At 39.0% G+C, this 144179-nt stretch overlaps 2 protein-coding genes across 3 annotated transcripts; both read right to left on the bottom strand.

The window, feature by feature from the left end:
* Positions 1–1271: 1271 nt before the first annotated feature.
* LOC111889721 (uncharacterized) lies at positions 1272–2900 on the bottom strand. Its single transcript, XM_052767298.1, has 2 exons — positions 2409–2900; positions 1272–2334 (listed from the first exon to the last, which is right to left on the bottom strand). Exons 1-2 carry the CDS (start codon positions 2633–2635, stop codon positions 2184–2186), a joined length of 378 nt encoding a protein of 125 aa, XP_052623258.1. The 5' UTR covers positions 2636–2900; the 3' UTR covers positions 1272–2183.
* Positions 2900–5036, bottom strand: LOC111889720 (uncharacterized). Of its 2 annotated transcripts, none has more exons than XM_042898088.2 (3): positions 4750–5036; positions 3739–4106; positions 2900–3659 (listed from the first exon to the last, which is right to left on the bottom strand). In XM_042898088.2, exons 2-3 carry the CDS (start codon positions 4104–4106, stop codon positions 3197–3199), a joined length of 831 nt encoding a protein of 276 aa, XP_042754022.1. In that variant the 5' UTR covers positions 4750–5036; the 3' UTR covers positions 2900–3196. The 2 variants fall into 2 exon arrangements, with proteins under 2 accessions (XP_042754022.1, XP_023741643.1); XM_023885875.3 differs by having other exon boundaries at positions 2900–3656; positions 4750–5034.
* Positions 5037–144179: the final 139143 nt, after the last annotated feature.

The raw sequence follows: 144179 nt of genomic DNA, 5'->3' as shown, positions 1-144179 counted from the left end.
TTATGATTCCATTCCAGTCAAAATTACTACTTTGTGATTCCATTCCAGTCAAAATTACTTCATTCCATTCCAATAAGAAGTTAAGATAATACATTCATTCCATTCAAACAACATCTTTCAATACATCATTCACATCATTTCATCATATACACGATGATCAAAAAAAGAAATCCTATGGTAAACTTATATATTTTTTCCTTCATTGGAATGGCATCAGAGTACTTTTCCTTCTTCATTTGTTCCATGTCTTCCTTCACCTTCTCTACTTCGGTCTTTAATGCTACTAGTTCAACTTTCATTCCCTTCACCACTTCCATTAGAGGCATTTCTACAGGTTCTACATCCAACCATTTCCAATATTTGCATTTACCCTTCAACACAAATAACTCATAATGAGATTTCAAATTAGGAAAAAAGAATCAGAAAAGGGAGAAGATTCAAGTGAAATAGTTTACCTCATTGCACACCATGAAATGCCTCCTTGGATTCTTTGGTGTTTTTGATGTTAGAATACGTGCAGGGAACCCATAATCACAAGTTTTTGTATCGTGCGCAGTTGATTTCTTGCTTGATCGATTGAGGGATGATGAGAAGCTGTAGGAGGAAGCAATCGGGGGTATTAGGGCACAATCAAGGAACCGCATACACCCCTCTTTTAATAACATTAGCCTACATGCCACGTAGGATCATACTAACACGTAGGATCGACCAGTCCATTAAAACCGACTATAATCAGTCGTAGGGGTGAAATTTACACGAATGAACAAGTTAAATGGCTATTAGAGCACGAAAAAAAGTTTAGTGACCAAATGTGACAAAATGGAATAGTATGTTACCCTCTCAAGTCATTATCCCTAATAAAAATATTTTTCATAATTAAATTGTCTTATATGTGCCCTTAGGCACATATTAAAAAAGGAAGTGATTCCTACGTAACAATTTTTTTTCATTCACAACAATTTATGTTTTATGGACTTGTCCAATACAATATTTTAATGAGTTTTTTACCAAATGGGTGTGTTTGAAAAAAATATTTACCAAATAGGTGTAGTTTCAAATATATTTACCAAAACAGTATAGTAGTTAAAATATTTACCAAAACAGTTTTTTTTTAACCTTTTTAATATTTCAGCTATTTTTTTTTTAATTTTTAATGTTTTTAATATAACTTTTGACATTTTTTAACCATTTGCTATTAACTTACATAAAAAAATTACAAATGTATTATATCTCATTTAAGCATCATAACAAATTAATGAAATCTCAAAAAATGTCCTTAATTGTAAATAAGATTAATTGATAAAAACAATAATGTTAGACATCGTAGATTAAAGTCAACATCAAACGCACAATATATTTTTTGGGTACAAATCCAATAACGACTTCTTACAAAAACGGAATGAAAAAATAAATATGTCTATTGATTGAACCAATTAGCTTTAATGTCTCTGCATTCACCTTGGTTTAGAGGGACATTTTTTCCGATTATGACCACTTTGTCTACAAATCCCACAAAGGTATCCATTTTTTCCTTCTTTGATGTCCATTCCATTTCGTAGTCTTGTTGAGCGATGACGACCTTTTTTATTCCGTAAAAGCTCTAAATTTGGAAGCAATTGTCTAGATTGAGATTGTGGCCAATACGCTTCATGAGGAAGTGGGGAAAACTTGGATGCCTAAGTAGAACAATACTCTGCAATGGAGTAACATTTATGAACATATTGCCAACTATTCAAGGATAGTTTGGCACATACACTAAAAACATGAGAACATGGATATTTAAATATTTCCCACTTACCACATGTACAAGTTTTTTTGTCCAAATTAACTACTTGCACATTTTTTCCTCTTTGAGTTATCAACTTAAATATACCTTTCTCTCGATTAAAAGATCTCAATGAGTGTGCACTTGCTTTTGACATCAAAGCAACTTGTTTTACAATAACTTGAGGAGTATATGCATCTCCATTAGCTTGGGCACTAGATCCTAAAGGACGCCTCACTTCAAAATAATGTATCAATCTATAGAAAGTAAGTTGGACACAAGCTGTGATTGGTAAAAAACGAGCACCTTTAAGTACACTGTTAAAAATCTCTGACAAATTTGTTGTAAGAAGCCCATATCTCCTCCCATCATCATGTGCAAGTGTCCATCTATCAAGTGGATGTCTCTCTAGCCACTATCAAGCTTGTGGATTTAGCTTCCCAATTTCTTCCATGATGGAGTTGAATTTTCGAACTTGATTCTGACTCCCGGCACGATAAGCTAAAGCTTTCAATTCTGAATTGCGAAACTTGTCATTAAAGTTGTTGATAAAATGTCGTAAACAATACCTATAAAGTAAAAAAATTAATGTTACTTATAAATAATAACTATGAAAAAAGTTATACAAAAATAGTAATAATACCTATGAAAACCACGTGGCTCTAACCATGGAGATCCATGCTCATTGACTACCTTTAGGATTCCCAAATGACGATCAAATATTAAACAAATGCCTTCACGCTCTTTCACCACATGACTCTTGATATAAGAAAGAAACCAATTCCAACTATCATATGATTCATTTTCTACAATAACAAATGCAAGTGGCAAAATCTGATTATTACCATCAACTCCCATTGCAATCAACATCTTTCCCGTGTACTTACCATACAAGTGTGTGCCATCAATACTAATCACAGGTCGACAATGTGCAAACCCCTTAATAGAAGGAACAAAAGCCCAGAAAACACGTCTAAACTCCACATGTTCTGTATCGGTTGATCTTGAAACACACCACTCGACTATAGTCCTGGATTGAACTTCTGAAGTGCACCCAAAAATTTTGGTAAAGCAGCATAAGACTCTTCCCAATTGCCAAACACTTGTTCGATTGCCTTCTGCTTTCCAGCCCAAAGCTTTTTATATGGAGTATAGCCTAGTTTATCAACTATTTCGGCTCTCAAAGCAGGAACACCAATAGAAGGTTGCTCTTTTATAAGGTGTTTGGTTTCCTGAGCAATCAAGTTTGCATCTAGGTTCGTATGGTCTAAAGAAATATTGTTGTTTAAACAAGTATGTGGACCAATGTACTTTGTAATTTCAAAATTTCCACTCCGTTTTCATTTACTTGCACGAAGTTGCTATTTACAACCAGAATGTAAATGAAACTTGCATCTTATGCTCCATAGAGTTGGGCGTGTCTCAATGACCTCAAATTGTCTGTGTCTTAATGCATTGGAGCTTGATAGCTCTCATAAGTTCTTCTTTATCCTTGAAAGAATCTTTTTCCAGCTCCCATGTAAAATCATTCTTGCTTATTGATTGTGACACAGTCCAATTACCATCACTAATCACATTTGTTTCATCTATATTGGTAAAAGTTGATGGTACTTGATGGTTATTGTCAAAAGATGTTTCACCCCGATCTACATGTGGTGGTTCATGTTCTTGAGTGATGTCAACTCCATCATCTTCATCATATTCTTCTCTTATGTCATCTTCTTCATCAATTTCATTATCACTAATTATTCCATTACTCACAACAACAGCTTGAGAAATTGTGTAGAAATCTTCATTATGAATCATATCTGATATGGCATTAACATGGTTTGTATTAGGTAATAGTAACTCATTGTTCCTTTGCTCTTCTAGCACAACCGGTTCATGATTTCTGCTACAAATATTACAAAATAAGTTATCACATTCAAAATAAGTTGAAACTTGTAAATCATGTAAACCACAAATGATTATACCTAGATTCCATCTCTACGTGTCGAATTTGATCAATGTCTTCAACCTCTAAATAGAGATCAATGTTACTTACTTCTTGATGGAAACGAAGCACATCAAACATGATGCCAACATCATCATTATCTTTGATAGGAAGAGGAATGTATTTTACAACATTTTCAATACCAACCGATGGATATCTATAAATTAAGTTGATGCGGTGGTGTTGTTTATCAAAAGATGTAGCAAGATATATACGGTCGACCAGTTCATCAAATTGTATTCTACAGTTAACATTGATTGCTTTTTTTGGAGCTTTGCTATAATTTATACCATCTGGTCCATCACAGGTTGTCCCACCCCAATAACAAAGCATTGTAACAACCTCCATCTAGAACAAAACATAAATTCAATCATAAAATTGCTCCAAAATATGAATGTTGAAGCAAACAAAAAAAAAGCAAATGTGGAATAACAATTGCAAATAAGCAAACGAAAAAAACAATAACCAAAATGAATCACAAAAAAAAAAAGAAGCAGTAGCCACAATATCAGTCACGATGAAGTAATGACCATAAAAAATCACAGAAAAGTTGTTTATCATTTATAATAAAGTAAGAGCCACAATTCGCAACACCAAGTATGAACTAAAAACCATGTATTATTGTTGGAACAATAGACATATTCGGCATTGATATAAAAAAATCAGAATTGTGTCGAAGAGATATTGGCATATTGCTATTAATTTGATTGTGTTTTGATTCCAAGCAAACGTATAAGTTGGAAATAGGATACAAGGGTAAATTTGTCAACAGTGTAATTGATAAGGAATTGAATCAAAATTCATACAGTTTACCTAAAAAATTGAAAATCTTTTACTTGTAGATTTTAATATACATCTTGGAAATTAGTTTCATGTAATCTAAGAGTTTGCAAATAAGCAAATAACAGTGGAATGGAATAGCAAATAGTAGTTGGAATCAATCCAAAACTAACAAGCTGAAATCAAATTTCAATAGAGGATTCAGACTTACAAGGAAATCAAGCTACAACCGAGTTTGTTGTGGCTGGAATCGAATTCACCAACGTCGACTATGGCCAAAATCGAAGAAGAATCAGGTCCACGTCGTCTTCTGCAGTGGAGTACTCACCGGAATCAAGTCGCCGGCGTCCGTTTGTGTCCGGAATCGGAGCCGTCGGCGTCGGCTATGGCCGAAATCGAATGACGATACAAGCGATCGATTGAAGACGGACTTTGGGGTATCAGAACGTCGACTGTCGACTGGTCTCTGTGTTTGAGTCTTACGTTTTTTTTTTTCTGTTTTTCTTTGTTATTTATTTATTTTTACTTGGTATAACCCTAAATGGTAAATATGTTTAAAACTACACTTGTTTGGTAAATAAGTTTTTATAAAACACCCATTTGGTAAAAAAAAAACTCTATTTTAATGCATAAATTGTTATGTATGAATCAGTTCCGATTAGAAAAACCCATAAAAAGTATATATTTGGATTTCTCTTATTAATCCTAACTTTTTTTTATTTTTCTGCACAAAACACATGTACTCTTCTGATTTTATATTAACTGTGGCCCCAAATTAAAAGAAAATTGAATCACTAAAACAGTATAAATGAAAAACTAACATATTTATAATTTTGGATAAACCACAAACACGATCTAGCCTAAAATTGATGAATGGTATTGCTGTAAGCCTGTAAGTAAAAGGGAAATATTCAAATCTCTAAAGTTTTCTTTATATTTAAAAAAAATGATTAAGACCATTTAAGTGCTCCGAACTTTAAATACCATGTTTTAGAGAAAAAGAAAAAAATGCTAATAGAAAATACAAAAGCAAATCATAACTATGGTCTGGTGGTGGGTTCGACCGTCCCGTTCTCGAGTTCAACTTAACGAGAGAAAATAAAGAAAATTATTGGAAATGAGAAGAAAATAAAAGAAATTGTTGTTCGTAAGTTTCATTAAAGGAAAGAAGTGAAGAAAAATAGAATGATCATTTTCCTTCCTAACTTTCCTTATAATTTAAAAGATTTGAAAAGAAAAAACAAAATGATTAATTTTCTTTCTATTTCTTTCCAACTCGGAAACACAAAATAATTTTTTTTTCTTTTCTCCTCTGATTTTCTTATATTTTCTTTTGTTAGACTCAGAACATAAAGCTTCGTCCATAGATGTATTTCAATTGGTGGTTATAAATTTAGCTTCCTATTAAAATATTCGGAATTAATCATTGTAATTATCAATCAGTATCCATTATTTAAATCTCTAAATTTTATATTTAAAAAGAAAAAATGATTAAGATCATTTAAGTGCTACGAACTTTAAATACGATGTTTTGGAGAAAAAGAAAAAAATGCTAATAGAAAAAACAGAAGCAAATCATAACTAAGGTTTGGTGGTGGGTTCGACTTCTAGAGCTTCAAGGATAGATGTATTTCAATTAGTGGTTCTAAATTTAGCTTCCTATTAAAATATTCGGAATTAATCATTGTAATTATCGATCAGTATCCATTTGCTTGATTCTCTATATATCAGCAAGTAGTGTATACATAACTTTCAAATAATAATAAGTTCCAAGTTTAGATTAAAAAAATGAAGTACATATATATAATTACCTAATTAACATATTGATTTCAGACAAAAGAAAATTAATGTCAATAAGAAACCTGCAAATAAGATATGAGATGGACTAAAGGGTTGTTGGTTCAGAATTATTGGAACCGAACAAAATTATGGAGCTAGACAAAATGATTTGAATACAACAAGCAACTATAAAAAATTGAAATAAAGCAATCACAAAAGTTTGTGTTTTGACATCAAAGTTAAAGTATGAGCATATCATCGTTACTTTGCTTTCGATATATATATATATATATATATATATATATATATATATATATATATATATATATATATATATATATATATATATATATATATATATATATATATATATATATATATATATGTATGTGTGTGTGTGTGTGATATCTTAATTTGTGTAGAACATTATTATATATACTAATTGCAAACTCAAAATGATCACTAACTTTCATGTATTTCAAAGTTTTGCTACCAATGTTTTAATTATTGGCAAATTTGTCCTTATATTTCTTGCATTTCAAAGTTTTGCCACCAGGGTTTTTATTACTGGCATATTTCGTCCTTATAGTTTTGTAATTTACAAAAAGGGTCCTTATGAGTCTTTTTTTTTAAAACACTATCTATATGTTTAAGATTTTCGTATGTTAGCAGGTTTGATCACTATATAAAAAATAAATTACATAAATTGTTCTCGCATTTACAAAAAAAGTATTTTGTAGTTTTTTTTACAAAAATGGTCAATGTGCTTAAAAAAATTACAAAAACAGTCCTTACCTAAAAGAAAATTTGCATATTACGCACCCCACGCTTCCATAATATATTGTCTTGTTTCGTCCATACATATTTTTGGTTTCACAATCTAGGCACAAGAGTTTTGTATATTTGCAAGTTTGCTCGCTACATTTTCGTATTTACGCAAGTTTAGTGCTCCACAAAACCGGGGTAGAAACTTACTAGTTAAATCTTATTTGAGTTTGATGTTATAGATGTTTTTAAGTAGAAAAATTAAATATTCTTCTACTTTTTCTTTCTACTCATCCTCCTATATTTTTTAGATGATGATAAGTATAATAAAAGTTTATTAATTTTATTAAATATGATAAGTGTTAAAATCTTAAATGTGTAAGAAGATTATAGGAAGAAAAAAATAAAAGGATATTTGATTTCTTTTTCAAGTAATGTGATAAAAAAATGATCATAATTTTCTAAGAAGAGGCATTAAATAGATATCAACCCCTTATAACTAGGTATGCAAAATCGGACAATCGTGTCGTGTTTGTGTCTAACACGACACACAATGACAAAGTTTTATATAACACAAACATTACATGACACGATATCGTGTTTTTTAACTATACGAAAACAAACCAATTAAAAAAGCAACAAACACAACACGACATGACATGACAAAGATAACATAAATGAACAATTAGTTAATTCAATTAATACATAACAATACATAACAATACATAACACGAAAAACACGACAAACAAATGTTAAATCGTATCAATTTTGTGTTGAATATTGAACACGAACACGCCACGTCACAACAATTTGTATTTTACACTTGACATGAACACGACATGAGCACGAATTCAAATTTCAATTTTGTGCCAATTTCGTTTCATATTGTGTATTTTTCTCCGATCATGTCATCCGTTGTCACCCCTACTCACAACAATATTTTCTTTAGAAAAGAATTTCTACTAAGAGTGCTATGGGTAATATATTAATATTAGACATTTTCTATAATAAACAACCTTTTTATATTTAGATAACTTTATCGTTATTCTTTTTATTCCATCTTACAATAGGATTCAAAATTTAAATATTTGGATAAATTACACATTACCTTTACGTGTTAGGGAAGGGATGATAATAATGTTTATGAAATCAATATGAATCCTGATATGCTTGAAGGATAATGTGATCGTTTTTCGATTATTTATCTTTATAAATCATATAAAGGATGTCATTCAATTTAAATATGGTTAAAGATAAGCCTCATTCTTGCATAATACTCATTTGAAACCCTCACCCTCTCAACTTACTATATTTAACTCACAAATCAATTGAAATATTTAATCTATATAAAAATATTATTTCACATGCTTGGTTACTCATACTTGTTTTTCTTCTCTTTCTAATTACTTTATATGAAATACATATAAATGGAGAAGAAGGTTGTAGTTGTCATATAAAATTGTTATGTGGTGAAATATGTCATGGGTTATACGATCTTCTTTGGATTTAAAATAGAATGTCTTTATATAACAACTCATAGTCTTATGTAATATATTTTATATAAATAGTATACAAAAAATATTATATGTTTATAATTATGTTTTTAAAAGTGGGTTGAAGGTTTTTATATAAATTTTTATCTGGACATTAGATAATCATATTATTTATTTAATTGACTAAACACAATTTAATTATGAGTTATTATCACTATAGTCCAACCAGCTTATCGTTTTTGTTTTAAAAAGTCCCTCATATTTTTTTTTTGTAGTCTAGGGGAATAAACTTTATACTTACCTTCTAAAAAAGGACAATTTATAATATCCGGTTTCCTTGACAACGTGGAAATTATGTAAAAAGAAAAAAGAAAGAATAATTAAAGATGTGGCTTTTTTTTGTAAAAAAAGAAAAAGAAACTTAAGTATACATATTGAGATTCTACTGGAGATGAGTATTGGTTATTCCTAATTCCAAAACCTAAGTCACCAAACTCTCTTCATCCTCAACCATCATCTACTCGATTCACTTCTATTTCATCACAATAAAGAAATCATCGTGATGGAGCAACATAGAAAGACCATCGATTCAAGATGTAAGGAAAATAAAAATTAAATTGGGTAAAAGAAACAACATTAGTGTCGGCGGTGGTGTTCCGATGAATTATAGTGATTGTTTGAAATTATTCATCTTCTTCATCTTCAAGGTATGTCCATCTTATGGGTTTGGGTCTTTTTTCATCTTCAATATATGTTCATCTTCTTTGTCTAATGGGTTTGTTTATCCAAAGATTACCGACTATATCTTTGAATATGTCACCTTAAAGAGATGTAACTTCTTTTCAGATATGATTTCATGGGTTCTATTGATGTATCATTTTGGATATATAACCTAAATTTCATGTTTTCTAGTTTTGATTTGTCACTTTCACGATTTGTTACTTTCAAGAAATGTAAATGTTCCAACTTTGATATTATAGGGGCATTTCTAGATTTTTGAATTCATTTTTTTTTGTTTTGTTGTTCTTGAAATCATATGTTTTGATGGTAATGGTTTGAAATTGTATGGTTTAATGGAGTTCTTGAATTATCATAATTTCCATTTTGTACTTGAAATCATGTAACATCCGGATCATCCATGTACACAAATCTAAGTAAAATATGGATTTGAAGGTGGTCACGATGTTAGGGAAGCACCATTACGTCGTGCACATTATGAGGGAAAGGCCATTTAAGTGTCATAACGTGAGACTAAAAGGGTCACAACGTGACACCTGATCAAATGTAAAACCCTAATTTCGGACTTGGAAACTATTTAAAGAATGTGATAGGCTAGAGTTTCCTTCACCCACAGCCTCCATCACCTCCAAAAATGTAAAAGAAAACCCTAATCCCTCTCCTCTATTTTAGGCTCATTTTAATGCTTGTGTTTTCTTTTGAAGGAACGAGTCCTTAGAAGTGTTGTGAGCGTCTTGGCTAGCTTGGGGCTCCATTTTGAGTAAGTTTGGACTTTTATAAGTGTCCAAGATCTAAACTTTCTTATGCTAGGTTTCTAGATCTAAGGTTTTATCCCATTTTCTTCATATATGAGTAAGTTAGAATGGTAGGATTCCATAAAGTTAGCAACTTTATGGATCCTTGAGGTCCTTTATATATCATATGGTTCAAATCTAGAAATTGAATGTGTATTGGACCCATGCATGTGAGCTTTGGTGTTTTTTCTTCATTTTTGACCTAATATGAGATCTAGACATGTATTGGACATGCATATCCTAAAAGCATCGATTTCTAGGAAGATTTTAGAGTTATAAGGCCATTTGGAAAGTTGGAATGCATGGCTTTAAAGTTTAGGGCCAAATGCATTAAGTTCACGACGTGACCATTTGGTGGTCAGGACGTGACAATGAGAATTTCCTCGATTTTTTAGATTGACTCTATCACAACGTGAGGGCATGGAAATCATGATGTGATGGTGGCTTGGATCGAAAATGAGTTGAGTTGAATCATGACTGAGTTGGGACCAGGTTGAATCCATTTTCCATGACATGACCATGAGCTGGTTATGAAGTGAGGGTCCGCTAATGGAAGTATTGACCGTTGACTTTGATCTTGAATGTTGAGTTGTTAAACTGGTTTGAATTTGAGTCAAAATGGCTAGTTTTTGATGTTAGACTAAGGTAGGACCTTATTTGATTCAATAGGTGTATTTTAGTGCCGTTCACATGACAGTAAGCTTTGTTTTAACCGATCTCGTGAGACAGGTGAGTCTTCTCACTATACTGTGTAGGATGCTAGTTGTCTTTATGACTCTTGCATATATATGTTGGACTAGGCCCATCCTGTATGTTGGGATGGGCCCATTTATATATATGTTGGGATGGTCCCATTTATATGTATGTTAGGTTGAGAACTTACTAAGCTTTGTGCTTACGGTTTGTGGTTTAAACATTTTTCAAGTACTTCCAGTCCAAAAGGGAAGGGCCCAACATGCACAACATCCCCTTATTATTTTCCTCACCAAAGATTGTTATCTCACTCTAATGATTTTGATACATTTGTACTAATATTGATTTTGTAACACATTATGTATGGATTTGATGATTGTAAAAATGAAAAAGTTTTATCAGTATTTTTGGGATGTTACAAGTTGGTATCAGATCTTTGGTTCGAGGGATTCGGGCACACTCTCGGGTTTGTATGAACTTAAAAGGAATTGGTAATCTTTTTGAAAAGGAAAATAAGTTTTCTAAGAAGATTTTTACAAAGAAAGGGATGTGATGCGTGCAATCAGGCGAACTCAAGTAAGTGATTACCTAAATACCCATGCTTAAGTATTATGATTAGTATGTTGTTATGTGAATTGCATGCTAGAGAAGGGCTAAGGACACCTTCATGAATTGCATGATAGCATTGTTTGATTTGTGTGATGTCTTGTAGCCTAAGAGGAATTGGATGTTATGTATTACTTAGAATCTATATTGGCAGAGTTAATTTCTAAGTGTATGTTTAAAAATTGTATACGTTTAGCATTATATAGCCTTAGAATGATTGATTTATCCTTATTTCATATTCTTTGTTTGGTTGTGGGCTTAGGGTAGAATCATTATTCGACCGTCTATATGATCCTGTATTGTGTATAATTTTCATGCATAGGGCAACTGACGGTTTTGGTAGAAGTTCTTAGTATTGCAGAGGCCAATGAGGTGAGGATTCCTAGGAGAGCCTATGGAGTGCTACAGTGGGGATATGTACGTTGTTTAACATAGGGATTATGTGATTTTCTTTACTGGAGTGACTTAAAGGATTCAAGATGGTTCTTGAGGAAAATATAGATAGGTGTGTAAGGTAGTATTGGGCTAGAACTGTTGGATTAGGTGTTTAAGTCCATAACTATAATTGGTATGTAATTGACTTGATAGTAGCATGGTCCTTTTGGGTTGCCTTAACCAGAGCAATTTGATAGGATGGATATTTGAGAAAGAGATTATTTGTGATTTATTAATATATTATAAGAATAATATATTAATTTTGAAATCATATTATTTAATTGGAATTGATCAGGTTTTAACTTGGTGATCAAAAGAGACTGATTAAATTAACGGAGATCGATTAAGTAAATCAATGATACATATAGTTTAGGGTAATGATCCATGTTGATTAGGGATGGATTAAATCTATGTGAGAGTCCATGAAAAGTTAGTCGAAAACGCTATCAAATGAGTTATTGGATTAAAGGCCTAAATGAATGAAGTAGGGTTTACAAGTTGAAACCCTAGGAATTCCACACTATAAATGTAACCCCAACACTCCTAAAATCGGCCAAGACATCCAACAAGAAACCCTAGCCGATTTTTGGTGCCTCCTAGCTTCTCTCTTATAATCCTCCATTGTTCTTGGTGTTTGTGACTTATTTGAGGTATTACATTTGAGGTACTAAGCTCTCGAAAGGCCAAGTTCTACAAGCTACAATAAAGAGGTATTCATCTAACTTGTTTTATGTTATAAATCTCAAAATTGTATGCTAGTAAGGGTTCATGCTTTGGATAATATGAAATTGCATGTATAACTTGAGAAAACTTAGATCCAAAGCATTAGGGGTGTATGTGCACCATAGAATTGTTATAGTGCTCAAAACCCATCAGTGGTATCAGAGACTAGGTTGTTTTTTGTTATATTGATGCATTGATTAATTGTTCAAAGTTGAAGGAAATTGAAATCTGCTCTCTGACAGGTGGACTCAACGAGTCCTATAAAGGAACTCGACGAGTTGAGCCAACTCGACGAGTCCATTGCCTGACTCGACGAGTTGGATCGTATGTTTGCAAATTTTCGGGTTTTTTGCCAGAATTCGATTAGGATCATTATCAGAAACTGTTTTGACCGATAAAGTTCGTTTTTATAAGGTAATGACTATCCTCATCCAATTGAAGGATAATTGTCAAATTTTGAGATAATTACTTGTTTTTGTGATAAATTAATTATTTGTAGAATTTGATTTAAATTATCTTTCTATATGAAATTATATTATGTCAAATTTTGTGATATAGATAAATTATATGATTAATTTAATTGTTTTCAAATTTGATCAAAGAGGTTTTGAAAAGTTTCAAAACTTGCCCTCAAGATTTGGAATTTAAAATTTGATTAAAAAGTTTTGATTTTGCAATATTTAAATTTTAAACCCCAGAGTTTTAAAAGTTTAAAATTCAACCCATATACTATTATAATATTAATAACTTAATACTTATATATATATATATATATATATATATATATATAATACAACCAGTCTTACCATTAGTAGACCTCATTCATGAAGCTGGTCTATAAGGGGGTATAAGGAAATTGCCTATAAAATGACAATTGAATGAGTGTCCACTCTAACCCCCCACTTCCTTGACTAGTGGAGGGTCGTTAGTCGAACGGGTAGGATATGATATTAATTATCATTAAAAAGTATAATGATAATTATAAAAAGTTACTAAGTGTTTTTCTAAATTCCTAATCTTAGTTACTTTAGAAAAATGTGAATTTGATGCTAACCCATGAAATTGCATATTGCACCTTATTGGTCGTTAGTGGAGCGTGTGCGGTTAACCGGCACACTAATATGAGACTAATGAAGGATAGCAATGGGTAGCTCGTAGGTTATCATAGATTAATGGAGCGTGTGTGGTTAACCGACACATTGATTAGGTGATAGATGACTTCGAGAGTACCAAGCTAATTTGCATGGTTATTTACACCTTGTTTGTGATCCTCGGTATCCCTGTCACAAACTTGAAGGGAATAATCGAGGTTAAACATGCCATTGAAAAGTTCAATGAATCTCAAACAATCTAGGAGTTTCATTTAAAACCTAATTCGTTTAAAATTTCGTTTTCGTGGTGGAATTGGTAAATCATAAATTTACCTATCGACAAATAACTTACAATTGGTTACAACATCCCTCTTTCGAATTGTGAATTATTGTGTTGGGTCCTAGCCTTAATGTTTCATTTGGGTGTTATATTAAGGACTAAATCAACTAACTTGAATTTTTCCTTGTAGATGTCTAGTTTTGACAACTATGGTCTTCCTTATGCTTTTGGAAAAAGCTTTCCTCATGAAGAAGATATTCCACATGACATCCGAGGTGAAAGATCAATCCCTTTTTCGTGCTTTGGTGGAACTTATTTTCCTCCAACCCCTCCAATAATTCCTTGACCCACGTGTTTGTCAACTTGAAAACTTCAAGGTCACTAAAGCCCTATTGGCAAGCAAACACGAAGATGGAACGTTTGTATGTGCTTACGTCATGGAGATGAAGTTGCATATTAATAGGTTGGGAACGTTGGGTGTCGTTTTTCCGAGGAAGTTGGCTGTTGACTTGGTTCTTCAATCACTTACCGAGTCGTATGGTCAGTTTGTTAAAGACTACTATATGACAGATCAAGACGTGACCCTTATTGATCTTACATATTTGCTAATTGTTGTTGAATCAACAATGATTTGGTGCACATGTCAAGCAAATTTGATTAGAAGATTTGCATCCCAAATTTCCATGGACCCTAACAATGACAAAGTTGATAGTCCATAAATGGTTTCTTCTCCTAAGGGAGAGAAATCGGTCATGATCGAAAAGTTTGATCTTAAGAGAAAGGCCGAGTCTGAGATAATCCCATGCGCCATTCCGAAAGAGTCTGTTCGTTTCTATTGCCAAGAGAAGGGCTATTGGATGTGAAGCTGCCGTAAATACCTGAAGGATCACAAGGATGGTAAAGTCAAAATGTGTGACTCTACTTCAAGTAAATCCACTATCTAACTCTATTAAGTTCCTATTTATATATCCTTTTACAGGATGTGATTAGATTGCATTTTGATGTTTTGTAGGATCAAACAAAACAAAGGAAGCTTAAAGGAAGGGTGAGCTGAGTCTTGTCGCGAAGATCTGGATTTCGATCGCATGGTTCGATGATCGGATTTTTGAGCTGCTGCTTAGGAGTTATGATAGATTACTTAGGAATATTTAGTAACATAGTTTTCATTTGTACTTGCATTGTAACAACAAGTCTTCCGCATTTTTATAAATAAAGAAATTTTTTTGATTCTGTCTTATTTTATATTTCCTTGCAATTGGTGTTTATATATTATTAAGAAATATTGGAAATGGATTTGATTCTTAGTTATATCATTTGTGGTAAGTGTCATAGTTTACCGAACAAGGAAGGATTTTATCACGCAAGTTTTAATTGAACAAAGACTTGGTATCATGCGACTTGTATTGTGTGATGAACGAGAATTTTCATCTTTGGGAAATTAAGACTAATTCCTTGTTCACATATGAATATAAGTCAAGTGAAAGAATTAAGGATCAAGTGCACATTGATGTGTACTGGTCAAATCCACCACAAGAGTGATAAAGACTATTCGTCATGATTTAATAATGGTTTAGTAAATATGGATATGCTTACAAGTTTAATTATTATTCTAATACCTTGAAAAGTTTCAAAGTATAAGCAGAACGAATAAGAGGAATCAATTATGAAGAAAGATGAAAGTATCTCCAATCTGATAGGAAAGGAGATTACTTTAGTATAGTGTTTTATGATCATCCTTATGATTATGGAACCATGTCAGAATTGATCCTCTAAGGACACCTTAGTGTGTTTATTTAACTAAGGAGCGGAATCAGGAATTGTTAAAATGGTTAAAATCAAAAGAATGAGTCATACTTTGTTCCAAAATCAGTTCTTAGAGTTATACTCTAGTTACTCCAAGTTATACCTTGAGTAATATGTTCTAAGTAGGTTAATAACACCTCATGAAATGTGGAGTAGAAATGTTTCTTACTTTTGCACATTTGGAATTGGTAGTTGTGATGTTTTGGCTAAAACAAAGACCAACTAAGACCAATTAAATGAAGTGTTTTTCTTAATAAGAACCCAAACTAACTCTTGAATATTTGTTTGTCAAGGAATGTTTCTTGAAAAGAGAATCTTATATGTCAAGAGGTCAATGGGAGTCTTAATAATATTGAATAGTTTCAAGAACTAATCAAGAATAAACCTATTGTTTATCAGTAGCACACGACTTGAGGTTCGTAACCTATCGTGTTGACACATTCTTGTTTCTGTGCCATTCCATTTATGTTGAATATGCATGTGAGTTCTATGAGTCCTCAGTTGATCGCATAAGGCAAAACACCTCGATCAGTGAAATTACATTGATATGTGTGGGTGAGCTGCTCAATGACTTGTAAGAAATGGTAGGCCCTTGTGCTACCAAATGGCAAGAAATTAAGATTGAACAAGTTCAGTCCATATGAGTTCAGATTTGTCACAAACCTTGTCTTGTGATTATGGTTATGAAAAATTGACATGGATAGGAGAACATACACCATAAAATCTAAGTATGAGGAGGTATCTCTCTACTTCATGAAAAAGACGGTGAGGAAAAGCTTTCAGTAAGTAGATTTTGAGGAGATACCGGTTGTGTTAATTGCGTTCTCAGATTTGAATATGATTACGACATCCCTCTTCATAGTTCGAATTGCAAGAAATGGCAAATAGTTTGAACATTCAGAATTTATTGTTCTAAGTTTTGAAATAGTTTAGAAACACATATGAGCTTTCTAATAAAAGGTGTATGAGCTTAGATAAGGACTTATCGAAGCATCTCGTATCAAAAATTTAAACTTTGGCAAGAAAGTCAATAAGTATTGATTTGTAGAAGTCCAGTTGTTTTTTGGGTGCATGTCAAAGCTACTGGGAGCATAAGTGTTATGCTGGAAAGAATATAATTATTATGCTAGTGGGAGAAGAATTATTACGTTAAGTGTTCCGATTTAGCAATACTAATTATAGGAAACAAAGTTTTAATTTGCAAAGTTGCAGAGTTAGAAAAGTTGTTTCGCTATAGTAAAATTTAAGGGAGAGGATACTTATACTTTATTTAGAATATAAAAGTTTAGATTGAAGTATTAATCAGACTTAGTCATGAGCATATATGAATAACAGGTTGAAATGTTTCAACATTGGAAATTTTATGTATGGAAATATTATAGCGAGAGACTGGTAAAGTTGATGGGTTTTAGTATACTACAACATCCTGTGGTGCACATACAAACCTAAATGCTTTGGATCTATGTTTTCTCTATTTATACATTCAATATTGTTTCTAAAGTATTAATCCTACAACTAGCATACAAAATGATATAAACAACATAGAATTGAGTTGTAGAGTTACCTCTTGGTTGTAGCTTGTGGAACTTCTTGAGTTTGGCCTTTAAGAACTTAGTGTCCCAAGTTTTGCATCTCAAATGGAATCACAACACACCTAGAACAAAGGATATTTTTGAGGGAGTATTTCTTGCACCAAAATCGGCTCATGGAACTCCAAGGATCACTAGTGTGTCTACTCCCAATTTTGGATACTACGGGACTTCATATATAGTGTGGCAAGATTAGGGTTACACGATGTAAACCCTAATGTCCATGACCTTCCATATTCCTTAGGATCCATGGGTTTAAACCTCCATGGATCATCCATGGGTTGTCACATGGGTTTAGCCCAACCTAAGGAATCATGGATCATTGGCTCACACTATAAGAATGAATGATTTACCAAATCAATCCCCATATATTTAATTAGTTTCTTTTGATCACAAAATTAATTCCAAAATAATTCTTGATCAATACTAATTAAATAATATGATTTCATATTAATATATTAGAACTTATAATATATTAATAAATCATAAATAACCTCTTCTCAAAAGTCCATCCTATCAAATTGTCCTGGTGATATGCAACCCAAATAGACCATGCTACTCTCGGGTCAAGTACATACCAATTATAGTTATGGGCTTAGACACCTAATCCAACAGTCTCCCACTTGGATAAGTCTAATAACTATTATTGCAAGTATGACTCCACAACCCGACTAGCAATCGTAGCTCTTAAAATCCGCTGTCGAACTCTGACCTAGTCAATGACACGTCCATTAGATAAGGGATCATATATTCCTCCATTTTAGATATCATATGGACATGATACATGGATTATGATCATTCTCTCTGTTCATCTATTGTTTCTCGAATTCCGATTTATAACGACCGACTAATTGAAAAAATCAAATCAGTCCAGGCTTGGCCAATCACTTAGGGGTGTCGTCACTAAATCGTTGAGGGGCCTACATATATCGCTTTTATCCACATGTGGTAAAAGGAATGGATAAACTTCGACCCAAATGCTCGCTTGTACTTACTCATCAAATCACAAAAAACAATATGTTTTATAACACCAAGTTACTGGTGCGTTTACATATGTCAATGTGCAACCGACTTCCAACTACAACTCACACGTCTTGGTTTAAAGAATATCAGATATTATCGTCTGACAATCACTCATGATAAAATCCATGAAGTGATTCAGATGAGCGTGGGTTGAATCCAATACTCAAATCTTATTCCAAGATTACTCATGAAAATTGTAGCAAACTTGTGCTATGACTAAAACACCTCTACATACCCATTCATGACAATATTGCCTCAATACCTACTTCGAAAGTATGATCAACTGTGGATGGTTTGAATAACCCAATTATTCGGAAGTCAAAACATGAAAAGTGAAACACAAGAATAATACTAATCCTATATGGCCCTAAAACGTTTGAGTCCCATATTGATTACTCATTATTCATTGTATAATGTCTCGAATAATCAACTTAATACTTGAATTAAAACAATAGTTGTCCCATGCTCCAAGCATGCACATTATGTTTGTCTATGGTCCTGAATTTGTGAAATAGATCAATTAAAAAACATTTCAATGATGCTCATTTCACAATTCCAAATCTTTATTGCAAGTGTAAGAATTCCAAATTCCTGTCACTACTAAACTATCATGCAATGCAGCCTTTGTAATGTCATGGTACCAAAAGTCACAGAGACTTGACCAATGATATTACAAAATATTCCTTTGGTGATTGTTACAAGACAATTCCATGGAAATGAAGTCTCAAATTCAAAGTACATTCCTTTGAACATCCTTCTTGCATAAAAGTTTCTAACTTTCTAATGTATTCTTCAACCCCCAATATGGAAACATTCCATATTTGCCATACGACAACTCATTATTAATAGACTCATGTCTGTTCATAATAATGTCAATATGGTCCATCCATTACTATACTTCCCACTGTCCTTAAGCGACCAATCCTTGGCGAACCTTAGATTGTCCTTAACAGTTGTTTAACCACTTTAGTCATACCTTTTCTATTCCTTTTCCCTCTTAATGCCCTATCCATTTGGAAAATTTAGAACACGCGAATATTATATCATATTCAATCGATCCTATACCCGAAGCACATGGGATGCGATTCAAAATGTCTAACATAAAGACACGATACTTGATCAGTCTTTTGCTATAATATTTCCATTTGCCATGTTCTCACAATTCGAATTATGAAGAGGGATGCCGTAATCATAATCAAATTTTGAGAACGCAATTAACATTTCCATATATAGAATTTCCTTATGTTGAACCATTCCAACGTAACATTCATATATATATATATATATATATATATATATATATATATATATATATATATATATATATATATATATATATATATATATATATGACTAAATTGATTAAAAACTCAATCTAAGCTTCTAGATTTGAAATGAAGTATGAATTCCTCTCCCTTAATGATAGCAAAACAACTTTTCAAACCCACAAATTTACGAATTGAAACTTTTGTTTTCTATAATTAACATTGCTAACTTGCAACACTTACCATAATAATTATGCTCCCACTAGCATAATAATTATTATCTTACTAGCACAACACTTATGCTCCCACTAGCTTTGACATGTACCCATAAACCAGCTGGACTTCTAGAAATCAATACTTATTGACTTTCATTACCAAAGTTCAGATTTCTGATATGAGATGATTCGATAAGACTTTATCTAGGCTTGTCAAACTCATACACCTTTCCATAGATAGCTCACATGTGTGTCTAAACAATTTTAGAACTTACAACAATAGGTCTCAAATGTTTAGACCTTTGTCATTTCTCGCAATTTGAACTACGAAGAGGGATGCCGTAATCATAATTGAATTTGAGAATGCAAATATCACAATTGCTAACTATTTAAAATCTACTTAGTGAAAGCGTTTCCTCACAATCATTTTCATGAATTGGAGAGAAACCTTATGACACTTAGATTTTATGGTGTATGTGTTCCTATCCATGTGAATTTGTCAAACCATAATCACAAGACAAGGTTAGTAACAAATCCAAACTCATATGGACTGAACTTGTTCAATCTTAATTTCTTGCCACATGGTAGCACAATGGCCTACAATTGCTTCCAAGTTGGTATTCAAAAAATTGAGAACTCATAGAACTCACATGCATAGTCAACTCAACTGGAATGGGCACATAAACATGTATATCTCAACACGATAGGTTACAAACCTCAAGTCGTGTGCTAGTGTTTAATAATAGGTTTACTCTTGATTATTTCTTGAAACTTTCAAGATCTTTAAGACTCCCACTTACCTCTTGACATATAAGATTCACTTTGTCATGGAACATTACTTGACAAACAAATATTCAAGAGTTAGTGTGGTTTCTTATCAAGATAAACACTTCACATAATTGGTCTTAATTGGTCTTTGTTTTATCCAAAACATCAAAACTTACCAATTTCAAATGTACAAGAGTAGAAAACATTTTACTCTACATTTGATAAGTGTTATAAACCTTCTTAATTTAGTGTCACTCAAGGCACAAGCTTGGAGTATGACTCTAAGACTCGATTAGGAACGAAGTATGATTCACCTTTTTGATTTAACCATTCCAACAATTCACGATTCCTCTTCTTAGCCATAGAAATGCACTAAGATGACCTTAGAGGATCAATTGTGATATGATTTTCATAATCATTAAGATGATCATAAAACACGATACTAAAGTACTCTCCCATCTTTTCAGATTGGAGAAACTTTTATCTTTCTACTTAATTTGATTTTTCTCATTCGTTCTGCCATACAATGAAACTTTTCCAATATTCAGAATTATACTTAAACTTGTAAGCATAACCATATTTACTAAACTTTAGTAAATCATGACGAATTGTCTTATCGTTCTTTGTGGTGGACCTAACCAGCGTACACCTAGTGTACCCGATCCCCTAGTCCTTCATGACTCACATATTTATGTGAACAAGGAATTAGTCTTAATTTCCAAAAGATAAAGGTTCTCATTCATCACACAATACAAGTTGCATGCATGATTCCAAGTTTCTATCCAACTGAAACTTGGGTGATGAGAATCTTTCCTTATCTGGTAAATTATGACACTACCACAAATGAAAGAATCAAATTCATATGGAACATTGCTAGAATATACATAAACATCAATTTTCACAAAAGCCATTGTAAGGAGATATAAAATAAAACAAAAACAAAATTTTATTTATTTATAAAACATGGAAAACTTTTCCTTACATTGCAGTTACAAATGAAAACTATGCTTCTAAATATTTGTAAGAAATCTATCATAACTCTTAAGCAGCAACTCAAAAATCTGATCATCGAACCATGCGATCGAAATCCATTTCTTCGCGATTAGACTCAACTTACTCTTCTTTTAAGCTTCCTTTGATTCTATAAAACATCAAAATGTAATTGCATTACATCATGTATTAAGAATCTCCAAATAGGAACTTAATAGAGTTAGAGAGTGGATTTTACCTGAAGTAGAGTCAAATTTTTTTGACTTTACCATCTTTGCAATCTTTCAGGTAAATATGGCAGCTTCGGAACCAATGCTCCTTCTCTTGGCAATAGAAACATATGGACTCTTTGGGAATGATACATTGGACTATCTCAGACTTAGCCTTTCTCTTTACCATTTAGTCAAATGACTTGATTATGGTTGATCCCTTTCCATTGGGAAGAGAAATCATTTCTGGACTTCTAATGTTACCATTGTCAATGCCCATGGAAGTTTGATAAATAGATCTTCCAATCAAATTTGCTTTTCCAGTGTGCTAAATCATTGCTGATTCAGCAACAACACGCAAATAAGTAAGATCATTAAGGGTCATGTCGTGGTCTGTCACATAGTAGTCCTTAATGAACTCACTATATGACTCACAAAGTGATTGAAGAACCTAGTCAACATCCAACTTCCTCGAGACTTCGGCATCCAACTCTCATCCTGTCAATATGCAATTTCATCTCCAAGACATGAGTACACACATGTCTTCCATCTTGATGTTTCATTACAAGTATGGCTTTAGTGACCTTGAACTTTTCAAGTCTTTGAACTTGTGGGTTATGGAGAATAATTGGAGGAGGTGGAGGAAGTGAAGTGTGATTTCCGTTTCCACTAATGCACAACAAAGGGATTAATCTTTCACCTTGATCGCTGTGTGGGATATAATCTTCGAGAGGAAAGCTTGTTCCAAAAGATTTGGGAAGACCATAGTTGTCTGAACTAGACATATACAATGGGAGAAATTCAAGTTAGTTTATTTAAGTCCTTAATATAACACCCAAATGAAATATTAAGACTAGGACCCAACACAATATTTTTTAATTCGGAAGAGGGATGTCGTAATCCTATTGGAAAATATTTGAAGGTAGGTAAATGACGATTAACCAATTTCTACCATGAAAAAACAAAATTGATAATTAAGTTTTAAATGGATCGAAATTCATAGATCCTTTGAGATTCATTGAACTTTTCAATACATGTTTAAATCTTCATTGTGCCCATCAAGTTTGTGACTAGGATGCCGAGGATCACAAACAAGGTATGAATAACCATGCAAATTAGCTTGGTACACCCAATGTTACAACCACCTAATCAATGTGCCGGTTAACCATGATGGGTTTTAGCCATATGAACATTCCTCTGTGCACATGCAACCCTAATGCTTGGATCTAGGTTTCTCTAATTAAACATACATTGAATCCAAGACTTCTAATGGCTAATAGAGTATAATAACAATATGAAATCAGAGATTAGAAGTTTACCTTGAATCACTTGCTTGATCTTCTTGTTCTTGGAGATTTAGAGTCACAATTGTCACTCCTGTAATGGCTTACAAACACCAACTAGCAAGAGGATGATTTGAGAGAGAGGAGAGGGAATCAAATCGTCCAGGGTTTCTTCTCTAAGCACAAGTGCTGATTTCCCTTGACCCTTGGGGTCTATTTATACTTGTAAGGCTCCTAGGGTTTCACCCTTAAACCCTAATTGGATAACTTAGGCCCTAAGCAATCCAATACCCTAATAGATAACCCCTTGGACGAATTCTAAGCTTATCCTAAGCCCTAGAAATCGTCCACTATTATCCTTAAGGGATTTATAGCCCAAAGTCTAACTATCATACAATTGACAGTTTATACCCCTTTATTTAATTATTCTCTTTAAGTCACCAAATTAATTCCTAATTAATTTATGACTTATATTAATCAAATAACAATATTATTATTCCTTATATTATTCTCATAATATATTAATAATATTTTTCTCTCATAATAAATCATCCTGTCAAGTTGCTATGGTGAAGGCAACCCAAAAGGACCATGCACAACCGGGTCAAATACTTGCCTAATATAGTTGCAGCCTTAGACACTATTCCAACAGTCTCCCACTTGGATAAGTCTAGTAACTATATACAAGTATATTCCGATTAGCAATCGTAGCTCTCAAAGACGCTGTCAAACTCTGATCTAATCAATCTTGTCCTTCAGATAAGGGATCTTACAGTCCTCTGTTTAGATATCATGCTGACAATTCTATGGAATAATTTGTCTAGCATTTGGTTTCTTGATCTCCGATTTATTTGACATAGAACTTAATCGAACACATCAATTCAGTTCTGACCGGGCCCGACACATAAGTCAAATCAAATCATCGAGCGGCCGAGATATCGCTTTTACCCTCTTAGGATAAAAGTAACAGATAAACTTCGACTTATATGCATTTACTTATTCATTAATCAACTATACACAACAATGTGTTTTATAACATCAAGTTACTGATGCGGTTTCGCATTATCAATGTACAACCAATTAACAAATAACAAACCATATATCTTGGTTTTAAGACCATATGATATTATCGTCTTGCGATCACCCTTTTATCACATTCCATAAGGTGATTCCAGCAAGCGCGGGTTTGTTCCAATGCTCAAAACTATTTCATAAGCACTCATGAACGTTGCAGCAAACTTTTGCTATGTCTAATACCGTTTAGACAATCTACACACCAATTCATTACGATGTTCATTCATACCTACTTCAAACATATGAACGATTGTGGACAATTTGAATAATTCGATTATTCTTAATAAACTCAATTATTCTGGAAGTCAAAACATGCAAAGTGAAACAATAGTTAAACAATTAACATAAGACAGTAACATTACTCATAAATAATACTCCTTTATTTAATCATCAAATGTTAATTACATTTATCTATTACACGTTTCTAATACTATCTAATCTATACTAATATCATCCTTCAGCCCAATACTCCTAGCATGCTGCAAGTGCTTAACCCTACTTAGTCCCTTCGTAAGCGGATCTGCTGGGTTATCTTTTGATGATATCCTGTTTACCACGAGTTGTCCTTCTTCTACATGATGTCTAATAAAGTGATATTTTCTGTCGATATGTCGAGATCTACCATGATCCCTAGGTTCCTTGGTCAAGGCAACCGCTCCTTCATTATCACAGAAAATCTCCATGGGCTCCTTTATGGCAGGTACAACTCCAAGATCACCGATGAAGTTCTTCAACCATATTGCCTCCTTCGACGCTTCTCTCGCTGCAATGTACTCTGATTCGCACGTTGAATCAGCTACGGTTTCCTACTTGGAAGTTTTCCAAGTTACTGCTCCTCCATTCAGGGTAAAGACCGATCCCGACTGCGAACGGTAGTTGTCCCTGTCGGTCTGAAAGCTGGCGTCACTATACCCTCGCACCTTCAAGTCATCACTCCCTTCGAGGACTAAGAACCATTCCTTCATCCTCCGAAGGTACTTAAGGATATTCTTAACCGCAATCCAATGGGCTCTGCCAGGGTTCCCTTGATATCTATTAACCATGCTCAAAGCAAAGGCTACATCAGGGCGAGTACAAGTCATAGCATACATGATTGAGCCAACTGCGGAAGCGTATGGTACTCGGCTCATTTCTGCTATTTCAGCTTCGGTACTCGGACTTTGAGTCTTACTCAATCTGACATTACTTTGTATTGGTAATTCTCCCTTCTTTGAGTTTTCCATACTAAAACGTTTTAGTACCTTGTCTAAGTAAGTGTTCTGACTAAGTCCTATTAGTCTCTTACTTTGTTCTCTCACTATCCTTATTCCCAAAATATAGGAAGCCTCTCTGAGGTCCTTCATAGCGAAGCACTTCCCGAGCCAGGACTTAACTTCCTATAGAGTCGGGACGTCGTTTCCTATGAGTAGTATGTCATCGACATACACAACGAGGAAGCTTACTATACTCCCACTGGATTTGACATATACACAAGATTCATCTTCGCTTCGTACAAATCCAAACTCTTTGACTTTCTCATCGAAGCAAAGATTCCATCTGTGAGACGCTTGCTTAAGTCCATAAATGGACTTCTCAAGCTTACACACTCTATTTGGATGCTTCGGATCGACAAAACCCTCTGGCTGAGCCATGTAAACATCCTCATCCAACTTCCCATTAAGGAAAGCGGTTTCGACATCCATTTGCCAAATCTCATAATCATGAAATGCGGCAATGGCTAGGATCACTCTAATAGACTTTATCTTCGCAACTGGTGAGAAGGTCTCATCATAGTCAACTCCGGGAGTTTGAGTAAAGCCCTTTGCAACCAATCGCCGTTTATATGTGTGTACGTTTCCATCTACGTCGGTCTTCTTCTTGAAGATCCATTTGCACCCAACGGTCTTACGTCCGGGCACATTATCAACCAAATTCCAAACTTGGTTGTCATACATGGACTGGATCTCATTGTCCATTGCCTCTTTCCATTTCGCAGACTCCGGGCCTGCCATGGCTTCCTTATATCTATCAGGTTCATCAAGGTTTATTAGTGTACCATCACTAATATATGTATCCCCTTCTGTAGTAATATGAAAACCATAAAACTAGGGTTGAACTCTAACTCTTTCGGAACGTCTAAGAGGTAAGGACTCGTCAATCGGTTCAATCGGAGTTTCCTCCGCGGGTTGAGTGCCAGCGGTAGAGGTTCCTTCATCTATCGATTCTTGAATCTCTTCAAGCTCGATTTGCCTCCCACTGTCTCCTTGGCTTATGAGTTCTCGCTCTTGGAAAACTCCTTTCCTCGCAACGAAGACGACATTGTCCTTCAGTCTATAGAAGAGATATCCAAAGGATTTCTGCGGGTAGCCGATAAAAATACATCGCTCACTACGAGGTTCGAGCTTGTCGTGAGTATCTCGTCTTACGAAAGCCTCGCAACCCCAAACCTTGATATGTGCTAACGAGGGAGCTTTCCCTGTCCACATCTCATGAGGTGTTTTGGCAACCTTCTTAGTAGGGACTCGGTTAAGGATATGGGCGACAGTCTCTAAGGCATACCCCCAAAAAGAGATAGGTAGTGAAGCACGACTCATCATAGAGTGAACCATGTCCAACAAGGTTCGATTACGCCTTTCTGCCACACCATTCAACTGCGGTGTCCTAGGTGGTGTCAATTGTGAAACTATTCCACACTCCTTGAGATAGTCGTGGAATTCAAGACTTAGGTACTCTCCTCCTCGATCGGATCGAAGCATCTTGATTTTCCTGCCCAATTGATTCTCCACTTGATATTTGAACTCTTTGAACTTTTCAAACGTTTCTGACTTTTGCTTGATTAAGTAGATATACCCATATCTACTATAGTCATCGGTAAAAGTCACATAGAAGCGGTTCCCATCCTTCGTGGTTGATCTAAACGGTCCACATACATCGGTATGTATTAGGTCCAATAGACCCTCACCCCTTTCACATGTACTAGTGAAGGGTGACTTAGTCATCTTTCCAAGCAAACAAGATTCGCATGTGTCATCTTCCCTAAGGTCGAATGACTCCAACACTCCATCCTTTTGGAGTTGGGCTATGCGCTTCTTGTTGACATGTCCAAGACGACAATGCCACAAGGATGCTCTATCCATACCATTGGAAGAATCCATGCATAAAACATCATTTCCTAAGTTATCTACAATCACAACAGTTTCATAAATTCCATTACATGGTATTGCTTCAAAATATAAGACACCATTTAGATAAGCAAGAATAGAACCATTCTCTTTATTAAAAGAAAATCTAAAACCTTGTCTAAACAAACCATGAAATGAAATGATGTTTCTTGCCATTTCTGGCGAATAGCAAAAATTGTTCAAATCTAAACATAAAACATTCCTAAGCACTAAAGAATACACTCCAACCTTGGTCACAGGCGACGATCTTCTGTTCCACATGATTAGATTTATTCTTCCATGCTCTACATCCCTATTTCTTCTTAGTCCCTGCAATTCAGAACAAATGTGGTAACCACAACCGGTTTCAAGGACCCAAGAAATAGCATGAGATGAATCATTAAATTTAATTGTATATATACTTGCGAAAGACGGCTTGATCTTTCCTTCCCTTATGGATTGCAGGTAGTCTGGGCAGCTTCTCTTCCAATGCCCTATTTTATGGAAATGATGGCACTCTGACTCCTTAGGGTTTGGGTAGGGTTTAGCAGGATCAACATTGATCCCACTAGAAGAGGAACCATCTCGGGACTTTCCCTTGCGGTGGCTCTTAGACAGAGCCTTCCTCTTCTTGCCTCTTCCTTGCCCTATGGCCAAAACAGGAGCAACGGGTGGATTGGGAGTGGGTGCAACAGACTTGTCCTTGAGGTTGCTTTCAGCAACCCTAAGGAGACCTTGGAACTTACTTAGGGTGACCTCTTCTTTTTTCATGTGGTAGGTCATCCTAAATTGATTGTAACACAGAGGCAAAGAGTGAAGCACCATGTCGATCGCCAAGTCTTCCCCAAAGTCAACATTCAACTTGCGAAGACGGTCGACATACCTTTACATCTTTTGAAGGTGCACGGTAACAGATTCTCCATGACCCATTTTGGCGGAAATCATGTTAGTGAAAATCTCATAACGCTCTTGCCTTGCATTTTGGTGGTATCTCTCCAACAAGTCTTGGTGCATTTTGTACAGATACATGTCCTCATAGGACTTTTGGAATTCAGCATTCATGGTGGCTATCATGATGCAATGTACCTTCGTTGCATCACGTTCATGAGTTTCAAAAACAGTCATTTCAGCCGGAGTAGCGATTTCTGGGTTGATTTTCTCGAGCTTCTCATCTAGGACATACTCCTTGTCCTCATAGGGAGCAATTGTGAGAATGTATCTTATCCATTCGCTAAATTTCGTCCTATCGAAAGTGACCTTTTGGCAAAGGCTCATCAATGTGAATGAACTAGCAGCAGCGTTGTTTGCGTTCGACATCTACAAATAGAAAGGACAAAGATAGATTAGAATATGAATCCCTAATTATCACCCAATAAGAAAAATTAGGGCTAGGATCCAACAACAATATTTACATATTAGAAAAGGGATGCCGTAATCCAACATGCAAATAATATGAAGGTAAGTGAATGACGATTCACTAATTCTCCACCATGAAAACATAACTTTAAGTTCTAAATGTATTGAGAATTCCTAGGTTTGGATGAGATCCATTGAAGCTTTTCAATGGCATGTTTAAATCTCGATATGCCCCTCTCGTTTGTGACTGGGATACCGAGGATCACAAAGTGGGTGTGAATTACCATGCAAATTCACATGGTGCCTTCATTGTAACGATCACCTATTCGATGTGCCGGTAAACCACACACGCTCCATCGAGCTATGATAAACAATGAATCACCCTTTGCCACCTTTTCTTAGAACCAATTAGTGTGCAGGTAAACCACACACGCTCCACTAACTTCTCAGCAAGGGTGCAAAGTGAAATTTCATGGGATTGCATCAATTCACTTTTCCTAAAGTAACTAAGATTGGGAATTTTTTTTTTGAAAAACATGTAGTTACTTTGTATTTCATATTATACTTTTAATGAAGAGATGAGGTTGCCCTATCCTACCCGTTCAGCTAACGACCCTCCACCGATCAAGCAAGCGGTGAGTGTGAGTGTACACCCATTAAGCGTCATTTTATAGGCAGCAACCTTATACCCACCTTATAGACCAACTTCGTGAATGAGGCCTACTAACGGTAAGACTAGCATTTTAATCATACATATATATATATATATATATATATATATATATATATATATATATATATATATATATATTAATCTTCTAATATTATATTAGTATAGGGTTGAATTTTAAACTTGTAAAATTCTAGGGTTTGAAATTTAAATTGTCTAAATTAAAACTTTTAATCACAAAACATAAATTTCAAAACTTGAGGGCAAGTTTTAAATCTTTTCAAAACATAGAGGATCAAATAACAAATAATCTAAATTAACAATTAATCACATAATTATCCATATTTGATTTATTTAATGATTTCTTGCAAAACAATTTACCAATTTAATTAAAATAATTAATCAATTATCACATAAGGACATAAATATTTTATTAATTGATAAATATCTTCAATTATGTCAAGAATATATTCATATATATCATAAAATCGGATTTATATTGATCTAATATGATTAAGGCAAGTATCTCAAAGATAAACAACAAGAAATCCTAAAGTTTCCTTTTTCTGACGCTCGAACTCGCCGAGTACCCAGATGGACTCGCCGAGTTGAGCCTACTCGCCTAGTACCACCATGGGACTCGCCGAGTTAATCAGACAGAAACATAAAATTCGAATTTAACAAGCATCAAACAAGCAAACAATGCATCAATTCAATAGAAACCAATCTAGGCTCTGATACCACTGATGAGTTTTAGCCATATGAACATTCCTATGTGCACATGCAACCCTAATGCTTGGATCTAGGTTTCTCTAATTGAACATACATTGAATCCAAGACTTCTAATGGCTAATAGAGTATAATAACAATATGAAATCAAAGATTAGAAGTTTACCTTGAATCACTTGCTTGATCTTCTTGTTCTTGGAGCTTTAGAGTGATAATTGTCACTCCTCTAATGGCTTACAAACACCAACTAGCAAGAGGATGATTTGAGAGAGAGGAGAGGGAATCAAATCGTCCAGGGTTTCTTCTCTAAGCACAAGTGCCGATTTCCCTTGACCCTTGGGGTCTATTTATACTTGTAAGGCTCCTTGGGTTTCACCCTTAAACCCTAATTGGATAACTTAGGCCCTAAGCAATCCAATACCCTAATAGATAACCCCTTGGACGAATTCTAAGCTTATCCTAAGCCCTAGAAATCGTCCACTATTATCCTTAAGGGATTTATAGCCCAAAGTCTAACTATCATACAATTGACAGTTTATACCCCTTTATTTAATTATTCTCTTTAAGTCACCAAATTAATTCCTAATTAATTTATGACTTATATTAATCAAATAACAATATTATTATTCCTTATATTATTCTCATAATATATTAATAATATTTCTTCTCTTATAATAAATCATCCTGTCAAGTTGCTATGGTGAAGGCAACCCAAAAGGACCATGCACAATCGGGTCAAATACTTGCCTAATATTGTTGCAGCCTTAGACACTATTCCAACAAACCACACACACTCCATTGATCTATGATTAACATAAAGCTACCCTTTGCCATGCATTTTCAGTCCCGAATTAGTGTGTCGGTTAACCACACACGTTCCACTAACGACTAAACAATGTGCAAAGTGCAATTTCACGGGTTAGCACCAAATTCACATTTTTCCTAAAGTAACTGAGATTGAGAATTTAATAAAAGTTTAGTTACTTTATAGTTATCATTATACTTTTAATGAAAATTAATGTCCTGTCAAACCCGTTCGGCTAACGACCATCCACTAGTCAGGGAAGCGGTGGGTTAGAGTGGACACCCATTAAACTGCCATTTTATAGGCAGGAACCTTATACCCCCCCTTATAAACCGACTACGTGAATGTAGCCTAATAGCGGTAAGACGGACTTTACTCTCTTACATATATATAAATATTAAACCTATAATATTATAATAAACTATAAGGGTTGAATTTAAAACTTTTAAAACTCTAGGGTTTGGAACTAAAGTATTCAAAAGTGAAACTTTACAAATTCCAAAACTTGAGGGAAAGTTTTAAAACTTGTCAAAATTTTCAAATCCATAACTTATGAGTTTAATATAGGTTTTATGAAAAGACTCTTGACATCCCATAACTTGAGGACAAGTTATGGAGTTCACAAAAAATATTTATGTAAAAGATTCTTCAAGTTCCATAACTTGAGGACAAATTATGGAAGACATAAAACCATTTTATGATGACATTTTAAATGAGACTTTTCACTTTCCATAACTTGAGGACAAGTTATGGATTTCTTCAAAAATATTTAGATAAAAAATTGCACCTAACAAAACCACACAATATGTCTATGTAAGTCCCTAATCTGCTTGTGTATCAATCAGATCCATTTGATGGTGCGAAATCCCAATCAAACGGATGATGTTAGATCAAATAGAAGAGAAGGAGAAGAAGAAGAAGAATCTATGATGTATTTAGTGAAATGATTGAAGCTCCATACACATAGTTCACACACACTCTTCTCTCTAGTTTCTCTCACACCTTAGAATGCACACACTTAAGCTCCTTGGTTCTTACCCTCACATGCACTCCTCACCCTATATATATATATATATATATATATATATATATATATATATATATATATATATATATATGGACCTAAGGCCAAGCCGAAAATACAAATAATCCAATGCTCGGTCCAAACTACAATTAATCCTATACTATTTTTGGCCCAAATAATAAAAACAATAAATGTTTAGAAAAGCAAAGTATAAACCATATTTTTGACCCAAAAATCTCCCCCTTGGTTTATAGCTTTCTTTTCTTTTCTTAAATGACCCAACAAGCTCCCTCTAAAAAGTAGCTGGCTTGTCTTGTTAATCTTCATTGGGAACTTGGCTTCAGCATTAATCTTCAAATTCTTCACAGCTTTAAGATGAACTTGATGAATCTTCAATGAATGAATTCATATTGAGCGGTTGGGCTTTTCTTCTGAATTTGGCTTTGAATGCACATCGGGTGAGGAGGCTTAATGTACTGATTCTTGAAAGATAGCACTTTCAGCTTGAGAATCTTCAGAGAGAACATCAGAGAGAACAAATCTTCTGGATCACTTCAGTAGGTTCAAGATAGCAGCAGATTGATTGAGGAGGCTTCAATGGAATCTGTCACATAATCTTCATGTCAGCTTGACCTTTCTTATGGGGTTAAGGATTGAATATCGAAAGAATAATCTTCATTTCTTGCTCCTTCGAATGTGAATTCTTCGATGCTCACGGATGAAGCCTTGGCTCAGAAATCTTCCAAAACAAACTCCATGAGTCTTATCTATACCTGAAATCACTTTTGAAGACAAAACAAAACTAAAAGAAAACTTAGCACAGAAACAAAAATGTTTTTGAATTTTTTTTTTATTTTCTTGAACAAGAAATAAAACATAAATAACACTATTTTTGGATTTTTTTAATTTTCTGATTTTTGTTTGGTTTTTAAAAATTTTAATTCTCCCCTAATATTTAAATTAGAAGAAACTATGAACAAATTTAACAAAAATAAAATGATATCTAACTTTAAGAATGATTTGGGATCAAAGTTTTTTTAGACAGCCTTTATCCGCTTGTCGGTACCTTCTATCTTCACGTCTTTGTCTGGTCGATCGCCGGTATTGTTGTCTACTTAAATACGAAAAATTTTGACAAAATTAGGACATACTATTAGTTATAAGACAAATTGATCCTAAGTTCCTAGAAACTATTCTTAAGGAGCATTCAGCTGACAACGACCAGGGATATTGTGGTCCACCTAAATTGAGCAGCGAGATCTATAGACAATCTGTATATGTTCAATTTTAATTATACTAGAACGTGTTTCCCGCTTCCTGAAATGCCCCAACAATCAAAGACTTCCAGAATACTCCTTACATCGGGTGAGCAGACAATTATAAAGAAAGAAGATAGATTTAGAATGCGTATGCTATACACCCAGGTCGGATCTCTTCCAATCACGCAGAGGGTGAAACATATGACTAACTGAAGTTTTAGAGGGATTGAGAAGTAGAATGGTGCATATACCGTGTACCAGGTCGGATTGTGAGTCACGCAAAGGAGACAGTATATGGCTAACAGATAGAAAGAATTGCATATATAGAAGATGCAGAGAAATAGAGTTGCATATGTTACAGTCCATGTCAGATTTTGAGTCACGCAGAGAACGTAACATATGACTAACAGATAGAAAGAAATAATATAACCTTCTACAGACCTAATTTATCGGAATTCACCAGTCGCCCCATCAATACCGGAATTAAGGACAAAATCCGCACATCGAGGAAAAGTTAAGCCACGGTTCCAAGTACATGTTCTTTAATGTGACCAGTAGATTCCCATATATATCTACCAGCTCAACTGTAACGCCTGTGTTTCCGGGCTTGCCATTTGTAGCAATGTAATAGTCTAGGTTAACCTTTGTAACCCGTTTTGAAATAATAAGAATGTATTATTTGAGTATTATGTGTTTTGTGCTTAATTGCTTAATTATGTGGTCTGATTAATTAAGAATAAAAATAAGCGTCAAAATTTAAGTGTAAAATAAACTTAATATCTTTGGTTAATGTTGTAGTAGTCAAAACGAGGTTTCCGAATATATATAGAACGCCCAAATCTGACTTCGTATGAGGAAGTTATGATTTATCGAAGTTCCGGCTTAGCGGTGTGCAGCCCGAAATACTCGATTTGAGATCGAGCGGTTTTTAGCCGAAGCAATCTAAATGAGAATCGAAGATCTCATTGTTGGTATCGAAGCGATAAAAAGTTAGGCGAGAACGGACATCAAACGAAGAAGTTATGAATTTATAACGAAAGTTTCTGTCGCGGCCTATTAAAAATAATTAATAAAAATAAAGTCAAAATTAGCCGACGGAGTCTAAACGAAAGTCGTAGAGCATGGTCTCACCTTTCCGTGGATATAAAGAACGTCGAAAACGGAGTTCGTATGAAGAAGTTATGAATTTCCGAAGTTTATTAATCATTTTGTATTTATTTTTAAATCAAAATCGGAGGCATTATCCGAAGCCGAGTCACCCGTCTGATCCAAGGTACGCCCCGCGTACGTGAGTACGCTATCGCGTACTCCGCATAGTGTCGACACTTCGGATGACGCATGCAGTGACGATTTCGGACGCGTACGCGCTGCGTACGCCTGTACGCCCCGCGTACTCCGAGGCTCCAGCCTCTATATAAAGGATCCGAAGGCAGCCGGCTATCTTGTTCAATTTCTTCTCTTCTCTCTAGTCTTTTGCATCGTTTTTCGTGCCGAAGCTACCCCGAAGCCCCGGTATCATACTCTAGCCCCGAGGCAAGTCCCGAGACCCCGAAGATCCCGAGAAGCGCGGTTCCCGAGTCGAAGCTCTGCCCGCGAGAAGTTCGATTTTCGAGGAGATCTTCCAGATCTGCCGAGGAATACTACTTCTATAAGCCGTAGTGCTGTCGGATCGTCTTCTGATCAAGTGAGTGTGTAGTTATTTCTTCTAATACAATAATACGAAGTATTTTTATATAAAAATATGTGCTATGTGTATATATTTGGTTGTGTTATGTGTGAATGAGTATTCATTCTCTTCTATCTTACATATCTGCTTATTTCTTTATGAGATATGTGTTATGTGTGTGTGTGCCTCATCTGTTATGTGATATATGTGTTGATTCAAGCATGCTATACAGGTTTTCTTTAAACTATGTATACAAATGTATATTTTTATCTACTAATATGTTGGGTAGAACATGGGTAGATAGTTGGTGTGTAATAAACAGATGAGAGGCCTCGTTGTTGTTGTTGTTGTTGATCTAGTTATTCAGCGGAGTATGGATAACGACCACAGACTCTTTCTAGACAGTCCAGTGGAACGCTAGCAGGTTCATAACCTGTAGGTGTTGTGAACGATGTGTTCACCGGTGTACTCTATCCCCCTCATGGTTGCCTTTAGGATATCTATTGTTGAGGAAACCCCTTCGCAGTGATGTCCGTCCCGATGAAAATCCTAGATTAGGTCCCTTGAGATAGTTGTTTTAGGGACGTAAAGTGAGGATAACGGGAACGGGTAATCGGGATAGTGTTTGGTTGGTGAAATTAAATATAACTTATTTATTGTGGGTTGAAAAACCCTATATGCTCACCAGGCTCCCAAGCCTGACCCACTCAGTTTTATTTGTATTACAGGAAGTGGCACAAGGGCGTAAGATGGATGGATCATCTTGTTGTTTTGTTTACAAGTCTGTATATGTATATATTTGTTGAATGACTTGTAATGTTTATCGTTTATGCTTTATGGTCTGTATCGGAACATGACATCCCGAGTTTTGATTATATAATGAAATGCATCTCTTGATGAAATGCTTTGATAAATATTATTTTATCATGTTTTGTTTTGGGAACAAATTCCGCAACTCTTTCAAATCAAAAGGATTTACTCTGAAAATATTTAAAAGCATAAATGAAAATCGGTCTTTTCTGGCCGAGATTTTGGGGATGTCACAGTTGGTATCAGAGCATTAGTTTAAGCGAACTAGGAATTTGTAGGATTTCTAGATTTAAACTTAGAGTGCTAAATGGAATGATGAGATGTGTGTCTGTTGGATTTTAGACACGAGCACTAGTTTATTTTAGGAAAGTTGCCTAAAAAGCTTTATGTGCTAAATGTTATATGTTGCCATATATGATATTATTTGTTCGGATCTACGGTTTGTTGCCAACCGGATCTGAAGGTTTATGTGTTTAGGATTCTAAGCGTATGTATACGATATTAGAACTAGCATGTAATCGTTTGGAGTAATAAGGTGAAATAATTCGGTGTGTAGATCAAAATGGTGAGAACAAGGAGTGGCGTTGGAAACGCTGATGAAAACAGGAATCAACCACCTGTAATTCAACAAGTACCTGTCGTAGCTGATGCACCTGAGCCGATAACAATGGCTGGTGTACAAATGATGATTCAAATGATGTTGGATCGTCAGATGGAAGAAACAAGACGCCTGCTTAGGCAGAATCGTGAAGAACCGTCAATTCAAGCGGAAGAGCCCGAGGAGAATGGAGGGCAGTCTGAAGGAGAAAACTTTAGTGGGATCATTGGTCAAGACGAACAACCAGTGGTTAGACGCAATAACCAGTATGGAGGAAATGATGGTCGTGGGTGCAAGTATAAGGATTTCATGGCATCCAAACCACCATGTCTATCCGGAAGCCCGACGCCGGTGCAAGTTATGGATTGGGTCTCCGAAATGGAGACTATGTTTGAAAGTTGCGAATGCAGCAACAGGCAGAAGACCGCTCTTGCGATCCCTCTGCTAAAATCTGGCGTGTTGAGTTGGTGGAAGCTGTTAGCTGACTCTATGCCCAAGGGAGAAGCAAGCAAAATGTCTTGGGAAGACTTTGTGGAACAACTAAAAATGCAATACTGCTCCGAGCAGGACCTTCTGGAAATCAGTAATGAGTTTCAGAATTTGAAGAAAGGGAAATTGAGCGTTACTGAATACGCTGCAAGTTTCACAGAAAAGATGAAGTTTATCCCATATTTGGTGCCTACAGAACTCTCTAAGGTCAACAAGTTTGCCCTTGGACTACCAGCGGACTATGGTCCAATGGTTAAGCAAGCAACCACATTGAAAGCCGCCATCTGGGCTGCTAGAAATGTTGAGACCCAGATCAGGGAAAAAGGTCTGGAAAGGTCAGAGGTTGGCGAGAAAAGGAAAATCGATGGATTTTCAGGGTCCAGCAAGAAAAGTAAATTCTCGAAGTCTAGTTCGAGAGGAAGTGGAGGAAAGGTAGAGGCGAAATGGTGCGACAAGTGCAAGAAGAAGCATCATGGGAAGTGTGGCGGGGAAACCACATGCTTCAAATGTGGAAAGCCAGGGCATTATGCCAACGACTGCACCTTCACCAAGAATGTTTGTTATGGTTGTGGTGAGGAGGGGCACATCTCAAGGGATTGTCCGAAAAAGAAGGAAGCAGCAAGACCCAACATTCCGCCAAAGCCAAAGGCGAGAGCATTCCAGATGACACTGGAAGCTGCTAAAGATGAAGCTGATGTCGCTTCAGGTACCTTTCTCGTTAACGAATTGCCTGCCCAAATTTTATTTGATTCTGGAGCCAACTACTCCTTTATATCGCATGAATTTGGTAGAAAACTAGCTTTACCTGTTGATAGACTAGGTAATGCTTTATTAGTCGAAGTTGCTAGTGGCAAGTTTGTACCTGTTAGCTATCGCATGAAAAACATCTTAATTGATCTAAATGGGAATAAGTTCCACGAGGAATTATTGCCTATCGAACTTAATGGTTTCGACATCGTATTGGGAATGGATTGGCTTAGCGCCAACGACGCAGAAATTCTATGCAAGAAGAAAATAGTCAAAGTAAACCCGCCTGGGAAAGATTCGTTTATGGTGTATGGAGATAAACGCAGAGTGAATTCTAGAATCATTTCATTGATGAAAGCCAGAAAATGTTTGACCAAGGGGTGTACATCGTTTTTAGCATTCGTGATTGATGCTAAGAAGGAAAAGAAGGTGATGCAGAATATTCCAGTTGTGTGTGATTATCCGGAAGTATTTCCCGAAGATCTTCCTGGATTACCGCCTGATAGACAAGTGGAATTCCGTATTGACTTGTTGCCAGGAACAACGCCAATTGCAAAAGCACCTTATCGATTAGCACCAACGGAGATGAAGGAGCTAATGATGCAACTTCAGGAGTTATTGGACAACGGTTTCATTAGACCTAGTTCATCGCCCTGGGGAGCTCCGGTGTTATTTGTAAAGAAGAAAGATGGAAGTATGAGAATGTGCATCGATTACAGAGAGCTGAACAAGGCAACAATAAAGAATAGATATCCGTTGCCGAGGATTGATGACCTGTTTGATCAATTGCAAGGTTCGAGTTATTTCTCGAAGATCGATCTTAGGTCAGGATATCATCAGCTAAAAGTAAGAGAGCAAGATATCGAGAAGACTGCATTCAGAACTAGATATGGACACTACGAGTTCTTGGTTATGTCGTTTGGACGAACCAATGCTCCAGCAGCGTTCATGGATTTGATGAATAGGGTTTGTAACCCGTTCCTTGATAAATCCGTGATAGTGTTCATAGACGACATTCTGATTTACTCGAAAAGCCAGGAGGAGCATGGCAGACACTTGCGAGAAGTGTTAGAAGTCTTGAAGAAGGAGAAGCTGTATGCTAAGTTCTCCAAATGTGATTTTTGGATTCGTGAAGTCCAATTCTTGGGTCACGTGGTCAACCAAGAAGGGATAATGGTTGATCCAGCAAAGATCGAAGCTGTGACGAAGTGGGAACAACCGAAAAGTCCCACGGAGATTCGAAGCTTTTTAGGATTAGCCGGATATTACCGAAGGTTTATCCAAGGCTTTTCTTCGATCGCTAGTCCATTGTCAGCTTTGACCCACAAAGGAGCTACTTATGCTTGGGGTGAGAAGCATAAGGAAGCATTTGAGAAGCTAAAGGAGAAGCTATGCGAGGCACCGATACTTTCTCTACCCGATGGAGTTGAAGACTTCGCTGTCTATAGCGATGCGTCTGGTGTTGGTTTGGGTTGTGTTTTGACCCAAAGAGAAAAGGTGATAGCATATGCGTCTCGACAGCTGAAAGAGCATGAAAAGAACTACCCGACTCATGATTTAGAGTTGGCAGCGGTAGTTTTCGCTCTGAAAATATGGAGGCATTACCTCTATGGCACGAAGTGCAAACTTTTCACTGATCATAAGAGTCTCCAATACCTCTTTAATCAGAAAGAATTGAATATGAGGCAACGACGCTGGCTAGAATTACTTAAAGACTATGACTGCGAGATACTTTACCACCCTGGTAAAGCTAATGTTGTTGCTGATGCTCTCAGTCGGAAAGTCAATCCTGAAAGGAAAAGGCCAAGAGCGTTGAGAATTGAAGTTGTCTCAACTATTTTGGAAAGTATAAAGAAAGCTCAGAGCGAAGCTTCTGAGAAGAATGACAGAAAGGAGGAACGTTTGGGCAAAACGTTGGTGTTCGGTGTAAACAGTCATGGACTGAAGGTGTTCCAAGATCGGATTTGGATACCTAAGACAGGAGGAGTCAGAGATCTTCTGATGGAAGAAGCTCACAAGACCATGTACTCGATTCATCCGGGTAGCACTAAAATGTATAGGGACCTGAAACCCTACTACTGGTGGCCGACGATGAAGCTTGATGTTGCAAAGTATGTGGCCGAGTGTGTGACTTGTGCGAGAGTCAAGACACAACATCAGAAACCGTACGGGAGTTTAGAACCTTTGCCTGTGCCTATGGGTAAGTGGGAAGACATTGCTATGGATTTTGTCACTAAACTACCCAGAACAAAGAATGGTCACGACATGATTTGGGTGGTCGTTGATCGATTCACTAAGAGTGCGCATTTCATAGCGGCCAGGGAGAAATGGTCTATGGAGAAGCTTGCGAATTCTTACGTGAAGGAAATTGTGAGGCTTCACGGTGTTCCGTTAACGATTGTGTCGGATCGTGATAGCCGTTTCACATCGAGGTTTTGGAAAAGTCTACAAGAGGAATTGGGTACCAAGTTGTGTTTAAGTACAGCTTACCATCCGCAGACTGATGGTCAGAGCGAACGAACGATACAAACACTTGAAGATATGCTGAGAGCGTGTACCTTGGAATTCCTAGGTAATTGGGATGAACATTTACCGTTGGTAGAATTTTCCTATAATAATAGTTTCCACTCGAGCATTAAGATGGCACCTTACCAAGCTTTGTATGGACAGAAGTGTCGTACGCCGTCTTGTTGGCTTGAGGCTGGGGAAAAGCAGTTTATGGGACCGGAGTTGGTTCATCAAACTGCTGAAAAGTTGAAAATAATTAGGGAAAGAATGTTAGCGGCTCAGGATCGTCAAAAGAGCTATGCTGACAAAAAGCGAAGACCGATGACTTTTGAAGTTGGAGATTTGGTTTTGCTTAAAGTCTCGCCGTGGAAGGGACTTATAAGATTTGGTAAAAGGGGAAAGTTGAGTCCAAGGTTTATTGGACCGTTTAAAGTTCTTCAGAGGATTGGGAACCAAGCTTACAAGCTCGAACTACCAGAAGAACTGAATGGAATTCATAACACTTTTCATGTGTGTTATTTGAGGAAGTTCACGGGAGAAGTTCCCGACATAATTCCAATTTCTGAATTGAGAATTGATGAGAACAAAAGGTTGATTGAAGAACCAGAGGCAATTGTTGACCGAAAGACTAAGAAATTGCGACGCAAGATGGTTGGGTTAGTGCTTGTCCGATGGAAACACACGAATGGGCCGAATCTCACCTGGGAGACGGAGAGTGACATGATGGGTCGCTATCCGCATTTGTTTGTTGATGTGTGATTCCGGGGACGGAATCATTCTAAGGTGGAGAGAATTGTAACGCCTGTGTTTCCCGGCTTGCCATTTGTAGCAATGTAATAGTCTAGGTTAACCTTTGTAACCCGTTTTGAAATAATAAGAATGTATTATTTGAGTATTATGTGTTTTGTGCTTAATTGCTTAATTATGTGGTCTGATTAATTAAGAATAAAAATAAGCGTCAAAATTTAAGTGTAAAATAAACTTAATATCTTTGGTTAATGTTGTAGTAGTCGAAACGAGGTTTCCGAATATATATAGAACGCCCAAATCTGACTTCGTATGAGGAAGTTATGATTTATCGAAGTTCCGGCTTAGCGGTGTGCAGCCCGAAATACTCGATTTGAGATCGAGCGGTTTTTAGCCGAAGCAATCTAAATGAGAATCGAAGATCTCATTGTTGGTATCGAAGCGATAAAAAGTTAGGCGAGAACGGACATCAAACGAAGAAGTTATGAATTTATAACGAAAGTTTCTGTCGCGGCCTATTAAAAATAATTAATAAAAATAAAGTCAAAATTAGCCGACAGAGTCTAAACGAAAGTCGTAGAGCATGGTCTCACCTTTTCGTGGATATAAAGAACGTCGAAAACGGAGTTCGTATGAAGAAGTTATGAATTTCCGAAGTTTATTAATCATTTTGTATTTATTTTTAAATCAAAATCGGAGGCATTATCCGAAGCCGAGTCACCCGTCTGATCCAAGGTACGCCCCGCGTACGTGAGTACGCTATCGCGTACTCCGCATAGTGTCGACACTTCGGATGACGCATGCAGTGACGATTTCGGACGCGTACGCGCTGCGTACGCCTGTACGCCCCGCGTACTCCGAGGCTCCAGCCTCTATATAAAGGATCCGAAGGCAGCCGGCTATCTTGTTCAATTTCTTCTCTTCTCTCTAGTCTTTTGCATCGTTTTTCGTGCCGAAGCTACCCCGAAGCCCCGGTATCATACTCTAGCCCCGAGGCAAGTCCCGAGACCCCGAAGATCCCGAGAAGCGCGGTTCCCGAGTCGAAGCTCTGCCCGCGAGAAGTTCGATTTTCGAGGAGATCTTCCAGATCTGCTGAGGAATACTACTTCTATAAGCCGTAGTGCTGTCGGATCGTCTTCTGATCAAGTGAGTGTGTAGTTATTTCTTCTAATACAATAATACGAAGTATTTTTATATAAAAATATGTGCTATGTGTATATATTTGGTTGTGTTATGTGTGAATGAGTATTCATTCTCTTCTATCTTACAGATCTGCTTATTTCTTTATGAGATATGTGTTATGTGTGTGTGTGCCTCATCTGTTATGTGATATATGTGTTGATTCAAGCATGCTATACAGGTTTTCTTTAAACTATGTATACAAATGTATATTTTTATCTACTAATATGTTGGGTAGAACATGGGTAGATAGTTGGTGTGTAATAAACAGATGAGAGGCCTCGTTGTTGTTGTTGTTGTTGATCTAGTTATTCAGCGGAGTATGGATAACGACCACGGACTCTTTCTAGACAGTCCAGTGGAACGCTAGCAGGTTCATAACCTGTAGGTGTTGTGAACGATGTGTTCACCGGTGTACTCTATCCCCCTCATGGTTGCCTTTAGGATATCTATTGTTGAGGAAACCCCTTCGCAGTGATGTCTGTCCTGATGAAAATCCTAGATTAGGTCCCTTGAGATAGTTGTTTTAGGGACGTAAAGTGAGGATAACGGGAATGGGTAATCGGGATAGTGTTTGGTTGGTGAAATTAAATATAACTTATTTATTGTGGGTTGAAAAACCCTATATGCTCACCAGGCTCCCAAGCCTGACCCACTCAGTTTTATTTGTATTACAGGAAGTGGCACAAGGGCGTAAGATGGATGGATCATCTTGTTGTTTTGTTTACAAGTCTGTATATGTATATATTTGTTGAATGACTTGTAATGTTTATCGTTTATGCTTTATGGTCTGTATCGGAACATGACATCCCGAGTTTTGATTATATAATGAAATGCATCTCTTGATGAAATGCTTTGATAAATATTATTTTATCATGTTTTGTTTTGGGAACAAATTCCGCAACTCTTTCAAATCAAAAGGATTTACTCTGAAAATATTTAAAAGCATAAATGAAAATCGGTCTTTTCTGGCCGAGATTTTGGGGATGTCACATCAACCTATCCAAGCGTCGTATTGTCAGGCTAAACGGATCTAACTAGGTCAAGATTTGTCAAGTCTATAGATTTCCTAAGTTCAGCTTTGCCTAGTCATGTCCATCTAGAATGTTTCGTGCCTACCGACGCTTCAAACCAGAGCATAGACCCTTCAACTTTGGATACATTATGCAAACTTAGATTGCCTGTTATCACTTGATAATATCACTTCCCAAAACATCTCCCTTAAGCACATTTCATAGCCAACATATTTTTTTTTGATTTTTTGATTTTCTAATGTTTTTGGATTTTTTTTGAAACTTTTCTAATTTTTGTTTTGTTTTTATTTCTCCCCCTAAATTTGTGCATAGGAGAGAAACGAAAGTAAATGCGCAAATTTAAACTATCTTAAAACAAAATTTGTCTTTAAAGCGAATCAGCTTAAGAAAAACTCAGAAGTATAGAGAAGAAAATTCAAACCGTAAGTCACCGATTGAATTTGCATCGAGAAGGTCTGAGAACAGGACGTATAATCTCAGAACATATCCGAAAATTCTTCATGTCATTAAGCACTAACCCCATCATGAGTGATCTCTTCCTTTCTTCCTTTCCCGCAAAAGGACACATACTCTCAAACAAAGGTCTGAATGTTGTACAGTTGAGAGATGCCTCCTATCATGTGCCTGGAACAGCCACTACCAACAAACCGAAGTCTGATGATATGCCTCCATAGCTGCTCTGACACAGAGCGAGATTAGTTGGTCTTTGGAACCCAGTCCATTTTGAAACTGGGATGACCTTTTTCATCCTTGCACGATACTCTCTCCCATGACATATCCTGTTTATCACAAACAAAAGATGAAGAAATATTAGAGTCATTAGTTGATTTGGGAGAGTGAGCCTTTGGAACCCATTTATAGTTGGGTTTAACCCATTTCTTTTCGATTTGATGGGTGGCTCAGTACTTGCTTTTGATTTTGATGTCGGCCGTTGAGATGACTTTGACCTAACTGGTCTTCGTTTCAGTGGAGCATCTTTTGGATTGGGCTTCTTGGCCAGCATTCCCTTCTTGACTTTGGGATTTTGATTCTTGTCCTTTGGAGTTTGATTCATGGCCTTCTACGCGTTCCAGTCATCATGGTCTGAACGTGACCTTGAGGGGTTTCTTTTGGAGTATCTCCCTCTTGGCGTGTTTTGCCAGCCTTGTGCATAGTAAGGGACGTATGCGCGATTTGGACAGTTTCTGGCAATGTGTCCAGGTGTTCCACAGTGAAAACAAGTCCTTTTCTTCACTTGGAAATTGCGTCTTCCTGCCCCTGGTGGTGTGTCCTTGCCTTGTCTCTGATTTTTCCCACATGCACAATTGCAGGAGGCACTCTGTTTTGTTGGAATTGGTGGCCTGTATTTCTCAATAGCAGGTTGATCAGAAACAGCTGAGTTCGAAGCAACAGATTCAGAGTTCAAGGAGATGTTGGTTTGTTCAATGGTTTTCTCCTTGTTCTCATCTTCTGCTACTTTACCTGCACATGAAGCAGAAACATTAGTATTTTCAACCTGAATACCTCTTGACACAAATCCAGTTGGTTTGCCATATTGAAGATGTACCTCCCTGTCAATTTCTTCCTGTGTCGTAGGGATGGATGTGTAGTTATGATTGAAAGGTGGAGGAACACTATCATACCCTAGACACTTGTTTTGATTATCTTTGAATTTTAATTGGGTTTCAAATAAGGACTCGACTGTCTTACTTGACGCAGTATAATTTTTGAAACTAACATCTGTTTTTCCACACTTAATTTTCAAAGCGTCAAGTTCTCTCTTAATATAGTCATAAAGTTCACATTTTTCACTGTATTCTGTCTGAATTCTCTTAAAATCCTTTATTTTTATTTCTAACTGGGCCTTCAGGGGTTTCTGTCCTTTCCTGAGTTGATATCCTTCATATCTTAGGTCCTCAACTTCTCTTTTTAATAAATCATTATGTTCACGAAGAAGTTTAATCGTAGCTTCATGATGTGCATGAAAGTACCCACTAATTTTAATATTTATAACCTAACAAACTTAAACTAACTATGCACTTATAGGCAGTGTACCTAGTCAGATTACAATATAGCTTGGGTAAGTCGGGTGTCGATCATAGGGAACGGTGTTACTAATTAATTTACTTGCTATCAAATTAACCTAATTATTAACAAGTTTAGAAAGGGTTTTATCTGATTTTACAAGATCAGACGAACTTAATTCAAATTCAATCAATAAGTAAAAACTATGTATGGTCACACACAATTAAACACATAACCAATTATGAATATGAATATGCTATGTAAGATTTATTATGTAAACTCAATGATAGTCACAGTCCACGTTCTCTAGCACAGCTAAGTTTATTTTTCTAATTACTAACTAAGATTGGTCAATCCTAGCTCTAACAATTTAATGTTCACTAAATCATTAGGTAAACAAGTTCATACAGTTAATGGTCACTAAGCAACACAGAACATGACATTAAGCAACTGGAGAAACAAACACAAGCATGCTAGGTAACTAAAAATCAAACACAAGCATTTTACCAACTAAATAAATCCATAAAAATTAAGCTATTCATAAGTTGGAAGCTTCATCTAGATAAACAAGAGTAGCTAGATTCAGCTGCTCATAATGGCAACTAACACACTAACACAAATCAAAGTATAATGAAACATGTTCCTAGATAACAAATAAGTAAACTAAATTATGGACCTTCACTCTTTTGGTGTTGAAAGCTTCTTTTTAGGACTTTTCTTCTGCTCAAAATCGCCTTCTGGAACCCCTTTCTCTAGCCAAAAGTCTCCCCTATTCGTAATGGTCAAGGGTTTATATAGTTGCTGATTTTTATAAATTTACGTCGTGAATAATAAGATATTCACGTCGTGAGTTCCAGATAACCGTGCCCGTCAAGGATTCCTTCACCCGCGTACATATCTTCTAGAACTAACTCTCACGTCGTGAATCTTCCAGTTCTGACGACGTGAGAACACTTTTTCCATATTTTCTTTTCCTTTAATCTTTTAACTCCCAAAGTTTCTTCCTTTAACGCTTTTAGTCCCTTTTCTTCAAAATGTCATCTTTTTGGCTGTAAATAACATTTAAACTCATAAGTACCATTATTCTAAACAAGTTACCAACTTATATATAAAAATGCACTTAAATATTGCCTAAAAATAGATATAAATATGGCAATATCACTTCACATGATTGAGAATATGAAACTTCACATGATTGAGAACATGAAACTTCATTGACCGGAATGTTTGTGGAACTCATTGTTTTTCGACAATTCAAAGCGTCAAGTTCTTCAATTGTATCAGCAAGACTAAGACGATTGAGATCTTTTGTCTACTTGATGTCAGCCACTTCCATATCCCACGATTTCGGAAATGCATTCAACAACTTTTTGTTTATCTCAGATTTGGTCAAGAAGATCCCGGCTATGTTCATCTCAATAGTGATTGTGGTAAATCATTGCAACTGAGCTTCCAGGGTTTCTCCAGGGATATAATCGAACATGTTGAAGTTTTGTCTTAACATCTCTTGACGACTCTCTTTCATGCCTTTAATTCCCTCGTAAACTTCAAAAACTATTAAAAGCACAACTATAACTTAAAAGTCAAACTTAAATTTAAAATTGCCCTTTGACTATAAACCTCAAAAGTCAACCTTAAAAGTCAAATTTAAAAAGTCAAACTCAAAAGTCAAACTTGAAAAGTCAAACTTAAAAGTCAAACGGTAAAGCTAAATTTGAAAATTTAAAAGTTAAATGAGGAAGTCAAAGCTTAAAGTCAAAGGTCAAATTTTTAAAAGTCAAAGTCAAAATTTTAAGAAAAAAAATCAAAAAAAAAAAATTCAAAATTTAAAAACTAAAATTTTTGGTTGAAAAAGGAATGTAATATTAAAAGAAAATCAATTTTGGGCTAAAAGTGTGAAATTTGCGAAACTTGGAAGCAACGTGGAGAGGTTAAATTTAAAAATTCGAAGTTAAGTCACAAAAGATTGGTTGGTCGAGTTGGCAAGGCTCGCTGACTGGGAACTAGAGCTCCCGGGTTCGATCCCCAGCAACCCCCAAATCCGCCTCCTTATTTTTTAGTGTATGCGAGGCGAAGATGCTGCTGCGTGGACGAGGCCGATGACGCAATGCGAGGACGTGCGAGGTTGCTGAACGAGAAGGCGTGCGAAGCTGCTTATGCGAGGTTGCTGCTGCTGAGAAGTGTATAAAGTTTAAACGATCAAACTGTTTAACAAGTTCCCTTGTAGCTCAACTGGTTAAGGCGTGTGGTTTGAAGTCTTGGAGGTCCCGAGTTCGAACCTCGGCATCTCTAAATCCCCTTTCTTTTTATAATAAAGAATTGTTGATGCGAGGACGAGATGGCGAGCTTCTGAGTCGGCTACCCTAGCCGTTCACCGAGCCGAATTCCGAGCCGAGGCCGCAAACTCTGGCGACCGCAAACACGTTTACGGCCGTAAACTCCGGACCGTAAACCCTTCAAAGACCATAAACTTTTCAAGGACCGTAAACATAGTTTCAGATCGCGAAAAAAACGACGTTTTTCACCATTTTTGCTCCAAAACTCGATCAAAAACTCGTTTTTTACGAAAAACCCGATGAACAAACCCCCCTAATTTTCCGAAATCTATCCAAAAACGCAAGAATCTTTCCAAAATAAGATCAAATCGGCTCCAGATCTGACAAAGATGAGTGATACAAACCAAACTCTGATACCAATTGTAAGTCCCTAATCTGCTTGTGTATCAATCAGATCCGTTTGATGGTGTGGAATCCCAATCAAACGGATGATGTCAGATCAAATAGAAGAGAAGGAGAAGAAGAAGAAGATGAATCTATGATGTATTAAATGAAATGATTGAAGCTCCATACACATAGTTCAGACACACTCTTCTCTCTAGTTTCTCTCACACCTTAGAATGCACGCACTTAAGCTCCTTGGTTCTTACCCTCACATACACTCCTCACCCTATATATATATATATATATATATATATATATATATATATATATATATATATATATATATATATATATATATATATATATATATATATATATATATATATATATATATATATATATATGGACCTAAGGCCAAGCCCAAAATACAAATAATCCAATGCTCGGTCCAAACTACAATTAATCCTATACTATTTTTGGCCCAAATAATAAAAACAATAAATGCTTAGAAAAGCAAAGTATAAACCATATTTTTGACCCAATAGTCTATGATCTAATTAAACTCATAAGTTAAGATAATTTACATCAAACAAGTTTCAAGAAATTAGCCTAATCATAAACTAATACAAATCATGAAATTTTAACAATTATCTTTTAATTGGATGAGAATAATCATTACATATCAACAAAATCAGATTTTATGAACTAAAACATTTTGTGGTAATGATTCTAATCCAAAATAGGCCAAAAAGGTTAAAAATCTGCCCACTGGAGCACCAAATCGGCTAGTACATGAATTGGACTCGTCGAGTTGGACTTTTTCTAAGTGGATTTAGCGGGTCCCCCAGTGGACTCGGCGAGTTCACTGTCCAGAATGCAGAAAATTTGATTTTTTTTTCTTTGAAAACCAATAAAACATCAAGTATAGTGGAAAACAATCTTAGGATCTGATACCACTAATGGGTTTTAGTATACTACAACATCCTATGGTGCACATACAACCCTAAATGCTTTGGATCTATGTTTTCTCTAATTATACATGCAATATTGTTTCTAAAGCATTAAGCCTACAATTAGCATAAAAAATGGTTTAAACAACATAGAATTAAGTTGTAGAGTTACCTCTTGGTTGTAGCTTGTGGAACTTCTTGAGTTTGGCCTTTAAGAACTTAGTTCCCCAAGTGTTGCACCTCAAATGGAATCACAACACACCTAGAACAAAGGAGAATTTTGAGAGAGTATTTCTTGCACCAAAATCAGATCATGGAACTCCAAGGATCACTAGTGTGTCTGGTCCTAATTTTGGATGCTAAGGGACTTCTTATATAGTGTGGCAAGATTAGGGTTACAGCATGTAAACCCTAATGTGCATGACCTTCCATATTCCTTAGGCTCCATGGGTTTAAACCTCCATGTGTAACACCCTGATTCCCAGGTATATTAATTATTCCTTTATTTTTGGACGTTGGGAGGGGACTCAGTGAGTGGGTGTTCAGACTCGCCGAGTATGGTCGCGGATTCGTATCCGGGTTCACAAATGGACTCGATGAGTTCATGAGTGGACTCGGCGAGTCCATGCTGTTTAATGAAACCCTAATTTCCTGGGTTTGGGACCTATTTAAACGCCCTTAGGGCCGTTATTTGCGGCTACCAAACCCCAGAGAGAAACCCTAAGAGATCTAGAGCGTTTGTGAGGAAGGAGAGGCCATTCTTGATCATTTTCCTGGTGTAATAGCAAGAAGGAGGTGACCAAGGCAAGAGGAGGCTGAAGGAGGTGCGATTCTGGTGATTTCAGAGTTCAGAGACTTCATCTTGAGGTATTTAGTCGGACCTTCTTCAGATTTGGTGTTGATTCTTAGAGTTAGGGTTTTCTAACCCCTTTAGAGAATGGATATGTGGAGCAATTGGTACCTTCTCGACTTTATGCTTTGGATCTGGACTCAAAGAGGTTCAGAGACCTTAACCCTTGGAGCTTTATGAGTTACTGTGGGAGCCATGAACTTAGGATGTTATTTTTGGTGCTAAATCACCAAGTGAGACCATCTAGATGTTATATGAGTGTCAAGGTCTGAACTTTACGTGATTATCATGCTTGGGAAGGTCAGATCTATGGATTAAAGGAACAGATATGACCTCAGGAGGTCTATGGAGTTTGTGCATGGCATGAACTCGCCGAGTCCAAAGATTAGACTCGGCGAGTAGGGTTAGGGTTTCCCGTAAATCACTCAGTGAGTAGACTTGCCGAGTTGGGGAAATAACTCAGTGAGTCAGAGGGGGATTAGGGGACTGGAGCTCAAGGCGGAACTCGCCGAGTTGTTCTTGAGACTCGGCGAGTTGAGTCAGGGTGGCCCTGCGATTCATGCCAGGTGTGACTCGTCGAGCAAGGGGAGGAACTCGACGTGCCAAGCGAGACTAAAGAGTTAGTGGACACGTGTAGACTCGCCAAGTCGCCCAAATGCACTCGACGAGTCGGGTCAAAGTTTGACCATTGACTTTTGTTGACTTTTAGGGTTTGGTTAACAATGTGGCCTTTGAGCTAAAAGAAGGGTAAAATGGTCTTTTGCCTGCTGAGGGTGCCTATAGAGGGTTGAGTCTAGTCTCGAGAGTTATATTTATGAGAATATGTACTTTATGTGATTAGGCGGAGGCTAGATCATATTTCTACCGATGCAGAGATTTACTGAGACATCTGAGGTGAGTCTTCTCACTATACTTTACCTAGTGTGGTAACAGAGTTATGTGACAGAGTATTTTAGAGTTATATGCCAGTGTATGCATGTTATTATGTGTTGTGATTTATTATGATATGAGATATGCATGATTAAGAGTTTATAGAGTTAGGACCAGTGGGTCCACCGAGTTATGGTACCTAGAGGGTCCCACAGAGGTATTCGACCAGAGGGTCAATAGAGTTACAACCTTGAGTGGCTGATATGTGTTTACGCAGTATTTTGGGGAACTCACTAAGCAATTATGCTTACAGTGTTATGTGTGGTGTTTTAGGTACCAGCGATGATCGCGGGAAGGCGCCGACATGACTCGTACACACGCATACTGGAGTTCATATGTTTTGATCTTGGGGTTTTGTATTAAGACAATGATGATATAATGTTTTAAAATGTGGATGTGAAAGAAATTATATGGTTTTTAAAATGCGAAAAATTGTTTAAATTTTTACGGTGTTACACCATGGATCATCTATTGGTTGTCACATGGGTTTAGCCCAACCTAAGGAATCATGGATCATTGGCCCACACCATAAGAATGAATGATTTACGAAATCAATCCCCATATATTTAATTAGTCTCTTTTGATCACAAAATTAATTCCAAATTAGTTCTTGATCAATACTAATTAAATAATACGATTTCATATTAATATATTAGAACTTATAATATATTAATAAATCATAAATAACCTCTTCTCAAAAGTCCATCCTATCAAATTGTCCTAGTGATATGCAACCCAAATGGACCATGCTACTCTCGGGTTAAGTACATACCAATTATAGTTATGGGCTAAGACACCTAATCCAACAAAAGTATCATGTTTTTATGAATCGTGTCCCATAGGCTTTGTGTATAGGATCGATTGCATATACTATAATGTTCACGTGTTCTGATTTTCCAAATGCCTAGGGCCTTAAGAGGAAAAAAAAGAACCAAAACCGAATATGACTAAAGTTATTAAATAATTGTCAAAGACGATCTGAGGTTCGCTAAGGATGGGTCGCTTGTAGGCAGTTGGAAGTATAGTAATGAATGGAGCATATTGAAATTATTATGAATAGATAGGATTCTATTAAGAATGATTTTTCATATGGGAAATATGAAAAGGTTTCCATATTGGGATTTGGATATTAAGTATCTATGTGTAGGTTAGAAACTTTTATGCAAGAAGGATGTTCAAAGGAACGTATTTTGAATTTGAGACTTTGCATCCATGGAACTGTTTAGCTATCAAATATGGGATAAAAGCGATATCCGTGGCCCCTCGATGATTTAGTGATGACAGCCTAAGCGCTTGGCCAAGCCTGGACTAAGTTGATGTGTTTAATTGTAGTCTGATTGTCAGTCATCATAAGTCGGAATTCGGGAAACAACACATGGACAGAGAGAATAATTGTAATCCATGTACCAGTCCATACGATATCTTGTAGAATAGAGGAATATATGATCCCTTATCTAAAGGGCGCATTATTGTCTAGGTTAGATTTCGACAGCGGCTTTCGAGAGCTACGATTGCTAATCGGATTTTGAAGTTACATTGGCAATTATAGTTATTAGACTTATCCAAGTGGAAGACTGTTGGATTAGGTGTCTAAGCCCATAACTGTAATTGGTATATACTTGACCTGATAGTAGCATGGTCCTTTTGGGTTGCCTTTACCGGAGCAATTTGATAGGATGGATATTTGAGAAAGAGGTTATTTGTGTTTTAGTAATATATTATAAGAATAATATATTAATTATGAAATCATATTATTTAATTAGTATTGATCAGGAATTAATTTAGTGATCAAAAGAGATTGATTAAATTAACAGGGACTGATTAAGTAAATCAGTGATACATATAGTTTGGGCTAATGATCCATATTGCTTAGAGATGGACTAAATCTATGTGAGAGTCAATGAAGAGTTAGTCCAAAAGGCTATCATATGAATTATTGGATTAAAGGCATAAATGAATGAATTAGGGTTTACAAGTTGAAACCCGAGCAATTCCACACTATAAATGTAACCCCAACACTCATAATATCGGCCAAGACTTCCAGGAAGAAACCCTTGCTGATTTTTGGTGCCTGCTAGCCTCTCTTTCATAATCCTCCATTGTTCTTAGTGTTTGTAACCTATTTGAGGTATCACATTTGAGGTACTAAGCTCTTGAAAGGCCAAGTTCTACAAGCTACAACAAAGGGGTATTCATCTAACTTGTTTTATGTTGTAAATCTCAAAATTGTATGATAGTTAGGGTTTGTGCTTTGGATAATATGAAAATTGCATCGATAACTTGAGAAAAGTTAGATCCAAAGCATTAGGTTTGTATGTGCACCATATAATTGTTATAGTGCTCAAAACGCATCAGTGGTATCAGAGACTGGGTTGTTTTCTGTTATATTGATGCATTGGTTAATTGTTCAAAGTTGAAGAAAAATGAAATATGCTCTCTCACGAGTGGACTCGATGAGTGCTATGAAGGAACTCGACGAGTTGAGCCAACTCAACAAGTCCTATGCCTGACTTGACGAGTTGGATCATCTGTTTGCAGATTTTCGAGATTTTTTTGGCCAAAATTGGATTATGATTATTACCACAGACTGTTTTGACCGATACAATTCGTTTTTTTATGATAAGGTAATGAATATCCTCATCCAATTGAAGGATAATTTTCAAATTTTGAGATAATTACTTGTTTATGTGATAAATTAATTATTTGTAGAATGTGATTTAAATTATCTTTCTATATGAAATTAGATTAGGTTAACTTTTGTGATATAGATAAATTATATGATTAATTTATATGTTTTCAAATGTGATCAAATAGGTTTTGAAAAGTTTCAAAACTTTCCCTCATGTTTTGGAATTTAAAATTTGATTAAAAAGTTTTCGTTTTAAAATATTTAAATCCTAAACCCCAGAGTTTTAAAAGTTTAAAATTCAACCCTTATACTATTATAATATTAATTAATTAATACTTATATATATATATATAAGTATTAATTTATTAATATTATAATAGTATAAGGGTTGAATTTTAAACTTTTAAAACTCTGGGGTTTAAGGAAACTGCCTATAAAATGGCGATTGAATGGGTGTCCACTCTCACCCACCGCTTCCTTGACTTGTGGAGGGTCGTTAGCCGAACGGGTAGGATAGGACATTAATTCTCATTTAAAAGTATAATGATAATTATAAAAAGTTACTAAGTGTTTTTCTAAATTCCCAATCTTAGTTACTTTAGAAAAACATGAATTTGATGTTAACCCATGAAATTGTAAATTGCACGTTATTGGTCGTTAGTGAAGCGTGTATGTTTAATTGGCACACTAATATGGGACTAATGTAGGATTACAATGTGTATCTCGTAGGTTATCATAGATCAATGGAGCGTGTGTGGTTAACCGCCACATTGATTAGGTGATAAATGAGTTTGAGACTACCAAGCTAATTTGCATGGTTATTCACACCTTGTTTGTGATCCTCGATATCCCAGTCACAAAATTTAAGGGAATAATCGAGGTTAAACATCCCATTGCAAAGCTTAATGAATCTCAAAAGATCAAGGAGTTTCTCTTAAAACCTAATTCCTTTAAAATTTCATTTTCGTGGTGGAATTGGTAAATCATAAATTTACCTATCGACAAATAAATTATAATTGAATTACGACATCCCTCTTCCAAATTGTGAGTTATTGTGTTGGCTCCTAGCCTTAATATTTCATTTGGGTGTTATATTAAGGACGTAATCTGCTAACTTGAATTTTTCCCTTGTAGATGTCTAGTTTTGACAGCTATGGTATTCCTTATCCTTTTGGAAAAAGCTTTCCTCATGAAGAAGATATTCCGCATGACAACCGAGGTGAAAGATCAATCCTTTTTTCGTGCTTTGGTGGAACTTGTCTTCCTCCACCCCCTCCAATTATTCTCCCTAACCCACGTGTTTGTTGACTTGAAAAGTTCAAGGTCACTCAAGCCCTATTGGCAATCAAACACGAAGATGAAAAGTCTGTATGTGCTCACGTCTTGGAGATGAAGTTGCATATTTACATGCTGGGAATGTTGGGTGTCATTTTCCCGATGAAGTTAGCTGTTGACTTGGTTCTTCAATCACTTCCCGAGTCGTATGGTCAGCTTGTTAAAGACTACTATATGACAGATCACGACGTGACCCTTATTGATCTTACATGTTTGCTAATTACTGTTGAATCAACAATGATTTGGTGCACTGGTTAAGCAAATTTGATTGGAACATCTGCATCCCAAATTTCCATGGACCTTAAGAATTGCAAAGGTGATAGTCCAGAAATGGTTTCTTCTCCTAAGGGAGATAAATCGGCCATGATCGAAAAGTTTGATCATAAGAGAAATGCCGAGTATGAGATAATCCCATGCACCATTCTGAAAGGGTCTGTTCGTTCCTATTGCCAAGAGAAGGGGCATTGGATGCGAAGCTGCCGTATCTACCTGAAGGATCACAAGGATGGTAAAGTCAAAATGTATGACTCTACTTCAGGTAAATCCACTATATAACTCTATCAAGTTCCTATTTATAGATCCTTAATACATGATGTGATAAGATTACATTTTGATGTTTTGTAGTGATATGTGCATAATTAGTTAATTATTTAGCATACATTTTTATTCATTTTTAACTAATTATGTGTATAATGTGGACAAAAGGTACTTAATAATATTTAAATTTTGTTTTCAGTCCAAAAGACATGCTTGGGAGTAAAAGGGAACAAGGGGAAGCAATTAGAGACCAAAGAATGAAGAATGGGGGTCAAAAGCTTTCTTACTCGGCGAGTTCTCGAGCCTACTCGGCGAGTACACTTGAATATTCCAGAAGATAAGTCAAGACTCCCGATTTGAGACGGATAACTAGCACTTACTCGGCGAGTTGGGTCTGCTACTCGCCGAGTACACCCTGTTTTGTGATAATTATAAATACCAAACTATTATCCGATTGGAAGGGACTTTTGACGTTTTTGGAGCTTCATCTGCGATTGAAGAACCCTTGGAGGAGCTAAGGAACCCTAATCTTCAATCCTTGGAAGAATCAATGCAACTAGGTTAATCATTCCACTTAGCTTTAGGAATTAAGTATGTTTAGCTTAGTTAAATCTGCTTTTGAGTTTGTTTTTATCATGACTATGAACTAAATTCGTTTTGTTTATGTTGGGGAAGACTAATTTGCTCCTATGGTTTAGAATATACTTTTTGATTGATTGTTATTTGGTGATTTTATTAAATTAAGTTTGTTAAAGAACCTTATGCATTAATGACAACTATTTTCTGTTAATTGGAAGGTAATTAAGCTGCATGAACATCTCTTAATTATTAACCTCATATGTTATGTGAACACTTGATCATATGCTTAAGAGTAATGAATATGAAATTAAGATTAATTAGAGAATGGGTAAATTAATGTGTGAGCTTGTTTGAGAAACCAACAAACAAGAGGTTAATTGAAACACCAACTTGATTAACCAATTACAAATCTTATTTAATCCAAATAATTAAACTAGGGAATTAATTAGTTTAAACAATTGGCCACTGCTTGAATTGGTTAATTGTCTAAGGGTTAGGAGTAATGAACATGAACCTAACCACTATAGTTGGTAACCAATAATAATTAATTTACCATTTAAATAACCATAGGAGTGAACTAGTTGAACCTATACAGAAACCCTTTAATAAATTTGGTGAATTTGTCATTTGCTTTAATTGCTTAGTTAGTTAATTATTTTAAGTGCTAAGTTTAAGTTTCTAGTCTTGTAAAACTAGAGAAAAAACCCTTTACTTTTATTACTTGTTAGATAAAATTAGTTATTAGATTAATTTCCGTTCCCTAAGTTTGACACCCTACTTATCCAACTATACCACTAAAAGACAGGTTCACTGCCTTTGTGTGCTCAATTTATTAACTAAAAGTAGGATTAAAACTAGTTCCTTTCACACACATCAGTAGGATCGAAGAAAAGAAAGGAATCTTATAGGAAGGGTGAGCTGAGTCTGGTCGCGTAGAGACGGATTTAGATCGCATGGATCGATGATCGGATGTTTGAGCTGCTACTTAGGAGTTATGATAGATTGCTTAGGAATATTTAGTAACGTAGTTTTCATTTGTACTTGCGTTGTAAGGACACGTTTTCCGCATTTTTATAAATAAATAATTTTTTTGATTTTGTCTTATTTTATATTTCCTTGCAATGGAATTTGTGAAAGTTGCTGTTTGTATATTATTAAGCATATTGGAAATTGATTTGATTCTTAGTTATATCATTTGTGGTAAGTGTCATAGTTTACCGAACAAGGAAGGATTTTATCACACAACTTTTAATTGAACAAAGACTTGGTATCATGCAACTTGTATTGTGTGATGAATGAGAATTTTCATCTTTGGGAAATTAAAACTAATTTCGTGTTCACATATGTATGTGAGTCAAGTGAAAGATTTAAGGATCAAGTGCACATTGATGTGTACTAGTCAAATCCACCACAAGAGTGATAAAGACTATTCATCAAGATTTACTAATGGTTTAGTAAGTATAGTTATGCATACAAGTTTAAGTATAATTCTCATACCTTGAAAAGTTTCAAAGTTTCTCCAATCTGAAAGGAAAGAAGAGTACTTTAGTATCGTGTTTTATGATCATCCTTATGATTATGGAACCACGTCACAATTGATCCTCTAAGGATACTTTACTGCATTTATGTGGCTCAGAAGAGGAATCAGGAATTGTTGAAATGGTTAAAATCAAAAGGATGAGTCATACTTTGTTCCAAAATTGGTTCTCTGAGTTATACGCTAGCTACTATAAGTTATACCTTGAGTAACATGTTCTAAGTAGGTTTATAACACCTCTAGAAATGTGGAGTAGAAATGTGTCTTACTCTTGCACATTTAGAATTAGTAGTTGTGATGTTTTGGCTAAAATAAAGACCAACTAAGACCAATTAAATGAAGTGTTTTTCTTGATAAGAACCCGCACTAACTGCGAATATTTGTTTTTCAAGGAATGTTTCTTGACATAAGAATCTTATATGTCAAGAAGTCAGTGGGAGTCTTAATAATCTTGAATAGTTTCAAGAACTAATCAAGAATAAACCTATTGTTTATCAGTAGCAAGAAGAAACCCTAGCCGATTTTTGGTGCATCGTAGCCTCTCTCTCTCTCTCTCTCTCATAATCCTCCATTTTTCTTGGTGTTTGTGACTTATTTGACGTATCACATTTGAGGTACAAAGATCTTAAAAGGCCAAGTTCTACAAGCTACAACAAAGAGGTATTCATCTAACTTGTTTTATGTTGTAAATCTCAAAATTGTATGCTAGTTAGGGTTCACGCTTTCGATAATATGAAAATTGCATGTATAAATTGAGAAAACTTATATCCAAAGCATTAGGGTTGCATGTGCACCATAGAATTGTTATAATGCTCAAAACCCATCATGAACTACTGAAAGCATAGGATCTATACTTGAGTCAAGGATGGTATCGGAGATCTAAGGAGATTTTGGTGTGAGAGTCCCCTCGAATATATTATAATCATTTGTATGTTTGTATTTAAGTATGGTGAGCACTAGAGGAGGAAGTTCTGGATCTAGATGGGGTTCTGGTTTTGTCTCTGGTGCTGAACCGATTGATGAGAGGATTCACGAGTCCATCACGTTTGAGATCACCTGTGGTATCTTGGATGTTATTCCTCTGATGTTTGATACCATCAAGGAGGGGATTATGGAGCTTCAATATGAGCGTATGGGGGCCTTTCGGGTTGTGAATGAAGTGAGATAGTTGGGGGCACAGACTCTCTCATTTTGGGAGTTCAAGGCTTGTGGAGCACCAGAGTTCATCGGGCAGAAGGAACCTATTGCTAGATTTCTATGGATCACTGAAATGGAGAATGCTCAACGAATGAGCTTCTGACCCAAGGGGTCGAAGGTGGGGTTCGCATTTATCCTTCAGAGGGACCAAGCTCATGACTGGTGTGAGGAGAATACATTGGGATTTGAGGCCATGGTGTCCATGAATTGGGGGGATTGTGTGACGAGTTTTTGAGCTGAGTTCACACCAACTATCGAGGCGAGGCAGTTGGAGAGGGAGTTCCAGGACCTTCGCCAGACTAAAAAGACTATAGAGGAGATCACTACCAAGTTTCGGGAGAATCATTTACTGGTCCCGCATTATACTACGGATGAGGAGATTAAGAAGATGAGGTTGTTGGAATAGTGTCTAAGGCTACAACTATATTAGGTAAGTATTTGACCCGGTTGAGCATGGTCCTTTTGGGTTGCCTTCACCATAGCAACTTGACAGGATGATTTATAATGAGAGAAGGAATATTATTAATATATTATTAAGAATAATATAAGGAATAATAATATTATTATTTGATTAACGTAAGTCATAAATTAATTAGGAATTAATTTGGTGACTTAAAGAGATTAATTAAATAAAGGGGTATAAACTGTCAATTGTTTGATAGTTGCACTTTAGGTTATATATCCTTTATGGATAAGGGGTGGAAGATTTCTAGGGCTAAGGATAGCCATAAAATCGTCCAAGGCTTATCATGGAAAGGATTTGGATTGCTTAGGGCTTAAGTTATCCAATTAGGGTTTAAGGGTGAAACCCTAGGAGCCTTACAAGTATAAATAGACCCCTAGGGCTAAGGGAATTCGTGACTTATGCTTTGAGTAGAAACCCTGGCCGATTTGTTCCCTCTCCTCTCTCTCAAATCATCCTCCTTGCTAGTTGGTGTTTGTAAGCCATTAGAGGAGTGACAATTGTGACTCTAAAGCCTCAAGGACAAGAAGATCAAGCAAGTGATTCAAGGTAAAATTCTAATATCTGATTTCATATTGTTATTATACTCTATTAGCCATTAGAAGTCTTGGATTCAATGTATGTTCAATTAGAGAAACCTAGATCCAAGCATTAGGGTTGCATGTGCACATAGGAATGTTCATATGGCTAAAACCCATAAGTGGTATCAGAGCCTAGATGGGTTTCTATTGAATTCATACTTTGATTGCTTGTTTGTTGCTGAAAAAAAAAATTGTTTTTTGTCCTCTGGCTGATGAACTCGGCAAATCCCATGGTGGTACTCAGCGAGTAGGCTCAACTCGGCGAGTCCATCTAGGTACACAGCGAGTTCGAGTGTCAGAAAGAGGAAACTTCGGGATTTCTTGCTGTTTTTCTTTGAGATACTTGCCTTAATCATATTAGATCAATATAAATCCGATTTTATGATATATATATGAGTATATTCTTGACCTAATTGAAGATATTTATCAATTAATAAAATATTGTTTCCTTATGTGATAATTGATTAATTATTTTAATTTAATTGGTAAATTGTTTTGCAAGAAATCATTAAATAAATCAAATATGGATAATTATAGAATTAATTGTTAATTTAGATTATTTGTTATTTGATCCTCTATGTTTTAAAAGTTTAAAACTTGCCCTCAAGTTTTGAAATTTATGTTTTGTGATTAAAAGTTTTAATTTAGACAATTTAAATTTTGAAACCCTAGAATTTTACAAGTTTAAAATCCAACCCTATACTAATATAATATTACAAGATTAGTATATATATGTATAATTAAAATGCTAGTCTTACCGTTAGTAGGCCTCATTCACGAAGCCGGTCTATAAGGTGGGTATAAGGTTGCTGCCTATAAAATGGCGCTTAATGGGTGTACACTCACACCCACCGCTTGCTTGATCGGTGGAGGGTCGTTAGCCGAACGGGTAGGATAGGGCAACCTCATCTCTTCATTAAAAGTATAATATGAAATACAAAGTAACTACATGTTTTTCAAAAATTTCCCAATCTTAGTTACTTCAGGAAAAGTGAATTGATGCAATCCCATGAAATTACACTTTGCACCCTTGCTAAGAAGTTAGTGGTGCATGTGTGGTTTACCGGCACACAAATTAGTTATAAGCAAAGGTGGCAAAGGGTGATTCATTGTTTATCATAGTTCGATGGAGCGTGTGTGGTTTACCAGCACATCGAATAGGTGATCGTTACAATGAAGGCACCATGTAAATTTGCATGGTAATTCACACCCACTTTGTGATCCTCGGTATCCCAGTCACAAACGAGAGGGGCATATCGAGATTTAAACATACCATTGAAAAGTTTCAATGAATCTCATCTAAACCTAGGAATTCTCAATACATTTAGAACTTAAAATTATGTTTTCATGGTGGAGAATTAGTGAATCGTCATTCACTTACCTTCAAATTGTTTGCATGTTAGATTACGACATCCCTTTTCTAATATGTAAATATTGTTGTTGGGTCCTAGCCCTAATTTTCTTATTGGGTGATAATTAGGGATTCATATTCTAATCTATCTTTGTCCTTTCTATTTGTAGATGTCGAACGCAAACAACGCTGCTGCTAGTTCATTCACATTGATGAGCCTTTGTCAAAAGGTCACTTTCGATGGGACGAACTTTAGTGAATGGATAAGATACATTCGCACAATTGCTCGCTATGAGGACAAGGAGTATGTTCTCGATGAGAAGCTCGAGAAAATCAACCCTGAAATCGCTACTCCGGCTGAAATGACCGCTTTTGAAACTCACGAGCATGATGCAACGAAGGTACATTGCATCATGATAGCCACCATGAATGCCGAATTCCAAAAGTCCTATGACGACATGTATCCGTATGAAATGAACCAAGACTTGTTGGAGAGATACCACCAGAACGCGAGGCAAGAGCATTACGAGATCTTCACTAACACGATTCATCTCATGCTATTTCTTGGGTCCTTGATACGTCTAGACTTGCCGAGTTGCCCTTGTGCACTCGCCGAGTCCGGTCAAGTTGACCGTTGACCGTTGACCAGAGTTGACCTATGTTTGACTTCTTAGGGATAGTCAAACTTAGAAGATTAAAGTGTTAATAAGAGATGTATGATGTTATAGGGAGATTGTAGCTCGGCGGATCGAGCACGAGTGACTTTGGGATTTGCTAGCTTTCAATATTTACGAGGTGAGTCTCCTCACTATACTATACCCGGAAGGGTTTGACTGTGTGACCGGAAGGTCGGATATGATATGTGATATATATGTGCTATATGTGATAAGTTAACTGTTATACGTGCTATGTATGTTATGTGGGCCGAAAGGCATTATGTTATGGGCCGGAAGGCATTATGTTAAGGGTCGGAAGGCGATTATGTTATGGGCCGGAAGGCGTTGTGATGTGGACCGTAAGGTCGGCGTGGGTAGGACCGGAAGGTTTACCCAGTAGGGACGAAAGTCCCCTGAGACACATGGACCGGAAGGTCAGGGCCTGGAAAGGCGTATGTGCGTAAGTTGTATTTTGGGGAACTCACTAAGCAATTATGCTTACAGTTGTTGTGTATGTGTTTCAGGTACTAGCGAGGACCGTGGGAAGGCGCCGGCATGATCCGTACACACTGATAGATGTTTCGGGATCTTGGGATTCATATGATTTGTATTCTGTTATGACACATGGAATGTTTATGCGTTGTTTTGAATGAAAATACTTTATTTTGAAATGAAAAAAAAATTGTCTGAAAAATTACGTTGTTACAAATTGGTATCAGAGCCTTGGTTTGAGGGATTCGGGTGCACCTTCGGGCGTAACTGAACTCAAACCGAGGATTTGAGGAAAACTTTTAAAATAAAGGCATAAACTTTTATAAATAATTTTGTGGTAAACAAGAAAGAAGCAGTGTGTACGATCAGTCAGCGCCCAAACGGTAAAGATCCCCAAAATACCTTACAATGTTATGTTAAAAGATAAGATATGATATGAATGGTTATGCATGCTAGAAGACTAGGTATTCATGATAGGACTAGAGTGGCCTGATTTGTGATGCCTTAGTCTAGGGAGGTTTGCCGATATGAGATGCTTTGATAGCGTGCGGGTAGATAGTGCATAACAAAAGTAGAGTACTCACTATCCGGGGTTTGGGGAGGAAGACTTGGGATGAATGCTGATGCGGTGTGGTCGGTAGTATTGGGCCCGTACTACCGAAGACACCGGGTCAGGGGGAAACCCAAGAAAGAATCCCTAGATATCGGAGACTGAGTAGGGTTGCGTTATCGAGTGCGATTATACTTGATGGAGTCTCTGATAGTTTTATGTTGTATTTCAGAGACATCATGGTTGGACCACGCCACAGACCGAGTACGAGCGGTGTGAGTGACGAGGAGATTCGTCAGATGATTCATGAGGAGGTGGCTGCAGCGATCCGGGATGAGATTCCGGAGATGTTTGGGTCTATTAAGACCACCTTGATGGAGACTTTTGATGAGCGGTACGCCGCATTGACTGAGGCTGCAGCCGCTGCAGCTACCGCAGCTGTGGCCGCTGCCAGGCCACAGGGGGGTGACTCGTTGCTGTTTCGGGAGTTCAGCAACACGAAGCCACCCGAGTTTGATGGGACACAGGATCCGATTGCTGCGATGAGGTGGATCGCTGATATTGAGGGGTGCTTCTATACTTGTTCATGTCCGGAGCAATTGAGGGTACGGGTCGCTTTGAACCAGCTCCGTCTGGGAGCGAAGGATTGGTGGAAGTTCGTGACGGTGAACTTCACTTTGGCAGAGATTTCAGCAGTGTCATGGGAGAGGTTTACCTCTATATTCAGAGACGAGTACGTTCCCCCGGTGGAGAGGGAACGATTGGTTCAGGAGTTCTTGACCCTCAAGCAGGGTACTGATTCGGTTACGGTGATCACGCGGAAGTTTCATGAGAGGGCGATGTTCTGCCCCGAGCTGGTGTCCACAGAGCAGGCTCGGATGAGCCAGTACTTGGGTGTTTTGAGGAGGGATATTCGGGAGTTTGTGTCAAACTCCTCCTATCATACCTTTGCTGAGCTTCAGGCGAATGCCAGGAAGCGTGAGATCGAGTTGGAGACCCAGGCCAGGGAGGAGGCCGAGTCTCAGCGGGTGGACCGGCGGCCGGCTCAGTCTCAGCCGGCAGCCAAGCGGACTAAGTCCGCCGATTCGAGGACGGGAGGTCCGAAGGGTCGCACTTGCGGAAAGTGCGGCAAGAGTCACGAGGGGACATGTCAATCTGGTGCTTGCTACAAGTGTGGCAAGGAGGGGCACATCGCTAGGGATTGCCCCAAGGGGTTTACGGTTTGCTTTCATTGCAACCAGACCGGCCATCGGAAGGCCGAGTGTCCTCAGTTTCTTCAGGGATCTGCACTTACTGCCAGGACTACTGAGACTCGACCGGTGAAGGCCGAGGTCCCGAGGGCTCGTGGAAGAGCCTTTCAGCTGACTACGGAGGAGGTCCGCGCTGCGCCCGATGTTGTGGCAGGTATGCTTTATTTCATGTATTTATTTCGATGATATGCGTAGGTACTTTTCTTGTGAACTCTGTGCCTGCTCTAGTGTTATTTGACTCGGGTGCGAGTCGGTCTTTTGTATCTTTGGCCTTTAGTCAGCATATCAGCGTTGGTCGTGAGCCGTTGAGTCGGCCTCTGAGAGTTTCTATAGCTGACGAGAGGGTGATTTGTGCCACGGAGGTTCTCCGGGGATGTGTGTTAGAGATTTTCGGGGTCGAGTTTCCGATTGATCTGGTTCCTATTGCGATGGGTGATGTCTGTGTCATTGTGGGCATGGACTGGTTGAGCCGATTCGGCGCTGTCATCGACTGTGAGTGTCAGCTGGTGACTATACGAGACCCTAGTGGGGGAGTTCTTTCGGTGTACAACGAGGGTACCCGTTCAGGATCAGCTTTTTGTTCGGCCGCTAGGGCGAGGCAGTGTTTACAGCAGGGCTGTAAGGGTTTTGTGGCGTATGTGATGGATACGCGGGAGGCTTCCGAGAGACCGAGATCAGTTGAGGAGGTTCCAGTGGTGCGTGAGTTTCCAGATGTTTTTCCCGAGGAGCTGCCGGGAGTACCTCCTGTGAGGCAAGTGGAGTTTGGTATTGATCTGGTTCCGGGGGCCGCGCCTATCGCTAAGGTGCCTTATCGTCTTGCACCTCCAGAGACGCAAGAGTTGTCCTCGCAGCTTCAAGAGTTGCTGGGAAAGGGATTCATTCGGCCGAGCAGCTCGCCGTGGGGAGCACCCATTCTGTTCGTCAAAAAGAAGGATGGTTCACACAAGATGTGCATTGATTACCGGGAGTTGAACAAATTGACGGTGAAGAACCGTTACCCGTTACCGAGGATTGACGATTTATTCGATCAGTTGCAGGGAGCATCTTGGTTTTCCAAGATCGATCTGAGGTCGGGGTATCGTCAGGTGAGGGTACGGGATGAGGACGTTCAGAAGACAACGTTTAGGACGCGATATGGGCATTACGAGTTTGTGGTGATGCCTTTTGGGCTCACCAATGCCCCGGCTGTGTTCATGGATCTCATGAATAGGGTATGCAGGCCGATGATGGATCGGTCGGTGATTGTATTCATTGATGATATTCTGGTGTATTCGAGATCTAGAGAGCAGCATGAGGAGCATTTGAGGGAGGTCCTTGGGGTGTTGAGATCGGAGAAGCTTTATGCAAAGTTCTCCAAGTGTGATTTCTGGTTGCGGGAGGTCCAGTTCCTAGGACACCTCGTTAACCAGGAAGGGATTCTGGTCGATCCGGCGAAGGTTGAGGCGGTGATGAGTTGGGAAGTGCCGAAGTCACCATCTGAGATCAGGAGTTTCCTCGGGTTGGCTGGGTATTATCGGAGATTTATCAAGGATATCTCCAAGATCGCAGTGCCGCTCACCAGATTGACCCGGAAGGGTGTTGCATTCTCATGGGGTCCCGAGCAGCAGACCTCCTTTGAGACACTTCGCCAAAGGTTGTGCGAAGCCCCGTTATTAGCTCTTCCAGAAGGGATGGAGGATTTTGTAGTATATTGTGATGCATCGATTTTGGGGCTGGGTGCAGTGTTGATGCAGAGGGGTCATGTGATAGCTTATGCGTCGAGGCAGCTGAAGCCTCATGAGATGAGATATCCCACGCATGATTTAGAGTTGGGGGCAGTAGTGTTCGCTCTCAAGATTTGGTGTCACTACTTGTATGGGGTTCGATGTACGATATACACGGACCATAAGAGCTTGAAGTATTTGATGGATCAGCCCAACCTAAATATGCGTCAGAGGAGGTGGTTGGATGTGGTCAAAGATTATGATTGTGAGATCCTATATCACCCAGGCAAGGCTAATGTGGTAGCCGATGCGTTGAGCCGCAGGGCGGAGAGCACTCCACTGCGAGATGTATGTTTGAGATTGACCGTGATAGCTCCAGTATTGGATGCTATTCGTGGGGCACAGGCCGAGGCTGTGCGACCGGAGATGCAGAAGAGAGAGCGGGTCGTTGGTTTGGTTTCAGAGTTCGTTACGGATGGACGAGGGCTTATGACGTTTCAGGGTCGGATTTGGGTACCGTTTGTGGGTGGTACGCGTATTACTTTGATGGAAGAGGCTCATCGGTCGAAATTTTCGATCCATCCGGGGGCTACGAAGATGTATTTGGATTTGAGGAAAGAGTATTGGTGGCCCTGTATGAAGAGGGACGTCGCATGGTTCGTTGAGAGGTGCTTGACCTGCCGCAGGGTTAAGGCCGAGCACTAGAGACCGCATGGCAAGTTGCAGCCATTGGAGGTTCCCGAATGGAAGTGGGAACAGATCACTATGGATTTCATCACCAAATTGCCGAGGACTGCCAGAGGAGTTGATGCAATTTGGGTGATTGTGGATAGGTTGACGAAGAGCGCTCACTTCCTTGCCATCAGTGAGAGTTCTTCAGCGGAGAAGTTGGCGGAGTTATATGTGAGAGAAGTGGTATCTCGGCATGGGGTGTCGATCTCGATTGTTTCAGACCGTGATGTGCGCTTCACTTCCAGATTCTGGAAGAAATTTCATGAGGAGCTGGGTACTAAACTGCATTTTAGTACCGCATATCATCCCCAGACAGACAGCCAGAACGAGCGGATGATTCAGACGCTGGAAGACATGCTTCGAGCGTGCGTGTTAGATTTCGGGGGTAGCTGGGATGCGTATTTACCCTTGGCAGAGTTTTCCTACAACAACGGCCATCATTCGAGCATTGGTATGCCACCCTTTGAGCTGTTGTATGGTAGGAGGTGTCGGACCCCCATTTGCTGGGGAGAGGTTGGGCAGAGAGTGATGGGCAGCACAAAGATCGTGCTTCAGACGACCGAGCAGATTCAGCAGGTCAGACAGAGGTTATTGACCGCCCAGAGTCGACAAAAGAGTTATGCAGACAGACGCCGGTCCGAGCTTGAGTTTCAGGTCGGCGACTTCGTTCTCCTGAAAGTTTCTCCTTGGAAAGGAGTGATTCGATTCAGGAAGAGGGGCAAGTTGGGGCCCCGGTATATTGGGCCATTTCATGTGATTGCAAGGGTAGGTTGGGTAGCCTATCGTTTGGAGTTGCCAGCCGAGTTGGGGCAGATCCACGACACTTTTCACGTGTCGCAGTTGAGGAAGTGTATAGCCGATGAGTCGGCAGTGGTCCCATTAGAGGATATTCATGTGGATGCGAGTCTGAATTATGCTGAGAGGCCTGTGGCCATCAGGGATCGGAAGATCAAGGTTCTGAGGAACAAGGAGGTACCTCTAGTGTTGGTTCAGTGGCAACACCGGAAGGGATCGGAGATGACCTGGGAGCCGGAGCGCGAGATGCGGGAGCAGCATCCGGAGCTATTTTCAGAGCGAGACTTCGAGGGCGAAGTCTAGTTCTAGTGGGGGAGAATTGTAACAGCCCGGAATTTCAGGTATCTTTATTGATTTGATTATTTTGTGTTTTGAGAGGGGACTCGGCGAGTTGGAACTCAGACTCGCCGAGTAGGGTCGCGATTCTGGACGCGGGATTCGTCTGGACTCGGCGAGTCCAGGATATGGACTCGGCGAGTCTGCGCTGTTTAATGAAACCCTAATTTCCCGGTCCTAAGCCCTATTTAAAGGACCTTATGGCCTTCATTTGCGGCCACCTTGAACCCTAAGAGCCCCCATTCGACTGTGAGCCCTTGTGAGTGTATTTGGAGGCCATTTGTTCACCGTTTTGTGTGATATTGCAAGAAAGGAGGGAGAGGATCAAACTTGAGGAGTTGGGGAGCTTGGATCTGTTGCTAATTCATCAAGGGAGTCTTCTTGAGGTAACTTTCAGAGCCAAACTTCGTGTTTTGTGTTGATGTGTCAAATCTAGGGTTTCTTCTTGCATTTCTTGGCTTAAATTGGAAGTATGAAAGGTTCCATGGAGATATGGAACCTAGATCTGGGCCTTAGCAGGTCCAGGAGACCCCATATGACTAGCTTTATGTCCACCCTTTTGAGTTAGAAGCTAAGGTGGTCATATTAGAGGTTGTTTCCCCAAAATAAGCCTTGTACGCATTGCATGGCAACCAAGACTGATACTTTACATGACAAATAAGCTTGGGAAGGCCAGATCTATGAATGGATGGAACGGATCTGACCGCAAAAGCCAGTTTTAGCTGGTGCATGGCTTGGACTCGCCGAGTCTGATGAACAGACTCGACGAGTCGCTTGAAGGTTGTCCTTGAGGACACCCAATGTGTAGTCCTGACCGAGTTATGGTTGACTCAGTGAGTCAGGACGAGTTAGAGAGGGTCGACAGGTGGACTGAGTCGAGTTGGGACTCGCCGAGTTATTCTTGAGACTCGGTGAGTTGAGTCGGGGTGGCCCCGCGACTCTCCCAGGTGGAACTCGTCGAGTCAGGGGAAGTACTCGACGAGTAAGAAAGGAATCCTATGGAGTTGGCGGATACGTCTAGACTCGCCGAGTTGCCCTTGTGCACTCGCCGAGTCCAGTCAAGTTGACCGTTGACCGTTGACCAGAGTTGACCTATGTTTGACTTCTTAGGGATAGTCAAACTTAGAAGATTAAAGTGTTAATAAGAGATGTATGATGTTATAGGGATATTGTAGCTCGACGAATCGAGCACGAGTGACTTCGGGATTTGCCAGCTTTCGATATTTACGAGGTGAGTCTCCTCACTATACTGTACCCAGAAGGGTTTGACTGTGTGATCGGAAGGTCGGATATGATATGTGATATATATGTGCTATATGTGATAAGTTAACTGTTATACGTGCTATGTATGTTATGTGGGCCGGAAGGCATTATGTTATGGGCCGGAAGGCATTATGTTAAGGGCCGGAAGGCGATTATGTTATGGGCCGGAAGGCGTTGTGATGTGGACCGTAAGGTCGGCGTGGGTAGGACCGGAAGGTTTACCCAGCAGGGACGAAAGTCCCCTGAGACACATGGACCGGAAGGTCAGGGCCTGGAAAGGCGTATGTGCGTAAGTTGTATTTTGGGGAACTCACTAAGCAATTATGCTTACAGTTGTTGTGTATGTGTTTCAGGTACTAGCGAGGACCGTGGGAAGGCGCCGACGTGATCCGTACACACTGATAGATGTTTCGGGATCTTGGGATTCATATGATTTGTATTCTGTTATGACACATGGAATGTTTATGCCTTGTTTTGAATGAAAATACTTTATTTTGAAATGAAAAAAAAATTGTCTGAAAAATTACGTTGTTACAAATTGGTATCAGAGCCTTGGTTTGAGGGATTCGGGTGCACCTTCGGGCGTAACTGAACTCAAACCGAGGATTTGAGGAAAACTTTTAAAATAAAGGCATAAACTTTTATAAATAATTTTGTGGTAAACAAGAAAGAAGCAGTGTGTACGATCAGTCAGCGCCCGAACGGTAAAGATCCCCAAAATACCTTACAATGTTATGTTAAAAGATAAGATATGATATGAATGGTTATGCATGCTAGAAGACTAGGTATTCATGATAGGACTAGAGTGGCCTGATTTGTGATGCCTTAGTCTAGGGAGGTTTGCCGATATGAGATGCTTTGATAGCGTGCGGGTAGATAGTGCATAACAAAAGTAGAGTACTCAATATCCGGGGTTTGGGGAGGAAGACTTGGGATGAATGCTGATGCGGTGTGGTCGGTAGTATTGGGCCCGTACTACCGAAGACACCGGGTCAGGGGGAAACCCAAGAAAGAATCCCTAGATATCGGAGACTGAGTAGGGTTGCGTTATCGAGTGCGATTATACTTGATGGAGTCTCTGATAGTTTTATGTTGTATTTCAGAGACATCATGGTTGGACCACGCCACAGACCGAGTACGAGCGGTGTGAGTGACGAGGAGATTCGTCAGATGATTCATGAGGAGGTGGCTGCAGCGATCCGGGATGAGATTCCGGAGATGTTTGGGTCTATTAAGACCACCTTGATGGAGACTTTTGATGAGCGGTACGCCGCATTGACTGAGGCTGCAGCCGCTGCAGCTACCGCAGCTGTGGCCGCTGCCAGGCCACAGGGGGGTGACTCGTTGCTGTTTCGGGAGTTCAGCAACACGAAGCCACCCGAGTTTGATGGGACACAGGATCCGATTGCTGTGATGAGGTGGATCGCTGATATTGAGGGGTGCTTCTATACTTGTTCATGTCCGGAGCAATTGAGGGTACGGTTCGCTTTGAACCAGCTCCGTCTGGGAGCGAAGGATTGGTGGAAGTTCGTGACGGCGAACTTCACTTTGGCAGAGATTTCAGCAGTGTCATGGGAGAGGTTTACCTCTATGTTCAGAGACGAGTACGTTCCCCCGGTGGAGAGGGAACGATTGGTTCAGGAGTTCTTGACCCTCAAGCAGGGTACTGATTCGGTTACGGTGATCACGCGGAAGTTTCATGAGAGGGCGATGTTCTGCCCCGAGCTGGTGTCCACAGAGCAGACTCGGATGAGCCAGTACTTGGGTGTTTTGAGGAGGGATATTCGGGAGTTTGTGTCAAACTCCTCCTATCATACCTTTGCTGAGCTTCAGGCGAATGCCAGGAAGCGCGAGATCGAGTTGGAGACCCAGGCCAGGGAGGAGGCCGAGTCTCAGCGGGTGGACCGGCGGCCGGCTCAGTCTCAGCCGGCAGCCAAGCGGACTAAGTCCGCCGATTCGAGGACGGGAGGTCCGAAGGGCCGCACTTGCGGAAAGTGCGGCAAGAGTCACGAGGGGACATGTCAATCTGGTGCTTGCTACAAGTGTGGCAAGGAAGGGCACATCGCTAGGGATTGCCCCAAGGGGTTTACGGTTTGCTTTCATTGCAACTAGACCGGCCATCGGAAGGCCGAGTGTCCTCAGTTTCTTAAGGGATCTGCACCTGCTGCCAGGACTACTGAGACTCGACCGGTGAAGGCCGAGGCCCCGAGGGCTCGTGGAAGAGCCTTTCAGCTGACTACGGAGGAGGTCCGCGCTGCGCCCGATGTTGTGGTAGGTATGCTTTATTTCATGTATTTATTTCGATGATATGCGTAGGTACTTTTCTTGTGAACTCTGTGCCTGCTCTAGTGTTATTTGACTCGGGTGCGAGTCGGTCTTTTGTATCTTTGGCCTTTAGTCAGCATATCAGCGTTGGTCGTGAGCCGTTGAGTCGGCCTCTGAGAGTTTCTATAGCTGACGAGAGGGTGATTTATGCCACGGAGGTTCTCCGGGGATGTGTGTTAGAGATTTTCGGGGTCGAGTTTCCGATTGATCTGGTTCCTATTGCGATGGGTGATGTCTGTGTCATTGTGGGCATGGACTGGTTGAGCCGATTCGGCGCTGTCATCGACTGTGAGTGTCAGCTGGTGACTATACGAGACCCTAGTGGGGGAGTTCTTTCGGTGTACAGCGAGGGTACCCGTTCAGGATCAGCTTTTTGTTCGGCCGCTAGGGCAAGGCAGTGTTTACAGCAGGGCTGTAAGGGTTTTGTGGCGTATGTGATGGATACGCGGGAGGCTTCCGAGAGACCGAGATCAGTTGAGGAGGTTCCAGTGGTGCGTGAGTTTCCAGATGGTTTTCCCGAGGAGCTGCCGGGAGTACCTCCTGTGAGGCAAGTGGAGTTTGGTATTGATCTGGTTCCGGGGGCCGCACCTATCGCTAAGGTGCCTTATCGTCTTGCACCTCCAGAGATGCAAGAGTTGTCCTCGCAGCTTCAAGAGTTGCTGGGAAAGGGATTCATTCGGCCGAGCAGCTCGCCGTGGTGAGCACCTATTCTGTTCGTCAAAAAGAAGGATGGTTCACACCGGATGTGCATTGATTACCAGGAGTTGAACAAATTGACGGTCAAGAACCGTTACCCGTTACCGAGGATCGACGATTTATTCGATCAGTTGCAGGGAGCATCTTGGTTTTCCAAGATCGATCTGAGGTCGGGGTATCATCAGGTGAGGGTACGAGATGAGGACGTTCAGAAGACAGCGTTTAGGACGCGAAATGGGCATTACGAGTTTGTGGTGATGCCTTTTGGGCTCACCAATGCCCCGACTGTGTTCATGGATCTCATGAACAGGGTATGCAGGCCGATGATGGATCGGTCGGTGATTGTATTCATCGATGATATTCTGGTGTATTCGAGATCTAGAGAGCAGCATGAGGAGCATTTGAGGGAGGTCCTTGGGGTGTTGAGATCGGAGAAGCTTTATGCAAAGTTCTCCAAGTGTGATTTCTGGTTGCAGGAGGTCCAGTTCCTAGGACACCTCGTTAACCAGGAAGGGATTCTGGTCGATCCGGCGAAGGTTGAGGCGGTGATGAGTTGGGAAGTGCCGAAGTCACCATCTGAGATCAGGAGTTTCCTCGGGTTGGCAGGGTATTATCGGAGATTTATCAAGGATTTCTCCAAGATCGCAGTGCCGCTCACCAGATTGACCCGGAAGGGTGTTGCATTCTCATGGGGTCCCGAGCAGCAGACCTCCTTTGAGACACTTCGCCAAAGGTTGTGCGAAGCCCCGGTATTAGCTCTTCCAGAAGGGATGGAGGATTTTGTAGTATATTGCGATGCATCGATTTTGGGGCTGGGTGCAGTGTTGATGCAGAGGGGTCATGTGATAGCTTATGCGTCGAGGCAGCTGAAGCCTCATGAGATGAGATATCCCACGCATGATTTAGAGTTGGGGGCAGTAGTGTTCGCTCTCAAGATTTGGCGTCACTACTTGTATGGGGTTCGATGTATGATATACACAGACCATAAGAGCTTGAAGTATTTGATGGATCAGCCCAACCTAAATATGCGTCAGAGGAGGTGGTTGGATGTGGTCAAAGATTATGATTGTGAGATCCTGTATCACCCAGGCAAGGCTAATGTGGTAGCCGATGCGTTGAGCCGCAGGGCGGAGAGCACTCCACTGCGAGATGTATGTTTGAGATTGACCGTGATAGCTCCAGTATTGGATGCTATTCGTGGGGCACAGGCCGAGGCTGTACGACCGGAGACGCAGAAGAGAGAGCGGGTCGTTGGTTTGGTTTCAGAGTTCGTTACGGATGGACGAGGGTTTATGACGTTTCAGGGTCGGATTTGGGTACCGTTTGTGGGTGGTACGCGTATTACTTTGATGGAAGAGGCTCATCGGTCGAAATTTTCGATCCATCCGGGGGCTACGAAGATGTATTTGGATTTGAGGAAAGAGTATTGGTGGCCCTGTATGAAGAGGGACGTCGCATGGTTCGTTGAGAGGTGCTTGACCTACCGCAGGGTTAAGGCTGAGCACCAGAGACCGCATGGCAAGTTGCAGCCATTGGAGGTTCCCGAATGGAAGTGGGAACAGATCACCATGGATTTCATCACCAAATTGTCGAGGACTGCCAGAGGGTTTTGTCGATCCGAAGCATCCGAATAGAGTGTGTAAGCTTGAGAAGTCCATTTATGGACTTAAGCAAGCGCCTCGCAGATGGAATCTTTGCTTCGATGAGAAAGTCAACGAGTTTGGATTTGTACGAAGCGAAGATGAATCGTGTGTATATGTCAAAGCCAATGGGAGTACAGTAAGCTTCCTCGTTCTGTATGTCGATGACATACTACTCATAGGAAACGACGTCTCGACTCTGCTGGAAGTTAAGTCCTGGCTTGGGAAGTGCTTCACTATGAAGGACCTCAGAGAGGCTTCCTATATTTTGGAAATAAGGATAGTGAGAGAGAGAGAGAGAGAGAGAAGTAAGAGACTAATAGGACTTAGTCACAACACTTACTTAGATAAGGTACTAAAGCGTTTTAGTATGGAAAACTCGAAGAAGGGAGAATTATCGATACAAAGTAATGCCAAGTTGAGTAAGACTTAAAGCCCGAGTACCGAAGCTGAAATAGTAGAAATGAGCCGAGTACCATACGCTTCCGCAGTTGGCTTAATCATGTATGCTATGACTTGTACTCGCCCTGATGTAGCCTTTGCTTTGAGCATGGTTAGCAGATATCAAGGGAACCCTGGCAAAGCCCATTGGATTGCGGTCAAGAATATCCTTAAGTACCTTCAGAGGACGAAGGAATGGTTCTTAGTCCTCGGAGGGAGTGATGACTTGAAGGTGCGAGGGTATAGTGACGCCAACTTTCAGACCGACAGGGACAACTACCGTTTGCAGTCAGGCTGGGTCTTTACCCTGAATGGAGGAGCAGTGACTTGGAAAAGTTCCAAGCAGGAAACCGTAGCTGATTCAACGTGCGAATCAGAGTACATTGCAGCGAGCGAAGCGTCGAAGGAGGCAATATGGTTAAAGAACTTCATCGGTGATCTTGGAGTTGTACCCGCCATAAAGGAGCCCATGGAGATTTTCTGTGATAATGAAGGAGCGGTTGCCTTGACCAAGGAACCGAGGGATCATGGTAGATCTAGACATATCGACAGAAAATATCACTTTATTAGACATTGTGTAGAAGAACGACAACTCGTAGTGAAGAGTATATCATCAGAAGATAACCCAGCAGATCCGCTTACGAAGGGACTGAGTAGGGTTAAGCACTTGCAGCATGCTATGAGTATTGGGCTGAAGGATGATATTAGTATTGTGATGTGCACAAAAGTACCCACTAATTTTAATATTTATAACCTAACAAACTTAACTATCTATGCACTTATAGGCAGTGTACCTAGTCGGATTACAGTATAGCTTGGGTAAGTCGGGTGTTGATCACAAGGAACGGTGTTACTAATTAATTTACTTGCTTTTAAATTAACCTAATTTATTAACAAATTTAATAAAGGGTTTTATCTGATTTTACAAGATCAGATGAACTTAAATCAAATTCAATAAATAAAAACACACTCTTGTTTAGTTTGAATCCACTTCTCCCTTATGGCTAGCTAACGATTACGGATTATTAAGTTGGTTTTTAGTTATATTAGTAATTTAGTTCTATCTTACCAATACTTAACTAATTCATGTCAAACCATGTATGTTCACACATAATTAAACACAGAACTAATTATAGATGTAAATATGCTATGTAAGATTTGTTGTGTAAACGCAATTATGATCACAATTCACGTTCTCTAGCACAACTAAACTTTATTTATTCTAATTACTAACTAAGATTGGTCAATCCTAGCTCTAACGATTCAATGTTCACTAATTTATTAGGTAAACAAGTTCATGCAGTTTAATGGTCACTAAGCTACACAGAACATGCAATTAAGCAATTAGATAACAAATTTTAACATGCTAGGTTATACAAATCAAACACAAGCAAATTTTTACCAACTAAACTCAATCCATAATCATATAACTATTCATAAGTTTAAAGCTTCATCTAGCTAAACAAGAGTAGCTAGATTCAGCTGCTCATTATAGTAGTTAAACTAACACAGCTAAAACTAATAAAAGACATGTTCTAAAAATAAACCTTTACTTCTTTTGGTGTTGAAAACCCTCTTCTAGAACCTTTCTTTTGCTCTGAAACGTCTTCTGGAAATCCCTCTTTCTGCCCCAAAAGTGTCTCTATTCATAAAGGTCAAGGATTTATATAGTTGCTGATATCCATAAATTCACGTCGTGAATAATCATAAATTCATGTCGTGAGTCTTAAATAACCGTGCCCTTCAAGGATTCCTTCACCCGCGTACATATCTTCTAGAACCAACGATTCACGTCGTGAATCCTTTAGGTCTCACGTCGTGAATAACCTTTTTCCAGATTTACTTCACTTTTACTCTTTTGATTCCCAAAGTTTCTTTCTTTAACACTTTCAGTCCCCTTTTCTTCAAAATGTCTTCTTTTTGGCTGTAAACAACATTTAAGCTCATAAGTACCATTATTCTAAACAAATTACCGACTTTTTAATAAAAATGTACTTAAATATTGCCTAAAAATAAGTATAAATATGGCAATATCATATAGATTAGATAATAGTAGAAACGTGTAATAGATAAATGTAATTAACATTTGATGATTAAATAAAAGAGTATTATTTATGAGTAATGTTACTGTCTTATGTTAATTGTTTAACTATTGTTTCATTTTGCATGTTTTGACTTCCATAATAATTGAGTTTATTAATAATAATCGAATTGTTCAAATTGTCCACAATCGTTCATATGTTGGAAGTAGATATGAATGAAGATTGTCATGAATTGGTGTGCAGATTGTCTAAATGGTATTAGACATATCAAAAGGTTGCTGCAACGTTCATGAGTGCTTATGAGCTGGTTTTGAGCATTGGAACAAACCTGCGCTTGCTGGAATGACCTTATGGAGTGTGATAAAAGGGGAGATCGCGAGACGATAATATCATATAGTCTTAAAACCAAGATATATGGTTTGTTATTTGTTGATTGGTTGTACATTGATAATGCGAAACCGCATCAGTAACTTGATGTTATAAAACGCATTGTTGTGTATGGTTGATTAATGTATAAGTAAATGCATATAAGTCGAAGTTTATCTGTTACTTTTATCCCAAGAGGGTAAAAGCGATATCTCGGCCGCTCGATGATTTGATTTGACTTATGTGCCGGGCCCGTTGAGAACTGAATTGATGTGTTCGATTAAGTTCTATGTCAAATGAATTGGAGATCGAGAAACCAAATGCTAGACAAATTGTTCCATAGAATTGTCACGATGATATCTAAACAGAGGACTGTACGATCCCTTATCTAAAGGACAAGATTGATTAGATCAGAGTTTGACAGCGTCTTTGAGAGCTACGATTGCTAATCGGAATATACTTGTATATATAGTTACTAGACTTATCCAAGTGGGAGACTGTTGGAATAGTGTCTAAGGCTACAACTATATTAGGCGAGTATTTGACCCGGTTGAGCATGGTCCTTTTGGGTTGCCTTCACCATAGCAACTTGACAGGATGATTTATAATGAGAGAAGGAATATTATTAATATATTATTAAGAATAATATAAGGAATTAATAATATTATTATTTGATTAATGTAAGTCATAAATTAATTAAGAATTAATTTGGTGACTGAAAGAGATTAATTAAATAAAGGGGTATAAACTGTCAATTGTTTGATAGTTGCACTTTGGGTTATATATCCTTTATGGATAAGGGGTGGAGGATTTCTAGGGCTAAGGATAGCCATAAAATCGTCCAAGGATTATCATGGAAAGGATTTGGATTGCTAAGGGCTTAAGTTATCCAATTAGTGTTTAAGGGTGAAACCCGAGGAGCCTTACAAGTATAAATAGACCCCTAGGGATAAGGGAATTTGTGATTTATGCTTTAAGTAGAAACCTTGGCCGATTTGTTCCCTCTCCTCTCTCTCAAATCATCCTCCTTGCTAGTTGGTGTTTGTAAGCCATTAGAGGAGTGATAATTGTGACTCTAAAGCCTCAAGGACAAGAAGATCAAGCAAGTGATTCAAGGTCAACTTCTAATCTCTGATTTCATATTGTTATTATACTCTATTAGCCATTAGAAGTCTTGGATTCAATGTATGCTCAATTAGAGAAACGTAGATCCAAGCATTAGGGTTGCATGTGCACATAGGAATGTTCATATGGCTAAAACCCATCAGAGGTACCATGATATGTTGTGGGATAATATTAGGGAGTTTTTGAGCTTGTAGGTTGCAAGACCATGGAGGATATGATTGCTCGAGCCTGGGAGCGAGATACTGATTTGGAGCTTTTAGGGAAGTGGAGACCAGTGTAGGCATAGAAATCGGAGGGCTAGACAAAGATGCCTAAGATTGTTGATTCGAAATTGAGAGACCATTAGGGTCGGGGCTGTTATGTCAAGTGTAGGAAGTATCATGATGGAGGCTGTCAAGAGAAAGGAGGGTGTTGTTTTAGATGCAACCTGACGGGCCATTTCAGTAGGGATTGCACTCATGGAGCATTGATATAATTCCACTACAATCATACGGTCCATAAGAAGTCGAATTGACCGATATTGATAAGAGAAGAACTGATGAGACCTGTAACGTCCACTTTGAGGATTATCGATGGCCGCCAGGGCAAGGCGGAGGCTCCTGTGGTGAAGAGTAGGGCATTCTAGTTGACTGCTGAGGAGGAGCGAGTAGCTCCTGATGTGGTTACCGGTATGTATCTTTTCCATATCTTTTACTTCTTTCTTTGGTTATGCTTATGTTTTACCTGATCATGTATAGGGCCATTCTTAGTCAATGGTATGAATGCTCATGTTCTGTTCAATCCGGGTGTTACCCGATCTTTTGTATCTCTTAATCTTAGAAGTTTAATGATGCTACAAAGACTTTGGATTACCCTTTGGAGGTGGAGATTGCCGACGATCATCAGTTAGAGCTTCGAGGGTTCATCGGGGATGTTTTCTAAACATGTTCTGCGAGAGGTATTCGATCAATTTTGCTCTGATTCCTCTACGAGGGTCGAAGGTTATTGTAGGCTTGTACTGGTTGGGCCCCAATGGGGCCATGATTGATTACGAGCACCAGTTGGTGAGAGTTCGCACCCCAAGTGGGGGAGAACTGGTTATTCGTGATGAGGGTGTTCAGTGTGGACCGACGGTTTGTTTAGCTGCGGGAGCTAGGAGGTATCTTCACCAGGGTTGCTCTGGATTTTTAACTTATGTGGTGGATACACGAGTATGGGATAAGAGGACTATGGATGACGTACCCATTGTTCAGGAGTTCCCCGATGTATTTATTAGGAGTGCTGTAAGAACAAGATTCAATGTGCGGACAAGGTTTGAAAACTCAAGCCTTAAATTAACCTTTAAGATCAATGTCTGCTTCTAATAAGTTGGTCCAGTCAAGTTTGGTAAACCAGTCAAGATTTTAAGATAATATTCAACAAAGTATTCAAGTAAAAATGAAGTAAGATCGAGTATGATCAAAGTAAAGATGATTTCAAAACAAGTAGAATGTAAGTGAAAGAAATTTAACTTGCAAGAGAGTATGAAATTTAACGTCTGGTTTCTGTAGTAGACCTAAAGTTCACGGAAGCATGCGTTAAGCGCATCAAGACGAGAATACAGCTAGAGAAGATTCTAGATGTGTAATACTCCTTATTACTCCAAAAAGTTACATGCTAGTTCTAATACCATAATTAAATGTTTAGAAATCCGAACACATAAAATTTCTGGATCCGGTCGGCAACAGACCATAGATCCAATCACATAATGCATATCACAAACCATTTAACACATAAATGCATGTTAGGCATTTTCCTAAATAAGCTAGTGCTCGTGTCTACATAGGTGTATTACCTAAATTCATTTGACACACTCCTCACAATCATTGCTTAGCATTCTAAGTTTAAGTCTATAAATCCTACAAATTCCTAGTTTGCTTAAACTAATGCTCTGATACCAACTGTGACATCCCCAATTTCACGGCCGAAAAAGACTGATTTGTTTATGCTTTGTTTTAAAATCAGAGTAATCCTTTTTAAAGAAAACAGTTGCATAATTTGTCCCAAAAAACAAAATATGATAACCATTTATCAAAACATTTCTCAAAGAGAATGTATTTTCATTAAATAAAACCTCGAGATGTCATCTTCCGATACAGACCAAAAGCATAAACAGTACAATTCGACCTTACAACAATTATTTACAACTACTGGTCTATTATCTAAAATCTCTCGTGAAGTCCACCAACTTATACTATTGTGCCATTACCTGTAACGCAAAGAAAACTGAGTGGATCAGGATGGGGAGCCCGATGAGCATATAGGGTTTTCAACCCACAATAATATAATCATTATATTTAATCATCAAACAATCAACCCAATTACCCATCCCCATTATCTCCTTTCATTTCTTAAAGCTTTACCCTAAGAATCAATTATCCTTCATTCATTTATTCCTAAGAATTGACCTAAGGAATTGACATAAAGTCCCTTGTTGCCCGAGGTCCATACATCTGGTGAATACGTAATTCAAACATCCGATGAACACCTAGTTCTAAAATATCTAGTGAACACACTCAGTTCGACAACACCAAGTGAACACATCTAGTTCAAAAATACATAACGAACACACTGAGTTCTAAATTACTTAATGAACGCATATAGTTCAAAATACCTAATGAACGCATTGAGTTCAAGGACACCAAGTGAACACATATAGTTTAAAATACCTAATGAACACATTGAGTTCAAAACACCTAGTGAACACATAGAGTTCAAAAATACCTGATGAACACATTGAGTTCAAAACACCTTGTGAACACATAGAGTTCAAAAATACCTAATGAACATATTGATTTAAAAACACCTACAGGTTACAAACCTGTTAACTTTTCATTGGATTGTCTAGAACAGTCTGTGGTCACCATCTCTATTCCACTATTTGACTAGAACATCAATATCACCCAAACTTCTTATCATTTCATTTTATATCAACTATTTCATCTACCCAGGTTCTACCCAACATATTTGTAGATATAAATTACATATACAGTTTAAATCATTTAAAAACTTGTATGAAACATTCATTCAGCATCCGTCTCAAGTAAACAAACAATATATAAACACATAGCACGTATTTTTTAGCAAATACTTCATATCTATGTGTAAGGTGAAAGTAACTACATGCTCAGTTGATTAGACGATGTTCGGACAACTCTATGGCTCTAAGAGTAGTATTCTTCGATGAAACTAGAATATCTTCGAACACCAGGCTTCTTGCGGGCAGAACTTCGACTCAGAAACTCTTTTTCTTCTCGGGATATTCAGGCTTCGGGACTCGCTTCGGGTCTCGGGATGATATCGGGCCTTCGTGGGCACTTATTTGCACGTAAATCGAGGTAATATGGGTGAGAGAAGGGTGAATTAGTGTAACAACCCGAAATTTCATGTCAATTCTTGTACCACAACTTGTAATTCGATCCGATCAACCAAATGTCATTTTCAATTTCGTTTCCAATATTCGCCATTTTATTAAGTCATTAATTTATATTGATTTAAAATGACTTAATGGGTGTCTTAATACATTTAGAAATCATTTTAACACCCAACTTTAGTGATCGGAATATTTCTAGAAATTAACATATCGGGTTACGATAACTCAATCGGGTACGACCAAAAACCTCATTTAACGTCGGTATCGGGTAGAATTCTATCGTGTCAAATTCCCGAACACTATATAAACATGATTTAGACTCCATTTGAAGCCTTTGGCCAAATTCATACTGAACTCTTACAACCTCTCTCCTCCAAGCTAGAATTAAGGTCCAAATCACAAGTTTAAGGCTTCAAATCTTTAAGGTAACCTCTCTAGCATGTTATTCATCATCTTTAGCCTTCAAATTGATAAATAAATTGAGTTTTGGGGTCAAGAACATGAGTTTACGGCCAAGGAGCAAGCTTGGGCCGTAAACTCCATTTTATGGGGTTTTAAGCTCTTAAACTCCTTCCAAAACTCAATTGGACTTTAGATATGGCTAAGGGACTTCAAGTTATGGACTTAGAACATGTAAATCTTTGATTTTGAAGACTTTGAAGGAGTTTACGGCCAAGGCATAATCTTAGGCCGTAAACTCATGTTAATGGGGTTTTTCATGCCCTTAAACCCTTCCAAATCACCTCTATGGCTTAGATATGAATTATAGGACCTTGGTATTAGCATTTGGACACTTGAAACATGATTTTTGGGGGACTTAGATGAGTTTACGGCCAAGGATAGTGCTTGGGCCGTAAACTCCCCAAAACTTGACATAAAACCAATTCTAAGGTGTTAGAAAGCCATCCAACACCACCAAAAGCTTTGGAATAAATCAAGGGACCAACCAAAAATACTTTAAAGGCCTTAAACACATCTTTTATGGGGTTTTTAAGAGTTTACGGCCAAGACATGTTCTTGGGCCGTAAACTCCAAAATCTTTGGTGTTAGAATGCAAACTAAACACCCCTACAGCCTTTAGATGAATTTTAGAAGCCATTCTATGCTAGTTTCAGGCCTTGAAACACTTTGTAGCTTGTTATATTAGAGTTTACGGCCATGAAGGGGGTTTCATGGGCCGTAAACTCCATAAATCCCTTATATGTCACTTGCAAACTCATTTCTAGGCTTATGGGAATTTTTAGAATCACATGTGATTTGTTTTAACAACATTTAACATCATTTTCATAAGGATTAAGGAGTTTACGGCCAGGAGCCTATGCTAGGACGTAAACTCCCATAAAATTTATCATTTTAGTGATTTCAATCCATTCCATGCATTTAGAACAAAGCCTAGAATCATTTCCCATGTCCATGTAAGCCATTTAAGCCATTTAATCACCCAAAACCACACCCACATGAGTTTACGGCCATAAACTCATGTATGTGTGTGTTTTGTGGTTGTAAACTCATTTAAATGTTTACTTATGGAGAGTAAACTCAAGTCCCAAGTCCCTAGTGCCTTTACAAGTCCTTAAACGCCACCCGGGTCACTCCAAACGCTCATTTTAAGGTGTTTGACCTCGTTGGAGTGTAATGTTCCATATGATTAGTGAATATATCCCTAATTGTATATATATGGACCTTATTTCATTTTACATAGGGTCATCGCGAGTAATCAAACCCCGAACCAACGTCTAGCATTCGAAACCGATACGTTTCCGAGTCCGGTGAGTTCATACCCCTACCCTTTTTCACTGTTTTCACTGTTTTTAGGGGGGGAACACAAGCAAAGTACAAGGAAATTCTTGTACTCAAAACATGTTTTCAGATGTGTGTTTATTAATTCATATGCTTTTGTTACTGATTACCACAACTGATAACCATTTGAACATGCATATCACGTAACATATATTTGTGAATTAGGTCTTTAAATTGTTATGTTTTACATATATTTCACAAATGATTTTCCACAATTTATCAGTTAAAAGCATTACATAAGACATTTGAATATAATACCTGTACACTGTTTTGTCCTCGGTAACACTCCACACATATACGCGAGTGGAGGACTATCATATTATTACTAGTAAATTTGTTAATCCTGTATAATTGGAGACACGTCCTTGGAGAACACTCCACCAGGGTACGCGAGTGGAGGACTACACCCATAACCAGAATCTCTGGTATTTAGAGAGCGTGACTTGAGTGTATAGATCTATACGGGGCTGACTACCCCACACCTGGCTGCTAGCTACAGCCGAACCGAAATGGTTCAAGGGTGACGAAAGTCATAAGTATGTGGACGACTTATTGCCACATGTGGACTACTTATTGCCACAGATTTTAGTCTATTGTATGGTTATGGAACTCGCAATTAGGATAACAGAGATTTACATATAGTAATAATGAATCACTTTATACATCTTTTACATCCTTCACATCTTTCGTAACACTGTAACTAACATTCAGGAAAGTACGGGACTTTCCTGGGGAAAACATGGAAACCAATCACAATTGCATCTTTTACATCTTTACATCGTTTACATTTGAAACCAACATGCAGGAAAGCATGGGGCTTTTCTGGGTAACACTTACCTAACTAGAAAGAATAACGAACTGGATAACATTACATCTTTTACAATTTGTAATACACAATAAGGAAAGTATGGGACTTTCCTGGTAACACATGATAAGCAAACAGATCAGTTTAATCAGTCATATAACCAACTATACATTTTTACATGAATAAACATATTTTCAAAGTATAAACTTATCATACCTTTCATTTGTGAATCAATAACTAATTATTAAGAAAATATGGGATTTTCTTGGTACATTCGATATTACAGAAACAGAAAGGAAACTCGAATCATATTCACAAACAAAACCGCTTATGAACTCACCAGCTTTATGCTGATTTTCAAACCGCTTGTGTTCTCAGGTCAGCGTTAGAACAGGTACCCAAAGATTTCTTTTGATCAGAAGATGGAGTACATGGAGACCCGTTTCATTTTGTCTATATAATATGTATTACAACTATACAAGCTTTACTTTTGAAACAACTGTAAAAACTTTATTATGTAATGTAATGGTTGTTTTACTTTACTTACTATGTACATTGGATTTGATACTCAACGTGGAGTCAACCCCGGAAATGTTTCCGCCTTCGGTTTTCGGGGTGTGACAATTAGCAACCTTGGGCGGCTGCCCCTTCAAATCTATTTATAGGGCGGATTTCTCCATTTTCATGTTGTGAACAATATTTTCACATCGTGAACACTGATTTCACGTCGTGGTCTCTCATAGTTTTGGGGTTTCGCACCCCGAACTTCAGAAACTCACAACTTTCACATACGAACTCCGTTTTCGATGTGCTTTATATCGACACGAAGGTCAGATTATGCTCTACAACTCTTGTTTAGACTTCGTCGGCTAATTTTGAATATATTTTAACTATATTTTTATTATATTATTTTTAGTAGGTCGGGACAGGAAAACTCCATTAGAAAATCATAACTCCTTCGTCTAACGTCTGTTTTCGTCTTTCTTTTTACTGTTGGACTACTATCGATGAGATCTTCAATTCTCGTTTAGATCGTTTCGGCTAGAAATCACCTGATCTCATATTCGAACTTTTGGCTGCATACTGCTAAGCTGAAACTTAGAAAAATCATAACTTCCTCATACGAAGTCAGATTTGGGCATTCTTTTCATGCACACTCTCGGTTTAACGTATTCTACGAATTTCGTTTAGATCACTAAGGCCAAATATCGCTCTAACATAAATTCACTATCTACGTTGCGCTGTGTCGTGGCAGTTCTGTCGCGAAACTTCGACATATCATAACTTCTTCGTTATAACTCGGATTTCGGAATTCTTTATATATCCGGAATCCTTTTCACGACCACTAGAACTTAGTTAAGATTATTTATTCTAAATAATCTTTTATTAAAAAGTCATTTTTGATGCTTATCGTCATTAAATTGACTAGCCCTGATCTATGTGCGTTACAATTATCTCCTCCTTAGGATGATTATGTCCCAGAATCATCAACGAAATAGGGTTCATATAATGATTCCATACATTATCTTTCCATCCTAAGTAATAACCGTGATGCTCAATCTTGCATCCGCTCTTCGTACTATGTTGGACTTTCAATCGTAACCTTCGAGTTACCAAATAAATCGTTATTGAGGACTCCTTCTTTTTCTTAGGATACATAATTTCCTTTATCTATTGTAATAGACTGATGGGTCATGTTCTAATGACCTCTCATCGTATGATGCAACGCTTAGGCTCAGGTCCTTAAGAGTCAAATTCCAGAATGGAATATACCTTCCTTCATATGCTAATGTGAGATAATCACATTTTAGCACGTAACATCTCTAGTTAGAAACTTCTCTAACAATGAGCACGATGCTATTGGTCGCATTGATTTCAATCTTCTAACTTAAGTTAGATGCTACATCAAACTCGGTTCTCAGAACCATGTAAAAAACTCATCGTAATCGGACTCAGTTTGATATGACCACTTGGGTCAGAATAACATTCATGTGCTTAGTCATTACCGAAACAATGGTAATGACATACCTGATCAAAATAAAATCAATTACTAGCTTCTTGGTAACCTTGCGACTTTTCCTGATCCAAGTGTGAGTCCAATTGCTCCCAGTAGTATAGATCTCTACTACTATTCACACTTACTCATACTCGTCCCAAGTATTGTCTCGTAGTCCCCAAGTCCTAAAATCACCAAACAATTTAACACATACGAATGTGCCCAATTAATCACAAATTTTTCCTAGACTCTACTAGGACTTATTCCATGCGTATCTTTAATCATCAATTCTACTTTAACTTGGTTGGTGTGTAACGCCCCGAGATTCAGGTACATTTCTTTCATCCTTGTTCTTTGTTGATTGGGCATGTTTAGTCCTTGAGTGGTGGGAGTGTAGCAAGTGAGTATGTTGGGCGTACCATAGGGGTACGCTGCGCGTACTCATGCACTTAATTTGGACGCGGAGTCGCCAAGGTACGCTGGGCGTACCTAGAGTTATGCCGGGCGTACCCGGCTCAGGTGCAAAAACCCTAATCCACCTTGTGCAATATTTAAAGGGTGTTATGGCTCATTTCTTAGCCTCCATATCAGTGAGTGAAACCCTAAAAGAGAGCCCCATCGTCCTTAGTGTGTGAGAGTGTTGATTTGAGCTTCTTGGTGCTTTAGTGCCTTGGTGAAGAAGAAGGAAGGGAGTTCTTGGAGGCTAAAGCTTGAGGTGCCATTTTGGATCTGAGATCTACAGAGGAAAGGGCTACACTTGGAGGTATAAAGTTCAAAACTTTTCTCTTCTTTTGGTTGTTGTTGTATGTGCCCTTTTTAGGGCCAAAAACCCCAAAGGTGGAGACTTTATGAGTGTAAAGTGCTCCATGGTCCGAGATCTGTGCCCTTTCAGTGTTATTGGTGATTTAGAGCCATAAAGGTTCCATCTTGGATGTTAGTTTGAAGTTATGCATGTGTATTTTGTAACGCCTGTGTTTCCGGGCTTACCATTTTTAGCAATGTAATGGTCTAGGTTAACCTTTGTAACCCGTTTTGATATAATAAGGTTGTATTATTTGAGTATTATGTGTTTTGTGCTTAATTGCTTAATTATGTGGTTTGATTAATTAAGAATAAAAATAAGCGTCAAAATTTAAGTGTAAAATAAACTTAATATCTTTGGTTAATGTTGTAGTAATTGAAACGAGGTTTCCGAATATATATAGAACGCCCAAATCTGACTTCGTATGAGGAAGTTATGATTTATCGAAGTTCCGGCGTAGCGGTATGCAGCCTGAAATACTCGATTTGAGATCGAGCGGTTTTTAGCCAAAGCAATCTAAATGAGAATCGAAGATCTCATTGTTGGTATCGAAGCGATAAAAAGTTAGGCGAGAACGGACGTCAAACGAAGAAGTTATTAATTTATAACGAAAGTTTCTGTCGCGGCCTATTAAAAATAATTAATAAAAATAAATTCAAAATTAGCCGACGGAGTCTAAACGAAAGTCGTAGAGCGTGGTCTCACCTTTCCGTGGATATAAAGAACGTCGAAAACGGAGTTCGTATGAAGAAGTTATGAATTTCCGAAGTTTATTAATCATTTTGTATTTAAATTTAATTATAAAATCGGAAGCCTTATCCGAAGACGAGTCACCGGTGTGATCCGGAGTACGCCCTGCGTACGAGGGTACGCTACCGCGTACTCAGCATAGTGTCGACACTTCGGATGACGCATGCAGTGACGATTTCGGAAGCAGTACGTGCTGCGTACTGCAGTACGCCCCGCGTACTCCGAGGCTCCAGCCTCTATAAAAGGGATCCGAAGGCAGCCGAGAGTTTTGTTCATTTCTTCTCTTCTCTCTCCCGTTTTGCATCGTTTTGCGTGCCAGAAAAACCCCGTAGCCCCGGTATCATACTCTAGCCCCGAGGCAAGTCCCGAGATCCCGAAGATCCCGAGAAGTGCGGTTCCCGAGTCAAAGCTCTGCCCGCGAAAAGTTCGATTTTTGTGAAGATCTTCCAGATCTGCGGAGGATTACTACTTCTATAAGCCGTAGTGCTGTCGGATCATCTTCTGATCAGGTGAGTGTGTAGTTATTTTCTTTCTAACGCAATAATACGAAGTATTTTATATAAAATACGTGCTAAGTGTATATATTTGGTTGTGTTATGTGTGAATGTGTATTCACTCTCTTCTATCTTATAGATCTGATTATTTCTCTATGAGATATGTGTTATGTGTGAGTGTGCCTCATCTGCTATGTGATATATGTGTTGATTAAAGCATGCTATACAGGTTTTTAAACTATGTATACAAATGTATATTTTTATCTACTAATATGTTGGGTAGAACATGGGTAGATAGTTGGTGTGTAATAAACAGATGAGAGGCCTCGTTGTTGTTTGATTTAGTCATCTAGCGGAGTTTAGATGACGACCACATACTTTTCTAGATAGTCTTGTGGAAACATTAGCAGGTTCGCCACATGTAGGTGTTAATGAACTTGGGTGTTCATTCGCTGTACTCCATCCCCCTCATGGTTGCCTTATTTGACTTATATTGCTGAGGTACCCCCGAAGCATGTGTTGCCGCCCCGATGAAATATTCTTAGACTAGGTCCCTTATGTTATTTGTTTTAGGGACATTAAACTGAGAATAACGGGAATGGATAATTGGGTTATTGTTGGTTGGTGAAAATTAAATATGATATTTATTGTGGGTTGAAAACCCTATATGCTCACCAGGCTCCCAAGCCTGACCCACTCAGTTTTAAATTGTATTACAGGAAGTGGCGGAAGGGCATGAAATGGATGAACCATCAAGTTGTTTTGTTTACAAGTCTGCATATGTTTATATTTGTTATATGACTTGTAATGTATTCGTTTATGCTTATTGGTCTGTATCGGAACATGACACCCCAAGTTTTGATTATAATGAAAATACATTTCTTTTATGAAATGCTTCGGTAAACATTGTTTTATCATGTTTTGTTTTTGGGAACAAATTCCGCAACTCTTTCAAATCAAAAGGATTTACTCTGAAAATATTTAAAAGCATAAATGAAAATCGGTCTTTTCTGGCCGAGATTTTGGGGATGTCACAGTTGGTATCAGAGCATTAGTTTAAGTGAACTAGGAATTTGTAGGATTTCTAGACTTAAACTTAGAATGCTAAGTGAAATTTTGAGATGTGTGTCTGTTGTGATTTAGACACGAGCACTAGTTTATTTTAGGAAAGTTGCCTAAAATGCTTTTATGTGCTAAATGTTATATGTTGCCATATATGATATTATTTGTTCGGATCTATGGTCTGTTGCTGACCGGATCTAGAAACCTTATGTGTGTAGGATTCTAAGCGTACGTCTACGATATTAGAACTAGCATGTAAACGTTTCGGAGTGATAAGGATGATTTGAATATCTATCATGATTGAGGATCTAATTTCACCTTATTCGGTGTGTAGATCAAAATGGTGAGAACAAGAAGTGGAGTTGGAAATGCTGACGAAAATAGGAATCAACCACCAGTGATTGAGCCAATACCTGTCGTAGCAGCAGCACCTGAGCCAATAACCATGGCTGGTGTGCAATTGATGATTCAGACGATGTTGGATCGTCAGATGGATGAAACTAGACGGTTGCTTCAACAAAATCGTGAAGAACTGTCGATTCGTGTGGAAGAGCCTGAATTAAATGAAGGGCACTCGGAAGGTGGAAACTTCAGTGGGTCTGTTGGTCCAGCCAACCCACCGATAGTTAGGCAAGATAACCATGATGGAAGGAATGATGGAATGGGATGCAAGTACAAGGACTTTCTAACTTGCAAACCATCGACCTTCAATAGAAAGGAGGATCCGATTGGAATTATGGATTGGATCTCCGAAATGGAGCTAGCCTTCATGACGTGTGGCTGCAGAGGTAAGTTGCAAACTATCTATGCCGTGCGTCAATTCCGAGGTGGAGCCGTTCGTTGGTGGAACACTCTAGGGAAGACCTTAAGCCCTAATGAGCCACTGCAATTGTCATGGGCAGAGTTCTTGGTGCAGTTCAAGCGCAAGTTCTACTCGGCTCAAAATCTGTTGGAGTTGGAGAATAAGTTTTTGACATTGACGAAGGGTAGCATGTCAGTGGATGAGTACACCAATAACTTCACCGATAAGATGGAGTTTGCCTTGCGTATTGTTCCAGATGAGCTGACAAAGGTGGATCGGTATGCGAAGGGACTTCCATGGGAGTACGAGGTGCCAGTACGTCAGGCACTTACTCTAGAGGCAGCTATTTGGGCTGCCAAGTCTGTGGAGAAGATGATCAAGGGGAGAACCACCGACAAGGCTGATGTTGGTGAGAAAAGAAAGTTTGAGGGAACATCTGGTTCCGGTAAGAAAGGAAAATTTTCGAAATCTGATTCGAAAATTTTTGGAGGAAAAGGAGGCGAAGCAAAGTGGTGTGATAAGTGTAAGAAAAAGCACTTTGGGAAATGTAGCGAGGATGTGACCTGCTACAAGTGTGGAAAGGTTGGACATTTTGCCAATGAATGTCCGAACAACAAAAGGATGTGTTTTGGTTGTAATGAAGAGGGGCATATTTTGAAAGACTGTCCGAAGAAGAAGGAGGCAGCAAAGCCCAACATTCCACCAAAGCCGAAGGCGAGAGCCTTCCAGATGACACTTGAGGCTGCGAAAGATGAAGCTGATGTCGCTTCAGGTACCTTTCTCGTAAACGAATTACCTGCTCATATATTGTTTGATTCTGGAGCCAACTACTCCTTTATTTCGCATGAGTTTGGTAGAAAGCTAGCTTTGCCTATTGATAGACTAGATAATGCTTTATTAGTCGAAGTAGCTAGTGGAAAGTTTGTACCTGTTAGCCATCGTATGAAAAACATCTTAATCGACCTTAATGGGAATAAGTTTCACGAGGCGTTATTGCCTATCGAACTTAATGGTTTCGACATCGTCTTGGGAATGGATTGGCTTAGCGCCAATGATGCCGAAATTTTATGCAAGAAAAAGATAGTTAAAGTAAACCCGCATGGAAAAGATTCGTTTATGGTGTATGGGGACAAACGACGAGTGAATTCTGGGATCATTTCTCTAATGAAAGCCAGAAAGTGTTTGACCAAGGGATGTACATCATATTTAGCGTTTGTGATTGATACTAAGAAAGAAAAGAAGGTGATGCAGAGCATTCCAGTGGTGTGTGATTATCCGGAAGTATTTCCCGAGGATCTTCCTGGATTACCACCTGATAGACAAGTGGAGTTCAGAATAGACTTGTTACCAGGAACCACGCCAATAGCAAAAGCACCTTATCGATTAGCACCGACGGAGATGAAGGAGCTGATGATGCAACTTCAGGAGTTGTTGGTCAAGGGTTTCATTAGACCTAGTTCATCGCCCTGGGGAGCTCCGGTGTTATTTGTGAAGAAGAAAGATGGAAGTATGAGAATGTGCATCGATTACAGAGAGCTGAACAAGGCAACAATAAAGAATAGATATCCGTTGCCGAGGATTGATGAACTATTTGATCAATTGCAAGGTTCAAGCTATTTTTCGAAGATCGATCTAAGGTCAGGATATCATCAGCTAAAAGTAAGAGAGCAAGATATCGAGAAGACTGCATTCAGAACTAGATATGGACACTACGAGTTCTTGGTTATGTCGTTTGGACTAACCAATGCTCCGGCAGCGTTCATGGATTTGATGAATAGGGTTTGTAACCCGTTCCTTGATAAATCTATGATAGTGTTCATAGACGACATTTTGATTTACTCGAAAAGCATGGAGGAGCATGGCAGACACTTGCGAGAAGTGTTAGAAATCTTGAAGAAGGAGAAGCTGTATGCTAAGTTCTCCAAATGTGATTTTTGGATTCGTGAAGTCCAATTCTTGGGTCACGTGGTCAACCAAGAAGGGATAATGGTTGATCCAGCGAAGATCGAAGCTGTGATGAAGTGGGAACAACCGAAAAGTCCCACGGAGATTCGAAGCTTTTTGGGATTAGCCGGATATTACCGCAGGTTTATCCAAGGCTTTTCTTCGATTGCTACTCCATTGACAGCTTTGACCCACAAAGGAGCTACTTATGCTTGGAGTGAGAAGCATAAAGAAGCATTCGAGAAGTTAAAGAAGAAGCTATGCAAGGCACCGATACTTTCTCTACCCGATGGAGTTGAAGACTTCGCTGTTTATAGCGATGCGTATGGTGTTGGATTGGGTTGTGTTTTGACCCAAAGAGAAAAGGTGATAGCATATGCGTCTCGACAGCTGAAAGAGCATGAAAAGAATTACCCGACTCATGATTTGGAGTTGGCAGCGGTAGTTTTCGCTCTGAAAATATGGAGGCATTACCTCTATGGCACGAAGTGCAAACTTTTCACTGATCATAAGAGTCTCCAATACCTCTTTAATCAGAAAGAATTGAATATGAGGCAATGACGCTGGCTAGAATTACTTAAAGACTACGACTGCGAGATACTTTACCACCCCGGTAAAGCTAATGTTGTTGCTGATGCTCTCAGTCGGAAGGTCAATCTTGAAAGAAAGAGGCCAAGAGCGTTGAGAATTGAAGTTGTCTCGACTATTGTGGAAAGTATAAAGAAAGCTCAAGAGGAAGCTTCTGAGAAAAATGACCGAAAGGAGGAACGTTTGGGTAAAACGTTGGTGTTTGGTACTAACGGTCATGGACTGAAGGTATTCCAAGATCGTATTTGGGCACCTAAGTAAGGAGGAATTAGGGATCTTCTGATGGAAGAAACTCACAAAACCATGTACTCAATTCATCCGGGTAGCACTAAAATGTATAGGGACCTGAAACCCTACTACTGGTGGCCGACGATGAATCTTGATGTTGCAAAGTATGTGGCCGAGTGTGTGACTTGTGCGAGAGTCAAGACACAACATCAGAAACCTTACGGGAGTTTAGAACCATTGCCTGTGCCTATGGGTAAGTGGGAAGACATTGCTATGGATTTTGTCACTAAACTGCCCAGAACAAAGAATGGTCACGACATGATTTGGGTGGTCGTTGATCGATTCACTAAGAGTGCGCATTTCGTAGCGGCCAGGGAGAAATGGTCTATGGAAAAGCTTGCGAATTCTTACGTGAAGGAAATTGTGAGGCTTCACGGTGTTCCGTTAACGATTGTATCGGATCGTGATAGCCATTTCACCTCAAGGTTTTGGAAAAGTCTACAAGAGGAAATGGGTACCAAGTTATGTTTAAGCATAGCTTACCATCCGCAGACTGATGGTCAGAGTGAAAGAACACCACAAACACTTGAAGATATGCTGAGAGCATGTACCTTGGAATTCCTAGGTAATTGGGATGAATATTTACCGTTGGTAGAATTTTCCTATAATAATAGTTTTCACTCGAGCATTAAGATGGCACCTTATTAAGCGTTGTATGGACAGAAGTGTCGTACGCCGTCTTGTTGGCTTGAGGCTGGGGAAAAGCAGTTTATGGGACCGAAGATGGTTCATCAAACTGCTGAAAAGTTGAAAATAATTAGGGAAAGAATGTTAGCACCTCAAGATCGTCAAAAGAGCTATGCTGACAAGAAGCGAAGACCGATGACTTATGAGGTTGGAGATTCGGTTTTGCTTAAAGTCTCGCCGTGGAAGGGACTTATAAGATTTGGTAAAAGGGGAAAGTTGAGTCCAAGGTTTATTGGACCGTTTAAAGTCCTTCAGAGGATTGGGAACCAAACTTACAAGCTCGAATTACCCGAAGAACTGAATGGAATTCACAACACTTTTCATGTGTGTTATTTGAGGAAGTTCACGGGAGAAGTTCCCGATATAATTCCAATTTCTGAATTAAGAATTGATGAGAACAAAAGGTTGATTGAAGAACCAGAGGCAATTGTTGACCGAAAGACTAAGAAGTTGCGACGCAAAATGGTTGGGTTAGTGTTTGTCCGATGGAAACACGCGAATGGACCGAATCTCACCTGGGAGACGGAGAGTGACATGTTGAGTCGCTATCCGCATTTGTTTGTTGATGTGTGATTCCGAGGACGGAATCATTCTAAGGTGGAGAGAATTGTAACGCCTGTGTTTCCGAGCTTGCCATTTTTAGCAATGTAATGGTCTAGGTTAACCTTTGTAACCCGTTTTGATATAATAAGGTTGTATTATTTGAGTATTATGTGTTTTGTGCTTAATTGCTTAATTATGTGGTTTGATTAATTAAGAATAAAAATAAGCGTCAAAATTTAAGTGTAAAATAAACTTAATATCTTTGGTTAATGTTGTAGTAATTGAAACGAGGTTTCCGAATATATATAGAACGCCCAAATCTGACTTCGTATGAAGAAGTTATGATTTATCGAAGTTCCGGCGTAGCGGTATGCAGCCTGAAATACTCGATTTGAGATCGAGCGGTTTTTAGCCGAAGCAATCTAAATGAGAATCGAAGATCTCATTGTTGGTATCGAAGCGATAAAAAGTTAGGCGAGAACGGACGTCAAACGAAGAAGTTATGAATTTATAACGAAAGTTTCTGTCGTGGCCTATTAAAAATAATTAATAAAAATAAAGTCAAAATTAGCCGACGGAGTCTAAACAAAAGTCGTAGAGCGTGGTCTCACCTTTCCGAGGATATAAAGAACGTCGAAAACGAAGTTCGTATGAAGAAGTTATGAATTTCCGAAGTTTATTAATCATTTTGTATTTAAATTTAATTATAAAATCGGAAGCCTTATCCGAAGACGAGTCACCGGTGTGATCCGGAGTACGCCCTGCGTACGAGGGTACGCTACCGCGTACTCAGCATAGTGTCGACACTTCGGATGACGCATGCAGTGACGATTTCGGAAGCAGTACGCGCTGCGTACTGCAATACGCCCCGCGTACTCCGAGGCTCCAGCCTCTATATAAGGGATCCGAAGGCAGCCGAGAGTTTTGTTCATTTCTTCTCTTCTCTCTCCCGTTTTGCATCGTTTTGCGTGCCAGAAAAACCCCGAAGCCCCGGTATCATACTCTAGCCTCGAGGCAAGTCCCGAGATCCCGAAGATCCCGAGAAGTACGGTTCCCGAGTCGAAGCTCTGCCCGCGAAAAGTTCGATTTTTGTGAAGATCTTCCTGATATGCGGAGGATTACTACTTCTATAAGCCGTAGTGCTGTTGGATCATCTTCTAATCAGGTGAGTGTGTAGTTATTTTCTTTCTAACGCAATAATACGAAGTATTTTATATAAAATACGTGCTAAGTGTATATATTTGGTTGTGTTATGTGTGAATGTGTATTCACTCTCTTCTATCTTATAGATCTGATTATTTCTCTATGAGATATGTGTTATGTGTGAGTGTGCCTCATCTGTTATGTGATATATGTGTTGATTAAAGCATGCTATACAGGTTTTTAAACTATGTATACAAATGTATATTTTTATCTGCTAATATGTTGGGTAGAACATGGGTAGATAGTTGGTGTGTAATAAACAGATGAGAGCTATGATATGCATGCTAGAGTAGACTAGGTATTCTTATTAGGACTAGAGTGGCATGATATGTGATGCCTAAGTCTAGGAGTCTTGCTGCTATGAATATTTCAGAGTGGTTAGGTAGCATCGAGGAGATTGTGAGAGATCTGTTGGCGAGTATCATATGATTAGAGAGAGTAGAGTGCTTGGGACTTGGGACTCTGGGAGGAGGACTTGGGGTGGATGCTGATGTGGTGTGGACGGTAGTATTGGGCCCGTACTACTGAAGACACCAGGTCAGTGCACAGTCCAAGTAAGAATCCTTGGAGTGCCAAGGAACAAGTAAGATGGAGTACTCGACTGTGAGTATACTCGAGCGAGTCCCTGATATTATTCTTATATTGTATTTTAGAGAGAGAGATCATGGTTGGGACTCTCCACACGCTAGGGACCAGTGATACGAGGGATGAGGAGATCCGTAGGATCATCCAGGAGGAGGTGACTGCGGCCATCAGGGCAGAGATACCAGAGATGTTCGGGTCTATCAAGACCATGTTGATAGAGACATTTGATGAGAAGTACGCTGCTCTTTCTGAGGCTGCTGTTGCTGCAGCCACTACAGCTATAGCTGCGACAAGGCCGCAGGGTGGTGATGCGTTGTTGTTCCGAGAGTTCAGCAACACAAAACCACCGGAGTTTGACGGGACCCAGGACCCGATTGCGGCGATGAGATGGATTTCAGACACAGAGGGGTGTTTCTTTACTTGCTCATCTCCTGAGCATTTGAGAGTCCGGTTCGCGCTTAACCAGCTTCGCTTGGGAGCGAAGGACTGGTGGAAATTTGTGACGGCGCACTATACGCCTGCTGAGCTTGCAGTAGTGACTTGGGAGAGGTTCATTGCTATGTTCCGAGATGAGTACGTTCCCCAGGTGGAGAGGGAGCGTTTGGCCCAGGAGTTTCTGACCCTCAAGCAGGGTACTGAGTCTGTTACGGCGATTACGAGGATGTTTCATGAGAGGGCGATGTTTTTCCCAGAGCACGTGTCCTCTGAGCAGGCACGTATGAGTCGATATTTGAGTATTATGAGGAGGGACATACGTGAGTTCGTGGCGAACTCAACGTACCGGACATTTGCCGAGCTTCAGGAAAATGCCCGGAAGAGGGAGATAGAGCTGGAGACTCGGGCTAGGGAGGAGGCTGAGTCTCAGGGGAGGGATCGGCGACCGGTGCAGAGCAGGGTCTTGCTACAAATGTGGCAAGGAGGGGCATATGGCCAAGGACTGCCCCAAGGGGTTTGCATTATGTTTTCACTGCAACCAGACCGGACACCGGAAGGCAGAGTGTCCGCAGTTGCGGGGATCAACACAGGTAGCACCTCAGGGATCTGCCCCTGCCGCCATCAGAGCTACCGAGAGTCAGCCAGTGAAGGCCGAGGCGCCGAGGGCACGAGGGAGAGCCTTTCAGTTGACAGCGGAAGAGGTCCGCGCAGTGCCCGATGTCGTGGCTGGTATGTTTTCTTTCATGTATTTATTTTGATGTTGAGATTTTGTGCTTATAATATGTTATGAGTAGTTACTTTTCTTGTGAATTTTGTACCTGCCTTGGTGTTATTTGACTCAGGTGCAAGTCGGTCTTTTGTATCTTTGGCTTTTAGTCAGCATATCAGTGTTAGTCGTGAGGCGTTGAGTCGGCCTCTGAGAGTTTCCATAGCTGATGAGAGGGTGATATATGCCACAGAGGTGATCTGAGGGTGCGTATTCGAGATTTTCGGTGTTGAGTTCCTGATTGATTTGGTTCCTATTGCGATGGGTGATGTCTGTGTCATTGTGGGCATGGACTGGTTGAGCAGATTCGGTGCGGTTATCGACTGCGAGCGACAACTGGTGACCATAAGAGACCCTAGTGGGGGAGTTCTTACGGTGTACAGCGAGGGTACACATTCTGGGTCAGCATTTTGTTCGGCCGCTAGAGTGAGGCAGTGTCTACAGCAGGGCTGTTAGGGCTTTGTGGCATATGTGATGGATACGCGGGTTGATTCAGAGAGACCGAGGTCAGTTGAGGAGGTTTCGATAGTGCGTAAGTTCCCGAATGTATTTCCAGAGGAGTTGTCGGGTGTGCCTCCCATGAGGCAAGTGGAGTTCAGTATCGATTTGGTTCTGGGGGGCGCGCCTATTGCCAAGGTGCCTTATCGCCTTGCACCTCCAGAGATGCAAGAGTTATCCTCGCAGCTTCAGGAGCTGTTGGGAAAGGGGTATATTCGGCTGAGCAGCTCGTCATGGGGAGCGCCTATCCTTTTTGTCAAGAAGAAGGAAGGTTCACACCGAATGTGCATTGATTATCGGGAGTTGAACAAGCTGACGGTCAAGAACCGTTACCCGTTGCCGAGGATCGATGATTTGTTCGATCAGTTGCAGGGAGCATCTTGGTTCTCCAAGATCGATTTGAGGTCGGGGTATCATCAGGTAAGGGTGCGAGATGAGGACATTTAGAAGATAGCATTCAGGACTCGTTATGGGCATTATGAGTTTGTGGTGATGCCTTTCGGACTCACCAATGCCCCGACAATGTTCATGGATCTCATGAACAGAGTGTGCAGGCCGATGTTGGATCGGTCGGTGATCATGTTCATCGACGATATTTTGGTGTATTCGAGATCCAGAGAGCAGCATGAGGAGCATTTGAGGGAGACCCTCGGAGTACTGAGATCGGAGAGGCTTTACGCCAAATTCTCCATGTGTGATTTCTGGTTGCGAGAGGTTTAGTTCCTAGGGCACCTCGTTAACCAGAAGGGGATTTTGGTCGACCCGGCCAAAGTGGAGGCAGTGACGAGTTGGGTGGTGCCGAGATCACCCTCCGAGACCAGGAGTTTCTTGGGGTTGGCATGCTATTATCGGAGATTTATCAGGGATTTCTCCAAGATCGTCGTGCCACTCACCAGGTTAACCAGGAAGGGTGTCGCTTTTTCATGGGGACCAGAGGAGCAGACCTCCTTTGAGACGCTTCACCAGAGGCTATGTGAAGCCCCGGTGTTAGCCCTCCCAGAGGGGATGGAGGAATTTGTGGTGTATTGTGATGCGTCGATCTTGGGGTTGGGAGCGGTGCTGATGCATAGAGGGCATGTGATAGCATACGCATCGAGGCAGCTGAAGCTTCATGAGATGAGGTATCCCACCCACGATCTAGAGTTGGGGGCAGTGGTGTTCGCCCTCAAGATTTGGCGTCACTATCTGTACGGGGTTCGGTGTACGATATACACGGACCACAAGAGCCTAAAGTATTTGATGGATCAGCCCAACCTAAACATGCGACAGAGGAGGTGGTTGGACGTGATCAAGGATTATGATTGTGAGATCCTGTACCACCCGAGCAAGGCTAATGTTGTAGCCAATGTACTGAGCCGCAGGGCGGAGAGCACCCTGTTGCGAGATGTATGTTTAAGATATACCGTGATAGCTCCTGTGTTGGACACCATTCGTAGGGCACAGGCTGAGGCTGTGCAGCCTGAGATGCAGAAGAGAGAGCGAGTTGTTGGGTTGGTATCGAAGTTCGTTACCGATGGCCGGGCTTATGACATTCCAGGGGCGAATCTGGGTACCGTTTGTGGGAGGGACGCGTACCATTCTGATGGAGGAGGCTCATCGGTCGAAGTTCTCGATCCATCCTGGGGCCACTAAGATGTATTTAGACCTGAAGAAGGAGTATTGGTGGCCCTGTATGAAGAGGGATGTCGCGTGGTTTGTTGAGAGGTGCTTAACCTGCCGTAGGGTTAAGGCCGAGCACCAGAGACCGCATGGTAAGTTGCAGCCTTTGGAGGTTCCCGAATGGAAGTGGGAACATATTACCATGGATTTTATCACCAAATTGCCAAGGACTGCTAGGGGAGTCGATGCAATTTGGGTGATTGTGGACAGGTTGACAAAGAGCACCCACTTCCTTGCTATCAGTGAGAGCTCTTCCACAAAGAAGTTGGCAGAGATGTACGTGAGGGAAGTGGTATCACGACATGGAGTGCTGATCTCGATTGTCTCAGACCTAGATGTGCATTTCACTTCCAGATTCTGGAAGAAATTTCACGAGGAGTTGGGTACTAGGCTGCATTTTAGTACCGCATATCACCCCCAGACTGACGGACAGAGTGAGCGGACGATTCAGACGCTCGAGGATATGCTCCGGGCATGTGTGTTGGATTTCGGGGGGAGTTGGGACATGTATTTTCCCTTGGCATAGTTTTCCTACAAAAACAACCATCATTCGAGCATTGGTATGCCACCCTTTGAGCATTTGTATGGGAGGAGGTGTCGGACCTGTTGGAATAGTGTCTAAGCCCGTAACTATATTTGGTATGTACTTGACCCGGTTGTGCATGGTCCTTTAGGGTTGCCTTCTCCATAGCAACTTGACAAGGTAATTTAAGGAGAAAGAGAAAGTATGGTGATTTATTAATATATTATAAGAATAATATATTAAAGGAGAAATCATATTTATTTAATTAGTATTGGTCATAAATTAATTAAGAATTAATTTAGTGGTCAAAAGAGATTAATTGAATAAAGGGGTATAAACTGTCAAATGAGTGATAGTTGAGTTTTAGGTTAAGGAAACCTAATGGGATTAAGGGGGAACGAAATTATGATGGGTAACCTTCATATTTTCGTTCAAAGGCCTTATTCCAGAAGGTTCCATGGGCTGCTTGGTGGCTAAGCTGTCCATTAGGGTTTAGAGTGAAACCCTAGTAACCTGTAAGTATAAATATGACCCCTAGGGCATGAATTCGGCTACCACTTGATTCTAAGAGTACTCTAGGGGAGTTGCCAATCCAAAGCTATACCAAGCTGAGTAAGACTCAGAGCCCGAGTACAGAGACAGAGATAGCTGATATGAGTCGAGTACCTTACGCTTCCACAGTAGGCTCTATCATGTACGCTATGACCTGCACTCGCCCTGATGTGGCCTTTGCTTTGAGCATGGTCAGCAGATATCAAGGGAATCCTGGTAGAGCTCATTGGATTGCAGTTAAGAATATTCTTAAGTACCTTCGGAGGACCAAGGAATGGTTTCTAGTCCTCGGTGGGAGTGATGACTTAAGGGTACGAGGGTACAGTGACGCTAGTTTTCAGACGGATCGGGATAACTTCCGATCACAGTTGGGATGGGTCTTTACCCTAAATGGAGGAGCAGTGACTTGGAAAAGTTCCAAGCAAGAGACCGTAGCTGATTCAACGTGCGAATCAGAATATATTGCGGAGAGCGAAGCGTCAAAGGAGGCTATATGGTTGAAGAACTTCATTAGAGACCTTGGAGTTGTGCCATCCATAAAGGAGCCGATGGAAATTTTCTGTGATAATGAAGGAGCGGTTGCCTTGACCAAGGAACCGAGAGATCATGGCAGATCTCGACATATTGACAGAAAATACCATTTCATCAGACATCGGGTAGAAGAGGGACTCCTCGTTGTGAAGAGGGTATCATCAGAAGAGAACCCAGCAGATCCCCTTACAAAGGGACTGAGTAGGGTCAAACACTTGCAGCACGCTAGGAGCATTGGGCTGAAGGATGATATAAGTTTGGATTAGATAGGAAATATGTAATAGATAGTTTGTACTTGACATTCGATGAATAAATAAAATTGTGTTATTTATGAGTAAAGCTACTATCTTATGTTGGTTATTTATCTATTGTTTCCATTTTGCATGTTTTGACTTCCTGAATGATATGATTATTCAAAAGGTCCACAGTTGGTCATATTTTGGAAGTAGGTATGAATCAAGACTGTCATGAATTGTTTGTAGATTGTCTAAAAGGTTTTGGACATAGCAAAGGTTTGCTGCAAAGTTCATGAGTGCTTATGAATATGAGTTGAGCATTGGAATAAACCCGAGTTTGCTGTATCACTTAGTGGTGTTTTATCTTAAGTGATCGCAAAGAGATAACATCATATAGTCTTAAAACTTAGAGATATGGTTGTTGTTTGCTGGTTGGTTATACATTGATAATGTGTAAACGCATCAGTAAATTGATGTTATAAACACATTATTGTGTGTGATCCATTAGTAAAAAATAGATGCATATGAGTCAAAGTTGATCTGTTCCTTTTATTCTATGAGAATAAAAGTGATATATTGGCCACTTGATGATTTGGTTTGACTTATGTGCCGGGCCCGGTCAGAATGAAGTTGATGTGTTCAACTAAATTCTATGTCAAACAAATCGGAAATCAAGGAACTACTGCTAGACAATAAGCATTGTCAGCATGATATCCAGAACAGAGGATTATACGATCCCTTATCTAAAGGAAAAGTTGATAAGAGTTGACAACGAAGTATAAGAGCTACGATTGCTAATCGGATTCTGAAGTCATATGTGAGATATAGTTACTAGACTTATCCAAGTGGGAGACTGTTGGAATAGTGTCTAAGCCCGTAACTATATTTGGTATGTACTTGACCCGGTTGTGCATGGTCCTTTTGGGTTGCCTTCTCCATAGCAACTTGACAAGGTAATTTAAGGAGAATGAGAGAGTATTGTGATTTATTAATATATTATAAGAATAATATGTTAAAGGAGAAATCATATTTATTTAATTAGTATTGGTCATAAGTTAATTAAGAATTAATTTAGTGGTCAAAAGAGATTAATTGAATAAAGGGGTATAAACTGTCAAATGTGTGATAGTTGAGTTTTAGGTTAAGGAAACCTAATGGGCTTAAGGGGGAACGAAATTATGACGGGTAACCTTCATATTTTCGTTCAAAGGCCTTATTCCAAAAGGTTCCATGGGCTGCTTGGTGGCTAAGCTGTCCATTAGGGTTTAGAGTGAAACCCTAGTAACCTGTAAGTATAAATATGACCCCTAGGGCATGAATTCAGCTACCACTTGATTCTAAGAGTACCCTAGGCCGATTTCTAGCCTCTCTCTCCCTCTCTCATATTGCATTCTTGCTTGTGGGGTTTGTGAACCATTAGAGGAGTTGCATTTGTGACTCTAGGCTCAAAGGAAGAAGATATACAAGATCTAAGCCAACAATTGAAGAGGTAAACATCTAGATCTGATTCTATATGTTATTTATGTTGTTTATATGCTAGATTAGGGTTTGTAAGTCTTGGAATCAAAGCATGTTCAATAGTGAAACCTAGATCCAAGCATTAGGGTTTGTATGAGCATATAAGAATGTTTCTTATGCATAAAACCCATCAGTGGTATCAGAGCTTTGATTGGTTTCAGTTGTATGTGATGCTTAACTGCTTTATTTACTGAAAATCAATTTTTTTGGTCCCTGTCCGACTCAACTCGGCGAGTCAGTATCTGGACTCGGCGAGTCAGTTCGTCAGAATTAGGGTTTTTCGGGTTTTGGCTGCTGTTTTGACTTGGACTTGATGCTTAATTTGCTTATGAAGTTAAAATCCGAATTTTATCTAAATTAAGTGTTTATCCTTGCCAAAAGAATAAATAATTTCAAATCCTTTTAAATATTAGTTATTTATGTGATAAATATGATTATTTAAAAGTTATTTGGTAATTATCTAATGACTAAAATTAAGATTAGGTCAAATATAGATAATTATGAAATTAATTGGTTTATTTGAATTATTTGTTATTTGATCCCTTATGTTTTGAAAAGTTCAAAACTTGCCCTCAAGTTTTGAAATTTGAATTTTGTAATGAAAAATTTAATTTTGAATAATTTAAATTTCAAACCCTTAGAATTTTACAAGTTTAAAATTCAACCCTACACTATTATATATTATTACAAGCTTAATTAATATATATATGTATAACTTAAAATGCTAGTCTTACCGTTAGTAGGCCTCATTCACGAAGCCGGTCTATAAGGTGGGTATAAGGTTGCTTCCTATAAAATGGCGCTTAATGGGTGTACACTCACACCTACCGCTTGCTTGACTGGTGGAGGATCGTTAGCCGAACGGGTAGGATAAGGCAACCCTCTCCTCATTAAAAGTATAATGTTGAATATAAAGTAACTACATGTTTTTACAAATTCCCATTCCTAGTTACTTTAGGGTAAAATGTGAAAATGATGCTAATCCATGGAACTACACTTCGTACCCTTGTCAAACGTTGATGGAGCGCGTGTGGTTAACCGGCACATCAATTTGGGGATGACATTAGTAGCGAAGGGTGACTCGATGTTTGTCATAGATCAATGGAGCGTGTGTGGTTTACCGGCACATTGATTAGGTGATAAAGACATTGAGTGCACCACGTAGATTCACATGGTTATTCACAAATTTGTTTGCGATCCTCGGCATCCCAGTCGCAAATTTGAAATGCATATCGAGATTTAAACATGCCATTGAAAAGTTCAATGAATCTCAAAGATCTAGGAGTTTTCAATACATTTAAAACCTAAATTGCTTTTTTGTTTTTCATGGTGAGAATTAGTGAATCGTCATTCACTTACCTTCAAATTATTTACTTTTAGAGTACGACATCCCTTTCTAAGTTGTAAATAATGTTGTTGGATCCTAGCCCTAATTTCTCATTTGGGTGTTTAATTAAGGATTCATTTCTAATCAAACTTTGTTCCTTTCCTTTTCAGATGTCTGCAAACAACAACAACAACAACGCTTCTGGGTCATTCTCGTTGATGAACTTGTGTCAGAAAGTGACATTTGATGGTTCAAACTTCAACGGGTGGATGAGGTATATTCGCATGATCACACGCTACGAGGACAAAGAATATGTCCTTGATGAAAAGCTTGAGAAGATCATCCCAGATGTTGCTACTCCTGAGGAATTGGCCGCCTTTGAGGCCCACGAGCGTGATGCCACGAAAGTTCACTGCATCATGCTGGCCACCATGAACCTCGAACTCCAAAAGTCCTATGAGGACATGTATCCATATGAAATGCATCAGGATTTGCTGGACAGGTATCACCAAAGCGCGAGGCAAGAGCACTATGAGATCATTACTAACATGATCACCGCTAAGATGGGGAGTGGAGAATCCCTAACCTCTCATTTGCAGAAAATGCAGAGGTATGTTGATCGTCTTCTCAAACTTAATGTTAAGTTTGATGAGGATTTGGCTATCGACATAATCCTCCACTCCTTGCCCTCCTGCTACAATCAGTTTAGGATGACCTACCATATGAACAAGAGGAGGTCTCCTTGAGCAAGCTCCAAGGACTCTTGAGGACTGCTGAGAGCAACCTCAAAGACAAATCCGTTGCACCGTCCCCTGCTATGGCCGCTCCTGTGATGGCGATAGGTCAAGAAAAGGGAAAAAAGAGGAAGGCTCCATGTAAGAGCCACCATAAGGGGAAACCCCGTGATGGTTCATCCTCAAGTGGGACCAAAGCTGGCCTTGCTAAACCCTCTTCTGATTCAAAAGAAGCAGAGTACTTCTATTGCCACCAAAAGGGCCACTGGAAGCGAAGCTGCCCTCAATATCTGCAGGACATAAAAGATGGGAAGATCAAGCCCACATTTGCAAGTATGTATTCTATTAAATCTAATAACTCATCATTTGCTACTTCATGGGTTCTTGATACAGGATGTGGTTACCACATTTGTTTTGATTTGCAGGGCCTAAAAAGAAGTAGGGAGATGGAGCATGGGCAGATGAACATGATTATGGGAAACATAAGATCGTCGCCTGTGACCAAAGTCGGTGTTTATTCTTTAGTGTTGAGTAATGGGTTAGGAATAGATTTAGAGAATTGTTGTTATTTTCCAGATATGGCAAGAAACATTATTTCTTTTCACGGGTTGTTTAGATAAGGTTTCAAATATTCTTTTGATAATAGTAATGGTTCTATTAATGTTTATTTGAATGGTGTCTTTTATTTCAATGCATTACCTTGTAATGGGATTTATGAATCTGTGATGATTGTTGATAATTTTGGAAATAATGTTTTGAATATTGATTCGTCTACTAGTCTAGACAAAGCATGCTTGTGGCATTGTCGCCTTGGCCATGTCAACAAGAAACGCATAGCCCAACTCCAAAAGGATGGAGTGTTGGAGTCATTCGACCTAACGGACGATGACACGTGTGAGTCTCGTTTACTTGGGAAGATGACCAAGTCACCCTTTACTGGCACTTGTGAAAGGGGTGAGGGTATATTGGATCTCATACACACTGATGTGTGTGGGCCCTTTAGATCCACCACAAGGGATGCTTGCCGCTTCTACGTGACTTTTATAGATGATTATAGCAGATATGGATATATCTACTTGATCAAGCAAAAGTCGGAAACCTTTGAAAAGTTCAAAGAGTTTAAGAATGATGTGGAAAATCAGCTGGGCAGGAAAATCAAGATGCTTCGGTTAGACCGAGGAGGAGAGTACCTAAGTCTTGAGTTTCACGACTATCTAAAAGAATGCGGAATCGTTTCGCAATTGACGCCTCCGAGGACGCCACAATTGAATGGTGTGGCTGAGAGACGTAATCGGACCTTGTTGGACATGGTTCGTTCTATGATGAGTCAGAATTCGTTACCAATAGCTTTCTGGGGGTATGCCTTAGAGACTGCCGCCCACATACTTAACTTAGTTCCCACCAAGAAGGTTTCCAAGACTCCTCACGAGATGTGGACAAGGAAGGCTCCCTCGTTGGCACATATCAAGGTCTGGGGTTGCGAGGCTTTCGTAAGACGAGAGACTCACGACAAACTAGAACCTTGTAGTAAGAAGTGTTATTTCATCGGCTATCCGCAGAAGTCTTTTGGCTACCTTTTCTATAGACCGAGTGACAATGTTGTCTTCGTTGCTAGAAGAGGAGTTTTACGAGAAAGGGAATTGATAGGCCAAGAAGATAGTGGGAGGCAAATTGAACTTGAATAGATTCAAGATCAAAGCGATGAAGGAACCTCTGACACTGGCATTCAACTTGAGGAGGAAACTCCTGTTGAACCTGTTGACGAGTCCCTACCTCTTCGACGTTCCACTAGGGCTAGTGTTCCACCCCAGTTTTATGGCTTTCATATTACTACTGAAGGGGATACATTTATTAGTGATAGTACACTAGTAAATTTGGATGAACCTAGCAGCTACAAGGAAGCCATGGCAGGCCCGGCGTCTGCAAAATGGAAAGAGGCTATGGACAGCGAGATTCAGTCCATGTACGACAACCAAGTTTGGAATTTGGTTGATAATGTACCGGGTCGTAAGACAGTCGGGTGCAAGTGGATCTTGAAGAAGAAGACGTACATGGATGGGAAAGTGCATACTTATAAAGCGCGATTGGTTGCGAAGGGCTTTACTCAAACTCCCGGAGTTGACTATGATGAGACCTTCTCACCAGTTGCGAAAATAAAGTCTATAAGGGTAATGCTTGCCATAGCTGCGTTTCATGATTATGAAATATGGCAGATGGACGTGAAAACCGCTTTCCTTAATGGAAAGTTGGCTGCGGATGTCTACATGAATCGGCCAGAGGGTTTTGTCGATGCGAAGCATCCAAATAGAGTATGCAAGCTTGAGAAATCCATTTATGGATTGAAACAAGCGTCTCGCAGATGGAATCTTTGTTTTGACGAGAAGGTTAAAGAGTTTGGATTTCTGCGAAGCGACGATGAATCTTGTGTGTATGTCAAAGCCAGTGGGAGTATAGTAAGCTTCCTCGTATTGTATGTCGACGACATACTACTCATAGGAAACGATGTCCCAACCTTGCAGGAGGTCAAGTCCTGGCTTGGGAAATGTTTCGCTATGAAGGACCTTGGTGAAGCTGCTTATATTATGGGAATAAGGATAGTAAGAAACAGGGAAAAGAGACTGATAGGACTCAGTCAGGATACATACTTGGAAAAGGTACTAAAGCGTTTTAGTATGGAAAATTCCAAGAAAGGGGAGTTGTCAATCCAAAGCAATACCAAGCTGAGTAAGACTCAGAGCCCGAGTACAGAGACAGAGATAGCTGATATGAGCCGAGTACCTTACGCTTCCACAGTAGGCTTTATCATGTACGCTATGACCTGCACTCGCCCTGATGCGGCCTTCGCTTTGAGCATGGTCAGCAGATATCAAGGGAATCCTGGTAGAGCTCATTGGATTGCAGTTAAGAATATTCTTAAGTACCTTCGGAGGACCAAGGAATGGTTTCTAGTCCTCGGTGGGAGTGATGACTTAAGGGTACGAGGGTACAGTGACGCTAGTTTTCAGACGGATCGGGATAACTTCCGATCACAGTCGGGCTGGGTCTTTACCCTAAATAGAGGAGCAGTGACTTGGAAAAGTTCCAAGCAAGAGACCGTAGCTGATTCAACGTGCGAATCAGAATATATTGCGGCGAGCGAAGCATCAAAGGAGGCTATATGGTTGAAGAAGTTCATTAAAGACCTTGGAGTTGTGCCATCCATAAAGGAGCCGATGGAAATTTTCTGTGATAATGAAGGAGCGGTTGCCTTGACCAAGGAACCGAGAGATCATGGCAGATCTCGACATATTGACAGAAAATACCATTTCATCAGACATCAGGTAAAAGAGGGACTCCTCGTTGTGAAGAGGGTATCATCAGAAGAGAACCCAATAGATCCCCTACAAAGGGACTGAGTAGGGTCAAACACTTGCAGCACGCTAGGAGCATTGGGCTGAAGGATGATATAAGTTTGGATTAGATAGGAAATGTGTAATAGATAGTTTGTACTTGACATTCGATGAATAAATAAAATTGTGTTATTTATGAGTAAAGCTACTATCTTATGTTGGTTATTTATCTATTGTTTCCATTTTGCATGTTTTGACTTCCTGAATGATATGATTATTCAAAAGGTCCACAGTTGGTCATATTTTGGAAGTAGGTATGAATCAAGACTGTCATGAATTGTTTGTAGATTGTCTAAAAGGTTTTGGACATAGCAAAGGTTTGCTGCAAAGTTCATGAGTGCTTATGAATATGAGTTGAGCATTGGAATAAACCCGAGTTTGCTGTATCACTTAGTGGTGTTTTATCTTAAGTGATCGCAAAGAGATAACATCATATAGTCTTAAAACTTAGAGATATGGTTGTTGTTTGCTGGTTGGTTATACATTGATAATGTGTAAACGCATCAGTAAATTGATGTTATAAACACATTATTGTGTGTGATCCATTAGTAAAAAATAGATGCATATGAGTCAAAGTTGATATGTTCCTTTTATTCTATGAGAATAAAAGTGATATATTGGCCACTTGATGATTTGGTTTGACTTATGTGCCGGGCCCGGTCAGAATGAAGTTGATGTGTTCAACTAAATTCTATGTCAAACAAATCGGAAATCAAGGAACTACTGCTGGACAATAAGCATTGTCAGCATGATATCCAGAACAGAGGATTATACGATCCCTTATCTAAAGGAAAAGTTGATAAGAGTTGACAACGAAGTATAAGAGCTACGATTGCTAATCGGATTCAGAAGTCATATGTGAGATATAGTTACTAGACTTATCCAAGTGGGAGACTGTTGGAATAGTGTCTAAGCCCGTAACTATATTTGGTATGTACTTGACCCGGTTGTGCATGGTCCTTTTGGGTTGCCTTCTCCATAGCAACTTGACAAGGTAATTTAAGGAGAATGAGAGAGTATTGTGATTTATTAATATATTATAAGAATAATATGTTAAAGGAGAAATCATATTTATTTAATTAGTATTGGTCATAAGTTAATTAAGAATTAATTTAGTGGTCAAAAGAGATTAATTGAATAAAGGGGTATAAACTGTCAAATGTGTGATAGTTGAGTTTTAGGTTAAGGAAACCTAATGGGCTTAAGGGGGAATGAAATTATGATGGGTAACCTTCATATTTTCGTTCAAAGGCCTTATTCCAGAAGGTTCCATGGGCTGCTTGGTGGCTAAGCTGTCCATTAGGGTTTAGAGTGAAACCCTAGTAACCTGTAAGTATAAATATGACCCCTAGGGCATGAATTCAGCTACCACTTGATTCTAAGAGTACCCTAGGCCGATTTCTAGCCTCTCTCTCCCTCTCTCATATTGCATTCTTGCTTGTGGGGTTTGTGAACCATTAGAGGATTTGCATTTGTGACTCTAGGCTCAAAGGAAGAAGATATACAAGATCTAAGCCAACAATTGAAGAGGTAAACATCTAGATCTGATTCTATATGTTATTTATGTTGTTTATATGCTAGATTAGGGTTTGTAAGTCTTGGAATCAAAGCATGTTCAATAGTGAAACCTAGATCCAAGCATTAGGGTTTGTTTGAGCATATAGGAATGTTTCTTATGCATAAAACCCATCAGGACCCCCATTTGATGGGGAGAGGTCAGACAACGTGTTATGGGTAGTACGGAGATTGTGCTACAGATGACTGAGCAGATACAGCAGGTCAAACAGAGGTTATTGACCGCTCAGAGTCGGCAGAAGAGTTATGCGGACAGGCGCCGGTCCGAGCTCGAGTTCCAGGTCGGCGACTTTGTTCTCCTGAAGGTCTCTCCTTGGAAAGGAGTGATCCGATTCAGAAAGAGGGGCAAGTTGGAGCCCCGATATATCGGTCCTTTCCGGGTGATTGCAAGGGTAGGCATGGGTAGCCTACCGGTTGGAGCTACATGCAGAGTTAGGTCAGATCCATGACACTTTCCATGTGTCGTAATTGCGGAAGTGTATAGCCGGTGAGTCGGCAGTGGTACCATTGGAGGATATTCAAGTGGATGCGAGCCTGAATTATGCTGAGAGACCGGTGGCAATCAGAGATCGGAATATCAAGGTTTTGTAGGAACAAGGAGGTACCTTTGGTTTTGGTTTAGTGGCAACATCGGAAGGGGTCCGAGATGACTTGGGAGTCAGAGTCGGAGATGCGAGGGCAGCATCCAGAGTTGTTTGAGGAATGAGACTTTGAGGTCGAAGTCTAGTTCTAGTGGGGGAGAATTGTAACGCCTCGAGATTCAGATACATTTCTTTCATCCTTGTTCTTTGTTGATTGGGCATGTTTAGTCCTCGAGTGGTGGGAGTGTAGCAACTGAGTAGGTTGGGCGTACCATAGGGGTACGCTGCGTGTACTCATGCGCTTAATTTGGACGCGGAGTCGCCAAGGTACGCTGGGCATACCTAGAGTTACGCCGGGCGTACCCGACCCAGGTGCAAAAACCCTAATCCACCTTGTGCACCATTTAAAGGGTGTTATGGCTCATTCCTTAGCCTCCATATCATTGAGTGAAACTCTAAAAGAGAGCCCCATCGTCCTTAGTGTGTGAGAGTGTTGATTTGAGCTTCTTGGTGCTTTAGTGCCTTGGTGAAGAAGAAGGAAGGGAGTTCTTGTAGGCTAAAGCTTGAGGTTGCATTTTGGATTTGAGATCTACAGAGGAAAGGGCTACACTTGGAGGTATAAAGTTCAAAACTTTCCTCTTCTTTTGGTTGTTGTTGTATGTGCCCTTTTTAGGGCCAAAAACCCCAAAGGTGGAGACTTTATGAGTGTAAAGTGCTCCATGGTCCGAGATTTGTCCCCTTTCAGTGTTATTGGTGATTTAGAGCCATAAAGTTTCCATCTTGGATGTTAGTTTGAAGTCATGCATGTGTATTTAGCCTTCTAGAGTTGAAGGTTGGATCATTGTGAGAGTTGGTGACTTATTCAGCCATGCAAAGGCTTAAAGTCATCAACTTTATGGATTAAGGGGATTAAAAGGGGTCATATCTAAAATATGGACGTAGGTCTTAACTATTTAAGACCTCAAGAGCTAAAGGGATGAAGCAGGGGAGTATGTCGGGCATAATTCCTAGTACGCGCCGCGTACTGGGTGGCGCTCCCCGATTCTGAGGTGCAGCCGGGTACGCTCAGCGTACACATCTGGTACGCACAGCGTAACCCGGAGAGTTGACTTTTGGTTGACTTTTAGGGTATGGTCTATTGTGGGGCCTTTGAGCTATGAGAGGGGTAAAATGGTCTTTTACCCTTCTGAGAGTGTCATAAGAGAACAAAGTCTAGCCTTTGAGAGTTATATTAAATAGAGTGTTAATTTCATATGATTAGGCGGAGGCTAGGCCAGCGTTTACCAAGTCAGAGATTTACCGAGATACCGAGGTGAGTCTTCTCACTATACTTTACCTAGTGTGGTAATAGAGTTATGTGACAGAGTACTATAGAGTTATATGCCAGTGTGATTGCATGTTATTTATGTGTTGTGATTTATGGTGATATGTGATATGCATGATTCAGAGTTACAGAGTTGGGACTTTTGGGTCCCTAGAGTTAGGGCCAGAGGGCCCACAGAGAGTTGGGGCTGGAGGGCCCCACTGAGACACATTGACCAGAGGGTCAACAGCGTTACAGCCTCGAGTGGCTATTATTTGTTAGTCTGGTATTTTTGGGAACTCACTAAGCTTATGCTTACAGTGTTCAATGTTATGTGTTTCAGGTACCAGTGATGACCGCGGGGAGGCGCCGACTTGATTCGTACACACACATGGGATTGGATGTATTTTGATCTTGGGAGACATTTGTGAAATAAAAACATGATGTTATGATATTTTATGAATGAATGGTTTTGTTAAAATGTGTTTTCAAATGTGAAAAATTGTTTAAATTTTTACCGTGTTACATGGTGATGGAAACATGAAATGATAGGACAACTTCATGGCTTATACCAAAAGTTCTTTCCTTCTGCTAATCGAAAGTGTACTCCTCCCGTAGTAGACGTATTATTTATTAGAAACATTCTAAAGGCAAGATACCTCTCTTATGATATCTTCCAATAAGCGTCATTTACTATTGCAAGCCTCCTCATTTCCTCCGTTTACTCAATTTTCTATAAGCCTTCACCATGACGTTACATTCACAGAAGCATGCGTTAAGCACATCAAGATGAGAATACAGCTAGAGAAGATTCTACACGTGTAATACTCCTTATTACTCCAAAAAGTTACATGCCAGTTCTAATACCATAATTAAACGTTTAGAAATCCGAACACATAACATTTCCGGATCCGGTCGGCAACATACCATAGATCCAATCACATAATGCATATCACAAACCATTTAGCAGATAAAAGCATGTTAGGCATTTTCCTAAATAAGCTAGTGCTCGTGTCTACATAGGTGTATTACGTAAATTCATTTGACACACTCCTCACAATCATTGCTTAGCATTCTAAGTTTAAGTCTATAAATCCTACAAATTCCTAGTTTGCTTAAACTAATGCTCTGATACCAACTGTGACATCCCCAATTTCACGGCCGAAAAAGACTGATTTGTTTATGCTTTGTTTTAAAATCAAAGTAATCCTTTTTAAAGAAAACAGTTGCAGAATTTGTCTTAAAAAACAAAATATGATAACCATTTATCAAAACATTTCTCAAAGAGAATGTATTTTCATTAAATAATAAAACCTCGGGATGTCATCTTTCGATACAGACAAAAAACATAAACAGTACAATTCGACCTTACAACAGTTATTTACAACTACTGGTCTATGATCCAAAATCTCTCGTCAAGTCCACCAACTTATACTCTTGTTCCATTACCTATAATGCAAAGAAAACTGAGTGGATCAGGCTTGGGAGCCTGATGAACATATACGGTTTTCAACCTACAATAATATAATCATTATATTTAATTATCAAACAATTAACCCAATTACCCATCCCCATTATCTACTTTCATTTCTTAAAGCTTTACCCTAAGAATCAATTATCCTTCATTCATTTATTCCTAAGAATTGACCTAAGGAATTGACACAAAGTCCCTTGCTGCCCGAGGTCCATACATCTGGTGAATACGTAATTCAAACATCCGATGAACACCTAGTTCTAAAATACCTAGTGAACACACTCAGTTCGACAACACCAAGTGAACACATCTAGTTCAAAAATACCTAACGAACACACTGAGTTCTAAATTACTTAATGAATGCATATAGTGCAAAATACCTAATGAACACATTGAGTTCAAGGACACCAAGTGAACACATATAGTTTAAAATACCTAATGAACACATTGAGTTCAAAACACCTAGTGAACAAATAGAGTTCAAAAATACCTAATGAACACATTGAGTTCAAAACACCTTGTGAACACATAGAGTTCAAAAATACCTAATGAACATATTGATTTAAAAACACCTACAGGTTACAAACCTGTTAACTTTTCATTGGATTGTCTAGAACAGTCTGTGGTCACCATCTCTATTCCACTATTTGACTAGATCATGAACACATATGTTGTGTAACTGTAAACCTCAGTGGTAAATGCTGAGGGTCTCAAGGGTTACACTTCTGAAATGAAATATGATGGAGAAAAGAAAAGAGTTGACATGGTTAAAGAACTGAAAGTACCTCTGTTATGCGAAAGTGACCGAGTAGATAACTCTTAACTCAATATGAGAAGAGTAAGGTAGCTCGTGACTTAAGTGATTTTAGCAGTTTGATTGGGAAGAACCGATTGGTATATATCGAATCAGTAAGGCTTCACTTATAGTCTTTGAGGCTTTGGACAACATGCTGCAGCATGCTTCTAGGGACACGTAGCTAGTACAAAGAGAAAGAGAGTTATACCTGCTCCAGCTCCATCATGTGAAGTTGTCCATGAACCTTCTTGTACAATATTTGTGGTAATTAATTTTTTTTGAATTGATTTGTGAAAAAGAAATTGAAATAAAACTAAACACAACAAAAAAATATTTTTGTAAATTTTGATTTTCTTAAAAACAAAAAGTATTTTTGGATTTTTGATTTTTCTGAAAAGAAAGAAAAACAGAAAAGAAAATATTTTTGGATTTTATGAAAAGTAATTAGAAACATAAGATAAACTATGCGAAAAGATATGCATAGTGTAAAAAATATACAACCGAAATTTCACCTTTGGAGTAATGAAGCGAAATGGACCGAGCGTTCGGTTCACGAAAAATCTGGAACCGAAATAGACCGAGTGTTCGCTCTATTTCGCTTGTCAAATTTTAATGAGGCGAAAGAGGTTTCAGTACTGATTCAGCTTCCATCATTCCCAAACCGTGGAGTATTTTATTGAAGCTTGCTTCAGGTAAGGGTTTCGTGAAGATGTCAACTAACTGATCAGCAGATCGAACAAAGTGGATTTCAACGTTACCATCCTCTACGTGATCCTTGATAAAGTGGTACCTCAGTGCTACATGTTTCTTTTTTGAGTGTTGCACTGGGTTGTGACATATTCAAATAGCGCTTTCTGAGTCACGATAGAGGAGAATCTTCTTCATGTTCAGGCGATAATCTCTAAGTCGGCTTTGTATCCGTATGACCTATAAAGTGCAAGATGTTGCGGCGATGTATTCAACTACAGCTGTAGATAAGGACACACACGTTTGTTTCTTGGATTGCCAGCTGACTAGGTTTCCATCAAGGAATTGACACCCACTAATTGTGCTCTTTCGGTCTAGACCACATCCTCCAAGATAGGCATCGGGGAAGGCTTGAATAAAGAAGCCTGATTTCGCAGGGTACCAAAGACCGAGAGACGAGGTTCGCTTCAAATATCTAAAGATATTTTTAACAGCCACCATGTGAGGTTCGCGTGGATTAGCATGGAACCTGGCACAATAATAAACAGAAAACATAATATCTGGTCTACTAGCTGTTAGGTACATTAGGGACCCTATCATTTGACGATAGAGGGTCATATCAGCAGCCAGTTTCTCCAGAGAAGGTGTTAGCTTCGTCCCGAATGCCATTGGAACCTTTACTTTAGAATCTCCCATCATATCGAACTTCGCCAATAAGGTATTTGTGTAAGCATCTTGATTAATAAATATGCCTTCTGGTCCCTGTCTAATGTACAATCCAAGGAAAAAGTTAATCGGACCCATTGAGCTCATCTCAAACTTAGTCTTCATTAACTTCCATAATTCAGCTGTTAGGCTAGGATTCATAGAACCGAAGATGATTTCATCGACATAGATTTGGATGATCATTAAATGGTCACCCTCTTTCTTGCAAAAGAAGGTTGGGTCAACCGAACGTTGTTTAAATTTTGACATTTTAAGAAAACGAGTTAACGTTTCATACCAGGCTCTAGGGGCTTGCTTCAGACCATAAACTACTTTGTACAGAATGTAGCAATAATCAGGATACTTCTTGTTCACAAATCCCGGTGGTTGCTCAACGTACACGGTCTCTTCTAGTTCCCCATTTCAGAATGCACACTTGACGTCTATTTGAAAAACTTCAAAATTTTTGTGAGCAGCGTATGCCAGAAAGATCCGTACTGATTCTAACCTTGCTATTGGAGCGAAGGTTTCTTCATAATCTATTCCTTCTTCCTGACAATATCCTTTCACCACAAGCCTTGCCTTGTTGTGTATCACATTCCCTTCTTTATCCATCTTGTTCCAGAATACCCATTTTAATCCAACCACAGATGCATCCTTTGGTGTAGGAATTAGTCTCGACACTTGGTTTTGCTCAAACTCATTGAGTTCGTCTTGCATAGCTTGTACCCAGTCAGAGCGATCAAGTGCAATGTTAACTTTTTTTGGTTCGATCTTGGAGACAAACGAATTAAACATGTAGAATTCGACTTTAGAGAATAAAGTAGTTTGCTTTGCTTTCAATTGAGAGCGTGTAAGAACTCCCTCAGATGATTCACCAATAACTTGAGTTTTCAGATGATCTCTTGTACATTTTGTGAGTGGAGGGTAGTTTGGATCATAAGCAGGATCCGATTCAACATTTATTTCTTCTTCATATTCTGATTGAACATCTTTGTCATTTGTATTATGATTCTCCCCCCTCGAATGACGAAACAGCTTCAATTTCAGGTTCAGAATTCTCCCCCTCGATTGGACTTCCATGGTTTATAGTTGGTGATGGGTTCTCCCCCTGGAAAGGCAAATCAGGTCTCTTTGGTATAGACGAACCCTCCCCATGGAATTGCAGCGTTCATGTGTAGGTTCGCTTGGACCTTGAGGTTCGCTTTCCATGGATTTTGCAGCTTCGTCGATTATCTTCTTCAAGTTGTCAACCTTATTATTAGCTACTTTTTCTTCAGAGAGAATGGCGTTCTCCGGTTCATCAAAGAGCAACATGTACTCTTCAAACATATTGGATATTGGAACCGAGACTTGACCAGTTTTTGGAAAGATTTCCTCCATTCATCCTTCGTTGGATGGAAGTTTTTGCAGGTAATTATCATCAAATGTGACATAATAGGTTTCCTCGATTTTCTTTGAACGTTTATTTAGAAACCTATATGCCTTGGAGGTGAGAGAGTAGCCAAGGAAAATCCCTTCATCAGCTTTTACATCAAACTTGTTTCGGTTCTCTTTAGAGTTAAAGATGAAGCACCTAGAACCGAAAACATGGAAAAAGTTGACGTTAGGCTTGCAATTATTTAGAATTTATAAGGAGTGATAGAAAATCGCTTATTGAGGAAAGTTCGGTTCTGAGTATAGCGAGCAGCAGAAATTGCATCAGCCCAAAAATACAGTGGAAGAGAAGCAAAGCTAAGCATGGTTCGGGCGGCTTCACACAAGGAAAAGTTTTGTCTTTCAACAACGTCGTTTTACTATGGAGTATAGGGAGCGGAGAAGTTGTGAGTTACTCCTTCGACCACAGATTCTTCAAACTCGTTGTTTTTATATTCTAACCCATTGTCACTTCTGACATTTCTTACTACCTTTCTCAGCTTTACTTCCACTTGTTTTATAAAGGTTTTGAGCTTTGGAGTTGCCTCTGGTTTCTGTTTAAGAAAGAAAACGCGGGTGAAGCATGAAAAATCATCGAGAATCACAAGAACGACTTATTACCACCGATACTTTCTATGGCGGAGGGACTGCACAGATCGATATGTAGAAGCTTAAGAGGTTTGATGGTCTTTGTGTTAACACGTGTGGGATGACTTTTCCGGCTTTGCTTTCCCATTTCACATGCAACACACAGATGCTCCTTGTCAAACTTGAGAAGTGGAAGTTGATGGGATTAAACAACTTTTAATCTATGAAGATCGATTAGATCTTGAACAAGTATAAGTATAAGAAACAGCAAGAACGCAATAATAATAATAGCAAACCAGAAAACAAAATTAAGAATGCAACAGCTTGAATCAATCGTGTTGAATGATTAAATAAAATCCTTAGAAGAGCTCGGTTAAGAACATCAACTGTAAAGGATTAGAAGATTACAAGAGAGCAATATCGTAGAACTCTTGAATGTAAAAACTCAAATCTTGAATCTTAAAACTTAACCTAATATGCATGCAAGCATTAACTTATATACAATACATAAAAGGCTCTCGGTTGGACAGGCCCAAACCGGAGAATACAAGACTAATCTACGAGCCCAAAAGACGCAACATAAAACAAAACTTCAGCCCAACAATCTCCCCCTTTGCGTCAATTTGGAGCGAGACCTTCACTTCGTACTTGGGCCGGCGGCTGAAGCTGGTACCTTCTTCTTCACGGTACTAAACAGACATTTGGTTATGGAAAGGATGGTCTGTCTAAACCGGATGTACCAATTGATCATATCTTCAAAGTACTTGATGTCATCAGCCGAATTGTCCTTACACCGCTTGACGATTGATAGGACGTGTTCCAAGCAAGTTGTGGTGTAGAGGTGCTTGTCAGCTAAAGCGAACAGACATTTCTGTCCTTCGGCTCTGGTGAACATCACAGAGTTTCACCTCGAATCTATCTTGCCCATTTTCATCGTGTTTAGATCACTGGCCGATCCCACTGGTTTGACTTTCGGTTTCTTCTTAAACACTGTGGCAACCTCCTGATCCATTAGGGCCACCTCCATGATATAGCATGCCAACATCCTTTTGACATGGTCTAAGATGGGACCATATTCGGCTTCGTTTGTCAGCAAGATGTTGTACAAGACTATCCAATCATGAGGGTTCAGATTGGGCAGATCCGCCAGAGAGATCATGTGAACAGTTCTTGCAGATCCTCGGATAAGCTTGAACTTGACGTTTGTGAATCTCCCCACGGCAAACGGCTTCATCACCCGAACATTGACAATCTTCTGGGCGCTCCATGTAAGGTATTGAGGGCGAGCGGCCTCCAGGTAGAAGTCAATGAGCTCCCTGTCAAGCTCATCGTTCGGATGCGGGACTTCGAAAATGTTGGAGAAGGCGTGGAAGATGAACGCCTTTCGAGTCAACGACATATCAAATTGCGAATCGACCGAGTTGTTGCAATCGAACGATATCACCGGCTCGAGCCATAGTATGCTTGGCGTCTCTATGGCCTCCTTTATCAAACGATCCCTGGTCCAGGCAGGGAAGAGCAGCTTTCGGCTCTCAAGGAGATCGTTGGCTTCTTTTTGTTTACGTTCGGCTTCTTCAGCTTCACGTGCCACACGACTGACATCGTCATCAGTATTGCGACTGTTCTTTCTCTTTAACATGTCCGCAATAGTCTCCTTGTCTTCATCTTCATCTTCATTGTCATCTCCTCCCTCTGCTATGTTTTTGCCTTTGTTCTTCACACCCGAACCCGAGGCATGACCAGTTGGGGGTTGTTCGGTTGTGTGAGTAGCTTTGGAGGAAGGAGGGGGTTTCGATCCTTTCTTCTCATCTCCCCCTTGTTTCGGAATGGACACGAAACTGGGTAGACCTTCAATTTTGCTTAAGAGGTCCATGGCCGGAGAGAGTTTCTCAGCGAGGGTACGCCTTACTGAGTGATTGAGGATGGGGTCGTGTGCTTCCAGGATGTTGGATAGAGCTGCGTGGACATCCGAAACACACGTCTTGATGACTTCCCTCTCGGATCGAAGAGCCTCCAATTGTTGTTCGGAGTTGGAAAGTTGGGTGCTCTTGACCTTGAGGGCAGTAGTCTTACTCGCCAGGACGTCCATGAGTGAGTTTTCAGCCGCAAGATCCTCTTGTAGCTTTGCCAAGCGGGCATCGATGGAGGCACGGAGTGCCGAGTTGTCGTCGCTAAGGTTTTGTCTGAGGGTAGCGAACGAGGATAACTCCGTCTTTACAAACTGGGTCAATTGATTAACAAGTGGTTCCAGAGTTGTTTTGGTGGCTTCGGCACTTTCCTGCATAGACTGCAGCAGGATTGAAGCGTCATGGAATAGTTTATCGACTTTTTCGGTCGCTGCCTCACAAGCTCGGGTGGAGGCGTCTATTGCAGCAGTTGCTGAGGCCATTGAATCATGTTGCACCTTGGAGAAGGCATCAACGATCTTTTGAAGGGCGGCTTCAGATAAAGAAGACTGCTGGTTGGAAGAGGAGGCGAGAAGTTGATCTACCTTCTCGTTAAGCTCGCGAAGATGCTTCTTTGTCACTGGAGCATCATCCTCCTCATCACTTTGAACTTGAAACGGACTATAATAGACCGAATCATAGTTCATGTGATCACCACCAAGGTATTGATCATCGCCGTCGGAGGCGTCTTCTGGAGATTGAGGTAGTGGTGAAGCTGGGGGTGTTATTGGTTTAGTTGGTTCAGGTTGAGTGGGTGGGGGATTAGTTTCGGGTGGTGGTGGTGTATGGGTTTTGGTTTGTGGAGGTTCGGTTACGGGTGGGGTTTCGGTAACAGGTGGTGTTTCGGTTGATGTGGTGAATATGGGTGGTGGTATAGGGAATGAGGTTGGTGGTATAGTAGGGTTTATGGTGGGAATGGAAATAGGTATTGTGGGTGGAGGGGAAGGAACTGGGGATTGGTGAAGTTCCATCTCCGGGGTTGGGGACCGAGGGGGTGTGTTGCCTCTTTGTGGAGATTCGTCTCCGTGTGATCCCTCAGAGTCCGAACTCCCACCTTCGGATTCACTTGATGAGGAGGGAAGGAGTAGCTTTCGCTTTTGTTGGGTCTTCCTCCTTTTCGGTTTCGGTGACGAAGCAGCCTTCGGTTGTTTGCGCTTCTTGGGAGAAGGTTTTGGGGCTTTGGATGGTTTCTTCCCCTTGTCTGCCTTCTTACCCCTGGCCACCGGTTTGTCGGCATCATGGATTGATCGCAGCATGTCCGGTGTCAGTTCCCGCGGACCAGATGGCCCTAACTCCTTGATCGCCTTGATCATACTGCTATCTGATGGCACACTTCCATACATCGACTCCGGGATAGAGCCAATGAAGGAGAATTTCGATGCATCGGATACGATGATCTTCTTGGTATGGAACGTACCAACAGAAGACATCGGTGCACCGTCAGCAGTTGGGACCTCAAACCTGTCCATGGCCCATCTTGTGATCCGGATCCAGAACCGGGCCAGCGACACTTCAGAGTGTCGAGAAGTGGAAGAAAGGCTCTGAATCAGTTGTTGCCAAAGGACAAACCCATAATCGAGGTTGATCCCGTTGTACACCCCATACATGATTGACAGGAAAAGACGACTGGCCCCGTCCGATCCTGAGCTCCTCTCAGACAGTCCCTTAAAGAGAACTGTGAATAATCCATTCCACAGGGGCGGTAGGCATGACTTCTTGAACCTTGCAACGGAGGTAAGAACTTCCGTGTAGCCCATGTTGTAGAACATGATGTATAACATCCCAACCGGAATCGTCTCCGGGTTAACACGTGATGGGTCTGCAGCAAACCCAAGCATGGTGCAGAAGCGGGGACGAGAAATCGACGTCTTGTGTTCCGCTACTTCGAAAAATATCCTGTCGACGCCCTTGTCGTAGTAGGCCGTCGCATAGACCTGAGATAGAGCCACCATTGGCACCGTTTCAATTCTGGACAATGCCAGAGCAAGCTGGGAGAACTTGAGGCATTCGATAACCGGCGACATGTAGGGATCATAGGCTAGTGGGTTCAGATCAATGACAAGGCATTGTTGAGGTCTGATGGGAAGAATCTGAGAAGTAGCATGAACGGATGAAGATTCAGCCATTGTTGCAGGTGTGGAGAAGAAGATGACCGGGAGAGAGTTTTGGGAGTAATTTTGCTTTGGGAATTATGGGGGCAGTAAAGAGGTAAAAGGTGGTGTTGATGGCTTTTTATAGTAGGTGATAGGAGAGAGAAAGATCGTTTCAAATCTCGTATTGAAATACGGAAGGGTTTTTGAGTGACTGATTGGTGACAGTTGGGACGTGCGATGATCACGTAGGAGAGAGAGTGTCAGATTCCTAGGATCACGCCGCCCAATAAGCGCCGGTTCAGAGAGAGAAACTGTTTCCATTTCCACACGCGCCATTAATGCCAGATGGATGACGCTTCAATACTGCACACGCGTCCAATAAATGTCAGAAAAAGCGCGGCCTCTTCAAATTCACGCGCCCTCCTTTTTTACCGTCGTTTGAATATCTATCCTTTGAACTCCCGCCGCGTCAGCAACCTTTTGAACTTATCCCTTTTCTTTTAAACGCCACTTTTTGAATAAAACGCCCACGTGGATTATCGGCAACCACAACTTTATTATGAACTATCCATGATTCATCCAGCCTGTAAAATAATTAGTAACGGAATTTTGAAAATCTTGGATTTTCATGCAAAGAGTGTAAAAGATAAAGAAATAAAGCAACTCTTTTTGGGATTATCTGTGATGTCAATGATGACACAAAACTGATGATCCCGGGCACGAATCTCTTCCTTCAAGGTCAAGAGAGACCTCAAAGTGTTAGTATGGAATCCCGTTGAATTACGATCAAACATTTATTAATAAATGTTGAAAGGCTTCTTTAAATAAGGCAAATTAAGGGTGGTTTCGCTTTAATTCAACAATTCAATTCCTGATATAAGAACGAACGTGAACAAAGTACTTGTGAGACCAGTGTAGTCTGTTGAACAAGTAGGTTTGAGTTAATTTTGTAGTGGCTTGGATTAATATGAAATCTCAGATAAAAATTTAAAACTGGATCCCTTGGGAAGAAATGTCATGATGTGTAACAATTTCATTGGAACCACACAAAAAGAAAAAAAAATGAGATTTCATGAAGGTACATTCGTTAATTCATTGGTGAAAACTTGATCAAGTTAATTGGTCACCGTCAATTCGTTGGTGTTGAATTTTGGGTTTCACTCAGCTCGTAGTGGCACGAAGCTAAGATTATAAACACAGATGTTGTGTAACCATAAACCTCAGTGGTAGTTGCTGAGAGTCTCAAGGGTTACAGTGAGGATACGAATGTTATGGAGAAGAATAATGGGGATGGTGAAAGAAGACATAGTACCTCTGCTGCGAACATAAGGACCAAGCAGGAGACTCTGAACTCATGTGAGAAAAGAGTGAGGTAGCTCACGATTAGAATAAATTAGTTAGCCTTATTGGGAAGACAAGGTTTGTGTATACCAGGTCATGAAGGCTATTATTCAAAATCTTATGAGGCTTGGGACACATACAGCAGCATGCTTCTAGGGACACTTAAGTAAGATATCAAATATATCCCCATAAACGAATGAGCACAAAAAAAATAAAATATTTTTGGAGTTTTTGAAATTGAAAGAAATTTTTTTTTTATAAAAGAGTTAAAAAAAAATACGATTTTTAAAAAAAACTTTGAAAGAAAAAAAAAACTTTGAAAGAAAAAAAAATGGGAAAACCGAACCCGAACGTTCGGTTGGTTTCAGTTGTGGAAAATTTTGAAAAACCGAACCCGAACCTTCGGTTGGTTTCGGTTGAGGAAAATTTTGAAAAACCGAACCCGAACCTTCGGTTGGTTTCGGTTCAGGAAAATTTTGAAAAACCGAACCCGAACCTTCGGTTGGTTTCGGTTCAACAAAATTTTGGAAAGCCGAACCCGAACCTTCTGGAGGATTCGGTTTTGGAAAATTTTTAAGAAACCAAGGAGTTTAGATAAGTAAAAAAAACTTTGTACATAAAGAAAAACGAATTTTGCACCAGAAATGTACAACAAGGAGAAACTACCTTTGAAGTAATGAGCGAGTGAAATGGTGGAACCGAACCCGAACATTCGGTTGGAATCGCTTCTTACGTTTGAGATCGAGAGGTAGTGTGAGGTACTGATTCTGATTCCATCATGCCTAGCCCTTGCAAAATTTTATTGAATGATGCTTCTGGAAGAGCTTTGGTGAAGACGTCAGCCAGTTGATCAGTGGTTCTTACGAAGTGAACTTCGACATTTCCATCTTCCACATGATCTTTGATGAAGTGATACCTCAGTGCTATGTGTTTGGTTTTAGAGTGTTGCACCGGGTTATGACAGATCCTAATTGCGCTTTCAGAGTCACAATATAGAGGGATCTTCTTCATATTGAGTCCATAGTCTCGAAGTTGACTCTGGATCCAAATCACTTGTGATGTGCAGGATGCAGCGGCAATGTATTCCGCTTCAGCAGTAGACAGCGACACACATGTTTGTTTCTTGGATTGCCAGCTGACCAACTTCCCATCAAGAAATTGACAGCCACCAGTTGTGCTTTTGCGGTCGAGTCCACATCCTCCAAGGTCAGCATCAGAGTAGGCTTGAACGAAGAAGCCAGAGTTGGATGGATACCATAGACCTAAGGAGGCGGTTCGCTTGAGATAGCGTAGGATGTTCTTCACTGCCATCATGTGAGGTTCGCGTGGGTTAGCCTGAAATCGAGCACAATAACATACAGAAAACATGATATCAGGCCTGCTAGCAGTTAGATACATCAGTGAGCCTATCATTTGACGATAGAGCGTGATGTCGACAGCCGGTTTATCCAGTGAAGGGGTAAGTTTGGTGCCGAATGCCATTGGGACTTTGACTTTTGAGTCTCCCATCATTCCAAACTTCGCTAGGAGAGTCTTCGTGTAAGCTTCCTGGTTGATAAAGATGCCTTCGGGTCCCTGTCTTATATTTAAACCAAGGAAAAAATTAATAGGACCCATTGAGCTCATTTCAAACTTAGTCTCCATCAACTTTCTGAATTCAGCTGTTAAGCTGGGATTCGTAGAGCCAAAGATGATGTCATCGACATAAATTTGAACTATCATAAGGTGGTTACCTTCCTTTTTGCGAAAGAAGGTTGGGTCAACCGAACCTTGTTTGAATTTGGACATCTTTAAAAATTTTGTAAGCGTTTCATACCAGGCTCTCGGAGCTTGTTTGAGGCCATACACAGCTTTATCCAGAATGTAGCAATGATTTGGATATTTTTCGTTCACAAACCCAGGAGGTTGCTCCACATACACAGTTTCTTCAAGTTCTCCATTGAGAAATGCGCACTTGACGTCCATTTGGAAGACCTCAAAGTTTTTGTGAGCAGCATATGCCAGAAATATTCTAACCGATTCTAACCTAGCTACTGGAGCGAACGTCTCTTCGTAATCTATCCCTTCCTCCTGACAGTATCCTTTGACAACCAGACGTGCCTTGTTCCTTATGACATTACCTTCCTTGTCCATTTTGTTTCTAAAAACCCATTTGAGACCAACAACTGAAGCATCCGGAGGAGTTGGAATGAGGCGCCAGACTTTGTTCCTTTCGAACTCGTTTAGTTCGTCTTGCATTGCTTGAACCCAATCAGAGTGATCGAGGGCAGTGTTCACTGTCTTCGGTTCAACTTTTGATATAAATGAGTTAAACATACAAAACTCAACCTTTGAGAATAAGGATGTCTGTTTTGCCTTCAGTTGAGATCGGGTCAGAACCTTTTCAGATACATCACCAACTACTTGAGAGATAGGATGATCTCTGGTCCATTTTGTAAGAGGAGGGTAATTCGGATCGAAGGTTGGATCTAGTTCAGCGTTGATCATCTCTTCAGGCTCAGATTGGCTATCGAAATCAAGCGTCATATGATCATGCTCCCCTCAATTGATGAGTCTTGAGAAACATGAGGTTCAGGGGTTTCTTGTGGTGCTGGATTTTCAGGCATTGAAGCACCTTCGTTTGGAGGGGCACCTTCGGTTGGAGAGTTACCTTCGGTTGATGAAGGACCTTCGGTTGAAGTAGTAGAGCTTGGCTTCCCCTGGACATGTGAGCTTGGCTCCCCCTCGACTGAAGCATTGTTGTTTGGAGATTCATCAGCAGGCGATTCTCCTTCATGCATTCTTCTTGCAGCATCTTCGACAATCTGCTTCATATGATCTATTTTGTTGTCGGCTGCACCTGCTTCGGAGAGAGAAGCTTTTTTCGGTTCGTCAAAGAGATCCAGAAAATTCTCATACATATTGGCGATTGAGACTGTGACTTGACCAGTTTGAGGAAAGATTTCCCTGGCAGTATCATCTATGGCCTTTAGCTTCTTGACATAGTTATCGTCGAAGGTCACATAGTATGTCTCTTCAATTCTTCTTGATCGTTTGTTTAGGACCCTGTACGCCTTTGAAGTGAGTGAGTAACCCAGAAAGATTCCCTCGTCGGCTTTGACATCAAACTTGTTGCGGTGATCTTTAGAATTAAAGATAAAACACCTTGAGCCAAAAACGTGGAAAAATTTCACATTGGGCTTCCTGTTGTTTAAGATCTCATATGGTGTGAGCGTGAATCGCTTGTTGAGATAGGACCTGTTTTGTGTATAACAAGCAGCAGAAATAGCATCAGCCCAAAAATAAAGAGGTAAGGAAGCGAAACTTAACATAGTTCGGGCAGCTTCACACAGAGATCGGTTTCGTCTTTCGACTATTCCGTTCTGCTGTGGTGTGTAGGGAACTGAGAAATTATGGCTAATTCCCTTTTCTGCAAGAAACTCTTCAAACTCCCTGTTCTTGAATTCGAGACCATTGTCACTCCTGATGTTGCGAACGACCTTCTTGAGCTGAACTTCAATTTACTTGATAAACACTTTCAGCTTTTGAGTCGCTTCAGATTTGAGCTTTAGAAAGAACACCCATGTAAATCGAGAGAAGTCATCAACGATAACAAGAATGTACTTGCTACCACCGATGCTTTCAATAGATGAAGGACCACACAAATCGATATGAAGCAATTCGAGTGGTTCAACAACTTTTGTGTTAATTATGGATGGGTGACTTTGACGACTCTGCTTTCCCATTTCACATGCAGCACATAAATGCTCTCTGTCAATCTTGAGCAATGGAAGACCCCTAACATGACCTCCAGTGACAAGTCGGTTGATATCTTTGAAATTGAGATGAGAGAGTCTTCTGTGCCACAACCAGCTTTCGTCGGATTGAGCTTTTGATAGCAGACATATTGCTGGATTTCCTTTGATGGGTTTCATGTTCAGCGGAAACATTTCACCCTTTCGCTCTGACTTCAGAATCACTTTCTTTGTCTTTTTCTCTATGATTTCAGAACCTTCATCATCGAATGAAACTTTAAGACCTGTACCTCCAACAAGCTGAGATACACTGATGAGGTTGTGTTGAAGTCCTTTCACATAGGCCACCTTCCTAATGGTAAAATCACCATTCGTTATCATCCCATATCCCTTTATGGTGCCGAAAGAGTTATTTCCAAACTTAACGTTGCCACCATTTGTAAGAGATCTGTATTCCCTGAGTTCCTCTTTTCTCCCTGTCATGTGACGCGAGCAGCCACTGTCGATGTACCATTCTTCGTCAAACTGCTCGTCACTTATAACCTGCAAAAATTAAGCAGATTTAGGAACCCAAAGTTTTTTGGGTCCATGTGAGGTTTTCATGGGAACAGGAATAGTTAGAGAGATGTCAACAAGATAGGTTCTTTTAATTAGAGTTGTTTCATCTTTCTTTTTAATGGTGAATACTTTTATTTTGTTAGGATTGGGTTGGTTTCCTGTGGGCTCAGGCTTGGATTCATCGACCTTTCGCTTTCCCTTCTGTTCAGCTGATGAATGAGGTTTTTGAGGAACAGTGGGATTAGCTTTAGAGCAAGATGGAGATGAATGAGTAGAAGTAGAATGACGAGAAGAGTTAGAACGAGAGAATTTGGATGGGGAGGACTTTCTGGCTGATGACTCTAGGTGACCCTTTTGCTTTTGATCATTGGTGGGGTTAACCTTTGAGTCTTGTTCTCGTCTGACTTCAGAGCCGAATCTCTGAGTTCGGTTGGAGTTGTTCTTGGAACCGAACCTTTGTTTTCGGTTGAAATCCTTTTCAGAACCGAACCTTTGCTTTCGGTTGGTATCTTCTTGCGAACCGAACCTTGGCTTTCGGTTGGTATCTTCTTGCGAACCGAACCTTGGCTTTCGGTTGTTGGAATTATCAGGCTTTCTTACGGGATTGTTTTCATACTTCAGATTCTTGTCTTTGTGTGAATAGTATGCATTCTGGGAGTGCCAGAATTGTTTCCTTTCAGAAAGGTTTTTCCTGTATCTTAGGTTCCTTTCTATCTTTTTATCCCTCATCTGTTTAGGTTGATGATGAACGTTCGTTTTCGCTTTTGATATCACCTTGGCTGGTTCCTTTTGAACTTTAGGCGTTTTTCTTTGAGCCGAGGGAGCAGCTGGAATATCTGAAGAAGATTCAGTTTGCCCTGAGGAAGTGGAAGGAGTATCTGATGAAGTTTCACTTGGAGCTGTTGGCGTTGAAGGAATGTCTTCTTTTGCTGAACGATCAACCTCTTGAGGAGTATCTTTTGTACCACTTGTGCTTGGTTCACTGAAATTATCAGGCTTGTTCAAAGGTTCAGGTATGTATCTCCCTTTCTTCATCCAAGAGGTTCTTTCAGATAGGCCAACGGTTTCGTTTCCATTGTCAATAGGAGCTTCCCAGAAGAACTCATCACAGCCGTCAGCATTGTCTTCGTTAACAATAGCCGTGAGTTCAGCTGTTTGATGTTCGGTTACTCCAGTCACTTTGTATACCTGATTCGGAGTGGTTCTGACTTTTTGATACACAACAGCCTTTTCTACTAATTTCGGGGACTTTTGTTGGGACAATCTAGCGAATTCCACAAAATTTTCAGAAATAAGATTTTTGTGGTTTTTAGATTCGTTTTTAACAAATTCTGAGCAGTCAACCGTATCCTCTACAGAAATTTCACTCATGTTTTCGTCCTCGTTAAGCTCAGATGCATTTTCAACATCGATTTTATTTTCTGAGCTTACTTTGGCATTTAGAGAGGCAAACTTTTGTATGGTTTCGGTTCTCAGTTTAAGTCTGTCATTTTCGTCCAAAAGATTTTTGAGCATGTCCTTATGGTCTTTGGATTTAATGAAGGACTCAATTTTGTCCAGTCCAATCTGATAAGTTGGGTTGACATCATCAGACGAAATCACACTCTCACAATTGTAAGCTTCGGCATCGATTTCATCCTCCTTAAATTCTAGGAATGGTAAAATCATACGGTGGATCTTTTTGCCTATCTCACAGTCTAAGTGAAGCTGAGTAATATTGGAATATAAACGTTTAGCTATTAAACAAAAAACATTTCGTTGTTTTAACAATTTCAAATTGTCTCTCTGCAAATAAATATTTTCGTCTTTGACTTTAATTAATTCCGACTCTTTTAACTCAATCCACATATGCCGCTCCTCACTCTTCGACGCCACCCTGCTTAATTGATCAGTCAAGTTAGAATTGGTGACTCGAGTTTGAGTTAAGCTACTATCTAAATGAGAAATTCTTGTGTTGACGTTTTTTAGTTCTTTCTCATATGAGGATGATGGTACTTTAGATGAAATAAAAACAGATTGTACCTTCTTTATCAGTTCATCAAGCTCATTGAACTGTTGGCTGAGTGGTTTGGCCGTGAAGCACATATCTTCCTGCACCTTCGGTCCATTGCTTCCTCCATCGGTATTGTATCCCCTCATCTGAGATGCGCTTGACACCATGAAGAATTTTCCACCACTGCTTTCCTCCTTAGCCATATAAGCCTTTCCATGAGTAGGCTTCCTCACTTCTTCGTCTTCTGAGTCAGTAGACCACACTTCAGTGCTACCGAACTCATCGTCATTAACCGAACCCTGCACAATAAGAGCATTAATAGAAGGGTTAGCGGTAGACTTTTTCTTTCTCAACTCATCCAATCTCTTCTGCAGCACGGCTTCCTCATCCTTTCCGTCATCCTTTTCAGCCATCCTTTTAAGAACACAGTCCTTAGCATAGTGGTTCTTGCCACCACAGTAAAAACAGCTTACTCCAGAGTCGCCATCTGCCTTCGGTTCCTTCTTGGACTCCTCAGCCTTCGGTTCATTGTTCGCCTTTTCAGAGCTGTAACTCCCCTGCCAGTTTCGGTTTTTGTTGTTGGGGAATCTCTTCTTTATGAACCTCTTAGGATTGGATACCATCATGGCATAATCCTCAGTTGAGAGGTCATATTCTTCTAAATTGAGCTCTTCATCCTCCATCACAGCTTTACTTTTAGATAGGAGGGCCAACGAACCAAGACTAGAGACAACATTTTTCTCTTGAACCACAATCTTCTCTTGGGACTTTAGAATACCCACCAGTTTTGCCAAAGAGTATGATTTAAACTGTTCATGGGCTTTGACGGTGGAAACAACTGCTCTCCATTCAGATCGCAGTCCATTCAAGAAAGTAACCTTTTGTTCGATGAGCTTCCTTTCAATGTCGTGTTTGATCATTTTGCTGAGAAGATGATTGAAGCGATCAAACGTCTGGGTCACAGTTTCTTCAGCCCCTTGCCTGAATTCTCCAAACTCAGATAGAAGCAAGGTTTGGATAGAATGTTCAAGATCTTCGTCTGTGGAATACAGTTCGCGAAGTCTATCCCACACTTCCTTCGCCGTAGTGCATGAGCTGACCAGTCTGAATGTGTCGGACTGAAGGGCGAATCTGATCAACCTTAGTGCCTTAATATTGCACTGGAATTTGTCTTTTTCATCTTGCGCAATATTCTTTACGTCCTTAAGCAGATCGTTGTATTCTTTTTGCGTCTTAATAACTCTGGATGTTGCGGAATGAGAAAACGGTCCATTGATAATGGCTTCCCATATGAGAAAACCATTGTCCTCCGATCCAATCACGTAATCTTCAAAATGATGTGCCCATACTTCATAGTCATGGGTGTATAAGATTGGAATCTTTGTCGTCGAACCAATGCTGTTGGAGATATTAATAGGGTTTGATTGCGTCGCGTCCATTATGATCGTAATAACCTGTTCAAAGATCAGACTTGTAATAAAGCAGATTAGGGCAAAACAATAAATACTAAGATACGTCAATTATGATGACGGCTCAATAAATATCGATGATTGCGGAAAACCCTAATGGAAATCTTTTTCACAGAAAAGATGTGTATCGATTACACAGCCTCCTGCTCTGATACCAATTGATGGGATTAAACAACTTTTAATCTATGAAGATCGATTAGATCTTGAACAAGTATAAGTATAAGAAACAACAAGAACGCAATAATAATAATAATAGCAAACCAGAAAACAAAATTAAGAATGCAACAGCTTGAATCAATCGTGTTGAATGATTAAATAAAATCCTTAGAAGAGCTCGATTAAGAACATCAACTGTAAAGGATTAGAAGATTACAAGAGAGCAATATCGTAGAACTCTTGAATGTATAAACTCAAATCTTGAATCTTAAAACTTAACCTAATATGCATGCAAGCATTAACTTATATACAATACATAAAAGGCTCTCGGTTGGACAGGCCCAAACAGGAGAATACAAGACTAATCTACGAGCCCAAAAGACGCAACATAAAACAAAACTTCAGCCCAACAGAAGTCCTCGCACATGATCACCAAGAACTAGCGTGTTGATATATTTGAAGTTAAGGTGCAAGAGCCTTCGGTGCCATAGCCAGCTTTCATTGGAATGAGCTTTAGTTAGAAGGCATACAACAAGCTTCCTTGGTATCGGGTTTATATTTAATGGATACATTTCGCCTTTGCGTTGGGACTTCAACAGAACTGTCTTAGTTTTCTTTTTTATGATCTTGGATCCCTCATCATCAAATGAGACCTTCAGGCCAATCCCCACAACCAATTGCAAAAAACTTATGACATTGTGTTGCAATCCTTCCACATACGCTACCTTTTGAATTGAAAAATCTCTGTTCGTTATCATCCCGTAGCCCTTTATCGTACCATAAGAGTTGTTTCCATATTTGACACATCCCTCATCTTTGAGAGCACGAAACTCCCTCAACTCCTCCTTCCTTCCTGTCATGTGACGTGAGCTGCCACTATCAATATATCATTCTTCGTCGAACTGCTCGTTACGTATAATCTACAAAAATTAAGCAGATTTAGGAACCTAAAGTTGTTTGGGTCCTGGGAGCCTTTTACAGGACAAGGAAAAGCAATAGAAAGATCAACCATGTACATTCGTTTTATTGAAGTGGTTTCGTCTTTTCTTTTAATGGAGAAAACTTTGATTTTGTTATTTGCTTTGTTTGAATTAGTTTGTTTTTCTTTATTTCGATTCTTAACAACTCCTTTAGTATCCTTTCTAGGGTTAGTAGTTGTCTTCTTTATTTGTTCTTCTGAATTGGAGACGAGCTTTCCCTTTACTTTGACATCCTTGATAGGATTTTTCTAAGTTTGAGAATAATGAGGAGAATTGGATTTAGGACCGAAACTGCTCTTTCGGTTATTCTGACTGCAGGATTGGCAGTGAGAGCATTGATCAGAGTTTTCCTTTGTGCTTACTTTTGTCTTTAGATTGGAAGCCTTTTCCTTGCGAACATAGTTGGAGTTTTGGGATTGCCAAAACTGCTTCCTCTCAGTTAGATTCCTTTGATATCTCCTGTTTCGTTGGCGTTTCTGCTATGATAGTTGCTTTTCAAACTTGTGCATGTTTACTTTCGACTTCGGTCTTTCTCCATGAGTTTCACTCTTCAATGAAGAGGATTCGCTTACCGCCTTCGCAGGTTTGCTTTCAATCTCTTTAGTACCACTTGTACTTGCTTTAGCGAAGTTAGATGACTTATTGATTGGTTCAGCCACATATCTGCCTTTTACCATCCAATAGGTTCGTTTCGATAATCCTTTCGTTTCATCTGCATTATCAATCGGAGTAGACCTAAAATACTCATCACATCCACCAGCATTATCTTCATCTACCAAAGAAGTTAGCTCAATAGTTTGCTTATTGGTAACTCCAGTGGTGGCGTACACTTGATTTGGTACAGTTTGTACCTTTCGGTATACCACAACCTTTTCTTTCAGGACTTTGTTCTGGTCTTTAGATAATCGAGCGAACTCAACTGAGTTTTCAGATATAAGGACTTTTGCTGGTTCGGGTTCGGTTTTAACAAATTCAGAACAGTTAACCACATCCTCTACAGAAATTTCACTCATATCATCGTCCTCGTCAAATTCAGAAGTATTGTCAATATCAATCTTGTTTTATGAACTTAATTTGGTACTCAATGAATCAAAATTTTGTATGGTTTCGGTCTTAATTTTCAACTTATCATTTTCGTCCAATAAGTTTTTAAGCATGTCCTTTGGTACTCAGTGAATTTCTTGGATTAACGACTTTTGATAAGGAATCATTCCTTCAAACGAATCACAAGAGCACAAAGTATCATCGGTCCGAACTCCAATCGAGCAAAAAAAAATCATCTTCATGAGAATCAACTTGAATCTTCTTATCATGAACTTCAAGAACATCAAGAACATCACATTGAACTCCATAGTCTTGAATTTCAACATACTTAAGAGCATGAAGATCACTTGGATTTTTAGTTAGAGAAACATATTCCTTCTTGAATAATTCTCTTTCTTTTCCTTCCTTTTGATTTTCACACCAATATAACATAATCATGGAGATTTCAACCAAGCATCCAATCTTCGAAAGTGGTTGAAAAATCAATCTTCCATGATCATCCTTCAAATCTTCATAAGACGCCATAGTATCCCATGAAATCAAGCCACCTTTCAAAAATAATCCATAGGATTGATTTTTGTTGACTTTGTATTTCACATCTTCAATAATCACAACCCAAGTATCATAAGACAAGTACACCATCTTTGATCAATCGATAAGATCTTGAGTTTTTCTAGAGAGAGAAAGTGATTTTGAATGGGTTTTCTAGAGAAAGCAAAAATCACTTGAATTCTAGTGAAGAAAATCGAATTATGAATTGAATCAAGGAACAATTCGATTTCTAGAATCCAGAAACTCTCTAAAACACGAATATCAAATAACAATGAAGAATCACCAAATCAAAAATCTCATCATGGATCAATTCTTGATCAAATCAAGATCACCCGCTCTGATACCAATTGTAGTGGAAATTATGAGCTTTGATACCAATTGTAGTTGTGTTGATTATGATGAAAAATGCGGAATATGGAAGATCTAGTGAATCATTGTAAGAATCATGAACATGAAGAACACAACAGAGTAAATAAATCTAGGTTTTGGCTCATTAGTTTTTGATAGAAAGAGTACAAATGGGTCTTGCTGTTTCTCTCTCTAAAACTAATTCTCTCACAAAATGTTCCTTTTATAAATGAGTGTCACTCACTTCCTATTTATAGGAAAGACAACTAATTACACAATACAAGAGGGTAAGAACTAATAACATCCAAGCATAACTTTGCACCCTAACACACGTTATTGGTGTTGCATTTACTGCAACTTTTGTCAAGACTATTTATTCTAAATAGTCTTCTATAAGAGACGCCTATTTTACGTGACTGGTTGTTTATACTATATGGTGAAAAATGGGGTGTTACATGCTAAGTTCATGCTTTAAAAATTGTATACAGTTAGGATCATATAGCCCTAGAGGGATTGATTTGGCCTTATTTCTTGTTCATTGTCTGGTTGTGGGCTTAAGGTAGAATCTTTCATTCATAAGTCTATGTGATCCTGTTTTATGTATAATTTTCATGCATAAGCAAAGTGACAGAGATAGTGGAAGTTCCTAGCATCATAGTAGCAAGTGATTTGGAGGATGCCTATATGTTTTAGGGTGTTGCTGCCTGAATGTTGCTTGTTTTGTGCATTGTGGGAGTTATATTGATGTGAGCTAACTATTAAGTGAATATGTTAAGTTACATGCAGTAAAGGTTAAATAATTTTTAGAGTGATTTACTAGTACTTATTGTGTAACTCTTGTCTTAGTCTAACCATTGTAGGTTTGGGTCTTTTATTCGAAATATTACTTAAATTTTTTTGTATGTAATTATATTAATGAAGTAGTTCGCTGATATTAGTAGGGGTTCTTCAACAACTGATCACAGGGAGAGGTTGGAATCCTATTAGAGCCTAGGAAGTGCCTTGGAGTAAGCTATGCGATATTTAGCGGTGGGTTTTCATGTGAGAACAAGTATATGTGGTTGAATCGGATGGTAGTGGACATGAGTAGTTACTTAGAGGATCCAAAATGATCCTCGAGGAAAGTACATATATATGTCTGGAAGGTAGTATTGGGTCCGTACTACTGAAAGTATATGATCCATACTCGAGTTAGGAAAAATTTCAGGGATTCTAAGGAGATGATTGAGGGTAGATCATATGGTTTGGAACCATGATTCATTGCAATGTTTTTCCTTCTTATTTGGCTTATCAGTTATGGTTTTTCAGGTTCAGGATGATTCTAGTGATTCATTGGGCCTTAGTAGCCATCTCAGTTTGGGTTTGAATGGTGTAGAACTAGGTGAGTTAGTTGATTTTGAGGTCTCGAAGGCCTTGCTTGAGGTAGTGCCAGTTGAGTCGCGAGACTCAAGAAGGAAGCGATTATGATGACTGGCTAGAAGATTGCAACCGGATCCTGAGTGATTAGCAGATGGATTGGGATGTTACTGTCCATGACGAGGGTTGTGTTCTTTCATCTTTCCGTGTTCGGAGGTAAGAGAGAGCAAACATGTGATTTTTAGAGTTGGGATGTAGACCCAACATGGGGCTAGATAGTTGCGGTATTGGCAGCAAGTATGGCAATGTGGGAATGCACAAGAGGATCCATTTGGTATGGTTTCCTTGAGATGAGATCAAGGGTCTACTTTTTTAATAATATAAACAAGTCAGGTGCTAGTTAATTGTTCCAGGTGATCAAGGAAGTGAACTGGGAACAACAACTTTTTGTTGTCTATGATGTATCCTGAGTATGAGAATAATGCCTCTTGTATTTATGAATGATTCTCGCAATGATTCGATGGGGTGGGATTTGTAGATGAGTTTTGTAGTAGTCTATTTTTTGCTAAATAGAGAATCAATGTTGTAAATAGACATAATTATTTCTTGTTCATATGTATGTTATTCTTTATGTCAGAGGCGGTTATGACTGGGGAGTTTCTAAGGCTTCCATCTGAGATTCATAATCTCTTTGAGTTTGATTGTTCTTTATCTATAAGATCATCTTGCGTTATGTTATACATTACAAGGGTCGGGGATGTTATGTATTTGGTTGAGGCGGTTTGAGATTTGGTTTGTTTGCAACATCAGTTGGTGATAGTTCGACCGCTAAGTGGGGGAGAACTGGGTATTTTGCTTGGAGGATCACCGATTTGTTCGAGTTTATGATTTTGGAAGAATGGTTCATAGGGATATGCGGTTCAGGTATGCAAGACTTTGGTTTAAGATTTGGTCAAGACGGGGGCGCATAACAAGTTGCTAACAGATATGTGCTCAAGAATGCATGATTTGTATTTGTGGCAAAAAGCTATGGAGAAGAGGAGCTCATTTTAGACAGTGGTTCCTTTCGGGAACACCAATGAATAGGTTAAGAAGCATTTGCGTCGCTCAAGTTGAGTATCAGTTATTAAGGGATTTGTCAACTTGTTGTGTAGATTGCTATCCGTAGTCTAGGTAGGTCAGTTGTTGATTAGTAAATCAGCTTCATAGTTTGGTATGTTTAGTTTCACATGGGTTTTGCTCGGTAGAGTATTGGGTCATTGGATTAGTTGTCAATGCATTCTCGATCGTTGGTCATTTCGTTCATCGTCAATAGCCGTGGTTCTTTGAAAGTTTCAAGCTTTATAAGTTGAAGTTCAATGGATGCGTCAACCTATCATTAAAATTTGTACATTGCACATTTTAGTTTCTGGGTATAAGTACCATTAATTGTTGGTTATGGAAGTATTGTTCATAACAGGCTCAGATTTGGCAGATGTCCTTGGTTATTGGGAGTTTGAATGTCGGAGTGGTTTTTTTTAGTTTTTTCAAGTGTGGCTTTGGATCTACGTATAATCCAATTTTGATACGTCATGTATGCAGGTTTGGTATTTGGATTGATCCGACCAGGGTTTTAGCATCATTTGTATATAACTTTGGAAGTTTTATCGGGCTAGTTACGTATTTGTGGAATATGTTTAGTTTCAATCAAGGTTTTGAATGTTGTTTCATTCATTCATGAGGATGTTTATGTTAATAATTGAGGTTCCTAATTTTGTGCGATCTACTGGTACTTCACCCTGTGGGTAAGGATGTGAAAAAAAGGAATGTAGTAGATACAAAGTTGGTTATGGGGTCTCTTGAGGGTGTGTATTTTGGTAAGTTCGTTATATATTGTCATGAGGGGTGTATATGGATTGAACAAGATTGCAAAGGAAACTTGGTTCGAATTATTGGCATGGTTCTTATTTGGGTTATATCCTTTGAAATGGAACAGCAGTACATACGCATATACATATACTTATTATTATGCATATGCATTTACTTATTTATATGCATATGCACATACATAAGAATACTCATATGTATTTGATTGTCATATGTATATATTTATTCATATTCATATGTATACGCATATGTACATATTTATTCATATATATATATATATATATATATATATATATATATATATATATATATATATATATATATATATATAAAGTATGAATTTACATATGCACATGTTTTAAAAAATGTACATATACAAAAAAAAAGAGTTTACATTAAAAATTCAATTTTCAAATATTAATTTCGAAACGTAAGGAGTATTTTCGCTAATTTAAAAAAACTTAAAAAAAATTTAAAAAAAATTAAAAAACGATTTTTTTTTTCAAATAAGTGAATATAAACCGTATATTTCAAAATTGAGATTTAAAATAATAATTTTTCAAAACATACATTTTTAATGAATATTTATATTTTTTTGTGTAAATACACAGTTTCGAAAAAATGCATAAGTACATTTATATAATTTTTTTTTTTGCAATTGTTTAAGATATATGTATGTACATGCACATATAAAATCTGATATATAAAGTCATTATAGATAAAAAAAATTTGTTATTTTTTTGTCTCAATTGAGTTCTCCATTGATCTTGCCCCCTCCTTTCTTTCTCTCTCTCTCTCTCTCTATCTCTCACTCTCCCTCTCTCTCTCTCTCTCTATATATATATATATATATATATATATATATATATATATATATATATATATATATATATATATATATATATATATATATATATAAAAGTTATTTGGTTGTTAAAGCGTATTCAATAAACAAAATAAAACAATCACCTTAGCTTATAAAATAAATTGGGCGATCTAAATGAAAACTTAGGAATATATATATATATATATATATATATATATATATATATATATATATATATATATATATATATATATATATATATATATATATATATATATATATATATATATTCCTAAGTTTTCATTTAGATCGCCCAATTTATTTTATAAGCTAAGGTGATTGTTTTATTTTGTTTATTGAATACGCTTTACAATCACCTTAGCTTATAAAATAAATTGGGCGATCTAAATGAAAACTTAGGAATATATATATATATATATATATATATATATATATATATATATATATATATATATATATATATATATATATATATATATAAAGGTAGGTTCAAATGTTTTTCACATCTATTGTGTGCTAGAATGCACCAATAGGAATTTAGTATTAATTATATGTATATTAAATGTTATCAATACTTATAACTCATTTTTATGGAAACTAATTAAATTCGTCATTAATGTCAATAATAATATTCTTTGATAATGAATTCATATTTGGAAGAATGAGAGTGTATTTCAGCAGAATGAGAGTGTATTTTAGTAGAATACACTCTCGTTCTTCATATTTCATGCAACTTTATTGTATTTGAAGTGAGTGAATCCTGAAACAAAATACGAATTTATATATAAAAATATAGATGCGAATTTATTCTGAAAGAATGTTATTGCTGACATTAATGAGAGATTTAATTAGTTTCCATAAAAAGAGAATTATAATTATGGATATCATTTAATATACATATAATTATGGAAATCATTTAATATCTATATTTATTTAATTAAATAATTATTTAATTTACTAAATACCTATTGGTGCATTTTAGCACACAATAAATGTAAAAAAAATAACCCAGCCCTATATATATATATATATATATATATATATATATATATATATATATATATATATATATATATATATATATAGTTTTAACATAAAATAAAAAATTTATTTTTTTTAGAGTTTCAACTCTCGTTATTCATAAGCGAATAAGAATCCATCAGATTTTTATTACAGTACATTCGTTATTCACTAATGAATAAAACGTATGCTTAATTTTTTTTTATACTTTGTGTATCGTTCATATATGAATATAACACATAATAAAGTTTTCTTACTTAAAATATATTATTTACATCATCTTTCATCATATATTATATTTATATATGAATAAAACGTGTATTAGTTGTCGTCATATTTTATATTCATATATGAATAAAAAATTTATTAGATTTTTGTTACAGTTAATTTGTTGTTCATATATGAATAAGTATTATAAATGATACTTAAACTGTAAAAAAATTAATCATATTTTTTTATTCTTAAGTGGATAACAAATGTACAATAGTAAAAATCTAATGGATTTTTATTCACTTATGAATAACTATAGCTGAAACTGTAAAAAAATATAATTTTTAATTTATCTTAAAACTATATCAATATAAATGTCTATTTATAAAGTATAAAAAAAAAATATGAATTTTGATATATTTAAAATCATTTTTCGATAAAAATAAATCCTTAAAAATTAAAAAAACAAAAAAAAACTATGTTTTTGTGTGTGTGTGTGTGTATATATATATATATATATATATATATATATATATATATATATATATATATATTAAGGTAATGATTAACATAGTATAAAGAAACATGTTTTTGTTGGAAAACATATGTGTATTCTTTTTCCATTTCCGTCGATACGATGGAGATTTTTACGCAAAAAATAAATGAGTGGCTGAGAATTATCTTCTATTCTCAACTTTTTTTATTTTTCTTAATTGAACTTACACCCTTATATATATATATATATATATATATATATATATATATATATATATATATATATATATATATATATATATATATATATATATATATAGAGAGAGAGAGAGAGAGAGAGAGAGAGAGAGTGAAAAGTTTAATAGAGTACCATAATTATGAGTTTTCAAGGAACCAAATCTTTTTTTCAATTTCTAGAGCTTATTTTTTATCGAAAAAAAAAATCTAAAAATATCTAAATTCATATATTAACATTGTGAATGTGAAAAATATTTTTCGGATTCACCGTGTGAATCCGGATTGACGTAAAAAAAATCGAATTTTATATCATTGGAAAAAGGATAAAAAGTTATGAATTTCTGTATTTTTAGTTTTTTTTTTTTGATAAAAAATAAATTGTAAAAGTTGAAAAAAAGATTGGTTTCTTGGTTAATTATGGTTCTTTATTGAACCTCAACATATATATATTGCTATTTGAACAAGGGAAGACTTGAAGTTACTGCACATCTGAATTAAAAAAAAGCAACTTGGAAAACTTATTTGTGCGGAAAAGGGTAAATTATAATTATTTTATCGTTGGTGGTTGGTTAGTGTGAAAGTGTATACGCACTAGGCGTATAAAGGAAACTATTATAAATATAATATTTTCAAAAAAATAAGATGGGATGAAAAAGAAAAGTAAAAGTATTTTCGATTAGGTTTTAAAAGTAATCATAACAAATGCTGTTGACAACAATACGAGAGGGGGGGAAGAATCTACACCAGATGAAGGGGTAGGAAAGGGAGTCGGTGACCAGCGGGCCACCTCATTTGCAAGAATTCTTAGATTTAACATATTAATTAGTTTCTTCATCATATAAATGCTAACCAAAGATATTGACATAAATTCTTCCCCCGAATCTAGTTAAGGAAACCTCAAATTCTTTAGTTATGCTTGAAAATCTACTTATTTTGGTCTCAAAGTTTTTAGATTAGAAGATATTATTTTATTTATATATGACGCCATTGCAATTATGTGAAAATGCATATTCCAAACTACAAAAATATATCAACTACAAATACAAATTAAAACCACTAAGGGAGGACTCAACTGAAGCGGGTTGGAGGAGGAGAGGGACGGGCGTGAGGAGAGCAAGAGAGAAAGATATGGGTGTTTCGGATTCTTCAAACGGTTGGAGGTTGAAACAAAAGAAGGAATATCGGGAAAATGGTTTGGGAGGGAATCGATTTGGGCGGGTTTGACTCCCTCCATCTTGGGTCCGACGGCTTCACTTGCTTCAACAAACCGTTTACGTCCTCCCTAACACATAGGCCCAATTTATTTAGCTTGTAAAAATTACAAATTGATTAAATTGAAAAGACACGTCTTGGTTTAGTGAGAGATGTGATTATTTGAGATTTAAACGCTCTTAAATGGAATGTCTTTTTATATTTGAATCTCATAAATTTCAACTTTTAGATAGTGCGTTGCACACACATGAGAGAGAGAGAGAGAGAGAGAGAGAGAGAGAGAGAGAATGAGAGAGAGAGAGAGATTCTTGGTACTTGTTAAATGTCGCTTGAGCATTTGGAGCATTTAGAACTCAATGGAGCACTTGAGATTCATGAAGCATATGTTAAAGGAACGGATCATCTGAGAAGGCATTGAATCATCTGACAAAGAAACGGATCAAGTGCCAAAGGAACGGATCGTCTTAAAGATGGTTTGGAGCAACATGGAGCAACATGTTGCGCAATCCATGTTGTGTGTTTTTTTTGGTTTTTCTAGTTATCCGTTTTACTTCCTAACAAGTGGTATCAAAGTCACTATTTGTGTTTCTATGATTGAAGATGTCTACTCATAGGTTTGAGTTGGAGAAGTTCAATGGTTCAAATGACTTCACTATTTGGAAAGTGAATATGAGGGCTCTCCTTATTTAACAAGGATGTGCAGCGACACTGGAAGGAGAGGCAAAACTGCGAAAGGACATGGCTGCTGAAACGAAGGTGGACATTCTGACAAAGGCACATAGTGCCATTCTGTTGAGTTTGAAAGATGAAGTATTGAGGGAGGTCGTGGATCAAACAATTACTTCTGGCCTCTTGGAGAAGCTTTGTGCCAAGTACTAGAACAACTCTCTTACGAACAGGTTGCATTAGAAGCAAATGTTATACACTCTCAGAATGTCTGAAAGTACCCAAGTGAAAGATCATTTGGATAACTTCAATGACATCATCTTGGATCTACAAGTGATTGATGTGAAGATTGAAGATTAAGATTAGGCGCTCAATCTCTTATGTTCTCTTCCGAACTTATTTGAGAATTCCATTGATACCATGCTCTATGGTAGGACAACGATCACTATGAATAATGTGAAGGATTCTTTGATGTCCAAGGAACTAAAGAGTATAACATCCCGATTTCCAAGAATGAGATTTTAGGGATTTCATGCAATTAAAGAAGCCTACTCGATGAGTTCGAGGCCCCAACTCGTCGTGTAGGGATTAGTCAGCCCACATGATTTATGAGGTCTACTTGACGAGTAGGAGCTGAATGAGAAAACCCTAATTTTAAGGGTTTTACACCCTATTTAAAGGGTCATTAGCCTCCATCTGCCTCCCTTCCCATCCCCTTTGAGCTTAGAAAACCCTAATCGCGCCTACTCTCCATTTTTGAGTGCTAAGAAGCTTGGCAGGTGGATTTTGTGAAGAGAGCTTGAAGTCTAAGGAGCTTGGAGTAAGGAGAAGCTTGTGGATCTGACTCTACTTCATCTTGGTATCACTTTGAAGGTAAAAAGTCATTACCTTGACTTATCTTTAGCTAGATCACTTAATGTAAAGGTTTAGGGCCATTTTCTAGTTGGTTGTGGGTTCTTTCGGGTATTGGGCATGATCTGAAGTTGTAACTTTAGATCTTGACTCCTCTAAGTCCCTATAGTCACAAAGTTATTAGATTTAGCAAGCTTTGGCCATTCTCTTTGGGTTAAACCTTTCCCTTAGCTTGGTTTTGGCATTTACGACCATGCATGTAAGTAAAGTTTGCAACTTTACGTGGAAATCATGCCCTAGGAGGTTAGATCTGCAAGTTGGAGCTTTGGGGTAGCTTAAAATCATTTGAATGAGAAATGGACTGAATGGATGACGAGTTGTATGGTCAACTCGATGAGTCAGATGAATATTGGCCGTGGTGGGTTTCTACATGGGCTCGGCGAGTCAGTGAGACGACTCGACGAGTCAGTTAGGGTTTTCCTGAATTTTGGATACGCATGGACTCGACGAGTTGTCTGGAAACTTGGCGAGTCAACTAGGGTTTTCACGATTTCTCGAGTTCTGGAAGGACTCGACGAGTCAGTGAGTTGCACTCGACGAGTTGGGTTAACATGGACTGTTGACCTTGACCATTGACTTTGACTTTGACCAAGATTTTACCAGTTTGACTTATGGGGGTATTTTAATAATTTGTGAATTTATGGAAGTGGATTATTGGTGGATATAGGTGTCGGAGTTGGAGCTGTATTTTGAGGAATTTGACATTATCACTCCGAGCTACTTGTAAGGTGAGTTATCCTCACTATACTAATAGGGTCGAAGGCACCAATGCCAACCCTTTTCAGATTTGTATCCGGGTTTATTGCATGATATGCTTATTGATTTGTATCCTGGTAGTTAGGATGGTGATATGCTTAGTGACCTGGTAGGTTGGTATCCTGATATATAGGATAATGCTATGTTAGTGACCGGTTTGGTCTGTATCCTGGTTATAGGATGTTGCTATGATTAGTGATCTGTTAGATCGGTTTGACTGTTATATATGCTAGCGTATGATATTTATGTGCACATGATTGTTTGATTTGGGGGTTGGGTTGAGTCGGACTTGCTTTGTGCTGAAGAGTAACATACCCTGGGCGGACCAGATAGACCGCGAACCCGGGAGGGCATACTAGTCAGGCCGAAGCCCCAACGAGCGGTCCTGATAGGCTGAAGGCCATGAGAGGTGGTCAGACATGCCGAAGGCTCGGAGAACGGTCCAAATTGACTGAAGGCCTGCGAGGCGGTCCAGTCAGGCTGATGGCTCATTATGCATGCTGTTTGTTTATATGATATGATTATGATTGTATGGCATTGGTATTTTAGGAGAACTCACTAAGCTTCAGGCTTACAGTTGTTGATTAAGTTTCAGGTACTTTTGATGATTGCAGGAAGGCGAAGGCGTGATCGTGCACCTCCTTATGTCTTTATAATTTGATTCTGGGATACTCTGACACTAAACCATTTTTGAAAACACATTTGTAATAATTATGGGTTTTTAAATGATTTAAAAAGTTTTAAATTGGCATGATTTTTATGGGTGTTACAAGTTGGTATCAGAGCCTTGGTTTGAGTGAATTGAAGGAAACACTCATTTGTCTACAGTCTCAAACTAAGGACAAGATTTTAAAATGATTTTTCAAATGGTTTTCAAAATATTAAAGGATGATGCAAGTGTACGATCAGCCAGAGCCAGTAAGTAGACCCCAAAATACCTTACGAATTATTTGATTTTGTGGTATGATAGAAGAGCGTGCTAGTACTAAGCTAGGGATCTTCAGGAATCGCATGATAGAATTTCCTGATTAGATGATGCCTGATAGTCGAGGGTCTTTCTTTATATGAAATTGACATCATTACTGTAGTTACTTAATGTATGCATCACGACCGTACATAATTAAGATCTTATATCCTGAGAATGTTTGGTTTGGCCTTATTTCCTGTTCTTGTCTGATTAAGGGCTTAGGGTAGGATCATGTAGTCGAAAGTCTGTAGGGTCCAACGTTATGTACGGCTAGCATACACGAGTGCTGCAGAGTTATTGGAAGTTTCATGGGTGGGTTGTACGGGGTCAGTAGACCAGTTATGAGATATTTAGCCTTCCTCTAGGAGTGAGGATTGAGTACTCGCCATGCATATGTATACTGTTAGGGTGTTGTGATGATACTTGAGACAAATATGGGTATTATGGAAGGTTGTATGGGCCCGTACTACTGAAAGCACAGGACCCATACACGTAGCAAGGAAGTCACAACCCCTAGGGTTTTGTTGATAGTTGGTTTTCCGTTGTTGCACGGAATGGCTGATATCTTCCTGGTATGTATTTTTAGTATGGTGGTTACGAGACGATTTGAGGCCGGATCCGGGTTAGGATCAGGAGCTGGCAGCTAGGATAGGCCAGCATTCACAGAGGATCGCGTTAGGGAGATTATCTGGGAGGAGGTGGTCGAGATTTTCCGGGGTCAGATTCCGGAGATGTTTGGGTCTATTAAGACCACCATGGTTGAGAACTTTGACGAGCGCTATGCAACCATTGTTGAGACGGCTGCCGCAGCAGTTGTAACGACGGCAGGAAGGAGGAGCTAGCGGCCAGGATAAGCCAGTATTGTCCATTAATCAAATGTGGCAAATGATTTCCGTGGAGGTATCTCAGATTTTGCAAGAAAAATTGTTCGGTGTCGTGAACCCGGTCACCGCCAGGGTGATCACCAAGTTCGAGGAGCACATTGCAGCCCTGCAAACTGTGAGAGACGTTGCCACTGGGATAACTACTAGGGGAGTGCCGGTTGTAGGGTCACAACTAAGAAAAAGGATGAGGAACTTTTCAGAAAAGGACGAGGAGTCGGAGGTTGCTAACCTGGGTACTAGAATTCAGGAGGGTCACAAGGTGTGTGGCAAGTGTGGGGGAACCCACGAATTTGCTTGTCACAAATTCAGGTGCTTCAAGTGTGGAGAAAGAGGGCATGTGCAACGGTATTGCAAAAAGGATCAGATATGCTTTCACTGTCATTAGCCAGGTCATTTTAGGTCCAGCTTCCCTACGTTGGGGGCAAAAGGAATTCGGATTCCAACGGTCATCGTTCCTCAGGAGGTCAAAGTCGAGCCGCAAGAAATCTCTGGTATGTAATTGGAAACCCCCATTCTGTAATAATATTATGGTTAAGCAGCAACTACGGGTTGGTTACCTGTTTTTTCTTATCT

This window comes from Lactuca sativa, chromosome 9 (genome assembly GCF_002870075.4).
Source record: "Lactuca sativa cultivar Salinas chromosome 9, Lsat_Salinas_v11, whole genome shotgun sequence".
NCBI classification, from domain to species: Eukaryota; Viridiplantae; Streptophyta; class Magnoliopsida; order Asterales; family Asteraceae; genus Lactuca; species Lactuca sativa.
This window is presented reverse-complemented; position numbering and strand designations above follow the sequence as displayed.

What these genes read in the sequence shown, in the direction of transcription:
- LOC111889721 (XM_052767298.1), bottom strand. Translation starts at nt 2,635, where the DNA reads ATGTTGATTGCAATGGGAGTTGATGGTAATAATCAGATTTTGCCACTT. An exon ending in GAGCCACGTGGTTTTCATAG is followed by an intron (nt 2,335 to 2,408) that starts GTATTATTACTA and finishes TTTACTTTATAG; the next exon opens with GTATTGTTTACGACATTTTA.
- LOC111889720 (XM_042898088.2), bottom strand. Translation starts at nt 4,106, where the DNA reads ATGGAGGTTGTTACAATGCTTTGTTATTGGGGTGGGACAACCTGTGAT. An exon ending in CACGTAGAGATGGAATCTAG is followed by an intron (nt 3,660 to 3,738) that starts GTATAATCATTT and finishes TAATATTTGTAG; the next exon opens with CAGAAATCATGAACCGGTTG.